Below are 143,617 nucleotides of genomic sequence, written 5' to 3'. Positions count from 1 at the left end.
TTTTTCGGCCATGTGATTTGGGGGAAGCCATCATCACTTGCAGCTGTAGGCATCAGCGCTTGATCTAGGCGGGGCTAGATAGTCTCAGTGATAGGGCTAAGGATGCTCACGTGACCCTAGGTCCAGGATTTTGGCTGGAAACAGAGGACAGGCTAGCTTACCACAGGGCTGGCAGTGTGATCATGTGTGAGCCAGCGTGGCAGCAGCTGGCCGTCTTTGACACTACATAGGAACAGCTTACCAGCAAATAAAGCAGAGGATAAGCGTACAGGGCAAGGGGGTGGATAGGTGGGGAGGACACAGGCGAAGTCATCCACAAATGCTGATGAAAGCATTTGAGATTCTGAATCTTCTAGTTACATAAACCAGCTACTTTTTTCCTTCCCTTACACTACTTTTGCTGGGTTTCTATCACTTGCAACTTACAGAATCCTGACTAATATTCTGATATATCATGACCTACAAGCCACATGTCAAGACTCCACCTCTTTGGACACTGGTACCGGAAGCCTTCCCTTTAGGCCAGCTCTACAAGCACAGCGCTGCCTGCCTCAGCCTCTTTCTTTTCCTCCTCTTCTTGCCATGGGCTTCTGGGACCTAGGAAGTAGACTTTCCTCGTATGGAGGCATTGAAAAACTTTTCACCACCAGAGTGCAGTCCCTTTAGAATCAGAAGATCTATGTCCCAGTTCAGGGACTGCAAGCCACTGCAAGGAAAGGGAGACCTCCCCCATCTCCACAATGCCCCTCGCCCCTCATATATGGGGCCATCCAAGGGACAGCCTGAGAGCCTGCAAATCACAGCCCCGGGGTTAGTGGCGGAGTGTGGTGGGTCAGAAGGAGATGGGTCCTGACCCCTCTCTAATGAGGGTCCCCTGGATAGGACAAGACACACCTGTCCTCTCCAGAATTCTGCTCCAGAGAAAATAGTTTCTTTTATCATCAAGGTCTCTTCTGATATCCTTAAATCTGCCTGAGTGAGGCAATGTTTCATTTCCTCCTCCACAGGCTTCTTTAGAGCAGAATGCACCACTCCATTGCTCCATTTCCACTCTCTGAATCTCACTAACAATTCTTACGAAGCACTGATCAGGCTGAGCACGGGGACCTCCAGCTGTTGTCTTCTAAAGAAATCAAGTGCAAACAGGTGGGTACAAAAACTGCTCAAATAAACAATCCTCCAGGTAAGAAAATGTTCCTAAACACCACTTCCAACAAGCCCAGGTGAAATCGCCATGCTGCTCGTTGGCCATACTCTCAGGGCCCCTTTATCTCAGCACCTCAAAGCACTTTACACACCTCAGTCACTAATGGGCAGGGTGTGTGGTGCGGGTAGGGTTGGGAAGAAGGTTTTAATAACCACCTTGTAACTGAGATAAAGAAAGGGAACCACTACTCTCATCCCAACTACAAACGAGGCCACATAGTTCGTTGAGAGGCAGAAAGAGATCACAGGCTCCCTGGGTGTCCACATCTGTGTGTAAACAGCCAGGTGCAAAGGCTACCTCCTGCGCTTCCTCCATCCTTTCCTGGCACTCACCTGAAGGTTGCCCCATAGATGGCAGGCACAGGTACATGGCCTCTGCAACCCCAGAGGTGTGTACCCACCCAGCCAACCCAGAGTCTGTTGCAATGCCCCTGTGCTTTGCCCCTCTCCCCATTAGGGTACCACAAATCTAGTAACGTCTTTTGTCAAAACCTCTCACGTGCAGCAGGTCTGAGCTCTGGTCTGCTTAGGAAAATGTACCAGGGAAAGACAGAGAAGCTAGAGTCAGAACCCCAGATGGCCTTACGGACTTCTGAATTCTGAATTCACGAATGAGAGAGAGCTGGCTTTGGTGCTCCCCACACGTTCATGATCAGCTTGAACACCTCACTGCCCTTCACAACATCCTTCTACAAGTGCCACTGGAAGTCTGCAGTTTGGGGTTCTTCTCCAGCTTCTGCAGCTGGCTGCAACCCTGTCCACAAGGGCATCAGCAGTGAGTCTATCAAATATTCTTCCAAATCCAAGCTCTTGGATTCTGGGTAGAGACATTCCTAAGTCTCAATCCTTAATCCATTCCTTTCTTCCTATTAGATTCCTTGAGAATTTTATCTATTTCCAGAGTGTTGCTTAATTATTAGCTAACAATGATCAGTATTTGCAAAACATGGTGCAACATATAACATACTATTACACACATCATCTCATTTGATTTTCTGAATAACGACTTCTCCCCCTTTTTAAAGGGGCAGCATAACATAATGGTTAAGAACATGAGTCCTGGAACTAGAAAGTCTGGGCTCAAAATCCCAGCTCCGCTACTTACTGCCTCTGTGGCCTTGACATGTTATTTAACCTCTCCCAGCATCGGTTTCCCCATCTGTAAAATGTAATAGGAGTATCTACCTCATAGGATGGGTGGTAGGAGTCAATGAGTTAATATTTGTACTTTGCTTAGAACAGTGCTTAGTGCTACGTGTTTGTTTAAACAAAATGGGAAAACTGAGGCTCATAAAGGTTAAGTGATTAGTTCAAGAGAACAGTAGGTATTAGCCCTACAACTTGGTCATATGCCTGTGAGTCTAATGTTTATCTTCATTCCATCCATTCACCACAGCAGATGAGATGCTACAAGGTAGATCCTCACTGCATTGCAGACCCCTCGCCACCAGCCCCGTCCCAGGCCCTCTGCTGCAGCCAGCTGTGCTGTGCTCTCCCATTTCCACTCTGCTTTTGCTTATGTGAAGGACTCTCCCTGTTTGTGGAATGAATGAAGAGGTAGTAAGTATAAAGTATTTTATTGATCTATTGGGCTTATAATTTTATTTAAAAACAGAAAGAAACAAATAAGTGGGTTAGAGAAGAGATTAAGACTCAGAAACAACAAGACAATATATGAAGTCACAGATGACCCTGGATTTGGCAGTGACTTTTTATAGCTGACACCAAAGGCACAGGCAACATAAAACAAAATAGACAAACTGGACTTCATGAAGATTTTAAAATTTTGTGCATCCAAAGACACTATCAACAGAGTAAAAACACAACAACCCACAGATTGGGAGAAAATGTTTGCAAATTATATATCTGATAAAAGATGAATATCCAGAATATCTAGAGGACTCCTAAAACTCAACAAGAAAAACATAAACAATCCAATACAAAAATAAGCAAAGGGTTACATCAGGTGAAGCAACTCAGACACAGAAAGACAAACACCACGTAAATGGACACTAAATAATGTATACACATGGGTGTAGAGGGCAGAAGTGGCGTAGAGTGTAGAGTGATAGACGATGGAGACTCAGGAGGGTGAGGGTTAGGAAGAGGAGTGGATGAAGAGAAATAATGGCTACAATGTATGTTATTCCAGTGATGGATACCCTAAAAGCCCTGACTTCACCACTGTGCAATATATTCATGTAACAAAACTGCACTTGTACTCCTTAAATCTATACAAATAGAAAATTTGTTCTACTTGGGAGGCTGAAGCAGGATAATCACTTGAACCCAGAGATGGTGGCTGCAGTGAGCCAAGATCGCACCATTGCACTCCAGCCTGGGCAACAAGAGTGAAACTCTGTCTCAAAAAAAAAGTGTTAATAAAATTTTTTCAATAGGCAAAGGACTTGAATACACATTTTTCCAAAGAAGACAAGCAAATGGCCAATAAACACATGAAAAGATGCTCAATGTCACTAATGATTTAGGTGAATGCAAATAAAAATCACAATGAGATACCACCTTCATACCCCTTGGGATGGCTATTATCAAAAAGAAAAAGAAAACGGTGAGGATGCAAAGAAATTGCAACCCTTTTACATTGTTGCCGGGAACATAAAATGGCACAGCCACTGTGGAAAATAGTATGGGAGTTCCTCAAAAAACTAAACATAGAATTACCATGTGATCCCACAATTCTATTTCTGTGTATATACTGAAAAGAACTGAGAGCAAGGTCTCAAAGAAATATTTATACACCAATATTCATAGCAGCATTATTCGTAATAGCTAAAATGTAGAAGCAATTCAAATCTCCATCACGGGCTGAATGGATAAGCAAACTGTAGTATATACATAAATACATACATACATATTATTCAGCCTTAGAAAAGGAAGGAAATTCTGACATTTGCTGTAACATGGATGAACCTTGGGGACATATGCTAAGTAAAATAGGCCAATCACAAAAAGACAAGTATTTTATGATTCTGTTTACATGAGGTACCTAAAGTAGTCAAAATCAGAAGGACAAAGTAGAATGGTCGTTGCCAGGAGCTGAATGGAGGGCAGCGTGCGGAGTTACAGTTTAATGGGTTTAGGGTTTCTGCAAGCTGGAGACTTCTACAGATGGATGGTGGTGATGCTTGGATGACACTATGAATGTACTTAATACCACTCAACTGTGCACTTAAAAATGGTTAAGATGGTGATATTTCTTGGCCCTGTGTCCCCATGCAAATATCATCTCAAATTGTTTTTTTGTTTTTTTTGAGACAGAGTTTCGCTCTTGTTACCCAGGCTGGAGTGCAATGGCGTGATCTTGGCTCACTGCAACCTCCGCCTCCTGGGTTCACGCAATTCTCCTGCCTCGGCCTCCCAAGTAGCTGGGACTACAGGCACGCGCCACCATGCCCAGCTAATTTTTGTATTTTTAGTAGAGACGGGGTTTCACCATGTTGACCAGGATGGTCTCGATCTCTTGACCTCGTGATCCACCTGACTCGGCCTCCCAAAGTGCTGGGATTATAGGTGTGAGCCACCGCGCCTGGCCACAAATTATAATCCCCACATGTCTAGGGAGGGACTTGGTGGGAGGTGATCAGATCATGGGGGTCATCTCCCCATGCTGTTCTTGTGATAGTGAGGGAGTTCTCACATTGTTTCAGTGGGTCCAAGCCCCAAGCCTTGGCAGCTTCCACATAGTGTTGGGCCTGCAGGTGTGCAGAAGACAAGAGATGAGTTTTGGGAGCTTCCACCTAAGTTTCAGAGGATATATGGAAATGCCTGAATGTCCAGGCAGAAGTCTGCTGCAGGGACAGAACCCTCATGAAACTCTACTAAAGCAGTTCAGAAGGGAAATGTGGGGTTGAAGCCCCCACACAGAGTCCCCACTGGGGTACTGCCTAGTGAAGATATGAGAAGAGGACCACCATCCTCCAGACCCCAGAAAGGTAGATCTACCCACAGCTTGCACCATGCATCTGAAAAAGCCACAGGCACTCAACACCAGCCTAGGAAAGCAGCCACAGGGGCTGCACCCTGAAGAGCCACACGGGTGGAGCTGCCCAAGGTTGTGGGAGCCCACCCCTTGCATCAGTATGCCCTAGAAGTGACACATGGAGTCAAAGGAGATTTTGGAGCTTGAAGATTTAATGACTACCAAGCTGGGTTTCAGCCTTGCATGGGGTCTGTGGTCCCTTTATTTAAGCCAATTTCTCCCATTTGGAATGGGAACATTTACACAATACATGTACTCCCCCTGTATCTTGGAAGTAACTAACTTGCTTTTGATTTTATAGGCTCATAGGCGGAAGGGACTTGCCTTGTCTCAACTCAGATGAGACTTTGGACTTGGACTTTTAGGTTAATGCTGGAATAAGTTAAGGCCTTGGGCGACTGCTGGGAAGGGAAAATTGATTTCGAAATGTGAAAAGGAAACTGATTTTGGAGGGGCTGGGGGAAGAATGATATCGTTTGGCTCTGTGTCCCCACCCAAATCTCATCTCAAACTGTAATCCCCACATGTCAAGGGAGGGATCTGGTGGGAGGCAATTAGATCAGGGAGGCAAATTCCCTCACGCTGCTCTTGTGATAGCGAGGGAGTTCTCAGGAGATCCGATGGTTTTAAAAGGGGCCATTTCCCCTGAGCGCACTCTCTCCTGCTACCTTGTGAGGAAGGTTCTTGCTTCTACTTTGCCTTCTGTCATGATTGTAAGTTTCCTGAGGCCTCCCCAGCATGCAGAACTGTGAGTCAATTAAACCTCTTTCCTTTATAAATTACCCAGTCTCAGGTATTTCTTCAGAATAGTGTGAGTACAAACTAATAGAGCTGGTAAATTCTACGTTATGTGTATTTTACTATAATTTAAAATGTTTGAAAAAAAAAACACAACATATCTAGGCATCTTCTGTTTAACTTCTCTGTCCCACAGGGATTGGAAAGTCACAAAATGAGGAGGCCAGCTATTTTCACAGCTTCTCACCCATTGTTAGGGATGAGAAGATCCTTAGAAAACATCTAGTCTAACCTCCTCCTGTAGCAGATGAGGAAACTAAGGCCTTGTCTGGCATTAATTATTGCTCTCAAGGGACTAATACAGCAGTGACTTCCAAGGCTGAGCCCGCTGAATAAAACCATTAATCATGCTACATCCACCTTAGCAAATGGGACATCTCTCCAGGTGACATGGCGAAACAGAGCCCTACTTTTTGTGAATCAACCCCCTCTGCAGTTTTTGCTGTGGCATGTAGGAAAATGGGAGGGACACATAGTCCTAAGCAAAGCTCGACTCTCAACCACGGACTATCAGTCAATTTTTTAAAAGGGCAGCCGGCCTCTCTCCCAGGTCTCCACCACCTACATTAAAAGCTGTCTTCACTCCTTCATGTTTCCCAGTCAGCACAGACAGCGGAGGTCCATGTCAGCCTCCCAGAAAATGCACACACAACCAGCAGCACTCATGATAAAGACAGCTCACTCAGGGGAGAGTCTCAGGCCCCAAGAAGAAAGTGCTTTAACAATAGAGAAGAAAAAATAGCTGAGTTCCACACAGTTTTCTGTGACACCTTTAGCAACCTGAAGATTGAGCAAGTCCTCATAGAAATCATTTGAGCTGCATATGAGGCAGGGATCCTTCCTTTGGCAGGCCGCAGGCTGTCCCAGCCTCAACTACGTCATTCTCTCCGTGGGAGAGGGCAGAAATTCCAGCCTTTCCAGAGCAGGCTTGAGGAAGTCTCCACAGACACTGGCCCATGGCCATCCTGCCTAGAACTGGGATCCCAGTAAATCCCTAAGGTAAAGCTGGGTCACAAAAGATCAGAACTACCCAAGGCCGTTCCAAGTCTGTTTAGCACTGCTGCCAAAAGTGGCTGTGGTGCTTCAACAGGCAACTGTGCCAGGAACCCCCGCTCAGGTGGAGAAGCCAATGACACTCCCTGGAGCTCCAGACTCTACCTCCAACCAAAATCTCCACCTGCGCGTCACAGGCATCACCAGCCTATGTCCAAAACCAGATTTGAATCCTTCGCCTCTCAAACTGCTCTTCCTGTGTCTCTCCCCATCCCATGTGTGCCACCCCATCCTTCTAGTTGTGCAGGCCCCAGACTACGGAGTCACTCCTGGTTCCTCATTCTCTCATGTCTCGGACCAAGTCTATTAGCAAATCTATTGGCTCTAGGTTTGAAAAGTATCCAGAATGCAATTACGTCTTACTATTCTCTGCTGCCACCACTTTGGTCCAGGCTATGCTGTATCTTCTCTGGGTTATTAAAATAGCTTCCCACGAATCTACCTGCTTCCATCCTTCCCCTTTTCTCCTCACAGCAACCAGAGTGAGACTGTTAAAACAGACATCAAAACAAGTCACAGCTTTGCTCAAAACTGTAAAAGGATTCCCATGTCACACAGAACAAGCCCAAAGTTGTTACCTAGACCTGCAGTTCCCTCCAGGGCCTGGCTCTCCATTACTGCCCCAATCTCATAATAAAAATTACCTTTTATTCTTTCCACTCCAACACACTGGCCTCCTCACTATTCCTCAAACCCATCCAAGCATGCTTCCAGCCCAGGGGTTTTGCACTTGCTGTGTCCTGTGGCCAGAATGCCCTTACCCTTAACACACCTTTTCAGCAGAGACTTCCCCATTCATACTGTGTAATACCTCGTACCCCCTCCAACACTTCCTGGCCCCATTCTCGTCTTTACTTTTGGTCCTTAGCACGTGTGAGTGTCCTTATTTGTTTATTTTGTTAATGTCTTACTCTTTCACAAGACTATAGGTTCCATGAGGGCAAGGAAATTTTGGTCTGTACATTTTCTGGTCAGCACCTAGAAAAGTGCCTGGCACATAGTAAATATTCAATAATTGTTATGAATAAATACAGGAACAACGGGACACTAGACACCTTGAAACAGTAGGCATTTCTTGTTTACTCTCCAGAAGAGTAGCAGACAATATTCATTATCCAGCCAACACCCATTCTCCTCTTCTATCAAAAGAACCCTGATTTCATGTGGGGTACCAAATGTGCCTACAAAAATGCACTAGCTTGATCAGGTATAGTGGCTCATGCCTATAATACCAACACTTTGAGAGGCCAAGGCAGGAAAATTGCTTGAGCTCAGGAGTTCAAGATCAGCCTGGGAAACACAGCAAGACCTTGTCTCTGCCAAAGAAAAAAAGAGAGAGAAAGAAAAAAGAAAGAATTAGCCAGTCATGGTAGTGCACACCTGTAGTCCCAGCTAATAAGAAGGCTGAGGGAGGAGGATGGCTTGTGCCCAGAAGGTCAAGGCTGCAGTGAGCTATGATTGCATCACTGCATCCCAGCCTAGGCAACAGAGCAAGACCCTGTCTCAAAAAATTATATATATAGGCCCGGCACGGTGGTTCACACCACACTTTGGGAGGCTGAGGTGGGTGGATCATGAGGTCAGGAGTTCAAGACCAGACTGGCCAACATGGTGAAACCCTGTCTCTACTAAAAAATACAAAAATTAGCTGGGTATGGTGGCTCGTGCCTGTAATCCCAGCTACTTGGGAGGCTGAGGGGGAAGGCACCAAGCCTGCCCCCATTCCCTACCCTGAGCCACCTTAGGAACTCTGAAGAGACCCTTCTAGAACATGCTACCTCTACAATGACCCTTACCATCTCTTCTGGTCTACAGTTTGCCTTTTATATTTTAGTCATCCTTTCAGACATTCAGGTCTTCTCATAATACAAGTATTGTTTTGTTTTGTTTTTTGAGACAGGGTCTTGCTCTGTCACACAGCCTGGAGCACAGTGGCGTGATCACAGCTCACTGCAGCCTCGAACTCTTGGGCTCAGGTGACCTTCCCACCTCAGCCTCCCAAGTAGCTGAAACTACAGATATGTGCCACCACACCCAGCTAATTTTTGTACTGTTTTTGTAAAGAGGGGGTTTTGCTATGCTGTTCTCAAACTCCGGAGCTCAAGCAATCCACCCACCGTGGCCTCACAAACTGTGGGAATAGAGGCATGAGTCACCACACCCTGCCATAATACAAGTTTTTATTTTAGGTGAGGATATTTTCCCTTCCAGAAAGCTTATGAATTCTTCCTCAGTTTCCCCTTTGAATTCCCAACAGCACTCCGCATGTGGAGAAAACAAATATTTTATATTCCCCCTACACTAACATCTACTTAAACCTGATGTCGAATAGAAAGAACAAGGGCTTTGGAATCTTCACCAAACCCAGGGTTCCTCCCATGACAAATAAATTCCCACACGTGGGAACTGTGGGAGTTACAATTCAAGATGAGATCTGGGTGGGGACACAGCCAAACTATATCAATTACTTATGATATGGAAGAGATGAAACGGAAGACAGAAAAGACACATTGCAAGAGAATGCAAAATGGAAGTGTCTTTCACTCCGTAACAGGCTCAGGGCCTCAAGATTTGAAGCCGCACTGCAGGAAGATGCCCCTTCCCAGAACTGAGCTGCTTTACCAACCACACAGATGCCCAGGCTGAGGTTGTGGGCACCCGGTAAGCAGCTGACTGAGAAATATGAAATTTTAATTTACCTCCACCTATAAATGTGGGGCTGAGATTCCATGCTTCCTTTGGCTCAAAACCCCTTTCCTGAAATTACATATCTTTTCTTTTCAAGCAGAATAGCTGAAATGATACAGTGAAGAGAATGAGGTTAGCTGGGGAGGGTCTGAAAATGTCCAAGCAGAAGACTATAGATAATAATCAAGCCCGCTCCTTACCCCACTATCCTACATCACTGGTTCTCAATCCCCCTTCTCCAGATCCTGCACATCTGGAAATGCCTGGAGACATTTTTGATTGTCACACCTGGAGGATGCTATTGGCATCTAAGGCTGGGGATGTTGCTAAACATTTTACAATACATAACACAACCCCCTACAACAAAGAATTATCCAGTAAAAATGTCAATAGTGCTGAGGCTGAGAAATCCTGCTCTATGCAAACAATTTGGGTTCATTCTTCTCATTCTATTTTTTACTGTATGTACTTAATAAACATATTGAAAAAATAAAACAAGCCCTTCCATAAACAAAAACATACACATGCTCTGAGAAGACAAGAGATGGAAGCTGTGTGAGAACAAGACTGAGATGATTACTTTTATCACAAGATAAACAATGATGACTATGCGAATTGATTTTACCCTTAATTATTTTTTATTCATTATCCTCATCGAGCCAGGCAAACTAGCCCATATTGCTAAAACTAAGAATATTATTTTTAAACAGCTGAAAGGGGTATTTCTTTGAATACTTTTTTTTTTTTCTGATGGCCATATGTGAGATGGATGCCTCAGGAACAGGGCTGTCCCCTCCTTCCCTCACCAGGATACCCACACTGCCTATATTCCTGTTTTCCCATTCTTCACTGAGCTACACAAAATACACAAAATTAGTTCTGGGAGGGGGCATCTTCCTGCAGTGGGGCTTCAAATCTTAAGGCCCTGAGCCCCTTATGGAATCAAAGACACTTCCATTTCACATTCTCTTGCAATGCTTGAAAACGTGCTCTGTGCCCAGCTCGACTCTACAGCTGGGGCATAGCCCTGAACAAGACATGCTCAAATCTCTCCTACCCTGAAGCTTACGTTTTGGAGGTGGGGACACAGACAGTAAACAAATAAATTTAAAAATTTGGAAACAATTATGGGTAGTAGGTGCTGTAAAGAAAGATCAAACAAGGTAAGTGGAGAGGGAATGGTGTCTGGGTCGGGGGTGGGTCATCAGGGAAGGCTCTCCAAGGACATGGTATTTGAGCAGAGACCAGAAAATGATGCAAGGGAAGAGGCAGGCCACGGAAGAGCCCTTGCAAAGATACCGGGGCTGGAATGAGCTTGGTATATTTAAGGATTAGCAAGAAAGCTGGAGAGGAGTGAGGAAGAGAACAGCAGACTCTGGAGACAGTCGGTGGCCAGATTACAAAAAGCACTGGACAAAGAGTGGGGATTGGATTCTACATGTGAGAGGAAGCCACTGGAGAGCTATGACTGACTTACACTTTCAAGAGGTCGCTCTGCCTGGTGCTAGGTGAAGAGTGGACTGCAGAAGGCAAAGTATGGAGACAGGGACCCCAGTTAGGAGGCCACCACTGAGGCCCAAGTAGAGACAAAGGCTTGGACCAGGGTCTTGGTAACAGAGATGCTAAGAAATGTTTAGATTCACTCATCTCCTTAAGGATGCCAACATTTTGGAGCCAAAAGAGGCCTTAAAAGCAATTCATTCTAGCCTATCATTTTACGGATGACAAAATGAAAGGCCAAAGGGCTGAAATGAGTTACCCATAGTCACAGACCTAATTACTGACAAAGCACAAATTTCCTGACTGCTATCACTACACCTCTGCCCTTACCTGACCAACCCAGGGCTGAGGTGGTCAATGCAGAAGACAGGTAGGCGCAGGAACCTTCTAGAGGGTAGTCCTAGCCAGGCTCAAAATAAATGACTCTCTTTGCTTTGGGCAAGGTCACCATAACATCCTAGTCAAACCCAATGGGCCCTTCTGGAGCTCTCCACAGCATCTGACACTTCTGACTCCTTTCATTTTTTTGAGACTCCCTCTTCCCTTGTCTCCCCTAAGCTGCTCTCTCCTGTCTCTCTGTCCTTTAGTTCCTTACCAGTCATGTTTACCTGATAATCATCTTACTCTGTAAGTGCTGCTGTTTTCCAAGATGCCCTCTGGGGCACTATTTCTTCCGTTTTTATCTACAGAGGAAATTAACTGTCAGCCTCGACATCTCTTACCCTTGCTCCAGCAGTTGCTCCTCTGGAGATTCACCCTTTTCACACACCGCATCCAGGCGGCTTCATGGATGTGGCCACATGACCTATGCCTCGCCAATCAGCATCTTCTGACTTTCTCTGATGTAATGACAGTGTTGCTGAAACAGCTGGGAGAAGGATAGTTCCCCTTTCACATTGGATTTGAGCCTGCAGCTTTCCCCCTTGCCAGAGCTGCTGGGGATCACCACACAGGACCTTAGCATAAAGGAAGGCCAAAACCAGAGGCAGTGAGAAAATGGGTCCTGATAAAAATCACTTGAATCCTGAACTCACACCAGAAGCCAAATACACTCAAGCATTTTAATGACACAAGCCAATAGCTTTCCTTTTTGCTTAAGTAGATTTGAACTGGATATTCTACCACTTGCAAAAGAAAGAGTCCTATCTGACACCTCTTCTCTCTATATGCTCCCTCTCTATGCCCACTTAAACACCGGTGACTCCAAAATCTTCATGTACAGCCTAGAAACTCCTTGGAGCTCCAGATTCATATCCACCCACCTTGTAGATGTTGTCTCCCATATGTCACACTCAGGCACCTCAGATGTAACGTGCACAAAATGGAATTCACATCTCTGCTGCTGCCATCCCACTGTGCTATTCTTCACGTTTTTCTCTACCCTAGATAAAACATCACCACCCACCCAATCTCTCAGGAGAGAAACCTAGGACATCCTAGGCCACTCCTTAAGGGAATCCTGATGGGGCATAGGCCCTGATTGACACTTTCTGACTGTGTCACCATGGGTAGATTAATGAACATGTCTGAGCCATGGATTTCCATACTGACTCTGTAGCACTGAATGAGAGAATGTGTGTAAAGCAATAAATCCTGGTTCCATTTCCTATCACAGACATCCAGTGCATCACTCGTTCTAAGGGAAAACCTCATCCTCACTGCCATTAACCCAGCTCAGGGCCTCATCATTTTTCCCCTGGACCACTAACAGGCATTTCTCTCTTCTTCCTATCTTCAATCTTGTCGCCCAGCACCAATCTCCCCTCCCAACTGTTGCCAGACTGATTATCCCCTACACAAGCCAGACCATTTCAGGCTATTCTCTACCACCTGCAGGATTTATTCATTTGCAGATACCCTCCACCTTGACCTTCCCAAATTGCTCACGGTTCTCCAAACACTCACTGTTGTTCTCAGCTCCATGGCTCTGCACACTGTTCTCATTGCCCAGAATGCCGTCTCTCCCTCCTCACCCACCTGGAGAACAGCTCATCCTTAAGACTTGGTTAAAAAAAGAAAAAAGAAGTTGCTAGAAAATCAAAGAAAATATAGATTGGCTAAAGTGACAAGGAGAGAAATTGAATACAGGAAAAAAAGAAATTTGAAATATTTTTAAATGAAGAAAAGCAAAGAAAGAATGGAGAGAAAAGAGAAAATTTAGAAAATTTTACTCTTGAAATAGGGACTTCCGGCTGGGCGCGGTGGCTCAAGCCTGTAATCCCAGCACTTTGGGAGGCCGACGCGGGTGGATCACGAGGTCAAGAGATCGAGACCATCCTGGTCAACATGGTGAAACCCCGTCTTTACTAAAAATACAAAAAATTAGCTGGGCATGGTGGCGCGTGCCTGTAATCCCAGTGACTCAGGAGGCTGGGGCAGGAGAATTGCCTGATCCCGGGAGGCGGAGGTTGCGGTGAGCCGAGATCGCGCCATTGCACTCCAGCCTGGGTAACGAGTGAAACTCCGTCTCAAAAAAAAAAAAGAAATAGGGACTTCCTAAGTAAGACAGAACACTTGGAAACAAAGAAAAATGGTAGAGGTTTAACTTCATAAAAATTAAATACTTCTGCAAAGTTGGGGAAGAAGACATAAAGATATTTGACTTATTAACAACAAAAGGATTAAAGTACAGAATTTAGAAAGAGCCTCACAAATTGATGAAATTACAAACAATTCAATTAAAAAAAATTGGCAAAGAATTTGATGGAGCAATTAGAGGAAGTGTAAGCAATCGATTTAGGATAAACTTGGAAGAATACATAAACATTTAAAATGCACATAACTGGCTGGCCATGGTGGCTCAAATGTGTAATCCCAACACTTTGGGAGACCAAGGCAGGAAAATCCCCTGAGGTCAGGAGTTCGAGAGCAGCCTGGCCAATATGGTGAAACCACATCTCTACTAATAATACAAAAATTAGCCAGGCATTGTGGCGCATGCCTGTAATCCCAGCTACTCAGAAGTCTGACGCAGAAGAATCACTTAAACCCAGGAGGTGGACGCTGCAGTGAGCCGAGATCATGCCGCTGCACTCCAGCCTGGGTGACAGAGCAAGACTCCATCTCAAAAAAATAAAATAAAAAACAAAATGCAAATAGCTTACAAAAAATTGTCTCAAAGGTCTAGGTTAAACATTTTTAATGCTCTATGTAGAACAGGGCATATAATATGCTATTATATTTATTTCTGAAAGAGAGAAAACAGAGGTACATTTTTGGTTTGTTATTGTTGTTGTTTGTTTGCTTTTTGAGATGGAGATTCACTCCTGTTGTCCAGGCTGGAGTGCAATGGTGTGGTCTCAGCTCACTGCAACCTTTGCCTCCCAGGTTCAAGCACTTCTTCTGCCTCAGCCTCCCAAGTAGCTGGGATTACAGGCATCCGCCACCATACTTGGCTAATTTTTGTACTTTTAGTAGAGACAGGGTTTCACTATGTTGGTCAGGCCGGTCTTGAACTCCTGACCTGAGGTGATCCACCTGTCTCGGCCTCCCAAAGTGCTGGGATTCCAGGGATGAGCCACTGTGTCCAGCCCAGAAGCCACATTTTATTTGCTGGTAGGTGCATGGGCTATTTCAGAAAGAATGCACAAAAACTGGTAAAATTAGTTATATCCAAAAAAGAAAAAAGAGGGCTAGGAAGGAGGAGTGGGAGGGAGATGTTGCCTTTTATAACTTTTGAATGCTATACCTTTCCAATTCGCTACTTATTCTCAAACAAATAACCTTAAATAAATACAGTAAATAATTCAGTGTCTTCCTACACAATCTTCCAAACCTCAATAAACAAAGGGAACTCTGATTAAATAACCACTTAAAATGTATATTTCCTTTGACCCACAAATCCCTCATCTAGGAACAATTTTTACCCAGAAATATTGTACATGTATACTCATAAAGGTACACAGAAAATCTAGATTAAGCTGGAAGCCAATCTAAGAGTCCATCAATAGGGGAATGTTTAATTAATTTATAGGGAACTGATACTATAAAATACTATGTTATTATTGAAAAGAATGAAGTACAATATATCTGTTATTGAATGACTCCTAAGTCATATTGTTAAATCAAAAAAGTAAACCACAGAGCATTATTATATATGACCCCCATTTATGTTTTTGTTTGTTTGTTTGTTTAACAGACAGGGGTCTTACTATATTGTGGTCCATACTGGACTTGAACTCTTAGGCTCAAGTGGTCCTCCCACCTTGGCCCACCAAGTAACTGGGACTGCAGGTGTGTGCCACCGTGCCCAGCTTCATTTGTGTATTTTTTCAAGTATATTCAATATATTCAGCTTGGTCCTAAAGTCAGAAATGTAAATGATACTATTTTATCATGTGTTATATTATAATATCAATAAACTATATATTCACCTATGTTTCCAGATTTGGGAGCATATTGAGCACATTGAAAACGACCTAAAAAAATATACATTTACAGTGGTTATCTCAAAGGTGGGAAGAAGGAATAGAGGAGGTGGAGGGAAATTTGTTTTCCTATATGTCACTGTGTTTTTGAAATATTTTATAGCTCTTATCTGTGAAAAATTACTATATTCCATGAATGCTTTACCTTATTTACCTAAGGTCATAAGTTTATAAGGGGCAGGGCTGGGAGGTAGGCTGGCTAACTTCAGACTGTGCTCTTAACACAGTGTTCTCTCACCCATTGCTTGAGTATAAAACAAACACAAATCAAAATAAAATTGAAATATACCTCCTCATGTTTTACTCCTGGCCAACTGCAAATTCCTTCCTTTATGTTCCAGCACTCCCTGAATATTTGCCATGAATCTCGTCCTCTTCCCTGCTGAGCACATAAAATGTGCAAGGAGATAGATTAAAACTAGTCATGGCTGGGCGAGGTGGCTCAAGCCTATAATCCCAGCACTTTGGGAGGCTGGGGGTGGGGGGTGGTGGATCATGAGGTCAGGAGTTCGAAACCAGCCTTGACCAACATGGTGAAACCCAGTCTCTACTAAAAAATACAAAAAAATTAGCTGAAGGTGGAAGCTCACGCCTATAATTCCAGCTACTCAGGAGGCTAAGACAGAAGAATCGCTTGAACCCGGGAGGCGGAGGTTGTAGTGAGCCGAGATCATGCCATTGCACTCCAGCCTGGGCAACAGAGCAAGACTTAGTCTCAAAAAAAAGAAAAGAAAACTTGGCTGGGCGCAGTGGCTCATGCCTGTAGTCCCAGCACTTTAGGAGGTTGAGGCAAGCAGATCACAAGGTCAAGAGATCAAGACCATCCTGGCCAATATGGTGAAATGCCGACTCTACTAAAATTACAAAAATTAGCCAGGCGTGGTGGCGCACACCTATAGTCCCAGCTATTTGGGAGGCTGAGGCAGGAGAATCGCTTGAACCCGGGAGGTTCAGTGAGCCAAGATCACGCCATTGTACTCCAACCTGGTGACAGGGCAAGCAGAGCAAGACTCTGTCTCAAAAACAAACAAATAACAACAACAACAAAAAAAAAACAAAAAAAAAACTAGTTGTAAACCTTTCCTCTTGGTGTAGAAACAGAGCCATAGATGAGTACTGGTTGAATGAATTAAGTATGGAGTCATAAAGTCAATCCCTCCTCCAAACTCCAGGTAGCACTGATGGCTATGATGTTTTTTGTTCTTATAGAAAAAAACAGCAAGAAGACATCACTTCTCCCCTGCTGTCATGCTTTACTGCATCTCAGAATGACACTCAGTTCTTCCCAAGGTCTCACACAGAAAATGCAAACGGGCAGTCTGCAGGCCACAAGCAGCCTGCACACATAATTTGGTTAAACTGCATGAACATTAAAAAAAATGTTTTGAATCAGTTATCTTTAAAAATATATGAAGTATTTTTCCTTAAAAATTTACAGCTTCCCCCAAAACTCAGATCAGGCAATCATGTGCTGGAGCCCTGCCGCACCTGCAGCTGCCCCCTTAGTGGAGGCAGGTTTCACAGCACATAGCCCCACCCAGCCCTCCTGTCCACCGGCCTCCTGCACTCAGGCTTCCTGACTGGCCCTGGCTGGCAGTGGAGTTTACACCACAGAACTGTACCTACTCCTGCTGACATTTAGGTCAGTTCCAGTTCAGCCCATTTTGTCTTCCTCTGAACTCATGCAGTGAGCTCACAGCCCTCAGACCACACAGTGCTCCTTTACCTCTCAGAGGACTCCCAGTGCACCAGGCTGCAACACAAAGAAAACGGTTTGGATATTGCTGTGGCCTTGGATTTAGTTCCAAAATGCCAAGCAGGCCTCTTAATGAGGGGTCTCTATTCTCGATGTCGTGGTGGAGCTACAGGGCAGGGAGAAGCCTTGAGTTAAAGGACCCACCTGTGTGCCATCAGGAAACCACGTGAAAAGCACTACCGAGGCAAAAGATCTGAGTTCAATCTGGGCTGCTTAGTTGGGCAAGAGTACTTCATCTCTCCTGAGCTTCAGTTTCCTCGCCTATCAACTGGGCTAGTAGAGCTTTACAAGGCTGTTGTGTGAATGAAAAAAGTGTATATGAAAGTGCTTGTAAGCACCTGAGAAGTATAAAATAAGACGAGTGTGGAGGAGGACCTGAAGAGAGGTGCTCCGGAAGAAATGACAGAAATGGGTGCCATGCACTCCAGTTACAGTTGAAGAGCCTCTGTCTCGGTGACCTGAGGCCCCTTCCACCTCTTCTTTCTGCCCTGAGGGCCTGAAAAATGCCTCTTTTCCCTTGCTTTCAGTGGCCGCAGTGAAATAGATTATAAGGGAATTCCCTGCCTATTCCCCGAAGCAGTAGCTCTCCAGAACTCATCTGGAGGTCCAGGCCACTAGGGGAGAAGAGGCCAGGCTGAATCCACGCCTGGCTCCACGGAGGAGTCACAAGGATGGCCATCCTTCCCCAGCTTCTAGCACTGAGACAGGATCACCTGAGGTTATCAGTGTTTCCATTGGACAATCAAGGAACTGAGGTTCTTTCCCTCCAAAACCACACACCTCCTCGCTGCTTCACAGGGAGGAGGATTAAATGAGCTGCCCTCGAAAGCACTATGCAAAAGAGATGAAAGGTACAATAACGAGCAAAAATAGCCTCCAAGATGTTATCTAAAGCGATGTCAATGCGCAGCTGTGTGGTTACTGGTGAGCAGACCTCCGGGAAGCACAGGAGACACCCCACTGATCCAACAGACGTTCTCATCCCATATGCCTTTGTGAAAAGGTTGCACGGGGGTTAAGCTTGGTCCAGAAGGGTCCGAGGGCTGGTCAAGTCCTCCCGTTTCCAAAAACCAGCCGAATCTCCCTCCCTCAGACCTGAGGGGCAGAGGCGCCCACTCCGCGGCGCCGAGCCACTTCTGGGCGCGCCACCCGCCGCCAGCCCCGGTTCCGGGAGACAGCGCCCTGAGTACCGGCTGGGAGAAGGTTGCTCACTGGTCCTCACGGATTCCAGCCGAGGGGCGTGACCGCTTCTCCCCACACCCTTTGCCGGGAGCAGGACGTGGAGCCTCTTGGTCTCAGGGGGCGCGGCCCGCTTCGGCCGAATCCCAGGCACGCACCGATGCCCTCCCATCTAGCGGACTGGGTAGGGGGCTTCGGGCGGCGCCAGAGAAACCGGGCGGGCTGCACCCAGCAGAATGGGGTGGGCCTCTAAGAAGCCCCAGGCCGCAGCAGAGGAGCGCGCCCCCAACATCTTCCCACAAAGAGCCCCAGCTCTCCAAATCAAGGCGCAGGGCAGCCGGAGAACAGCCCCGACCTGTCCTCGGAGACAGGAGCGGGGCGCGGGGAGAAGGGGAGCGCCGTGGGGGCGGGGACCCTTCCCGGCCCGCTCCCCGCGCCCTCCAGCCCCGCACAGTGAGCTTAGCCCGGCTCCATCCCGACCGCCCTCTCAGCCCGGGCCCGCGCCCGCGCCCCACGCCGGGTGCTCACCGAGGAGCCGCCGCCGCCGCGGCAGCTCAGGGCCCAGCCCAGCCGCCTCCCCGCCTCGGCCACCGCCGCCGCCGCTTCCTTCCTCCCGGCCGCGTTCGCGGACTGAAGGTTTCGGGTTTCAGCCCGCCGAGCCCCGCTTCGCTCCTCCCGCGGGCCAGCCACCAGCACGCGGACCCGGGCGGCGGCAGGCCAAGTAACTTTGCGGCGCCCGAGCCCCGCCTCCCCGGCGCCCGGCCGGGCCCCTCCGGCCCCCGGAGCCCCGACCCGCCTCCCGGCTCCCCGCACCGCCCCGCCCGGCTCTCGGCGCCCCTCCCCGCCCGCGCCCCTTCCTTCGCGTCTGCCCGCCCTCCCGGCAGCTTCTTTCCCATTTCTTCCCACGAATCCCCTCGGCTGCGGCTCTTTGTCTCGCCGTTACCCTCTCGGCTCGCCCCACTTTTCTCTTGAGAACCTTTGTGGTCCCTAACTCAGGCCTTCCCGGTTCCCGTCCCTTCGTCCCAGTTCCAGCCGCCGGGACGTCCCCTTTTCCATGTCTCTCTCCATCACAGACACTTTCAGATTCTTCCCACAGGCTCCGCGCAGTCCCGTTCTCCTCCAGCCCCGCCGGGGACGATCCTGGCACCGCCTTTGCCGCTCACCTTTCATTCATCCAGCCGACCCGCGAGAGCGTCTATCAGCCTCCGGCCAGGCTCCGTCCCGGGCTCTGCGAATACCACGGGGACCCCGCCCCAAAGCCAGCCCCGGGGAGTGGGGAGTGGACGTAAACCGGGCTCCACGCGGCTGCCCTGCACTCCCTGGGAACCAAAAGGCCAGGCAGCAGTCACCACAAAACAAAGACCGGGCGCTGTCAGCTCGGGGAACGGAACAGTTCCTTCTTGGAATGTTTGTTTTCCCTTCCTCACTCCCCACTTTCCCTGCCTGTCTCCAGCCTCCTACGTTTTCTATGCAGCGGTCTTAATAAGGGGATGGAAAGTTGAAGCAAACAGTAGAACTGCTTAAAAAGGAAGGAAGGAAGTAGACAAACAGGGCAGCAAAATAATCAGGTAAGAAGTTGTAAAACCCAGTTCACTAAACTCCAGAAAAAAAAATAATAAACAGATGCTAGAGTAGGATTCACATTCCTCTGAAATCCATCTGCTCTGATAAATACATTAATTATTCCCTTGTCTACAGATTGAACCGTGGGAGATGCTTCCTTATTATTATTAGGCCACTGAGGCACCATTCAGAACAGTAATTTACTGTCTGGCACCTGCTAAACAGCCACATTGCTCTAGGGACAAATGGGATAATGGGGAGAAAAATGTAAATGGATGCCTTAATATTCCTTTGGGATAGATGCTTTATTTGGTCAAAAACTGGAAGCTGACGCTCCACTTAGAGTCTAGGTCACTCAGCAAGCCAGACACTTGAAGGAGCTTAAAGCATTCTGTTCTTAAGAGTATTTTAGACACTTATTTTGAAATCCCTGGTTATTTATTTAATTTACACTCAGACGCCAGCTGAGCTCTATGAGCCTAAGGGAGTTAGTTAACCTTCCTGAGTCTCAGCTTATTCATATATAAAATGGGGATGCTCATTGCTTCCTATCTGTAGAGTTGAAAAGGTTAAATGAGGTCATGTAAGTAAATCATCCAGTGTCATAGAACCTGAGAACTAAGCCCTTTTGAAAATTGGTATTCATGAAAGGTCTGAAAATATATGCCACAGACTGGCATGGTGAGAATAAGAATAAAAACTAAACAGCTACGGCTGTTCTGGCCCCATAACCATCCATGATGCAAAAGATGTCCTTCATACTGAGCAACATTTTCCCATACTTACTCTATTTCATTTTGAACTCTTCAATAGAAAACATTTTTTTCTCTTGCTGCTCATTATCAAATACATTATTTATCACAAAGATTTTTTTTTTTTTTCTGGGCTCATAAGCTCAGAACTTACTGTGCATTCAGGGATAGAAATTGCTGCCAATAAATGCATTTTCAATTGCTCTCTTAAGATTTTTTTTCCTTCTGGAGCTAATATCGAACTATGAGCAGAATTTAGTCAGATGCAGAGAAAACAGACAAATTGTTATTAATTATTTCACTGTATGTCATTGTATAGGTGACAATCATGAAAAATGTGACTGATTTTGTGAAAGAATGTATTTTTTTTTAGAAAAATAAGAGAAAGATACACACTAATTCTTCTTTCCCAAATTAGTTTCATAAACCATTCTGTTTTAGAGACCCCCCACAAAGACTTATAAACTAAGATAATGAGAGGGCTTGTCCAACTGAATCTTACGTGTGTTGAATAATCTATATATGGAATATATTTTATGTAAAATATAATTTCAGTCTAGCAGTCCACATAAAACCAGTGAAAGCAAAATTGTGAAGTGTGCTATTTGTTCCACATGGAATGTTATTCCCCCACTCTTTACAGGCCAAGCTCTTCCTGCCCTTCACATCTCAGCTTAAATGTCACCTCCTCCAAGAAGTCTTCCCTGACCAATCTATTTTAAACTAAAGATGGGATCTTGCTGTGTTGCCCAAGCTGGTCTTGAACTCCTGGGCTCACGTGATCCTCTGACCTTAGCCTCCAAAAGTGCTGGAATTACAGATGTGAGCCACTATACTCAGCCCCTGACCAAAATCTAAAAGAAATTATCTAGTCTCTGTTCTCTCTCATAGCTCAGTTCTTTTTCTATATAAAATATGTCTCAATTTATAAAATATGTGTCAGTTTTTCTATGTATCTGTTTACGGTATGCCTCCACTGATGGAACAGTAAAACCATTTGACCCCAGATGAAGACTTCCCTGAAACTGATGCACCACTGGACTGATCAGAAACAACAGCCAATCAATATTTTTTTCAATTAAGTCAGTATGGGTTTATTTTTCTGTTACTTGGAAAAAACAGCATCTAACTCGATGGTTTTTAATACGACACTTTGGAAATCTGTGGGGGCATTTGGGGTTTGTCACAATGATTAGAGGATAGTCCAGGCATGCAGTAGGTGGGGCCCAGGATACCACACATCTTGCAGTACATGAAATAGTCCTACACAAAAAGAACAGTTCCTCTCACACAACACAATAAAAACAGTCTATACTTCTCTATGTCTGAAACCAAACTATTTTATATAAACGTGCAGAGGGGCTATTGTTTGTTTGTTTGTTTTGTTGTACAATAATTTGTCTAGGAATGCAAGTACCAAGTAAATTGAGGGAAGATTGTACTTTGAGTTACTCAAACCTCACCCACAGTTGTTCAGCATTTTGGAAATCACCTCACTATTAACAATGCCACTCGTGGTATCAGATTTACTAGTACAGATTAGGTAACTTGGTCTACATTTATGTATCTCTGTCACATTCACAGTGATCCTGTCTATAACTCCAACTGTCTGGCCACTTCATGATGTCATCCACTGGGGCTGACATATTGAAATGAGCATCATTGGGCTGGGCAATGGTACACTCCTATAATCCCAGCACTTTGGAAGGCTGAGGCGGGTGGATCACTTGAGGGCAGGAGTTTGAGACCAGCCCTGGCCAACATGGCGAAACCCCGTCTCTACTAAAAATATAAAAATTAGCTGGACTACACAATTGTAGTCCCAGCTACATGGGAGTCAGGCACGAGAATCGCATGAACCTGGGAGGTGGAGGCTGCAGTGAGCTGAGATCACACCCCTGCCTGGTCCTACACATCTCTTCCACTTGGCTTCTCTCGAATTGTATCCTTTGTAATAAACCAATAGTAGTAAGTTAAGTGCTTTTCTGAGTTCTGTGGGCTGTTATAGCAAATTATTGGCCATGGGAACTCCTGATTTGAAGCCAAGCCGGTCAGAAGTACTGGAGGCCCCGGACTTCCATTTGGTGTCTGAAGTAGGGACAGTGTGTGGGACTGAGCCCTTAACCTGTGGAGTCTGCACTAACTCAGGGAGTTAGTGTCGGAATTGAATTGAATTGTTGTTGGATACCCAGTTGGTGTCACAGAATTGATTGGTGTTGGAAAAAATTTCACATATTTTGTGTCAGAGGAAAAAATATCCTCAAGTACACTTATCTTTTGTCTATAAAAAAAATCCTCAAATACGCATTTATCTTTTGTGGCCAAGAGAACACAACGTTATATATTTGGGATAAATTTGTAATTACAGAAGATTAAAAACGCCCAAATGTCTGTCAATAGAGAATTAGGGGAATAAATTAGGATCCAGTGCTACAAATGAATGAAGAAAATCTCTATACACCAAAACGTAGTGGCCTCAAAGATGTAATGTTAAGTGAAAAAAAGCAAGGTGCAGAAGTATTTGTTATATATATATATATATATAATATATTTTTTTTTTTTTTTTTGAGACACGGTCTCACCTTATTGCTGAGACTGGAGTGCAGTGAAATGGCATGATCTTGGCTCACTGCCACCTCCACCTCCCAGGCTCAAGCCATTCTCCTGCCTCAGCCACCCAAGTTGTTGGGATTACAGGTGCGCCCCACTACCGCCTGGCTAATTTTTGTATTTTTAGTAGAAACAGGATTTCACCATGTTGGCCAGGCTAGCCTTGAACTCCTGACCTCAAGTGATCCACCCTCCTTGGCCTGCCAAAGTGCTGGGATTACAGGCATGAGCCATCGCACCCGGCCTGTGTTATCATTTATGTGAGAAAAGGAAAGAATATATAGGTATTTGCTTATACTTAAAAGTGGAAAAACAAACCAAAAACAATAAAAAGAAGGTTTCCAATCGGAGAAAGGAACAAACAGGTAGAAGGAATGAAAAATAAAGCAAGGTTTCTAGGAAGATTTCTTGCTGTACAATTTTGTCTTTGAAAGTAAGTGTATTTTACAAAATTGAGAAAAGTTAACTCAAAAAAGGAAAAAAAAAAAACCTCCAAAACCTGAAGAAAAACTAGGATGAATATCAAGTTGGTGGCATAACTTTTATGTTTTCTATCACTGCGTCATGATTACCACAAATTTGGCAGCGTAAAACGCTCTGTTATGCTGCTTGAACTCCAGGCCTCAGGCAATCTTCCCACCTCAGCCTCTTGAGTTGTCGGGATTACAAGCGTGAGCCACCACACCTGGCAAAACACTCATTTTTTTAAATCTCAGTTTAGAGAGAAGTCCACGCGAGCTCAGTGGGTTTTCTGCTCATGGCCTCACAATGCCAAAGTCAAGGTGGCTAAGCTCAGCTCTTATATGGAGGCTCCTGGGGGGACTCTGCTTCCAAGCTTGTTCAGGCTGCCAGCAGAATTTAGTTCCTTGCCGCTGTGGGACGGAAACCTCCATTTCTTTGCTGGCTGGCAGTGGGGCCACACTCTGCTCTCAGAGGCTGCTTGCAATTCTTCCTCACTTGGCCCCCTTATCTTCAAAGTCAGCAAAGGCTTGTCAGATCCTTCTCATACTTTGATCTCCGTGGCTTCCCCTTAATTCCCCTTTCAGCCAGAGAGAGCTCTTTGCTTTTAAGGACTCATGTGATAGTCAGGTCTGCCTAAATAATATCCCTGTCCTAAGGCCAACTGGGTCAAATAACATAATCCTAGGAGTGATATCTCATTATATTCAAAGGTCCTGGGGATTAGGAAAGGACATCTTTGTCAAGCTATCTTCCAATTCTGCCGCAACAACATATGGAATTTCAGGGGCAGGCACAGTGGCTCATGCCTGGAATCCCAGCACTTTGGGAGGCTGAGGTGGAAGGATCATTTGAGCCCAGGAGTTCAAGACCAGCCTAGGCAAAATAGCAAGACCTTGTCTCTAAAGAAAAAGAAAAAATCATTTTTAAAGTTTTCAAAAAACAAATTTTCATGCCGGGCACGGTGGTTTATGCCTGTAATCCCAGCACTTTGGGAAGGCAAGGCAGGCAGATCACCTGAGGTCAGGAGTTCGAGACCAGCCCAGCCTGACCAACATGGCGAAAACCCAGCTCCACTAACAACAGCAACAACAACAACAAAAATACAAAAATTAGCTGGGCATGGTGGCTCATGCTTCTAGTCCCAGCTACTTGGGAGGCTGAGGTAGGAGAATCGCTTGAACCCTGGAGGCGGAGGTTGCAGTGAGCTGAGATTGCACCACTGCACTCTGGTCTGGGCAACAGAGTGAGACTTTGTCTCAAAAAAAAAAAAAAAAAAAAGAAAATATTATTTTTCAAGTGAGTTTAAAATATATTATTTTAATGGCACTTTCCTAGTGAGATATGTTCTTAGGACAAAAATAATGTCAGAAAAAAAATCTGAGTCTCACTCAGTTCTCTTATGTCAGTGGTACTTTGGTATTGTTGTTTGAAACAATTAAAGATATGTAGAAAAAAGCAAATAAGTAATTACATTTACGTTGTGGGACCTGTGATTTTTAGCAAGGAAATAAGCGATCAAATATAAAAGTGAAGAGGTAAGTAAAAACCTATCTGCGAAGAGTAATTTGCATTTGCCAACCCTATCCATTCAAAAGGCAAGAAGAAATGAGAACACAGAAGGAGTGAGCACTCCTGTAGCAATGAACGCTGCTAGCAACCAGATGTAGTCTCAAAATACCACTTCTCATTAAGAGGAACTCAGGCTCCTTGCAGTTATTCCAGTTCTGGACGTTATGCGCTTTTTTTTTTTTTTTTTTTTTAAAGCATATAAAATGAATCTGGAACATCTTTGTGTACCAGAAAAGAGATTTTAAAGACCAATGGGGTCATTTTGAAAAGACACAAGAGCTGATCTGATGGGGCAGTTTGACCACCAAAAAGAATAATAAGCCAGGCACAGTCGTTCATGCCTATAATCCCAATACTTTGGAAGGCTGAGGTGGGAGGATCACTTAAGGCCAGGAGTTCAAGAGCAGCCTGGGCAATGTGGTAAGACTTCATCTCTAAAAAAAAAAAAAAAAACAAAGAGGAAGACTTGCAATGGATTGGAACATACCTGCTAAAGCTTGAATGTTTGAATCCTCCAAACCTCATGTTAAAACTTAATCCCTAACATAACAGTATTAAGAGGTGAGGCCTTTAAGGGGTGATTGTGCTCTAAGGGCCCTGCCTGAATGAATGGATTAACTCATTCATGGGTTAATGGATTATGGATTAATAGGTTATCATGAGAGTGGGTTAGTTATAACAAGAGTGGGTCTGTTATAGAAGCTGGATCTGGGTTGGCTCTCTCTCTCTCTCATGAACTCTTCTCATTGTGTGATGCCCTGTGCCACCTCAGGACTCTGCAGAGAGCCCGCGCCAGCAAAAAGGGCCTCACCAAGATGCAGCCTCTTGGCCTTGGGCTTCCCAGCCTCCAGAACTGTAAGAAATCAACTCATTGTCTTTATAAGTTATCCAGGCTCAGGTATTAAGTTATAGTAATAGAAAACTGAATAAGATAATATCCACATAGAAAAATCTTTGAGTTTATAGTTTTAAAGAAATTGGTCACCACTGGTGATTGCTAGGCAACCAATTCATTCCTCTGAAAAATTACTAAATAAAATAAAGAAATCAAACATTTATTCTGCTTTTCCTATAGGAATTGCATTCAGTGTGACTAAAGAGTAGTTAGGGAAAGTTATTTTTAATAGAAAAAACTCAACAAATAAATACACAAAAAAGAATAGAATTTTAAAATCACCCTTTTGCAACCCTTAATAAAATAACTATTGCAGGCCACAGTCATCAATGTATACTAACACCATTCAGTGAATAACTGATGGGGAACCAATCAATCTTAGTATCACACAAGAATGGAATGTAATAGAAAGTACTCAGCACCATCTAGAAACTATTCTTGAATAAATCTTGCAATGGCGGATGAAATGTTGAGCAGAAAAGAAGTCAAAAAAATGTCTATGTTAAACTTCAGGCAATAATTCTTGACTTAGTTGATCACCAGCTAAGAGAAAGACCCAGTGGAACAGGAGTCAGACTGAGAGATGTTACCAGCACATTCCTACCCATCTTATGAATTCGCCCTGAGCAGGCTTTGTCTTCACTATTGTCGGTTTGCTGCTGTGCTAATTTTGAGTTATCTTTTAGCCACTGAGGTTGACCAGCAATGGAATCTAAATCCAGGGTACATGGAAAGTATACTGTCATGAAAAACAGAGTTTTTGAAAATAAGTACACTGCAAGCTGGGGAAAATCCATTTTATTTCTGTAAAAAGTGAACCACCTAAGAAGGCATAGGTAGATTAATTTTTCTACATAATTAATTTGTTCAGCTTTAGAACTCAAGATCGTTTATTATTGTGTTTTCATACCTTCTATTCTTACTGCCATTGCCTTTTTTTTCTTTTAATCACCTCATGCATTTGAAGGAGGGATTGTGGTGTAAACATCATTCCATGGGCTGAGTCCAAAGACTGGGATTCTAATCCTGACTCTGCCTAGGCTTGTTGATGGTCGTGACCCCACAGTGAGATGGGCATTAAGAGTCAGATACTCCAAGGGAAGGGGTTGAAGAGACCACAACTCCCCGTGTGGACAGTCACAGAGACCTCTAAGAGGGCTAAATAAGCGCCCCCAGGCTGGAGGCAGAGATCAGGACGGTCACAGAGAAAAAGCTCCCCAGCGTGGAGGGGCAGGGGCAGGGAGATTGACCCCAAGGTCATGCCAAGGGAGGTGATGCTGCTAAACAACTAAGTTTTGAGAGACACTGAGGCTCCTTCTAACCCTCATATCACCGTCAATTTAATTTTATCCGTGTTTTGTGCTTTCTTTGACGAGGAAAGAGGAAGGCAGGCTCTGCCCAGTCTTCTGTGTCAACCAAGACAACTAGGAGTAGATATTAGTCACCTTAAAGTCGAAGACTATGTTTGTTATTTGGAGCTTCTTTTCTTTAGTTCGCTTTATTTTCCCCTGGTTTATTTGATAATTTTCTTTTGAAACTACCCACGAGACTCATTTCTACTAGGAAAGTTAGAAAAGTAAGAAGACATTTTTCTCCTCTCCCCTCAGGCCAGGGAAGCAGAGAGCCCCTAGTGGCCAATGGTGGAGCTGCAGCAGCTCCCGCCCAAGACCGGGTCGGCCTGGCTGCTGGTTAGTGAACAAGGAAAGGGGCTCCACTCGCGCTCAGGGCTTCTGTGAGGGGCCGGGGGTTCCGGGGGAGGGAAGGGACAAGAAGAAGTGGGAGGAGAAGAGGGAAAGGGGGAGAGAAAAGGACAGAAAAGAGAAGGAAAAAAAAAAAAAAAGAAGAAATGCCAATACAGGCTTTTTAAACATTCAATATTTACTTCTAGCAAATAAATTAATGCTTTTAATAATCATCTCCTGGCCGGGCGCAGTGGTTCACGCTTGTAATCCCAACACTTTGGGAAGCCGAGGCGGGTGGATCACCTGAAGTCAGGAGTTCAAGACCAGCCTGGCCAACATGGTGAAACCCTGTCTGTACCAAAAATACAAAAATTAGCTGGGCGTGTAATACCAGCTACTCAGGTGGCTGAAGCAGGAGAATTGTTTGAACCCGGGAGGCAGAGGTTGAAGTGAGCTGAGATCGTGCCACTGCACTCCAGCCTGGGCGACAAAAGAGAAATTCAGTCTAAAAAATAATAATCTTCTCCAGTACAATTCAGTAATTTGTTTCTTTACCCAGAAAAATTAGAATCACTGAAGTATTTTGATTGATATAAACAATAGAATTTTTACAGAAAAATAATACAGGATTACTGAAAAAATTGCTCCAATTTCTGTTTGGATGGTGGCCGCATGCCACATAAATGTATAGTTTTAACAGAATTTAAAATGTTCCATCACAGATGGTAATGTTTTTCCATATAATTGCACTAACAACAAAAAACTAAGTAATATTAGTGGGGTGGATGGGTAATGGTTGAATGAGTAATATTTTCTTTCCTCAGTCCTGTCAGGGTGTCTCTGTTGCTGATAACATTATTTGGAGATAAGGTAAAAAGTTTAAATTTGAGGCTCTTTGGAAATGGGAATCCACATCAAACAGCTCTCCTGATCCCTGAGCCTTATTCCTCCCTCTTGAAAAATCCTACAGTGAAGTGAACCTGTGACTCCCAAACCCCATTATATATTAGAACTACATGTAGAAGCCGGGTGCGGTGGCTCTTGCCTGTAATCCCAGCACTCTGGGAGGCCGAGGCAGGCAGATCACCTGAGGTCAGGAGTTCAAGACTAGCCTGACCAACATGGTGAAACATCTCTACTAAAAATACAAAATTAGCTGGATGTAGTGGCGTGCTGCCTGTTGTCCCCGCTACTTGGGAGGCCAAGGCAGGAGAATCACTTCAACCCGGGAGGTTGAGGTTGCAGTGAACCAAGATTGTACCTTTGCACTCCAGCCTGGGCAACAAGAGCGACTCAAATTTAAAAAAAAGAACATGTAGACGCTGGGCACAGTGGCTCATGCCTGTAATCTCAGCATTTTGCAAGGCTGAGGTGGGTGAGGTGGGTGGATCACTTGAGGTCAGGAGTGTGAGACCAGCCTGGCCAACATGGTGAAAAATTGTCTCTACTAAAAATACAAAAATGCATCAGGTGTGGTGGCAGGAGCCTGTAATCCCAGCTACTCAGAAGGCAGGAGAATTGCTTGAACCTGGGAGACTAGAGGTTGTGGTGAGCCAAGATTGCACCATTGCACGTTAGCCTGGGTGACGGAGAGAGACTCCATCTCGAAAAAGCAAACAAAACAACTACACATAGAGCTTTGAAACTGTCTATATTCCTGGTTCCCTCCCAATGTCTCTAAATGGATGTTTCCAGAGGCAAGTTGTCCTCAGATTAGCATTTGGAACTAGGAACCTGCTCTTCTACACTGTTAATAAAAGTGTATATTTGCATGGCCATGGCAATTGGCAATATCTATTAAATTATAATAAATACGTACCCTTCAACCCAGAAATTCTACCCCTGGGACTCTATCCCATAGAAATAAAAGCACCAGTACAGAAAAATACATGAGGCCTGGCACAGTGGCTCACACCTGTAATCCCAGCACTTTGGGAAGCCAAGGCAGGTGGGTCACTTGAGCTCAGGAGTTCAAGACCAGTCTGGGCAACATGGCGAAACCCCATCTCTACCAAAAAATACAAAAATTAGCCAGGTATGGTGGCGGATGCCTGTGGTCCAGCTACTTGGGAGGCTGAGGTGGGAGAATGGCTTGAGCCTGGGAGGTCGAGGCAGTGAGCCGTAAATTTCCATCCATAGAGGAAAGATTGAATAAACTGTAGAATAACCACACAAAACATTCAATATTTACTTCTAGCAAATAAATGGATTGTATTATTAAACAAGAAAGAGTTGAAGTAGTATTAATCGACCTGGAAGGATTTTTACAATGTATATTGTTAAGAAAGTATAGCAATAACTTAAGACATGACTTTTGTAAGAGTATATAAGTTTATCAAACTATGTCTTGTAAGAAATACAGAAAAAAATGGCCAATTCCTCAATACTTGTGCTATTGTATGATTGTATGATTATGGAGAAATGTATGGGAAAATACACACTAGACTGTAATTGTTTCTGTTTATGGGGCAGGGTGGGCACAGAGAGAGAGCAAAGATGTTGTAAGGAAAAGAATACCAAGACTATAGAAACATAATGATGTGTGTGTATGAAATAAAAATATGTAAATATGATATATTTACATAAAATATATAGAATATATTAAAATAATGAGACTGTGATGTCATGTAATATAATAGTAATTTAAAATGTGGACTATAATTCTACCTATTACAGTGTGGTAAATATGTAAAAATTAAGTATGCAAATAGAAAGTTCTAGAAGGTGACAAAGATGAGTAAAAATTCATCTCATACTCTTGTATGAGACCACGATTAAATTTCTTTTTGGATGTGTTAGTTAATATGGAATCTGTAATTATGTAGAGTGTTTTGCTTTTGATTTTTGTCTGAAGAGAAAGGAAAAAGAAACTGCTGCTCTGAACTCTAGTGGGGAAGGATTGCTTCCCTTATATGGTGTAGTGAAAATAACTCAGATGTTCCAGCCAGACACTCTTGAGCTTGAGTTTTAATTCTATCACTTTTGATATTAAGTAAGATATTCGACCCCTCTAAGCTCTCGTTTCTCCAGCTCTAAAATAGGGGTGGTGATCACACCTACCTCATGGGTAAAGGGCTTGCTACAGACCCTGCCATGCAGCAGACTCCTAAGAAATGTTAACTGTTCGTGGTAGATTAATTTATTGTGGTGTTAATTTTTTTTAATTTTTTATTTTTGCTGCTATGGAATTACCTAAAAGTATTTTCTCTCCTTTTTTCCAAAAGATAAGCAAGGTTTTGTACTCCTGCGCTTTGAGGGAGATTTGTATGGTTTGGTGGGAGAGGGTGAGGAGAGGGGAGATGGGACACAAGCAAAATCAGAGACACTGAGAGTTCTTCACAATGAGAAAGGAGAACCACAGCTGGCAGAGACTTTCCTCCCGCCTCTCCTAAATCCTGGAGAGAGGGCAGGACCTCAGAGGAGGAATGGAAACTCCCAGGAGGCTGGTCACAGGCCACAGGGCTTCACAGGTAGGGGCTGTGGAACATCTCAGTGGTGAACATGTGGGCCAAGACCTGAAAGGCCTCCTCGAGCATTTTTCTCCCACAATGATGTAGAGCCCTAGAGCCTTTGCATTATCCTAAGGGTAGGGGTGGACAGGGATGGGGTAAGGTGTCCTTATTCTATTTGGGATTTGAGGTTGGGTTTAATTTGATTTAAAGAAAATACATTAAAAGGCTGGGCATGGCAGCTCACACCTGTAATCCCAGCACTCTGGGAGGCCCACGTGAAAAGACCGCTTGAATCCAGGGGTTCAAGACCAGCATGGGCCACATAGGGAGACCTCGTTTCTACAAAAAAAATTTAAAAATTACCCAGGCATGGTGGTGTACGTCTGTTGTGCCAGACACCTGGGAGGCTGAGGTGGGAGAATGACTGGAGCCTAAGAGGTCAAGGCTTCAGTGAGTTGTGATCACATCACTGCACTACAGCCTAGGTGACAGAGTAAGACTCTGTCTTGAAGGAAGGAAGGAAGGAAGGAAAGAAGGAAGGAAGGATGGAAGGAAATACATAGGAATATTTTATGTGGTTGGAAATACCTGTGACATTTCTATTCTTTTGCTTATTCACTTGATTGCTATATAATATTGTGGAAGCGAGTTATTTAACTGTCTCAGCCTCGGCTTCCTCATCTGTTGAATGGGCAATAACAACACACAGCTCACGAAGCTGTGACATGTGAAGATTGAATGAGTGTGTGTCTCTGTCAGTGTCTATGACTGTCCATAGCTGACCATTGTTATCATCTCTCTTCTCCTTCTTTTGGGCAGTCTTAGTTCTTGGGCTCTGCACATGATGCTGGAATAGTTTTTTCCTCCTCTGCTATTTGAATCCGACTTTGTCCTTGACGAAGCACTGTCCATTTCCTTTCTGTCTTGACCACTAGGCAATGCTCCTTTCCTTGAACTCCTGAAGCATTTGCCTTGCTCGTTCCTCATTCACACGCCGACATTTCTGAAGCACCTTCTGAGTGGCAGACACCATGAGGGAAATAGACAAAGTCTTTGCCTTCATGGAGCTCACATAAAAAGATTGTGTCCATGTCTTTTTATTTTTTTATTTATTTATGTGTTTTCTTTTTTTGAGACAGAGTCTCATTCTGTTGCCCAGGCTAAAGTGCAGTGGCACAATCTTCTCTCACTGCAACCTCTGCCTTCTGGGTTCAAGAGATTCTCCTGCATCAGCCTCTTGAGTGGCTGTTCCTGGACCTTAAAATCCGTATCTCCTGTCTCCATCCCCAGGGCAGCACAAACCAGGTTCATCACTCCACATGATGCTTCAGGACCACTGCTTTTCTGCCTCCATTTATAACCCCCACCATTTGAGGCCTATATCACCCAACTCCACCACTCTGCCCCTTTCCTCCTTACTGTTGTCTTCAGTCTGTCTGAATGCTTTGGCACCTGGCCTAACATTGTCTTCCTTCGTGCCATCATCATGGATGACTTCAACGTCCAGCAGAGAATCCATCCAACCAACATCCTAGCAAGACATCCTCAGGAGCTATTTTAATTATTTGAACCCACTTTGCTGCAATTAGGGTAAACTGCTACTAGACTGGCAAGATTCCTGGGTCATGTTCTCGTGGTAGTAATATCCACGTGTCTCACTTGCATATCGTTAGCTGAATCTGAAATCATAACATGTTTTTACACAAAAGAATAATGAGTTAAATTTTATACATATTAAGAATTAAACTCATGTTGTAAAACACTGATGGTGTCTGGCACAGAATAGTTACCCAATAAATCGTAGTTATCATCATTATTATGACTATTACCAGTTTCCAGCTCTTTTCTCCTCAAAGTGCATATGTGTATATGTGTGCATGCACACACACACACACACACACAACTAACAGAAGAAAGGCCCTGTGTCTACCAACTTGTAGGGACACCCTATTTCATCCAAGTGTCTTCTGCTCTCTCTTTCTGGTGAATGCACCTGCTTGTGAGTAGCTACTGTGATTGCCTTAGTCCAGAGAGTCTCCAAGTTGAGTATACATAAGATTAGTCTGAGGACCTTGTTAAAAACAAAGACCTCCCCTGGAATTAGATCCCACTCTTACAGACTCTGAATAAGCAGTTCTGGGTGGAACAACAGAATCTGATTTTTGTCAAACATTTCAGGTGATTCTGATGCACATGTGGCCCCACACTCTGAGAAACAGCATCACTGTGAATGCACCAGGCCACTGCTGCTACTCCAGTAATATTAATGGATAGTGTACTGAGTGAGCACCTTTAGAGGCACTATGTTAGGGACATGTGTATCTCTCATTTAATCTTCTTAACAATACTAAGAGGTATGCTATTACTAGAAATAATAATGAGAAAAATGAACAAAGTGAGGCTTGGCAGAGGTCACATCACAACGAGCAAATGGAGAGACAAGATTTTAACCTAGGCAGCCTAACTCCATATCCCTGCTATTTAGCCACTTAAGTTCCTCCCCTAGTAGATTAGTCAGGGTTCTCTAGAGGGACAGAACTAATAGGATAAATATATATATTAAGGGAAGTTTATTAGGTATTAACCCAAATGATCACAAGGCCCCACAATAGGCCATTTGCAAGCTGAGGAGCAAGGAGAGCCAGTCTGAGTCCCAAAACTGAAGAGTTTGGAGTCTGATGTTGGAAGCAGGAAGCATCCAGCATGGGAGAAAGATGTAGGTTGGGAGGCTAGACTAGTGTAGTCTTTTCACGTTTTTCTGCCTGCTTTGTATTGTAGCTGTGCTGGCAGATGATTAGATGGTGCCCACCCAGATTAAGGGTGGATGTGCCTTTCCCAGCCCACTGACTCAAATGTTAATTTCCCTTGACAACACCCTCACAGACACACCCAGGATAAATACTTTGTGCCCTGCAATCCAATCAGGTTGACACTCAGTATTAACCATCACACTTATTCAGACTTTTCCCATTTCTTTTCTTCTTCTTTTTTTTTTTTTTTTGAGATTGCGTCTCACTCTGTCACCCACGCTGGAGAGTGGCGATCTCAGTTCACTACATCCTCCGCCTTGCGGGTTCAAGTGATTCTACTGCCTCAGCCTCCCAAATAGCTGGGATTACAGGAGCATGCCACTATGCCTGGCTAATTTTTGTACTTTCAGTAGAGATGGGGTTTCGCCATGTTGGCCAGGCTGGTCTCAAATTCCCAACCTCAAGTGATCCATCCACCTCAGTCTCCCAAAGTGCTGGGATTACAGGTGTGAGCCACTGCACCCAGCCAACTTTTCCTATTTCTTTCTTTCTTTTTTTTTTTTTTTTTTGAGATGGAGTCCTGCTCTGTCACCCAGGCTGGAGTGCAGTGACATAATCTCTGCTCACTGAAACCTCTGTCTCCCAGGTTCAAACAATTCTGCCTCATCCTCCCGAGTAGCTGGGATTACAGGTGTGTGCCACCACACCTGGCTAATTTTCATACTTTTAGTAGAGACAGGGTTTCGTTCTGATTGATCTCACCCCATGATAGCAATATCCCATTGGGACCTTTTCCTTTCCTTTCCTTTCTCCTTCCTCTTCCTCCTTCTCTTCTTTTCCCTTCCATTCCTTTCCCTGTCAGTCAGGGAACTCACTGCAGAGGGCTCTGCTTCCAAGCCCATAGCCCACATCTACACTCACAGCCTCCTGCTCTTGCTCACCAGGAGAGAAGCCTGACCCCACCTGGGAATCCACTTAGATCTCAGTCCTCGTCTGCCATTGTCCTCCCTCTACCAGCTCGTTCCTATCACCAGAGGTTGGACTTAAGCTTATGATTTCAGAAAGACTCTGTTTGCCCATTCAAATTCCTTGCATGTAAATTGCCTCAGTTTCTTTTATCCTTTTTCTCCTTCCGAAAATCAGCAGAGAAAAGAAAGAAAAATACTTTGGCCATACAACATCGCTGGACAGAAAGAGCATGAATTCCTATTATAGCTCTGTTTGGTTTTGTTTTATTCCTTGTTTCCCTGGTAGCTATCTTAGAAATCCTGGTTCACCTGCTTCATTTCTATCTTCAGAAATTAGGATGAAATAATTCCCGTAGTAGTATTTTGCTCATCTCCTGAAGTTTTATAGCTTGGCATTTTGGTGACCTCAATTAAAGTACACATATACAAAAATCTATCCTCTACTAAAGTTTATTGCTATGAAAGACATTTTTACATGTCTAATGTAAGCTTGTCTGTCCAACCCAAGGCCCTCAGGCCACATGTGGATGTACCAGGATAGCTTTAAATGTAGCCCCACACAACGTTGTAAACTTTCTTAAAACATTACAATGTGAGATTTATGCACAGATTTTTTGTTTGTTTGTTTTTTAGCTAATCAACTATCGTTAGTGTATTTTATATGTGGCCCAATACAATTCTTTTTCCAGTGTGGCCCACGGAAGTCAAAAGATTGGACACCCCTGGTCTAACAGATCTTACAAGAAATTATCTAGTGATTTTCTCACAACCTTAAAAGTAACATTTGAATCAAGCTCTTTTATGTGTTTTTATTTTCCTGAGCACCCAAATGAATGCCCGTTTATACTAAAACACCACCAGCTTTCTCTAAAGTAGACACAGTTATTTCAATAGTTACCATTAATTACTGTAACATGATATAGTGCAGCTGTTTCCCTTTATAAATGATTCTCAAATAGGTCTATTTACCCATGTTCCATCAGCTTTTTTTTTTTTTTTTTTTTTAGGGTCTTGCTCTGTTGCCCAGGCTGAAGTGCAGTGGCATGATCTTGGATCCCTGCAACCTCTCCTCCAGGGTTCGAGTGATTCCTGTGCCTCAGCCTCCTAAGTAACTGGAACTATAGGTGTACACCACCATACCTAGCTAATTTTTTTTTTTTGTATTTTTAGTTGAAATGGGGTTTCACCATGTTGGCCAGGCTGGTCTTGAACTCCTGACCTCAGGTGATCCGCCCACATCAGCCTCCCAAAGTGCTGGGATTACAGGCGTGAGCCACTGCACCTGGCCCCGTCAGCTCTTTTGCCACTTTGCATGTCATACACTTAAATCTATCCTAAGAATGTGTACATGTGTATATATATGACAGAGCTTTAAAATGTTTATGTAATTAAAACTTTGCCAAAAAATAGCATCAAAGACAAAGATCAATATAAACAATTCTACTGATTTCCAAGATGATCCACTATAAGCCAGCTGAGTGCTCTGAGAGAAGTAATTACAGCATAAGCTGGGACTACTATGACAATGGCCACATGGTGGGTGCTGATCAGCTCTCCAGACAGCCGAAAATTCACATTTCCTTGTCAATTCAAAGAAATGGCTTAGAAGGGAAAGTAGAAGTGTTAATTCTCCCAAGTCAATTTCTCATAATCCATGATGAGTGTATATTGGGTTCTGACTATAGATATTAAGGACCTAGAAGCCTAATTTATAAGTAGATATTCCCATTTTGCATATTTGGTGAGCCTACATATAGTAATTTTATCTTTGACTTTTGACTACAGTTTCACCTTACCCAGAAATAGCCTAATACTTTACCTCTTTCCCCATGCTTTTGTGAGTCCTCAAATCTTGCCAGAGTGCTGCTTGAACATTAGGTCTGCTTTTGACCACAAAAAAATACAAAGTAGATAGAGGTTAAATTTTATAACCTTTTCCACTTCTCCTTCCTTTTTTTTTTTTCTTACTTTTCTTTTCGAGATGGAGTCTCACTCTGTCACTCAGGCTGGAGGGCAGTGGCGTGGTCTTGGCTCACTGCAACCTTCACCTCCTGGGTTCAAGCGATTCTCCTGCCTCAGCCTCCCAAGTAGCTGGGATTACAGGCATGTGCCACCATGCCTGGCTAATTTTTGTATTTTTAGTAGAGATGGGGTTTTGCCATGTTGGCTAGGCTGGTCTCGAACCCCTGACCTCAGGTGACCCACCTGCCTTGGCCTCCCGAAGTGCTAGGATTACAGGTATGACCCATTGTACCGACCACTCCTTCCTCTTTTCATATTTCACTCTGTTACTTTTCTCTGCCACCCCTATCCCCATCCACTGGGCTTGCCTATACTAGCAGTTCCACATTAAAACTCCTTTATTCCTCCCCTAATTAGCACAAGGCCAGTTATAGACATTGAGGATGTGGGAGCATATGCCTCTGAGAACCACTGTTCCCAAAACCCCATGGGCTTACACCAGCACGGCCAAATCTAGTCATGGTTGATTGGGCCATGGTGGAGACACCTGACTCAAGCTGAGACAATCAGATTCTCTCTTTTGGGAATGAGAAAGGTGAACTAAGAAACGGCTATCAAGATGTCTATTAGGAAGCTCTGTGCGTGCGGAAAGGGGCTGGGTAGGGAGCACACACAAAGAGATGCTGACGGCAGAGTTGGTCTGCAAAAAGGGAGAAGAAAGCAGAGAGCTCAATTAAAGAGGAGAACGAAAGACAGAGATGAGATGAGGAGCCATGAGAGACAGAGACTGCATTCAGCTGACCAGCACTCCTGGTTTTCCGGTTCCTCAGTCCTTCCCTCTTGAGGCCTGATTTTTCGCTTTCTCCTCAGATACCAAGAGGTAACTCCAAATCCTGAAATGTGTTCTCTTCTTTTAAGAATAAGCTGCTTTGCTAAAGCTAATTTTCAGAGGGTTTCTCAGACTTTCAATCAAAAGTAACTGGACGAAGGTACTACGCCCTTAGGGAATGTGTTTTTGTGCTTAGGAGTTTCATCATCACTAGACTGAGGGATCCTGAGGCCTCCTCAGGCCTATAATTCCTGGAGACCATTTTATGCCCCAGGCCAACTCCCTGTGAGCTGCTCCCTGTTCCCAGGTCTCCACTAATTATCTTATAGATTTGCTGCTTCTGTCCACTGTTTTTTTCTTCCGAGGCGGAGTCTTGCTCTGTCGCCCAGGCTGGAGTACAGTGGCACGATCTCGGCTCACTGCAACCTCCGTCTCCTGGGTTGAAGCGATTCACCTGCCTCAGTCCCCCAAGTAGCTGGGATTACAGGCACGTGTCACCACGTCAGGCTAATTTTTGTATTCTTAGTTGACATGGGGTTTCACCATGTTGGCCAGGCTGGTCTCGAACTCTTGACCTCGTGATCCACCCGCCTCGGCCTCCCAAAGTGCTGAGATTATAGGCATGAGCCACCATGCCTGGCCTCTCCACTGTTCTTAGGAAGTTTTTTCTTCATGGCCTACTTTGGAACAGAACAAGGGTTCCTAACTGCTGTCTCCTCTGTTTTGAGATGAGCACAATTCCTTTTGAGGAATTTTTAAAAAATTCATTTAGACAGCTGATAAAAACAGGGAGTCATTGAGTGGATTTTTATGACCTGGGAGGAAAATAACAGAAAATGAGATTGGTGTTCAGAGTTAAAACATTCTAAGGTCCTTATGTTGTTTGACAGGAGGATAGTAACACAGATTAATAGACTTTGTTAAGTATGCATGTTAAAAATTTCAGGGCAGGGCTGGGCACAGTGGCTTATGCTTGTAATTCCAGTGACTCAAAAGGCCAAGGCAGGGGGATCCTTTGAGGCCAGGAGTTTGGAGATCAGCCTGGACAATACGGCAAGACCCCATTTCTACAATTTTTTTTTTAATTAGTCAAGCATAGTGTCGTGAGCCTGTAGTCCCAGCTACTCAGAATGCTGAATAAGGCAGGAGGATCACTTGAGCCCAGGAGTTCAAGGATGCAGTGAGCCATGACTGTGCCAGTGCACTCCAGCCTGGGTGACATAGCAGAAAATGAGCTGACTTATGATCCTACAGCTTGCTGAATTTCACCATAGGTTTGCAGGCTTGTGGATTTCTTGTGTGAGTTTAGGACATTTATTTGGCCAAGAGTGGGAAATTTATAGCTGTAGTACTAAGATTTGAGAGAGCTTCAAGTAACCTGATCCTGTAATCCCCAGCTCCTTCTCTCTCTGATGAAATTGTTTCTGATGTGAAGACACTCGGATGACCTCATTTGAGGTAGCTAACTTGCAAGAGGGTGCCAGCTCTCTTTGTGCCCCACACCTACCATTTCTCATATGTATACCATGCTATTGCATGCTTTCATACCTATGCATCTTCTATTCCTTGTCCTTGAAGTAGGCTGTCTGCTCCTGGTGAAATCTTATTTTCTCTTTAAAATCTTGTTCTGGGATCAGCTTCTTTGGGATTTGTTCCTGATCTCCACAGAAGAATTAATTACTCCTTCCGCTCTATGCCATATCCATGTATACACACCATTTTATTGCCTAGATGTCAAATAGTATTGTTTGCATTTATTTACTTTTAAAATAAAAATGTCACATGGAAGGGGGAATATGCTTTTTCCATGGTGCTCCAGGGGGAAAAGCCAGGCCCAAAGAATATAAGTAACAAGGAAGTACATTTTAGCTTAACTTAAGGGAGAACATTCTTATCATTAGAGCTTCACAGTGGCCCAAGCTGTTTAGAGGTGGTAAGCTTCTGCTTAATGACATTTTTAAAAATCGTGCATTCATTTGATAAGATTGCTTAGAAAGGATATGGTATGGCTTACAATACATACGTGGTCAAGTCTTTGCCTGTTGCTCTGAACTCAGTTCCTTCCACTCCAGTCACACTGGCCTTCTTGCTCTTCTTGAAATAGGACAAACTCATGTCTTCACTGGAACTGATGCTACCTCTGCCTGGAATATTCTTCCTCCAGATTTTCTTGTGGCTATTCGTTCTTATCAGCAGATATCTGCTTGAGTGTAAATTTCCAAAGAACAGGCTCATTTGATCACTGTGTCTCTACCAGTCTGTTTCTCATTCCCCGTATTCTTGCCCTTTCCACTTAATTTGTTAATGTTCTGCACAAAATCTGTCAATATCTGAAATCATAAGTTTGTTTCCTTATTGCCTATCTTCTGTATTACAGTGCATGTTCCAAAGTGAAAGGGATCTTACCTTTTTTATTCATTCCTGTGTCCTTATAAACCGTACCTGAAACAGATTCTAGCACCATAGAAGTTGCCAAAAATGTTTGTTGAATGCAGACATTTTTTATAATAACTCATTAATAACCAGCTGATTAGTTGGTTGTTCTCAGCACTGCATCTTGATCAACTTGAATAGTGACGGTTGAATATGGTGGCTCTAACATCCTTTTCCCAATTTGGCTGAAAATGAATTCCTTCCCTCCATCAAGTCCCAGACGTTACTCCATTCCAACAGTCAACTTTATAAAACAGATAGTTGTTGTGTGATGGTACTTGCATGGGCACTGAAAATATTACCAATACCCAAATATCTCTCTACTGTGTGTGTGCTTGAAATTGTACCCTTAGAGAATTACTTCCTTGTATCATCAAAGAATTATGGTCTTAAAGTCCTGTAATAAATTGGTGGACCGGAGGTCATAAATTGGTTTGTTAGATTTTATGTTTAAAAAAAAATACGACTCTTAGAGGACATGTTCATATATTGTCTGGAAAAATTTTGGAAAGAGACAAATGTTGTGGGAGGGCAGGTAGGAAAGCACCAAGTCCTCAGTTCTGGAAACAGTGGCGTGGTACTTCTCTATCAAGGCCAGTTCATAGAAAATTATAACATGATTTAGAGTAAGATATAAATGACTGATGATGTAAATCAGTGGTCTTTTACCCTATCTAGAAGCAGCTGAAATTTTAGATGAGAAATTAGTATATTACTGTGGAGAACAGTATGGAGATTCCTTAAAAAACTAAAAATGGGCTGGGTGTGGTAGATCATGCCTGTAACCCCAGCACTTTGGAGTTATGCTGAAGCGGGAGGATCACTGAAGTCCAGGAGTTCAAGACCGGCCTGGGCAACATAGCGAGACCCCATCTCTAGAAAAAAATTTTTAAAAAAATTAGCCAGGCATAGTAGTGCCTGTAGTCCCAGCTACTGCGGAAGCAGAGGTGGGAGGACTGCCTGAGGCAAGGGAGTCAAGGCTGCAGAGAGCTATGATCATGCCTCTGCACTTCAGCCTGGGCAACAGAGCTAGACCCTGTCTGCTAAAAAAACCAAAACCCCAAAACCAAAAAATAGAACTACCCTATGATCCAGCAGTCCTACTGCTAGGAATATGCTCAAAAGAAAGGAAATCAGTATATTGAAGATATATCTGTACTCCTGTGTTTGCTGCAGCACTATTCACAATAGCCAAGATTTGGAAGCAATTTAAGTGTCCACTAACAGATGAATGGATAAAGAAAATGTGGTACATACCTGCAATGAAGGACTATTCAACCGTAAAAAAGAATGAGATCCTGTCATTTACAAAAACATGGATGGAACTGGAGGACATCATATTAAGTGAAATAAGCCAGGAACAGAAAAACAAACTTTGCATGTTCTCTCTCATTTATGGGAGCTAAAAATTAAAAAAGTTGAAGTCCATGGAGATAGAAAGTAGAATGATGGTTACCAGAAGCTGGGAAGGGTAGCAGAGGGGGCAGAAGAGGGCAGCAATGGTTAATGGGTACAAAAATATAGTTACACAAAATGAATAAAATCTAGCATTTGATAGCACAATCAGGTGACTACGGGCAACAATCACTTATTGCACACATAAAAATTACTAAGAGTATAATTGGAATGTTTGCAACACAAAAATATAATAAGTGCCTAAGGTGATGGATACCGCATTCACGCTGATGTGGTTGTTACACATTGTAGGCCTATATCAAATATCTCATAAACCCCATAAATATATACACCTATTATGTACCATAAAAATTAAAAATTAAATTTTTTTTTAATAAAAAGAAATTTTAGTTAGAAAACAAGACCCAATCTTGGCCAAGGGAACCCCAGAAAAACCTTAAAAACTGAATTCCAGGCCTAGATGGGAAGGGAGGTCGGACACACGTCTATACCTTCTCCCTTCTAGAGTTTAGGTACAACTGACCAACATTAAGGTAAAACTAGATGTTGTGTTATCATAAGACTGCAGAACACTCTGTGGCAATAAGATACCATATTATAAGCAATACCTACGGCCATGCAAGGCAAGGATTAAGTCCTGCTCTACAAACCATAAAATCTCATGAAATGATTTTTTATGTGCAATGGTATAATGTGCCTTACTTTCCAACTTCACTGGAATAGCATCACGTGACACATAGCAGCCCCCCTCATCTTAAGCATTCCTTTCTCCTGACTTCAAGTCTTTAGACAAAACTTAACACTCTGATTTTTTGTTGTTGTTTTTTGTTTGTTTGTTTTTGAGACAAGGTCTTACTCTGTCACCCAGGCTGGAGTGCAATTGTACGATCTTGGCTCACTGCAACCTCCACAGGTTCAAGCAATTCTCCTGCCTCAGCCTCCCTAGTAGCTGGGATTACAGGCACCCGCCACTGTGCCTGGCTAAGTTTTGTATTTTTTTAGTAGAGACAGGGTTTCGCCATGTTGGCCAGGCTGGTCTTGAACTCCTGACCTCAGGTGATCCACTTCCCTCAGCCTCCCAAAGTGCTGGGATTACACGCTTGAGCCACCGTGCAGCCTGTTTTTGTTTGTTTATTTTTGAGATAGGGTCTCACTCATCCAGGCTGGAGTGCTGTGGCATGATCATGGCTCAAATGCAGCTTCTGGGGCTCAAGAGATCCTCCCACCTCAGCCTCTCAAGTAGCCTGGGACTACAGGTGGGTGCTACCATACACAGCTAATTAAAATGGTTTGTAGAGATGAGGTCCCGCTGTGTTGCCCAAGCTTGCCTCAAATTCCTGGACTCAAGCAGTCCTCCCACCTAGGCCTTCCAAGATGCTGGGATTACAAGCAGGAGCCACCTCACCTGGCCAAAACTTAAATCTTTCAACCAATTGCTGATAAGAAAATCTTTGAATCCACCTATGATTTGTAAGCCTCTCTTTGAAGACATCCCATTTCTTTAGCCTGAACCAATGTATATCTTCCATATATTGACTTATTTTACCTGCAGTTCCCAACTCCCTAAAATGTAGAAAACAAACAGCAACACCATCGCTTTGGATGCACTTTCTCAGGACCTCTTGAGACCGTTCCCTGGGCCATGGTCACTCATATTTGTTCAGAATAAACTTCTTTAAAACCTTTTACAGAGTTTGTTTTTTTCCTTTAACAAAACCATTTCATTTTGAGGCAACTGAAGCCTAAAATCCTTAGGTACGCGGTTTGCCCAAGGACGCACACAATAGTGCTGCAAAAGGAGATTTAGCTCTAAGTCGGCTGGCTGTGTTGTTTCCATCATGCCGGTGCCTACATAGCAGCTAGACCATGGAGAGTCTTGGCATATCTACCAGGATGCAATTTTTTATAGGAGTTGGTGATAGTCAACAGTGGCTAGATGGCCACTTCTAAATCTTGTTGGTGCTGTATTTCCTAAAACTCTGAGGGATTACTTCTTTTTTTGACTTCAAAACAGAAAAATGTTGGGCATTTCCTCTGTAACACGATTCACTAGCACTCGAACTAACTGCACTGCTTTGAGGCCTCTAAAGATCAAGTTAGAGCCGTCGTCCCCTTTCCCTGGCAGTCCCTAAAACCCTTCTAGATGACGTCACCCAATGAGTTCAAGAAGGTGGTGAGTCCCTGACCACACCTTCTGCAACCGAAGTCCCGCCCCTTAGGCGTTCTCCTCTTTTTATCCAGAGCGTCGTAACGTAAGACGTGGGTCACGCAACAGGGGCAACTTGTCCCGGAAGCAAAAAGCAAAGGGGCGGAGAAGGCGGCGGAAAGTAGAGCCCGCGTCCGGGTCGGCCGGCAGGGGGCGGGGCCGGGCATGGTAACGGCTGGAAAGCACAGGAGGCTGGACCGGAGGGAGGCGGAGGAACCGGTGTCCGCCGCCGCCGCCGCTGCTCCAGCCTATTCCTTGTGGCCACTGTGGGTCCTGCCTCAGCCATGATGATCCACGGCTTCCAGAGTAGCCACCGGGATTTCTGCTTCGGGCCCTGGAAGCTGACGGCGTCCAAGACCCACATCATGAAGTCGGCGGATGTGGAGAAGTGAGGCTTCGGGACTCGGGGTCTGGGCGCGGGCCAGTTGCTGGCCTGGGGCGGGAGGCTGGGAGAACTGCATGCAGCCCCTCCCCTTTCCCCTGAGGCGGAGGTTAGGTCCCTCCGGACCCGACCTTTGATTGACAACTTCGTTAAATAATCCAGTCACACTTCCGCACCTTTTGGTTGGGCATCGCCAGGCGCTGATTTCGTGAGCTGTCATTCCGCCTGGGTTTGAGTAGAGTGTGACTGTTGTGGTGGACTTTCCCCTCACCAAACGTCTCCTCCTGCCTTAGCCTGCGCCACCTTTCTTTCTGGGTGGCTGTCGCCTGTTTTCTTAGGGGTTAATGACGGGAATGATGTATAAGTTTGTTTTCTAGCACATCAGGTGCTGTGCCAGGCGCTTGAGATAGGAAACGTAAAAGACAACGTGTGCCTCAGTTCACAGTGGCGTGAGAGAGACAATTATATACAGGGTAAATAAATGCAATGAAGATGTATACACGGAGTGATTTCAGGTCTTTTATGGGCTGGAAGCATCTGGGAAATTGGGATGCCTGAACTGAATCTTGATAAAATCGTTGCCTGGGGCGGTGGACAGGTGCATGCCACTAGGTCAGGCAGAGTGAGTCGTGATGCGTTTTTGATGCCTGGGCTGAATCTCGACAAAATTTAGGGCAATCAGGGGACGCATGTAAACCCAGAGTGAAAGCTATAATCTGTTTAAAGAGCTATGTCCGTGTGATTGGAGCGTGAGGTACCATAGGGGATGTTGTGAGAAATGGGAGGTAGGCCCCAGGGGAATCAAGATACTGAGGGAATGTTTATGCCAGGTTAAGGAGTTTTCAATTTTATCTGACAACCACTGGGTGTAATTTTATCCAAAGGAGCTGCATTATCAGCTGTATGCTTTGAAAGATTTCTCCGGAGGCCATGTTGAGGCTGGATTGCAGGTCTGCAGGGATGGGAAGGAGACCAGTTAGTAAGACAGAAGAGAGGTTTTAGAAGATTAAATCACTGGGATGGCCATTTGATGGGAGGAGAAAGAAGTAAAAAAGGAAGAGTCTATGCTGACGACAAGATCTCTGGCTTGGATTGTTGCATGTATATTATTGCCTTTGAACAAGATGAGAAGCGCAGGAGGAGGAGGAGCAGATGGGGCCTGGGTGTTGGATAGAGGATGATTTTATTTTATTGAAATGTGAGGTGGGTATAGGTCATAAAGTGAAGATGTTAGTAGGCTGTTTGATATATTTATCTTGGAGCGCAAAAAAGATGACATCTATGGGTTTAGGAAATATTCTAGTGGACTCACTGAAAAAAATTAGGAAAATACAAAAAAGAAAGGAAAACATTTCCCATCATCCCACCACAAATTGCTCTTTTTAGTTTTTCCTCTCCATGTAACTTTCTTTGTGTGTGTGTGTGTGTATAACTTTTTTTTTCCCCCAAGGGACAGCCACTGACAAATGCTCTCTGCCCGTAGAGTTATAACTTTTATTTATTTTTTATTTTTATTCTTTGAGACAGAGTCTCACTCTGTTGCCCAGGCTGGAGTGCAGTGGTGCGATCTCAGCTCACTGCAACCTCCGCCTTCCAGGTTCCAGTGATTCTCTTGCCTTAGCATTCCCAGTAGCTGGGACTACAGGCGCGTGCCACCACACCGGGCTAATTTTTGTATTTTTATTTTTTATTTATTTTTAATTTCATCTATCTATCTATCCATCTATCTATCTATCTATCTATTTATCTGTCTGTCTGTCTTCCTTTTTTTTTTTTTTTTTTTAATGGAGTTTCGCCCTTGTTGCCCAGGCTGGAGTGCAGTGGCATGATCTCGGCTCACTGCAACCCCCGCCTCCCGGGTTCAAGCAGTTCTCCTGCCCATCCTTCCAAGTACCTGGGATTACAGGCATGTGTCATCACGCCCGGCTAATTTTGTATTTTTAATAGAGATGGGGTTTCACCACGTTGGTCAGGCTGGTCTCCAACTCCGGATCTCAGGTGATCCACCCGCCTTTGGCCACACGAAGTGCTGGGATTACAGGCATGACCCACCACACCCGGCCGCCTCTCCATATAACTTTCTGTGACAAATTGTTGATTGGTGCAAAAGTAATGGTGGGTTTTAATTGCAAAGCCGCAATTACTTTTGCACCAGTATAATACAATATATAATTATACTACATATAAAGCAGTCAGCTTCAAACTGAGGCCCCCATGTAATTTACTTACAGATTCTCCAAGAGATGGCTGTATGCATGGAGAATTTTAAGGGAATAAAATTCCATATCTATAATCTCCTTATGTGTTACTTAAAAAATAAATTTGCCTGAGGGCGGGTGTGGTGGCTCATGCCTGTAATCCCAGCATTTTGGGAGGGCCAAGGTGGATGGATCACCTGAGGTCAGGAGTTCAAGACCATCCTGGGCAACATAGTGAAACCCTGTCTCTACTAGAAATACAAAAAACATTATCCAGGAGTAGTGGCGAACGCCTGTTATCCCAGCTGCTTGGGAGGTTGAGGCACAAGAATCACTTGAACCTGGGAGGTGGAGGTTGCAGTGAGCTGAGATTGTGCCATTGCACTCCAGCCTGGGTGATAGAGTGAGACTCCGGTTGTCTCTCTTCCCTGCCTCCCACAAAAAAAAGACTTATCTTCATGAATCCTAAATTTTTCTGTGATGCATTACCATAGGTTGTAAAAACCTCTCAGGTGCTAAATAAATTGACTAGGTAAAATATCGGATTAAGAAGCTCCCTTTAATGATTATTTAAGGCATCTTCAAACCGCAGGAGCTTCCTGTCTTCTCTTCTTATAACTGGTTATACCTGTTTTTAAGAGGGAAGCTTGATGTTAGAAATAGGACATTTTGTCCTGTGTTTAAGAAACTCTATATTTAGAACATTGAAGGAATGTAAATTAGTAACAGTAATTCTTTTACATATATAAGTGGAATATTTTATAGGACTGGCAGATTTTTCCAGATATATTGGGTAGAACCCAGAGACTCACATATTATTTCACATTTGGTATGCATTATAAAAGTTAAAACTTATTTTATGGCATCTTATGGAATATATATTCTAATTACAGTTTATCATATTTAATCTTTCAAGTATTTAGTATTTTCATCTCCTAATAACAAAGAAGAAATTTTACTTAAAATTATGATGAAAGTTAACGTTGTTAGGTATCATCCTGAAGACCTGAACCTCAAAAAGTTAGATCACTGATATATGCACACATACATACACATACAGATGTAATAAATACGCAGTGTGTGTCTGGGTTTTTTCTTACTATTTTATCATAAGCATTTTCCATATTATTATATTCTCTCTTTAAACGTTTGTAATGGTTCCATAATATTTCATCATATGGATATACTTTGGTTTACATAATCATTTATTGCTTTATAATGAAACATTCAGAGTATTTCTTTTTCACTATTAAAGCCATTACAAGTATTAATGTGTGTAGAGTTTTTCTGTAGTTGGGATTATTCTTTAGTACAGATATCCCAAAGCTGATACTTTGGGTCAAAGTGTATAAATTTTATCAAATTCCTGTGATTTTTTGCTTGATTGTTGCCCTAGGATGAAATATAAATTGATGAAATCCTTCTCAAAGTCTGTACAGGCAGGTGGTGGCTTCCCTCATCTGTGTCAGGTGCTTTTGCTTTTTTCATCACCACTTTTTGAAACTTATAACAATTGAGAATTTTAGTGGAAAAAGTATTTTTTTACAAGGGACTGTATCTTTAATTGATTTGCTATCTTCATACCCTCATGATATATATTATAGTAATATCTATGTGCTATATAGTATAGTAATATAATAAGCTATTATATTCTGTATGTATTTGTATATTTATTTATCTTATTCAGCCCACTACCTAGTACAGTGCCATAACATGATGGTGAAAGAATGGATAATGAAAGCATTTTATAGACTTTGTGACATTTTATAGAATGAGTGCTATGTAACTCATTCAGTAATGTAGGAAGAATTATGTTGGGTGGAAAAGACAAAAATGCCAGCAGCGATATAAACTAATCTTACCTGACTTTTGGTTATGTATAGATTAGCCGATGAATTACATATGCCATCTCTCCCTGAAATGATGTTTGGAGACAACGTTTTAAGAATCCAGCATGGCTCTGGCTTTGGAATTGAGTTCAATGCTACAGATGCATTAAGATGTGTAAACAACTACCAGGGAATGCTTAAAGTAGCCTGTGCTGAAGAGTGGCAAGAAAGCAGGTGAGAATCCGATCATTAGGTTAAACAAAAAAGGTAATTAGGTTAAACAAAAAGAAAAGAGTTGAAAAAATATTCAGTAGTGATACCTGTGTGTTATTAGAATGAAGGGCTGGTATAATTATTAAACTTAAGAGTTGTATCATTCTAGAATTCATTTTTCTCAGACATAAAAATGGAAGTTAATTACCCCACTGCTTGAATAACTGTTAAAGTGAATTACAGCTGAGCTGAGCTATGTACTTTTTCAAGTCTTCAGTGTTCCTTACTGAAGAGGCAGTAGGCAATTCTTAATGTTCCTGTTTTTTAAGAAAAATGTTTACTTAGGATATGCTTAATAAATATCCTACTTGAGAAGCACTGAAATTAAGACAACATATATTTTCTTTGATAGTTAAATCAGCAATTATTTACTTTGTGCCTATTATATACTAAGTACTGTAGATGATACAATGAAATGTAAACCTTTAAACCATGTCCTCAGGCAGTATACAGACTAATTGGAAAGGCTACATCAGTACATGACAAGTTAAATTATAATAAATGTGCAGGAAACCTGTAAGAAAAACCTTCCACTGGTGAATTATAACAAGTGTATATATTTAGTAGGATATTTTATATTGTAGAATATAATTTGATGTAATATATAAATACAGATAATCTCTATTTTGCATCACTGAATCTGATCTTTCTCATTTTGGCATTTGAGGACGGAGGGTGAACACTCCAAAGAGGTTATTAAACCATACGATTGGACCTATACAACAGATTATAAGGGAACCTTACTTGGAGAATCTCTTAAGTTAAAGGTAAATCTTACTTTTTTTCTTTTATGAGTCATTATCTTGGACAGTCTCAGCACTAAAACTTTCTAGTAACAGGCTATTTTTTGCTACTACTTTTGTCGTCCTTGTTTTCTGTTGTGGCATCCCTCAGAACCTAATGTGAGGGGTTTTTGCTTGTTGATTTATCAGCAGAAAATAAAAGAAGGCCTTAGTGGAACAATTGATTTTTAAAAGTATAGTTGATAGCAATGGTAGACTGCCTTAATGTTATTGTTATCACTATTAAGAAACATTAAAATGTATTTCTGGCCTTGGCAATGTATTAGGTGATTTAGACAGAACCTGCTAGCTAGTAACTTACAAGTTTATAGATGAACAAATAAATGGGCAAAAAGAACTTTTGGTTAGACAAAGTAGGTTTACACCCTGCTTGCCCTAAGTATGAACCTGAAATGATTTTAGGCAAGTTACTTAATCTGTCTGAGTCTCAGTTTTATCAATAAATTGGGTAAACAGAAATATCTACCTCAGAGCAGAGTTTTGATATGAAATAATTTATGGGAAGTTCTCAATAAATTCTAAAGCTCCATATTAGTATAGTCCTGTCCATGTAACCCCTGCTAAGAAGTGATTAAGGCCAGGCATGGTAGTTCACACCTGTAATCTCAGCACTTTGGGAGGCTGAGGCGGGCAGATCATAGGTCAGGAGTTCAAGACCAGCCTGACCAACATGGTGAAACCCCGTCGCTACTAAAAATACAAAAATTAGCCAGGCATCGTGGTGCGTGCCTGTAATCCCAGACACTCAGGAAGCTGAGGTAGGAGAATCGCTTGAACCCGGGAGGTGGAGGTTGCAGTGAGCAGAGATCGTGCCACTGCACTCCAGCCTGGGTGACAGAGTGAGACTCCATCTCAAAAAGAAAAAAAAAAGATAGCTGGGCGCAGTGGCTCACGCCTGTAATCCCAGCGCTTTGGGAGGCTGAGGTGGGTGGATCATGAGGTTAGGAGTTCGAGACTAGCCTGGCCAACATGATGAAACCCCATCTCTGCTAAAAATACAAAAATTAGCCAGCTGTGGTGGAGCATGTCTGTAGTCCCAGCTACCTGGGAGGCTGAGGCAGGAGAATCGCTTGAACCCAGGAGGTGGAGATAGCAGTGCACTCCAGCCTGAGTGACAGAGTGAGACTTCTTCTCAAAAAAAAAAAAAAAAAAAAAAGCAGAAGAGATTCGTGGTAAATAACCCTAGGACCATGGAATTGGAAGATCTTATACTGAGAACGTAGCTGTATTTTGAAATCTTATAGTATGACTAAAATGAAGCAAATTTGGGCCTGGCGCAGTGGCTCACACCTGTAATCCCAGCACTTCGGAAGGCCAAGGCGGGCAGATCACTTGAGGTCAGGAATTTGAGACCAGCTTGGCTAACAGAGAAACCCCACCTCTACTGAAAATGCAAAAATTAGCCAGACATGATGGCATGTGCCTGTAATCCCAGCTACTTGGGAGGCTGAAGCAGGAGAATCACTTGAACCCAGGAGGTGGAGGTTGCAGTGATCTGAGATCGCACTTCTGCACCCCAGCCTGGGCAACAGAGCAAGGCTCCATCTCAAAAAAAAAACAACAAATAAAGCAAATTTGATTTAATTTAAATGCCTCTAAATATCACAGACTATTAATTTATTTCTGTGTAACCTGAAATATTTATATTAAAAGTAGCTATTGGAAACCCTTTGTCAGCTAGGTGTGGTGACTCACACCTGTAATCCCAGCAGTTTGGGAGGCTGAGGCAGGCAGATCACCTGAGGTCAGGAGTTGGAGACTCGGGAGGCTGAGGCAGGAGAATTGCTTGAAGAGGCAGAGTTGCATTGAGCCAAGATCATGTCACTGCACTCAAGCCTGGGCTTCAGAGTGAGACTCTGTCTCAAAAAAAAGAAACCTGATATCATATGTTGATGCTTAGGCAGAAATGTTGAGAAAATAGTGTTGTGTATGGGCTCCTTTTCTCTGAAGAAATTTTTAGAGGTCTCAGGAAGATAGAAATTCACAGCAGGAACTTAATGATTCTTATCTCCAGTTTCTGCCATTACTACATTCCAAGCTTTAACTATTTTATTGTGCTTCCAGGAAAAAACTCATTCATTCATTCAACAGATATTTCTTGAGCTCTTGCTCTATGCCAGGCATTAATCTTAGGAGCCTTGGATACAGCAGAGCAGATGAAAATTCCTCCTTTATAGTCTAATGGGAGAGCAAGGTTATTTCAGTCCCTTATAATACTTCATAGATTAGTGTTCTCCTCCCCCCTCTCTTCTGATTGAAAAACTTTGCAGAGAGCATTTGATATTTCATTGCCAGGAGTGAGGAAATGGGAACTTGTTTTAAACCCATATAATAATGACAATGACTGACTTTGTGGACTGACTTAGGAAAAGCCTCCTGGAGGTTATAAAGCAGCATTAGCTGTGACCAAGTGAGAACCATAGAAACAGGAAGTGTGAGAATAGTAGAAGGCAAAAAGCATTTGTTCATTACTCTCCTATTGATACTTCAGCCTATAATGTGATTTGTTCTGAGGTGTTGCTGATAAATGTCAATGTGATTACCCACTCACTGGTAGAATGAGCTCAGGCTTTGGCAGAACACACACCTGGGTTCAAAATCCCAGCACCATCATTTGCCAACATGGAAAAGTAATTTAGTCTTAATAAGCCTCGTTTCAGTTACTTTGTTAAACTTGGGTAATACTAGTTGTGAAGTAAGAAATAAGATTATGTATGTAGGCTGGGTGTGGTGCCTCATGCCTGTAGTCCCAACACTTTGAGAGGCTGAGTTGGATCACTTGAGCTCAGGAGTTCAAGACCAGCCTGGGCAACATGGTGAAACCCCATCTCTACAAAAAATAGAAAAATTGGCTGAGTCTGGTGGCACGTGTCTGTAGTCCCAGCTACTCAGGAGGCTGAGATGGGAGAATCACTTGAGCCCAGGAAGACAAGGCTGCAGTGAGCTGTGATTGTGCCACTGTACTCTAGCCTGGGCAATACAGCAAGACCCTGTCTCAAAACAGTGTGTGTTTTACAGTAAGATCTTAATAAATGGCAGCTGTTACTATGATAATATATCAAGTATTAGGGAACCTAAGTTAATATTGCAACCAAGAATAAAAGTAGATATATTGTCTATGGTATATTATATTAAATAGTAGCCCAAATGGACTAAGACCTAATAATTTCAATCATCTCTGGAATCTCTAGTGTCTTTTATTTCTGTAGGTTCTGGGTTATGACGTCTAGGCTTCTACTTTACCTCTTTTTTTTGTTTCAGTCCTAGGATGATGTTGTTTTCCTTCAGAGAGGATTTTTCTTTAGTTCTGACAGGCACTGGAGAGTAGTCATAGTAAAGGACAGAGGTCTGCAAACTTCTGTAAAGAATCAGATGTAAATATTTTAGGCATTGTGGGCTTGTGCTGTCATAGTCTAAATCACTTATAGGCAATATATAACTGAATGGGCATGGATGTGTTTTAATAAAACATTTATTTATGGACAGTGAAATTTGAATTTCATATGATTTTTATGTGTCATGAAATCTTTTGATTTTTTTTCCTCCAATTATTTTGTCATTAGTAGCTTGCAGCCCAAAAAAATAGGTAAAAGGGCAGATTTGACCTACAGGTCTTAGTTTGCCTGCCTTGGTCTAGGACCAGAGATTGAGGGGTACTAGGCCTGCAGATAAGAAGCTCTGAGGCTGGGTGCAGTGGCTTACACTGAGTCCCAACACTTTGGAAGGATGAGGCAGGCGGATCACTTGAGGTCAGCAGTTCGAGACCAGCCTGGCCAACATAGCAAAACCCTATCTCTACTAAAAACACACAAAAAAAATTAGCTGAGCTTGGTGGCACGTGCCTATAATCCCAGCTACTTGGGAGGCTGAGGCACAAGAATTGCTTGAGCTGAGGAGGCGGAGGTTGCAATGAGCTGAAATGGTGCCACCGTATTCCACCCTGGGCAACAGAGTAAGATTTTGTCTCAAAAAAAAAAAAAAAAAAGACAAAAAACCTCTGAAGTCACTATAGCTCTTTAGGGTGTCATCTCCAATTTGGTAGGAAGCAGGAAATTCTCTCGGGTCCTTTCCCTTAATGAGCACTGAGCAATGATGGCCCAAAAAGCTAGCAGAGCCCAGCAGCTTCTCTGGATCAGCCAGTGCTATGCCTCAGGGCAAAAGCCTGCCAAGTAAGGCTTACTTTTCTGGGCTCCAGTCTTTTTCCAGATCTCAGCCTAGTAACTCCATACTGCCTTGGCCATTTGATGCTTTTAGGAAGTTTTTGGTTTTTTTTCAGCCAGCTTTTTAAATTGTCTTCAGCAAGAGGGTTTGTCTAGATTACTTTTTCTGCCAATAGTGTTCCATATGTTTTATATTTAGCTGGTTCTTATTTATTTTTATTTTTATTAGATGCCTGGGTTCAGAGAAGAGATGTGGAGTTGAGGAAGAGAGAGAGCTGAAAAGTATAAAGTTTTATACATACTTAGCCTTGCAAATGGAGACAATAGCATAAATAAATATGATATCCCTAACTTATGCTTTGTTTTTTGACTTTCTCTTTCAAACATGTATTTCTTGAGATGGAGTTTTGCTCTTGTCGCCCAGGCTGGAGTGCAATGGCACCATCTTGGCTCACTGCAACCTCCTACTCCTGGGTTCAAGTGATTCTCCTGCCACAACCTCCCAAGTAGCTGAGATTACAGGCGCCTGCCATCACACCCAGCTAATTTTTGTACTTTTAGTAGAGACGGGGATTCACTGTTTTGGCCAAGCTGGTCTCGAACGCCTGACCTCAGGTGACCCACCCTCTTCAGCCTCCCAAAGTGCTAGAATTACAGGTGTAATCTACCACGCTTGGCCACAAACATTTTATAAGAACAAGTACGTAAATGGAAAAACTGACAGATTCATTTTGACCAATCACTGACCAAAGGCATATGTGAAACATTAATGAAGCAATTTACTAAAGAGAAAATTCAGATAATGATTATTTTTGGGGGATTCAGGAGTATCTTAAAAATGATAAGAACTAAAGCCAAATAAAAAGGAAGGAATTTACAAGTGTGTGATAAGAACTAAAGCCAAATAAAAAGGAAAGAATTTACAAGTGTGTGTATTTAACCCTAACTTAAGTTGTGTAACCTTAGGCAGTCCTGGTTGGCAGACCACCTTTTGTTTAACTAAATCATAAACATATGTGTGATGCAGGGGACTGGTTGTATGGCCTGCGCCTACAATCCAACTCCCTTCCTCTCCCAATTTTCACCTCAGAAGTGGCCTTATACCTGCTCTATACACAGTTAGAAATAAAACTGCTTAGGGCTAAGTGTTATCTGTAAGTGACCATGGAAGAATTATGGACATTTTTTTACCTCCTGGGAATTATATAAACTTCCACTTTCTTTTCATGGTGTCTTTTCCTCCTACATCACTTAATATTCCCTTAGATTTCCTCCCAATATCTGTGCAGTCTTGTAAACATCCTTTGTTGTTTTCTTCTGATTCTTATCTAGTTATCTCAAATTACTCTCCATCTGCTAATGCTGTCCATGAGTCAAAAAAATGACCTAATCATGACAGTTAGGTAAAGCTACCATTTACTAAATGTCTCTGGTTTGACAAGCATTGTTGCGTTTGTTTATAGTAAACCTGTCAAAGAATAAAACAGCTGAACATTTTGTAGTGAAATTGGATGTGGTAGAAAATAGTATCACATTTCATACTTGGGTGCTGCTATTAGAAGACACTTGGGTTTAATGAGCTGCTGATATAATCTGCCTTAGGATTGTTGATGCTTTTGTTGGTTTATGTGTGTGCCTGTGTCTTAGAGCTACAAAATAATGCATTGAAAAATTGCCAACTTCGTTCAAAGCCCTTTGCAATGCTAGGAGTTTCAGAATTTCTCTATAAGTTCTTGTTAACATCACTATTTAAAGCACTTTATTTTGCTGTAGGTTTTGGAGAGTTAGATTGAGCAAATATCTAACATTCTGTTGGAAAAATATTTTTTAAGTTCCATATGAATGTCCTAAAAGTGGCTTTCACAGCACAAAACTTCTATGACCTTCTATGACAGTAATAGTTCATCATACTGATTGATATTTAGTTGATTAATTTTCTCATAGTCACAACAGAAGTTGATTTTAATATGACTTGTATGAAACATAATGAATTTTTACTCTATTTTTTTGTGAAGCTATAATAATGGGCCTCTGTAGTATCTTCAGTTTTTCAGAGTCAAGCTATATTCTGATCTTTTATATCTACTAATGACACCCAAATTTAGAACTATGTGCTGTGGCTATGCAGAAAAGACTGATTGGAAAAAAAAAAACCAGAAACAAAAGAAAAAGTAACTTTCCTGTGTCTCCGTAGCTCCTTAACTTTTTTTAAATTTGCTTGTCCTTAAAATTTTTTCTTTTAGGTTGTACCTACAACAGATCATATAGATACAGAAAAATTGAAAGCAAGAGAACAGATTAAGTTTTTTGAAGAAGTTCTCCTTTTTGAGGATGAACTTCATGATCATGGAGTTTCAAGCCTGAGTGTGAAGATTGTGAGTATTATTATTTTTGTTTAAAATTAATATTTTTCTTCCATTCTTAACATCGGGCAAAAATATGACTCACTTTGAAAAACACTGAATTTAACATGATGTCATGTACAAATTCACTTGGATCTAGAGTATATCTCATTATCTATTATAAACTTTATAAAAGCTTAGTGTATTCTTAAGACTATTTTAGCAAAGCATTTTTAATAGATGTGCTTGGTCACTTTGTAGTTTATTTGTTTATTATTTAACTCAAATGTTAACTGTGGCTTAATTTTCATATTTTGATTAAAATGACCCATGTATTATAATTTCAGTGCACTATTAAACTGCCACTTCAATTTTCACATAGAAGTAGAAAACAGAAATAACAAGTATAAATTTCCTTCTCCTTTTGTATTCCATCAGTAGAGGACAAACTACTTCCATTAACAATGTTATTGGTGAAGCCATGCTTAAAAGGAATAATAAATATACCACTAGTGGTTATTCATATTTGTTTGCTACTAGATTACAATTGGGTTTCTAATACTTTCAGAAAAAACTCAACTGAAACATTTTACTAAATGCTTCATTCTTTAAGTCCCAGCTAAAATATCACCTTTTCTGTAAGGCCCTTCACAACTCCCTTAAGCAGAGTTAAATATCTCTTTTGCATATTCCTTTTTAAAAAAGTCTCAGTTTTAGCATTTGTCATGAGATCTGTCAAAGACAGAGACCCTAACATCAAACATTGTTCTTGGAGCATAATGATTGTGGATGCTGTGATTTAAAGAATGAAAATAATACAAAAGCAGCAACAAATTTGTTTTAAAGTCAAGTATTAGCTACTTAGGAGGCAGAGGCAGGAGGATTGCTTGAGTCCAGGAGCTTAAGGCTGCAGTGAGCTATGATGGTGCCACTGTACTCCAGCTTGGGAGACAATAGGACCTTATCTCTAAAAATAAAATACAATTCAAATAAAATTAGTTTTTTCAGTGGAATCATAGGATTTTGAATTGTAATGAATTTTTAGAGAATCCTTTTATGTAGCCTCCATATTTCATAGACAAAGCCCTAAAAGATAGCTTAAGTAGGTGGATAGACAGGTCTAAGGTCATGAAACTAATTGTGAAATTTTCTTTGTATCATCTTATATCATTATTCTATCATTAGATAGTTGTTTTTAGATGCTTTTCTCCCTTGCTCACTTATAACTAAATTTACTTTTTTTTGGTTAGATTTATACATTCTCCAACTCATATAGTCTTATATCTTTCCACTTGTCTACCCACCTACTGAATTGACTATGCTAAACGTTCATTATGGGTTTGCATACCTGGGTGTGCATTTGTATCCAAGGGGGTGATATATATCATGTCTATAAGTGGGTTGGTATTTGGGACGCACATGTGGTTTTGTGCATGAAGGATTTGCTCGAGAATATGTGTATAAATATGTGTGTACAAGAGTACATAGTCTCAAACTGAAGAGCATTTTTTTAACCAACTACTTTAAGCTGAAGTATTAATTCATAGATATTACTACCCTGTAGTGAAATTTGTAGATGATTTAATCCACCTACTTTGTAGCAATCAACTATCCTAATTATAAAATTAAAGGAAATTGGTTTAGAATAAAATATATTGTAATATTTAATTGCATAACATGACTTTACTAAAGATATAATGAAGCTGTCAGGTACTTATATTTGCATACTGAGTCACCCTAAATGTGACAGCAACAAATGTAGGCTGACAGAGATGTAAGGTATCAATCAGTGACTCAAATAACACAATTTTCCAAAATGGTGAACAACTTTTAGTGAAGTTCTAAATAAAAAAAAGTATATAATCTTTCCTTGATTTGGAAAATAGTTGCCCTTCTGGATAACTCACTTCATTTTTTTTTTTTTAAATCTATGTAAAGTAGAATTAGGTCCTAAAGTCAGATCATTATAAGTAGGTTTTTTCACCTCTGTGAATGCCTGGTAAGATATTGCAAGTTTTGTGGGATGCAGGACTGGACTTTGTTATATAGGGTTGTCCTGTGCATCCCAGATCTGTCATTCTGGTCCTTATTCACTAACCAATGCAATTGGTTGCTTATTGGTGTGACAACAAAAAATACCCTCACAAATTCCCAAACGTTCCCTGGGGAAGAACTACTGCTCTAAAATATGCTATTGTATTGGCACTAGAACTCTGGTCTCCTAATTCCTACTCTCTCCACTGCCATGCTGAAATGATACTTCATTTTACTGCCTGTGTTGTGTCCAGTGTGACTGTTAGTAATTAATTTGAAATTTGAAGAAGTGTTGCAAGTCAGTCTTTCCATAAATTACATATATCACCGTATAGTAATGTCAGGTAATAATGATGTGCTTCCCAATTTGTTGTGACATCAAGTTGTCATAAGTCAGGTTATTTCTACAGCTTTCCTTACTGTAAGTCTTGTTTTTAAGTCTGTTGGTGATAACCCCATCAGAATACAGTGTGGCTCAGAGCCTTTTCTCCAGCAAAGATAGTAATGTCTTGTAGCATCAGTTTTATCTGGAAATGGTTAATGAGCACCTGCTGTATGGTAGGTACTTTTCTAAGCAATACAGATGTGGTGATGAACAAAGCAGATATTTCCACCATTATGGAGTCTAGAGTCAAGTGGAGACATAAATGAAGATAGTTACAAATCTGTTCATAATGGAGTACTGTGAGAGAGAATACTAAGAGAAATCTATTGTGATTTGGAATGGCAAGAAAGGCCCCTCTGTGGAAGTGACATTTGTACTGAAATGTGAAGGACAAGTGAACATTAGGAGAATACTCCAGGTAAGGGAAGAGGGTTTGTAATGGTCCTAAAGCAGGAAAGAGTTTGGCTTGTGGCTGGTGACCCTCCAGGCAGTTAAGTCACTATCATTACTGAGTTATCCTATGATTCTTCTTTCATCATTAGTGTAGCCCTGTGCGTATATAGGATTATAGGCAGTTCCCTGTGTACATGTTACTGTTTCATGTGTCAGTGCTTTATGTATATGCAGTTCCCCTTTCTGAAATTCTCCTTCTCATCTCCAGCTGTGCTTTCCGTGGTCAGCTCAAGCCTTGTCTTATCTGATGTTCTTCAGCAGACTTAGGTACTTCTTTCTCAAATGCTTATTGAGCTTTGTGCATACCTCTATTATAGCAGCTACCACATCTGTTTTGACTGTTTCCCTGGCTGATAACCTTTTTGAGCATTGGAATTCTGTCTTTTCATTTATATAAATCCAAGACTTACTATAGTAAGAACTTGGTGTTCATAGACAATAAATATTTATTCAGCAAATGGCCAAGCATATTAATTAATTAATTAATTATTTTGGGACAGGGTCTTGTTCTGTTGCCCAGGCTAGAGTGCAGTGGCACTGTCATGGCTCACTGCAGCCTTGACCTCCTAGGCTCAAGCCATTCTCGCAGGTTAGCCTCTCATGTAGCTAGGACTACAGGCTTGTGCCACCATGCCTTGCTAATTTTTTGTAGAGATGGGGTCTGACTCTGTTGCCCAGGCTGGTCTTGAACTACTGGGCTCAAGTGATCTTGCCATCTCAGCCTTCCAAACTGCTGGGATTATAGATGTGAGCCACCATGCTTGGCTAAGCATATTCATTTTAAAGATGCAAATGCCTCACATTCCATTCAACCCCTCCCTCCCTGTCACCAGGACCCATCTTCATACTTTCTCCACTGATTCTGCCTATCTTTAGTAGTTACACTTGGAGAGCAGACGAATTTGTAGATGTGCCACAGATGAAAGATGTTAAGAACACGTTAGTTACGGTGTTCTGATAAACCAGGTCTTTAGCAATATGACATGATGCCTAATTGGTTGCAGTGAATTAGAGCATTCTGTGTAAGGTATGTTGCTTTGTTTTATGTAAAGTGAATAAATGAGTAGTGACAAACAACTAGGTTGTTCTTTCATTTTGGTTTTATTGGTGTTCACATTTACTATCAGTACTCACCATTTTTTTGAATAAACATTATAATTTTTATATTACTTGGGTATGTTTTTAAGTCTTTTAAACCTAAATATCTTTTTACCTAGAAAAAATATTTTAGGAAACTGAAACCGTGATGTTAAATAGTTTGCACAAGGTTTGGAGGCTAGGACAGCTTCTAGTTGAGAGATTTTTATAAACTGTGAATTCAGCCTTATTCCAGTGTTTCATGTTTTTTTTAATTTTTCTTTCAGCAAAGTAATAAAACATTTACTTTTTATTAAAATATTAATGTACCTTTTTTTTCCAGAGAGTAATGCCTTCTAGCTTTTTCCTGCTATTGAGGTTTTTCTTGAGAATTGATGGAGTACTTATTAGAATGAATGACACGAGACTTTACCATGAGGTATTTAGTCTTATTTAATGAATATACTAATTGATACTGGGCTTGTCTGTGTTGTTTCATTGTCAGAGAATTTGAAATTAATCTATAATATAGCAGTCTTTCTAACCTTTAAGTCTGAGCGTTTCACATTCATTGTTGGCTGCAGGCTATCATCAAAACAAATGTTCTGGCAACTCAAAATGTGTTCTAAAAGACACTCCCTAGTTAAGAAGGGGTTTTTTGAAAAAATTTTATATGTACTTAATCCATGTTTAAGAAAACTGTCCTTTAACTCTTACCTTTGTTTATAGTATATGTTGTTTATATAATGTCCTGATGTACATTAATGTACGGGAAGCACATTAATATTTTAATCAGGCTAAGACTGGGTGCGGTGGCTCACACCTGTAATCCCAGCACCTTGGGAGCCTGAGGTGGGTAGTTCACCTGGGATCAGGAGTTTGAGGCCAGCCTGGCCAACATGGTGAAACTCCATCTCTACTAAAAATACAAAAAATTAGCTGGGCATGGTGGTGGGTGCCTGTAATCCCAGCAACTCAGGAGGCTGAGGCAGGACAGTTGCTTGAACCCGGGAGGCAGAAGTGTTTTAAAAAAAGGAGGAGGGTTTAATGTCTGAATGAATTTTTAACATAAAATTTATTATATAGAATGAGGAATTAGAGAAGAGACTACCTCCTGTGTTAGTTGCAGTAGTTACAGTAATAGTTAACTCTAATAACAACCCTATGAAATCAATGTTGATGTTATCTCTGTTTTATCTTGACATAACCAAGGCAAAGAAGGATTAAATAGCTTAGATAGCCAGGTGTGGTGGCTAATGCCTGTAATCCTAAAACTTTGGGAGGCTGTGGTGGGAGGATCATTTGAGCGCAGGACTTTGAGACTAGCCTGGGCAACATAGTGAGACCCCCATCTCTACAAAAAATAAACAATTAGCCAGGCATGGTGGCGTGGACCTGTAGTCCTAGCTGCTACTTGAGACGCTGAGGTGGGAAGATCGCTTGAGCTGGTGAGATTGAGGCTGCAGTGACAAAGCAAGACCCTGTCTCAAAGAAAAGAAAAAAGAAGAAACATACCTAAGTTATACAGTTAGTAGTGGCACAACTGGAATTTGAAAGTAGTAGGATAGGATTGGATTGATGTTTTCTAAACCCTTCACTTAGGGATTTTTTTTTTTCTTCTTGAAATAACATGGTGACAGTGATAGACTTATTTATTTATTTATTTATGAGATGGAGTCTTGCTCTGTCACCGAGGCTGGAGTGCAGTAGTGTGATCTCAGCTCACTGCAACCTCTGCTTTCTGGGTACAAGCGATTCTCATGTCTCAGCCTCCCCAGTAGCTGGGATTACAGGTGCCTGCTACCACACCCAGCTAATTTTTTTAATTTTTAGTGGAGCGATGGCGTTTCGCTATATTGGCGAGGCTGGTCTTAAACTCCTGACCTCAAGTGATCCACCTGCTTCAGCCTCCCAAAGTGCTGGGATTGCAGGCAGGAGCCACCCCACCTGGCCTAAATGTTAAAAATAACGTTTTAACTAAACAATATTGAATTTTAGGAATTTATCCTAAAATTATTCTTTTATATAATAATCTACAAATATTAAAAGGGCAATTACTCAGAGTTGAATGTACATGAATATTCACAGTAGTGTTGTTTATAATAGCAGAGAGAAAGGAAAGAAGGAACTTAATGCCCATTAAATGGCCAGTGATTAAATTATTTACATTATGTCCATATGGTAGAAAAATATATAATTATTAAAATTGGTTGCAGAGATTGATATTTAACTTATTTGGAAAAATATCCATTTCAGTGTTGAACTTTAAAAAGCAAGTATGAATCTAGTTAAATAAGATTCTCTGTAGAGATTTCTAAGTATTAAAGGTAGTGTTACTAATGAGCTGTGATCACTGATGATTTATACTTTTTATTTTATGTTATTTGTTTTCCTACAGTGAACTGTTAATCTGTTTTTATTAATACAAGAGATTGAAACCTCAAAGGTGTATAATTTTGTGGCTTTTCTGTTATTGAAAAGTGTTTCAAGAAGTAAATTAAAATAAATTGCTGTTCTAGAACCTAACCAAAAATCTTAAATGGGAAAAACTGAAGTACAAAAAAGGTGATTTTAAGTAAAGCTATTTGGTAAGAGCTTTGTGGAATGGGAAAGAATACAAATTTTAAAGTATGTTTTTGCAACATAAAAGTAGCCACAATTATGTAGATAAATGATAAGATAGCTTAAGGGAAAGATGTTTCAAACTTGAAGTAATATTAAAATCTCTTGAATATTTTATTTATATACATATTCTTTTACAGTAAAATATTTGCTGTGTTTCTCTTACATGGTAATTATTAAATCTGTTTACATATGTGTATCCATTATTATAATTTATAGAAATTAGAAATAATAATTCTTGACATGAGTTAAATAGGAGTTATTTCAGTGTAGAACAAGATGTTCTCATTAGACTTCATGCTGTTTTGAAGACCTGTTCTAAAATGTAGGCAGTCTATTTAATAGAAAGGATTTTGTAAATCAGTATAATTTAATTTATTGCAACTTCTTTATTTTTAAATATAGGCTGACAAGACCTACATGTTACGAGAATATACATCACGAGAAAGCAAAATTTCTAATTTGATGGTACGTACTTCAATTTCAGTTTTCAGAAGTTGAATTTTAATGTTTCATTTTAATTTGAGTATCCCCCTAACCCCAATCACCCAAGTTTACATGCCTAAACCCATTCATTCAGCTAATGGGGCTCTATAGGATAAATTCTATTGGAGCATAACTTTTCTGACCTTAGCTGAAATACAAGAACATTTAGAACTGCTTGGTACTTAAGCCATCATCTAATCTTATTTTCACATTTTGTTCTGGAGAAATTGAAACCTAGAAGTGTGACTTACTCAGAGTCACATAGCTGGTTGGTGATGGATGTTCTTTCCACCTACCACCCTGCCACCTTTTTCTTTCTACACAGTCTCTTTTTCTGTTCCTAAAATGTGGTGATTCTGTACCATGATTTGTTTGTTTCAGCGTCATTTTTCTTTATGTTTTACTCCCCTGGGACCTGTGAAGAGCTTCCTTAGAACTTAGGATTCTATAATGGGTTACTTAAAAATTGATACCTTCCTATAAACTTGATTTTTTTTTCACCCTTAGTACTTATTTCTGTGTGGGTATAAAATATACTTGGAACAGAAAAGTTACTTAGATTCTATTGTAGACTAGATACTAGGCTCTAACCGAAGACTAGTGTTTTCAAGTTAAAAAAGCAGCAGGAGGGCCGGGCGCGGTGGCTCAAGCCTGTAATCCCAGCACTTTAGGAGGCCGAGGCGGGTGGATCATGAGGTCAAGAGATCGAGACCATCCTGGTCAACATGGTGAAACCCCGTCTCCACTAAAAATACAAAAAATTAGCTGGGCATGGTGGCGCGTGCCTGTAATCCCAGCTACTCAGGAGGCTGAGGCAGGAGAATTGCCTGAACCCAGGAGGTGGAGGTTGCGGTGAGCCGAGATCGCGCCATTGCACTCCAGCCTGGGTAACAAGAGCGAAACTCCGTCTCAAAAAAAAAAAAAAAAAAAAAAAAAAAAGCAGCAGGTACATAGGGTTGGATTAAGATGTATTAAATTCTTAGGACATTTGTAGGAGCATTATAAATTATACAACCCTGTGATCTTTGCTGAAATCATTTAGTAACAAAGTTGAATGATTTGGTGGCAAGAAATACCTGTTATTTTTAGGAGCATTTCATGGTGCTCCATATAAGCATATGTTGCAGCTGATTTTTAAATTTCTATGCTTTATGAATGCCTGAACCAAAACATTTTCAAGAAGTGTCAGTACAATAACTGATATGATTTATGTATTTCCTAGCATGTTTCACCTTCCCTCTTCACGGAACCTAATGAAATATCCCAGTATTTACCAATAAAGGAAGCAGTTTGTGAGAAGCTAATATTTCCAGAAAGAATTGATTCTAACCCAGCAGACTCAAAAGAAAGTACACAATTGGAATAGATAATATGCTCACTGTGGAATCTGACTGGACACCTTGACTATTTGTAAGGGGTTATTTTTATTATGATAATTGCCTTGTTTATGTACAGATTTTCTGTAGCCTTAAAGGAAAAACAAAATAAAGATTGTTACAGGCAGGTTTCACTCAACTGCTATTTGTACTGTGTGTCTTCACATCCATATTCCAGATTTATATTTTCTGGTGTTAAATTTGGATGATTTCTAAATTATCACAAAGTGGGACCTCAGCAGTAGTGATTGTGTCTCATGAGCAGTGAGCACAGTCTGCATTTATCATGAACTATCTTCTACCATGAGGAGCTTAATGTAAATCACCAAATCCTAATGCCTTGTGACTTTCATAGGATTCCTGATCGTGCATGTTGATGTGTACTGGCTCTTCACTTTGGGCTTTCTGATGTTTATTCGCACCTCTGGAGAGTTGTAACTTGCCACATAGGAAATTAGTCTCAGTGTAGTGCTCTTCACCCACAAAATTTTAAAAATTTATTTTCCCCCAATTTTAAATTGGCTTTGAAATTAAAAAAAAAAAATTAGTAACAGAACCAAAAATATGTAGATTTTTGGAGACTTTATTATATGCATAGAAACATGAATATGATTTACCACTGATAGGTATCATGTTAAAGTTATCTTTCCTCCATCTTTAGGTGCTTTCTTAAATGTTGTTCTACTTATACTGATATTTTTAATTTCTATCATTCATGCAACCTCAAAGTGAATAAACCCCTTAAATTTGGTGCTGGTTCAAAAAAGTCTAAAGGGTTTATTAGGGATTGATTTTAGCAAATATTACTACATCAATCCTTAAAGTAACAAGATTAATTTTCTGCTTAAAATATTGAGGAGATAGATGAGGAGGAGGGGGTTTTAAAATATAAAAGCCAGTTTTTCTATTTTAAGGTGCATATTTGTAACATAGGAGATGAAGTAAAATGTAATTAAGTAGCACAAGTCTTAGGGAATACAGGAAGTACACAGAAGTAAATTTCAAATCCATGTGATTATTTTGATAATGACCCCTTAGTCATTTTATATTCTTTTCTGCCTTTCTAGAAAAATGGTCTTCATGAAGTGGAAAGTGATTATAAAGCACCAAATAAATTACTTGAAGTGGATTTTTAAAAATAATTTTTTGAAGGGCAGGGGGAAAATTCACCCCTTTTCTGATTTGAAATATGTTGTACATATTTCCATTTGATGGATAAATCATTAAGTAAGAATATTTGATTTAAAGGAGTAGCAAAACTCTTCAGGTATTAGTCTGAAGATAAATTTTAACAAAACATATATACTTGGGTATTTGTCATTGCTCAAACTCTGGTATGTTGCTGGAGCCAATAGGCAGGGTGTATTTTGTTAGCTAAATTTGGTCACAAATTTGGTATTTGTCTGCCTTTTGTATCACCTCCAAGCTATAGGAAATCAGGATTTTGTTGGCTTTAAGAAAACACATGGTATGTTCACTGTGTATTAAATATACCTGTATTTAATGTCTTCTCTTAGGACAGAAAAATACACACACACACACACACACACACACACACACACTGTGCTCAGCTTTCTGTTTTATATTATTTGCCTTGCAGATTTGAACAGAACAGACTCTATTCATGTAAACTATATTAAATGAAAAACTTACAAGGTTATTCATTAGTTCGAGTTTCTGGGCAACATCATATTTGTGTGTGTGTATTTGTGTGTATGTACACATTTTTTTAAACTTGTTTATCCAGATGTCTTGGTCCCTGAATAGTCTTAGATTACTTATTTTGAGAATTCATTGTTAAAAATTATAAGGAATTAAAATAATTGCCTTTTTTTTTTTTTTTTTTTAGCTGGTAAAAGTTGGGTAGAACGAGTATGCCTCTGAAAATTTTATTGGTTTATTCTTGTGGAGAATACCGAGAAAATGTGTATTTGCCCATTGCTAAATATGAAATATGCCATTTTATATTTATTTGTCCCAAGTGTCTTTTTGTAAGAGGAGAATAAACAAGGAGTTACTGATCAATGTTTTGCTATTTCATTTATTTGAGTTTTTCTTAGAGCTTAATTAAAGAAGTATGGTTTGGGTTATACTTTTCTCATTTGTGCCTTATGTTTTGAACTCAGGCAACACCGTAGACAGAGTCTCCAGGCAGGTTATAAATTTAAAACCTAATGGATGGTTCAGAATATAATTTTCCAGTTTGGGGTCTTGCCCTTCCTCTCTCTCTGTTCCTTAACATTTCCATGGATGTTTTTAACAGTATTTTCTGTATGTTGGGTCCATGTTTTTGGTTTTTGAAAATATGAATACCTGTCATATGTATTAGTTTTGAGTACTGTGTGTACAATATGATGCTAGGTATAATGGATTACAACAGTGAAGCAATGTAGTATATGTTTTTGTGGGTTTAAAGTCTAATGGAGGCAACAGAGTAAAAAAGTACTAATTTTAATATGTGCAGTGATGGAAATGATATCGACTTAACAGAGTAACAGAAAATCAACTAACTTTAGTAGAGGTAGCCAGAGTTCTGCTTCTGAAGAAGATGTGGAAAACCTCAAGAGTCTGTCATTCCCATTTTAACAAGGAGAAAAGGCTGGGTCATCTATAAAATTAAAGCTTTTCTTAAGCATATCAAAGAACTGAAATTACAAGGCAAATAAACCAAATCCCAAAGAGTGATAAGCCCTACAAGGAGAGGTGGGCCATCCAGACTCTTTAGCCTTGGGAAGAACCCAAGAGAAAGAGATGGCCCTTATATAAGCAGGTAAGAAAACATTAGCAATAATTTTAACATATTCTTAAAGTTTTCACGTGGACTAGCATACCAGTTTGGAATAGCCAAGGATCTCAAATAAGGGAACTTCATACACATTCACAAATTCTTTCCCAGGGGCCTACACCAGGACTCAAGAAAAACTTGAAGCAGGGCAGAGAACCAGAAAGTCTCAGTAGGTGGTTTAAGCAAACAGAAGGTAGTTGGCTGCCACGAAAGGCTGCCTACTTTCAAGCTCTTCTCTTGAATAATGCAATAGCCTTAGGCTACTATGGGGAGGAGCAACAATCCATATCATTCCCAGGGCCCAGGCAGAAATTCATTGATTTGGGGTAGAAATGTAGACAAAATCCATCTGCTTTTGGGAGAGAGGTAGGAAATAGTCTGCCTTCAGGACACAGGAAAACAATGTTACTGCTAGAGGAGTAGAAGCAAAAATTGACCTTGGAGAGGGGCAGAAAATCTGGACCCAGGATGCCACATGGATAACAAAAAGAGGTCTACTCTTAATGGGGAATGGGCATGAAATTGTTGCACAAGACTAACAATAGATTTGAAACAGATTTCGACCACTATTGGGAAATGGTGCAGGAATGTTGAGAAAGCCACATCCCTGAGGGCCAGTCACACAAAGCTTACCTAAGACTGAGGCTAGCCAAGGACAAAAAACTGTCTTTGCTGTGAGCCTAATACTAAGTAATGAGGAATGCCAGTCTGTTGATGAGGACTCAGCAAAAGTGTAAATATAGATTCTCTCTGTGGTGTAGGCATACAGGGATCCCTGAAAATTGAGGTGGAACTCAGAAAAGTCCTGTACTCCAGGTGCACTACAGGTATAACGTAATAGCAGTCAACCACTGGAAGAATGTGAAGCCTATAGTATACTGAAGATAGTAACCACATCAGTACAACCCAAACCCCTACAAACTGGTGTCTACATTGACACAATTTCCAAATTAATGGTCTCTGTGTTAGTCTATTTTGCATTGCTATAAAGGAACACCTGAGACTGGATAATTTACAGACAAGAGGTTTATTTTGGCTCATGGTTCTGCAGATTGTACAAGAAACATGGTGCCAGTATTTGCTTCTGGTTAGACCTCAGGAAGTTTTTACTTATGGCAGAAGGAAAGGGGAGCTGATGTGTCATGTGACAAGAGCAGGAACAAGAGAGATGTCAAGTTCTTTTATTTATATTTTTTATTTTATTTATTTATTTTTTGAGACAGAGCCTCTGTTGCCCAAGCAGGAATGCAATGGCACGATCTCAGCTCACTGCAACCTCCGCCTCCTGGGTTCAAGCAATTCTCCTGTCTCAGCCTCCTGAGTATCTGGGGTTACAGGCATGTGCCACCAAGCCCAGCTAATTTTTGTATTTTTAGTAGAGACCAGGTTTCACCATGTTGACCAGGCTGGTCTTGAACTCCTGACCTCAAGTGCTCCACCAGTTGGCATCTGGAATTGTAAATCCTTTCCAGAAAGTTTTCAATTGACTTTGCTGAGATCCATGAGAGGAGTCACTGTCTATGGCAGCTATAGCCCTATGAAATGTATTCCTTAAGAAATAACACTTGAGAGTTTGAGACCAGCCTGACCAACACAAAGCAATCTAAGGGCTTGGAGAGATATAAGGCTGGTGGTGTGTATCTGAATGTTTTTCTCTAAACCCGGGGTTTTCAACCAAGGGTCCATAGTCATGGTGGAAGTCCTGGTGTATATAACACCCCTGGTAGTGTGGGCCACTTTTCTGCACAGGGGCAGGTGGAGACAGGCTGCATGACAGTCATACTCTCAAAAGGGTCTGTGATGCCAAAATAGAACCAAGAGGCACTGTCCTGATTGGTTCAGCTAGGGCTTCTATTTCACTTATTTACTTCATGTGGAAGACTGAAAAAAAGGCAAGAATACCCACTGGAAGTAGAGGGGAGGCCTGGCTGCCCCTACAAATATCCACAGAGTGGCACACTGAGGGTCCTTCAAAGATATCTTTTGGGGACCATTTTTCAGTTAGCCACACTGTGTTATGCAGGCAACAAATGAGTCAGACATGTTTACAAAGATCCTTCAAGGGATGGTGTGGTACAATCAGAAAGAACCTTCTGAAGACATTTATTAAAACTTCCTCATTCTTCTGTGTTTAATGACTACTTAATATCCTTGTGAATGAATGTACCATAATTTATTCAAGCACTTCCCTCATTCATGGACTTTTAAGTTGTTTCCAAACTTTTTCTATTAAGAACAATGTTACAATGAATCACCTTGTAATGGTCCAATTGCACAACCTGCATCCTGTAGCTAAATCAGGAGCCCATATTCTGGGTTCAGACTCAGATAATTGGGGAAAGATAAGGGTGGATGGATGCCTGTTACATTTTACAACAGATAATAGATTGTGTAATATATACTGAGCACTGTTCTAAGTATTTTTGAAATGGCTTTATTGCAATAGAATTCATATGCCATACAATTAAAGCATACAATTCAATGGTTTTTAGTATATTCAGAGTTGTGCATGCAACCATTACCACCATCTAATTCCAGAACATTTAAATCACTCCATTAGTCTCTTATTACCATTTCCCCTCCTCTACCCCTCGGCAACCATTAATCTACTTTCTGTTTTGCCTATTCTAGACATTTACTATAAGTGAAATCATACAATATATAGTCTTTTGTGTCTAGCTTCTGTGAAAGGATAATACCTTGGGCCCCCAAATTTCTAAGCTAAAGGGAAATTCAAGCTGGGAACTGCTTAGGGCAAATCTGCCTCCCATTCTATTCAAAGTTATCCATCCCTGTGTTCGCTGAGATAAATGCGTATCTGATTGCCTTCCTTTGGAAAGGCTAATAAAAACTCAAAAGAATGCAACCTTTGTCTCTCACCTGTCTGCAACCTGGACGCCCCCTCCCCGCTTGAGTCTTCCAGCCTTTGCCTGCAGTGTCCTGCCTTTCCAGAGAAAACCAATGCACTTCTTACATATATTGCTTGATGTCTCATGTCTCCCTGAAATGTATAAAAACCAAGCTGTGCCCCAGCCTCCTTGGGCACATGTCATCAGGACTTTCTGAGGCTGTGTCACAGGCGCTCATCCTCAACCGTGGCAAACTAAACTTCCTAATTTAACTGAGACTTGTCTCAAATTTTCGGGGTCTACATTTATTTCACTTAATACAATGTTTTCAAGGTTCATCCATGTTGTAGCATGTGTTGGTGCTCCATTCTTTTTTATTGTGTGAGTATGTCACATTTTATTTACCATTCATCAGCTGATGGCCATTTGGATTGTTTCCACTCTGTTGCCCAGGCTATAGAGTGCAGCGCTTACTGCCCTGAGATCGTGGCTTACTGCAGCCTTGACCTCCTGAGTCCAAGCCATTCTTCCTCCTCAGCCTTGCAAGTAGCTTGGACTACAGGGGCCCGCCACCATACCTGGCTAATTTTTAAAACTATTTTGCAGAGATGACTCTCCCTTTGTTGCCCAGGTTGGTCTAGAACTCCTGGGCTCAAGCCATTTTCCCAAAGTGCTGGGAATACAGACATGGCCACCATGCCCAGTCTATTTTTAGTGTTTTTGAGGTCAGTAAAGCAAACTATTGTACAAACAGTTTAACAACAATCTTTTATTCCTTTCCACATTCCTTCAGTCAGTTTTGTTTTTTTTTTTTTTTGAGACAGAGTCTCGCTCTGCTCTGCCGCCCAAGCTGGAGTGCAGTGTCCTGATCATAGTTCACTACAGCCTGGAACTCCTTGGCTCGTGAACCTCCTGCCTCAGCCTCCTGAGTAGCTGGGTTTACAGGCATCCCCCACCACACCAGGCTAATGCCTTGAGTGACTGGGGACAAAAAAAAAAAAAACAACTCTTGGCCGGGCTACGTGGCTCATGCCTGTAATCCCAGCACTTTGGGAGGCCGAGGCAGGTGGATCACTTGAGGTCACGAGTTCGAGACCAGCCTGACCAACACGGAGAAACTCCGTCTCTGCTAAAAATACAAAATTAGCCGGGCGTGGTGGCACATGCCTGTAATCCCAACTACTCGGAGGCTGAGGCCAGAGAATCGCTTAAACCCGGGAGGCGGAGGTTGCGGTGAGCTGAGATCGCACCACGGCACTCCAGCCTGGGCAACAAGAGCGAAACTCCGTCTCAAAAAAAACCCCAAAAAACCAAAAACTTTTCCAGTGTAAGCACGACCGCAATATGGATGAACCACAGCCTTTGTTCCCGTCTGCACGAGGTTTCTTCACCGTCTTTGTTACTCCAGAGCCTTGCACGTGGTAGATGCTCAGCGTTTGTTGCCAACAGGCAACAGGGCGAGGAAGCGCGGCCCGTTCGGGTTTGGAACACAGCGCCGGACGCCGAATTAGCGTTTGGCAGCGCCTGGTGGACTTCAATCCCAGTCTCTCCGGCCTGACCCGCCTCCCGGGACCAAAACACGCCTGCGAAGGCCGGCGCGGGGGAGGCGGGCGTGGGCGCGGGGCATGCCGGGCGCCCCCAGGTGGGCAGGTGCCTGGGCGGGGCGCGCCGCGGTTGGCGTCCTGGCGGCTGCCGAGCACCCGGAAGAGCCAGCAACTTAGCGAGCGCAACAGGCTGCCGCGGAGGGGCCGGAGCCGGCGGGGACTGGGCCGCAATGGACAAGCTGAAGAAGGTGCTGAGCGGGCAGGACACGGAGGACCGGAGCGGCCTGTCCGAGGTGAGTGAGCCCGGGAACTCGGCCCTCTCGCCGCGCTCCCGCCCTGCGTTCCCTGCCCGGGCCTGGGAAGCCTGCTGGGACTTCCAGGAATTTCTGGACGGCAGCTCTGCCCCTTCTCCTACTCTTCTCCAGCATGGCTCCGCGAGGAGCCCCGGCGCTGCACTGGTTGTTCGGCCGCGGCGTCCTTTTCTGCCCCGCGCCCCTTCCTTCTGCCCATCCTCCCCGACAGAGGGCCAGGCAGGAGGAAATCCCTGGACTGACCTGTGAGTGGGAGGGCGGGTGTCCCGGCGGTCGGTCCCAGCCCTACCAGCCGGGGAATGCGCTTTAGGGCCGGGCAGGGCTGGAGGAAGGAGCCCTTGCTGGGTGGATCGCGGCGATGGACCAGGGCTGGGGTGTTGGGATGGCGGTCCCCACCTCGCGACGAGGTACTCCGCCTTTGTTTTCTGCCCGGTTTAGTTGTAGAGTGTGACACTCCCACCCGGCCCTGTGCACGTCTTGTGATTGTAAAACTGCCTCCACCCTATGAGGGCAGGGATCACGTCTTGTGTCTCTGTGTCCACAATGCCCACACCTAGACTCTAGACACCCAGCGCCTCAGGAGACTGCCTGCGTGTTGATTTGTTTTATTAGAAATTTTTTTTTTTTTTTTTTGGAGACGGAGTCTCACTGTCGCCCAGGCTGGAGTTCAGCTGCGCGATCTCGGCTCGCTGCAGCCTCCACCTCCCAGGTTCAAGCGATTCTCCCACCTCAGTCTCCCAAGTAGCTGGGATTACAGCCACCTGCCACCAAGCCCGGCTAATTTTTGTATTTTTACTAGAGATGAGGGTTTCACCTTGTTGGCCAGCTGGTCTCGAACTCCTGACTTCAAGTGATTCGGCCCGCCTCGGCCTCCCAAAGTGCTGGGATCACAGGTGTGAGCCATCGCGCACGGCCTATTAGAAAAGTTTTGATAGTGCTGAAACCTGGCCGCTAATGTCCTATGTTGTAGAACCACACAGAATGTTGCATTTCTATTTTGGATGCTTTTGTCTTTTGTTTTCCTTTTCAGATGACAAAACAACGTTTCTCTTCACTTTTTGGAGTATTCTTTAGCCCCCGTTCAACACCCTCCCTGAAATGCGGGTATTGAACAAGATGATATGGCCTCTTTCAACTGGAAACTGGAGTTTTCCCTCTCACTTTAATCAGTGTTTCTTCTGGGTTTCTCAGCAAGCTGCTTTCACCCTCGTTTGTGGTAGCTGATTTTATTGTTTTGTTTTGTGTGATACTGGTAATTATACTTTCTGCATCACATCTCAGAATGTAAAACTTGCCCTCTGAATTACCTGGAGGTAGTAATGCTATGCGATCAAATGTTGGAGGCACTGAAGTTTAACTTTTTGACATTTCAGAACAAGTTGGTGGTTTCTTTTTAATTTGTTGTCTTTATTAATTGGTCAAGGCCCAGGATTAATTTCACAGGTTCTTTTTCCTTGATTTCTAGCCTCTATTATGAATCTCAAGTGGAACCTCAGACTGGGCCTAAGAAAGGTCTGACTTGTAGGTTGCTGACCCTTGCTATTTAAAGCTTTATTTCTATTGACTGTCAACAAGCCTTGATGAACAGTTGGTGCTTAAGAGGAGGTACTTTCTCTCCCTGCAGACTCTTGGGAGGTGGAGTGTTGACAGTGGGATGATGCGGATATTATTGTCTCAAAAATCATCATGAAGTAGTGGGCCCACGGCTAGTGAAGTTTGCAAACATAAATGCGGAGCTTGTTTTTAACCTAAAATGGTGAATGCCTGTGTTGGATGTTATGAGAAGGGCTTTAATGTGTTATGCTCAGGCACCTGTTGGATCTGTTTTAAAAAGAATAGGTGCTTCATTCTTGTTTTAAAATACTTTGGTCAGCTTCCTCTTTCTGAGTGAAATTTCTGTTTATAATACCATTGTATGGTACTTCCAGAGTCTTGAATTCCTGGGAAATGTTTTGTTGCTGACCGACTTCATCTTTTTGGCTTAGTTTTTACCGATGAGGTCAGAACCTCCCTTAAAATATTGGTGCTGATTTATTTGAATGTCTCACATTTTTCATGGTTTGGGGGCTGGCAAAACTGGTGGATTCTGTGAGGAAATTGCTGTTTTGTATGGCTAGATGAATTATTTATTAGGTGCTCTTAAACATCTCTTTAAGAGGTCACTAGAAGAGAGTGCTTTTTAAAATTTTTATTCCTTTAATGCAAACCATAAAGGTATGACTAGTTCTATTTCTTCTACCTCTCCTAGGTAGTTATAAGATTTTCATGGCAGCATCTGATTATAGCCTCATGATGAATTTTCTGATTGATACCTCGTCTTCGTAAATACACCTTAAGTCTTTCGTTTCACTGGACTTTTTTTTCTGAAAGTATAGGTTTTATGTTTTTCGTAAAGGATTCTAGGGACAAGAAAGTTGTGAATAGTATCTGATTTTAAAGTGTGGAAATGAAGCAGTATTCCTTTCTCACCTTCTTCTGGTCACCAGTCCTGTTTTTCTGAACAATTCTTAGTTTTACTTCTTGGCGAGAGCCCCTCTTCTCTCCACATCCCAGAGTGAAAGGGACCTTTGTGAATAACTGCCAGTCAGACTGCTAGTGAGCACATGGCCTGCGAATTCTATCCAGGTACTATTTTAGCTACTCTAATTTCCAAAATACGCTAGCACAGCTTCCAGCAGTCATGCATTTACAGACATTTTATGAGTTTGTTTTCATAATTTGGCAAAAAGAAGTGTTTTGCTTTCACTGAGTCCAATTAGAAGAAGTGGAACAACAGCTTCCTCCTTCCCTGACCAAGTGTGCTTGTAAAAGAGCTTGCAGCTACATGTAATGGAAAAGTCCAGTGGTGAAATGCGCCCCCACCCCTTCCATTTTGGCAAACAGTGACATTTGGATGGACTGAGCTTGAGAGACTTGGATGTGGAATGTCACTTTCCTTTCTGAAGGTAGAAACCAGAAACACATTTTTGGCTGAACTGCTTCCTGTTGCCAGTGATTTTAATTTTTATGAGGGCTGGAATCTCACTGTTCTGTTGAGGTTATTTAGCAATCTAGATGTCAAAGTCAATTCAAATTTCATTCTTAACCTTATGGCTTATCGTCTTAAAGTAGAAAGGTTGAATCTTTTAAAATATCCTTGTTGATGCCATGCAGTGCTCAGGGAACCATCCAGTCCAGTCCTGCTACCGCTGTTCTTCCTGTGAACAAGCCAGTCCAATCCTACCACCGCTGTTCTTCCTCCGAGCAAGCCAGGCCCATCTAGTACCACTCGTCTTCCTGTGAATAAGCCAGGCCAGTCCTACCGCCCTTTTCTTCCTATGGGCAGCTTGTTCTTTTTTCACCTTGGCAGGGTAAGTTCTTTGGTTCTTGCATGAGTTCAGGAAGAGTGGTAGCTTCTCATTTTGTCTGTCCTTGGTGGGAGGCTAAATGGTTTAGTCAGAAGTGGCCTGACTAGATTGTCTGGGGCCGTGTAAAGCCTGCTAATAGAGCATCATCACATGGCTCATTTTGGCGTCCAAGGGGGTTTGGGAAACCAGACTCCTCCAGGAGAGGTTTACCTCAGTGTAGAATGAGGTGGCTGATCTGTCAGGCCATCACACTGGCCCCTGCTGCCTGTTACTGTCCATAATTTGTGCTTTCTGTGCAGGGTGATTAGCCCAGTTCCATTATATATGAATGTATAACCTGACCTAAATACCTTTCTGCTGAGTGGAGATTAAGGTAGTCTTTAGCAATACGTGGCACACCTGGGGGGAGCTTCTAGTCCTTCTTTTCAAGCTTCTGGTTTGACGGGAACTCAGGAGACAGGATTGAAAACAGATCCCTCAGATGGAGATAGGCAAGGCTGACCCAGTCGCCAGTCTAGTGACCCTTGACTCTCTGCTACGACCTCCCTTCCTCCATCAGCCAGGTGGAAACAATGGTATAGACAACTTTGACCTCTTTGCTAGATGGAGACTATGCTGGCCACACAAGGTGAGCGCTGTCTGAATATACATGGCCTGGCTGCCCTGTGTGGTGTTGGTCTCTCATTGGCAGCTGTGTTTGTTCAACTGTGCCCACTTGCATCAGACTAGCAGGGTTGCCCATGCAGACAGTTGGTCGTCGTTTTTTTTTTTTTTTTTTTTTGAGATGGAGTTACACTCTTGTTGCCCAGACTGGAGTACAATGGCATGATTTTGGCTCACTACAACCTCCACTTCCTGGGTTCAAGCAATTCTCCTACCTCAGCCTCCCAAGTAGCTGGGATCACAGGCATGCATCACCACACCTGGCAAATTTTTTGTATTTTTAGTAGAGATAGGGTTTTACCGTGTTGGTCAGGCTGGTCTCAAACTCCTGACCTCAGGTGATGTGCCTGCCTCGGCCTCCCAAAGTGTTGGGATTACAGGCGTGAGCCACTGCGCCCTGCTTTTGTCATTTTTGACATGAGAAAATAACTATTGGGAGCTACTCACAGGCTGTCCTGTTTCAGTAGTTTTTTTGGAACTCCTGGCTTCCCCTGAACTTTGCTCCAGGGAGGGATCAATAATGATGTCAAAGAGTCAGGATGAGCAGGAGAGTAATTAATTAACCAGGATTTGTCTCACACTTGGAGGAGCTGGCTAATGCCAGCACCCTGTAAGTACAACATCCGAGCCAAGAGTGAGTAACGAGGGTGAGAGTTGACGTAGCAGAGGATGACCAGTGGACCAGCTGCTTGACTGCCGTCCCTTCATCTTTTCCTTATTTCCTGGGACTCTGTCTGGTGGAGCTCATGCCTTTCTAGTTGTGGTCCTCACCTTGCCTGGGCTGTGGGAAGGCTTTGGGCTACTCTAGGATTGCCCGTCTTGCCTTCTTGTTTGTGAAATGGGTTGTGCTTGAGGCAGGGAGTTTCTACCTCTGAAGATGTTCAGCTGGAGACACAGCTGTCAGCTGCCGGAGAGAAGATTCCTGTCTGCATAATAGCTTTACAACTCTGATAAGGTCTGGATTCGAAGACTTACATTGCCTGAGTGTGTAGGATTCTGTGCTTCTTGCCTTCTCTAATATAACTTAACATTTTCCAGGTTTAATTATGTGCTTGCTTTGTTTTTAGTAAATGTGTGCGTATATGTAATTTTTTTTTTCTTTTACAATTTTAGGTTGTTGAGGCATCTTCATTAAGCTGGGGTACCAGGATAAAAGGCTTCATTGCGTGTTTTGCTATAGGAATTCTCTGCTCACTGCTGGTAAGATTTCTCTCCCTCCCCTGTCTTTTCCTCCCATTCGTCTTTGCTATATATTCCCCCTTTTGCCCATCTCCTTTCCCCTTTTGCTCTTCACTAAAATGCATGGATGAGAGAAGAGGGGAATAAGAGAGGTGGGGAAGGAAATGGACTTCTGGGGCTTCCTCTGTGAGCTCTGCTTGTGTGGCTGGGTGGGAGGGGTTGCTTATGTGCAAACATTATTGTGCTTTAAATTCCAGGGTACTTTTCTGCTGTGGGTGCCCAGGAAGGGACTACACCTCTTCGCAGTGTTTTATACCTTTGGTAACATCGCATCAATTGGGAGGTAACTGTTTTTTTAAAATCCAGTCTTAGCCAGTCATTCGATGGGAAAATGGATATTGGTTGTACTTGAGGGAGGTAAAAGAGAATGCTTCGGTAATTGTCAGGGATTTGGAGAGAAACAAGAGTAGTTAGAATATCTCACATTCATCTTGTTATTTCAAAACATTTTATATCTTAGTGTGTCTTTGAAACACCTGGAAGAAAGCAGTAAATAATAGCTGCCATTGTGATTTTACATATACAGGAACTGTGACACAGAGCAGTTGAATGATTTCTTCAGGGTTTACAACACATTCCTCCTGCTTGCTGTATTCTTACTACTGCCAGAGATTAAGCTGATGATTTTCAAAGGGCTTATCACTCCAGTGGCCATAAGGGAAACTGGTTTCTATTTAGTGTCAGACCTTCCCAGACCTGAGTAGCAGCTCATGGGAGCAGGGAATGTAAGCACTTCCTGTAGGTTGTGGATGCACAGACTTTGCAGGTCAAGCTCATTCACACTGATGCTTCAGTCGCACTGGTACCAACAACTCCACCCTCTCCCAGCTGGGAGCACTGGCCTGGTCCCTACCTGAATGACCTGCAGGAACCTGAACTTAGGCATCTGTTTTCCCCTTTTTCCCTTCCCTTGTGTCTCTGTAAATGGCTTCAGAGTCCTGGCGGTCCAAGCCTCCCCTCCGTGATTCCTCACCAGGGTTTGATGTATACCTATCTTACTGGCTTCCTCCTCTTTGTCCTCATGGCTGTTTGTGCTTCCCTGACTGAATTGCATGCTCAGTGGGTAAGCACTGGTCACACTCTGTGCTGGGCTCAGAGGATACAAAGACAAGTCCAGTTTGGTCCCTGCCAGGCAGACAGACATATACTTCATGACATAAAAGGATATGGAAAGAGGTGCTCAAAGAGGGGCAGCTGACATGACCTCTGTCAGGAAGGGTTTCCTAGAGAAGGTGATATCTGAGCTGGTCTTCGCTTTGGCCTGGATCACCCCTTATCTGAACAAGATGCCTCTGCTGGGCCTCTCTGTCTCCTCCATTGCCCCTCTCCAGGCCATTTTCGACTGCGTTGTGGAGACATTCATTTATAGCCCTGTTTTCTCTGTACAGATGAAGTCTAAACTCCTCAACACGCATACAGGAAAGCCTCTTTGAGATCTGGCGTCACCGTGGTCCCATTCCCTACCCAGTGTGCTTCCCAGCCAGGCCGAACTTCCTGCATTTCCCAAAATGTTGTCGTGCCCTTGTTAGGTTGTTTTCTCTGCCTGGAATGCTGCCCTAGCTGTACCTCCCCTGGTTTGGTAGATACTTGCTCATTTGTTAAGACCTGGCTCAAAAGCCACCTCTTCTATGAAGCTTTTCCTGATTACCACCTCCTCTCCAGAACTGATGACCTCTTCCTTTGGGCTGTCAGTATCCCATCTGTAATTATGTGCCAGTGCAGGTAGCATTTTATTACACGTACTTGCTAGGTCCATAAGCCACTTGATAAGGGCTGCACATGTATCTTACTTGTCCCCATTTGTACCCAAACTTAGTTTTGTGTTTGGCTGGAAATGGGGGATGTTAATTAAATGATCGAGTGCATGATTCTGGCCACGTGCTTAAAGCTTAATTTATTAGTGCTGACCTTAGAGATGTCTGTTGTTGCCTCTAAAGCTCTTTCCAATACTAACTTTTGGTGGGGGGTGTTGTTTTGGGCAGACAGTGTCAAGTTATAATGTATAGTCTAGACTGAGCATAAATACATGGATGTGTTGCTTAGTCCAAAGAGCTCTTTAGCAAATCCCAATGGACTGGATTCTTCATAGCACTGAGTAGGGAAATAATAAAGGGAGCAAATTGTTATTTTCCGGGTATATTTGGGAAGATGTGGCTTTGCCCGCAGTCTGTTATGGTTTTGTGTATATGCTATGTTTAATTTTTAGGACTAGCCTTGACTTGCTTCTTATTCGGTGTAGGTTAAAGAAGTGTTCTCTTACTTGGGACACTTGAGAGTGAAGCCTTGAATTCAAGTTGCAACTTAATGGCACTGCAAAGACAGGAAGACTTATTGGCTGGGTGTGGTGGCTCATGCCTGTAGTCCTCTCGGTAGGCTGAGGTGGGCGGATCACCTCAGGTCGTGAGTTTGAGACCAGCCAGGCCAACATGGTAAAACCCCATCTCTACTAAAAATACAAAAATTAGCCAGGCATGGTGGCATGGACCTGTAATCCTAGCTACTTGGAAGGCTAAGGCAGGAGAATCACTTGAACCTGGGAGGCAGAGGTTGCAGTGAGCTGAGATCATGCCACTGCACTCCAGCCTGGGTGACAGAGCGAAACTCTATCTCAAAAAAAAAAAAGGGAGATTTATTTTTACAAATGTTTATTTTTGTTGCATACTCAGTAGCTAATATCGTCTGCTAGTTGGCTTGTATTAAACACTAGCTATAATGAGCTACCACTGGAGTGACACCTCAGGACTCAGGAAGCATGGCATAAAGTTGGCCCTGGTACTTGTATGTTAGGCATGACAGTCTGCTTCGTGTATGATTACTCTTGCTAGCCGTGTCTCAAGTTCATTCATACAGAAGGCACGCTTGGGATGTCTTTTTCCATCCAAGTACTAACCAGGCTTGACCCTGCTTAGCTTCTGCGATCAGACAAGATCCAGCGCGTTCAGGGTGGTATGGCCGTAGACTGCTGGCGATGTCTTTCAGAGCTTTGGAATTCAATAAATGGAGAGTGGAATGCCGGCTCTTTGGTAGCTATGTGATTTTCTCATCTCTAAAATGATTTTAATACATAGCTCACAAAGTTGTTGAGAAGAAATGAGGTAATATATGTAATATCTGACATTTAGCAAACATTCAACAAGTAACAGATGATATCATCATCATTAGAATTATTCTTTGAAGATTATGAAAGAAGATGAAATGCTCTGCATTTTAACATAACCTACCCAAGCCTGTAAGATCTGGTTTTTCTTTAAATTTCCTGAGCCTTGTTTGTTTCCATGAGAAGGTTGTCAGGTGGGCAAGGTAGCATCTCTCAAGGAGAAGGCTTACCTAACCTAGTGGTATGATACAATTCTGTAGTCACACCCTGGGTCTATCATTCCCTGGTGGGGTGGCCTTGGATGAGTAACTCTCTGGGCTTTGGTGTGTAATTGTTCCTACTTTATAGGTTGGTTATTGATGGATTAAGTGAGAATAATGCACAAAAGGCCCTTCAGCACAGTGCCTGCCACAGAATAAGAGCTTTTCAAATGTTAGCTACTATTGCCACAGAAGTCCTAGGGAGGCGACTCAGTGTGCCTAGAGCAGTTCTGTTCTGAACAGCTTGTGTGTGTGTTTGCCTTTTAGTACCATCTTCCTCATGGGACCACTGAAACAGCTGAAGCGAATGTTTGAGCCTACACGTTTGATTGCAACTATCATGGTGCTGGTAAGGTCTGCTTTTTAGCTGGACTTCTGAAATGGGAGTTTTTATTTCTGTTGTATAGGATTTTTTCCTTGTAACCTAAGGACCTCTTCTCTTTTTCCTTTCAGCTTGACTCACTACCTTATTCCTATGTGGCAGAAGGGGACACTCGACTTTACCTAATACCACGATCCCCTCCTCCCCTAGTTTGTGTTTCAGTGGGTGTCAAGGTGCTGCCAGTTCTGAAAAGCACCTCTAGAGGGCATTGCTTGTCAGACTAGCCAGAGTGGTATGGTGGTAGGAAGGGAGCTTCCACACCTTCCTGGTGACTGTCGAAGCCACACACAGGCCAGGGCTTAGAGGGAATAACTCAGAAACACAGGATTCATTCTCTAGGGTGGGTGTCCAGTCTTATAGGATAGGCTCTTTACTCCTCATTATCTGACTAGGGGACTTATTACTGTTTTTCATCCGTCTCCCCAAAGTGGGAGTGGCCTCCTTATAGCCTGTCATCCTTGTGCCCTGCTCTGACAACAGTGTCTTCAGCTTTGTTATATCATCCTGTCCCATTGACCGCAAATGCCTCGCATTTTTGGCCCATTCTCTTGCCTGCGGTTGTCAAAATCATTCCAGACCTGCATTCTCTGGTCCAGAATATAACCATTCCAGAATATAACTCTGCAGTGTAACTATTGCAACATTTGGAACTTGATGAACATACTTTTATTTTTAGTTTCACATATGTAATCTCATTTGTTCCAATAGGTGAGTTCTCGAAAGCGGTGACATTTGCTATTTATTTTGTGTCCCTTCACAGTGTTGGGCACAATGCTGGAACGTTTAGGACATATTTGAGTAGTTACTGTTGGAGGATGGAGAGGAAAGGTGTGGCCGACTGCCTTAGCACCAGTGGTCCTTGGCCAACCCCAGATGTCCGAGATCTGGACAAGTCTCCTGTAGAAAGAGCTTTCTAAGAATGGCCTTAGGGAAAGTGTTAGGTGACATGTAAACAAATAACTGGCATGCTCACTGTGAGATTGATATCTCATGTTAACCTTTGGCCTCGCCTGTGCTTTCTGCTGTAGCATTTGGCAGGAGTTAAAGTAGAGAGATTTGTGTTAAGCTTACTTTGGTGCATTTGAACGAAAAGATGGATGGATGGATGGATGGGTGGGCCTGAAATGTGATTTGTTTGCTGGGCAGAGGTTCTGGGAAAACTTGAAAGTAAAAGAACATCTTTCTCTTTTTAATCTATGTGAATCTTGATTGGCTAGTTTGATTTCATGGAGATTTTTAACTATTCTGCCAAACATGGATGCTGAGGTGGGTTCACTGCTTTGAGATGAAGGATGCATTTGGGATGCTGTGAGAATCACAGACTCTGATTACCGCAGCCTAAGAAGTATTGTACCTTTGTCAAGAATAACAAGTTTTGAGGATTTTTTTTCTGCCATGTTATCATTGTCATTAATTAATGTTTTCTTTCTCCTAGTTGTGTTTTGCACTTACCCTGTGTTCTGCCTTTTGGGTAAGTGCATATTTTAATTTTTCTTAATCCTTTTGGCTTTTGCCTCTTGTCTCACCCTCTCCTGTAACCATATCATTATTTTTCAGTGGCAGAACAAGGGGCTTGCGCTTATCTTCTGCATTTTGCAGTCTTTGGCATTGACATGGTAAGTAACCTTTTAAACAATCCTCCCCCACATAACCCACTGACTGATGTAGCCGAAGGAGATAAAACTCCCATGTTGCGAGTGCGAGAATGAAGAAAATACAAAAGCTCTTTAATTTGAGGATTCTCAGTGACGAAAGTGAAGTCGGGCTCCAGAGCAAATGCCCATCGCCCCAGCCCACTGCCAAGAGATGGCATTAGTGGTCCTGAGTGGCCACAGGAGGCTGCTTGTTTGCCTGCTGTGGCATTCTCGCTGAACTAATGGTTGATTTTTTAAGATGTTACAAATATTATTAAACCACTTATATCCAGTAAGTGCAAGGACAATAAAAGTATTGTAAGTGATGGTAAAAAGGCTTGTGAGTCACATAAAGGTTAACAAAAAAGGAAAGTGGCAAGAAAAATAATGAGTGTTACATATGTGATAGGATGAATCATTTAACAGAAGGACAAAGAGTGAATTATTAGCAGGAGATGAGGAACAGTCACTGACGAAGTGGAAAAACTTGTGTCTGTGGGCTGAAGGATCAGCATATGTGCTTAGAGGCCTGTTGGCTTTTGGTAATTCAGCTGAAGAGTAGGAAATTGTAACTGTAGAGCCAAGACTAGTAAAAGGGCTGCTGGAGACATTTTGTGAAGCCATTAATGGGGCTTTAGGTTCATGGTCCTTTAGAGCCTGTACAACATCAGAGTGAGGGGGTGGTGACACAGGTGGAATCTGTAGGCTGCAAGACATTCCTGTGGTTTTTTCAAAGACATTCCTGTGGTTGTTTTGTTTTTTTTTTTCAAAGGGCTAGTATCTGCCAGAACAGTTTTAGTATAGATGTGACTCACCTATTTTTGGAAAAAAAAAAAAAAAAAAAAAGTTTGCTATAATGCAAAGAAAAGAGGATTGTAAACATTTTAAAGTTCCCAAGAATTAGTTAACTCCTGTTTGGTGGAAATGAATCTTGAAACTGTAATCTTAACTCCCATCCCTCCCTCTAGCAATTTTGGACTTTTGAATAAATATAGTTTCAAATTGCCTTTTGGAGTCTGTACATGGTAAGTGTAAGATTTGGAGAAGGAAGGTAGTGTGATTTTTTTTTTTTTTTAATGGCTTGCACATTTGATTGGTAGACTGTTTATATTTTGATTTTCTTCTAGGGCAGAAATTGGTACCCATATACACACACCTTGCTTTGCTTATAGACTGATTTTGTAGCCAGTTTCAGAGGTTCAGCATTCATATGGGCTCAGATGAATGGTGATATTCCCTTTAACACCAACACATTCTGACTGTGTGTGCTTTTCTAAGGGCTGACCAACTTACAGTCTGTCTGACACACAGTCACTGGTTCTTTAGAGTTATGGAGCCTCTTCCTTGTACTGTTCGCTTCTAAGTGACAGGGCTGACCTAACAGGGATTTACCAAGATACCTTTAGACGTACTGCGTTTTTACCCATTTCTTTGTTTTCTTCTTTCCGGTTCTCTTTTTTCTTCTTTTAAAATTAACAGGAGCAAGCAGAAAATTTATCCCAATTGGGAAGAAGCTAAATTCTGTTTAGAATTTGTAAAATGTTAGGAGTTCAACTGTGCCAAGTGTGGGTGGCTCACACTGTAATTCCCAGCACTTTGAGGGGCTGAGGTGGGAGAATTGCTTGAAGCCAGGACTTTGAGACTAGCCTGGGCAACATAGCAAGACCTGGTCTCTGCAAAAAAAAAATAATAATAAAATAAATAAATAAAAATTAGCCACCCATGGTGGCACATACTTGTAGTCCCAGCAACTCTGGAGGCTGAGGCAGGGGGACTGCTTGAGCCTAGAAGTTCAATGCTGCAGTGAGCTGTGATTGAGCCACTGTATTCCAGCAGCCTAGGTGACAGCACGACCCTGTCTCAAAAAAAGAAAAAAAAGAAAACAACTATTCTGGGTTTTATTTGATATTTTTTCAGAATAGAGCTGCTGTGCCTTCTGGGTATCAGGAATCTGCCTGTTTTAGGCGATTGCTGCTAGCTCCGGATTATAGCAGTACTGCAGTGAGGCTTAGGTCATAGGGGTTATCTCCACATGAACCTTTTGCCCTCCTGCTGTGGCTACCTGTCTGTACATCGTGGCATAGTGTGTGTGTCTGGGTGCACGTGTACATGCACATGCGTGGGCCTTTGTGTGCACTTGTTCACCCCCCAGGCTGTGGATGGGAGAGGGTCTGGATAAATCACTGCAGGTGCTCTTACAGCTCAGAAGCCCATTCCGCTGGATAATGTACGCCCTTCATCTCATTTGACCCATTGTTTTGTTTTTCATAGGTATAGCCTTTCCTTCATACCATTTGCAAGGTAAGACTGTATTTGGAAATATGATTTCTGGCATTCATTTTAATTTAGAGTGTGCTTTCACTTGTTTTATTTATCTTTGCTGAAATCTTTTGAGCCAAATAGACAAATATTATACATCTCATTTATAGATTAATAAGTTAAAGGTCACCCCACCACCCACTCTAATTATACAACTAATGATGGATGTTTACCCAGGTACACCAATTTCTGATGCTGTGAACATACTATCATATATGGTGCATATATGCACATTATTACTCTTTTAACCTGTAGCTTTGAGTAGGCTTTTCTTTTATAACGGTGACTATCACTTTAATCACTAAGACATGGAGGGATCTCCATTTGTTCTTGTTTTCTTGCAGTATCCCACTGATGGGAAGGTTTCACAAGAGCTTAAAAGACAATAAGCAGTACCAGGGCTGCAGTGTGACCTCGAGCAGCTCTCAACCCCTCTGGCCTCAAAGCATTGATAAGTAGACTGAGTTGGTCTAGATCATCTCCAGAGGCCTCTTTCAGTTCTGAAATTCTAATACTCCAATCCTCTTTAAGCATGTTCAATGATGGACCTTTCAAAATTAGCCACATGGTCTTTGCCTCTGACTTTGTTCTAGTGCAACTATTTAACTTACATTCTTTCTTTAAATAATTACCTGTTAACTAAAAACAAGCTTTAAAAAAAAAACTCTACTGAAGAAATGAAAAATTATGCATGACTTGAGAAGGAGGAAGAGCAATCTTTTGCCTTACAAATTCGAAGACTGTTACTGACAGTGATTTGAAAGTGCTGAGGAGTGATTGGATGTGAAGTTAACAAGCCCTTCAAGCGAAAGACAGCTGGGTGGCTTTGTTGATAGATTCTAGGAGGGTAACAGTTATGAAATACTCCATGTAGACCTGGCTGGTTTTGGGGGCTGGTGGTGAGAAGTATATGGGCAGGGATATCCTGGGAAGCTAGATTTTTATGTGAAGTAAGCCAGAGTCCATCGTAGCTGAGCATCCAATGAGATATTGATTAACCTGCCAGCATTTGAATGTCTCTTGGTCCTTGAACCAGCCACATAATTTGTAGGGCCCAGTGTAAAATAAAAATGTGGGCTGCTTGTTTAAAAATGGTTAAGAATTTCAAGATGGCAACATCAAGGCATTGAGCCCAATGTGGATTCTTCTAAGTATGGGGCCAGTGTAGTTGCACGGGTCTCATTTGTGAAACTTGCTTGGAGTCATTCGTCAGAGCTTCAGGCTTGATCTGGATTGGCATGTATAAAATTTATGTACAAGTGATTAATTGAATGATGGAATTTTATTTGAGATGGTGAGTTTCATGTGCCGAGCAGATGAATTACTCCTGTAGTACGGAGGGAATCACAGTGTTAGGTCCCCACCCTTTTTTTTTTTTTTTTTTTTTTTGATATAGAGACTCACTCTGTGGCCCAGGCTGGAGTGCAGTGGCTCGATCTCAGCTCACTGCAACCTCCAACCTCCTGGGTTCAAGCTATTCTCCTGCCTCAGCCTCTTGAGTAGCTGGGGTTACAGGCACATGCCATCACAGCCAGCTAATTTTTTGTATTTTTAGTAGAGATGGAGTTTCACCATGTTGGCCAGGCTGGTCTCGAACTTCTGACCTCAAGTGATCTGCCCGCCTCAGCCTCCCAAAGTGCTGGGGTTACAGGTGTGAGCCACAGCACCCAGCCCCACCCTTCTGTTTATAAGTTCCCCTAGAATAGCTTTTCCCACAGTCTTCCACAGAAATAGTGTTTCTGTGGAAGAAGAGAGTTCTATGACCAAGTAAGTTTGAAAAACAGGTTAAGCAAAATTAGGTAGGTTCCTCTTTGCCTGGCTTGCTAGATCCTTCCATACGCTATGTGTATAGTGAGCTGCTATGAGGGGGACTTGTGTGGCCATAAAACCCTTCCTGTGTAGAGACTCTTTTAGGACTTTAGTGCAGAGTACATGTCTCAAGAAATGCTGCCCTGGAATCATCTTGATACTAAAATGCAGTGCCTACTCATGGAATGCATCCATTCACCTCTCCCTCCCTTATGTGACTTCCCAGCATCTAGCGCAGCACCGTTAAGAACGTGGAATGGAGCTGGGGTATGAGAAGCATAGTGCCACATTGCACAGTGTGGTGTGGTGGTGGAAATGGAGGTGCCTGCTTGTGTAGAATAGTAATTTCTTGAACACCAACTCTTCTTGCACTGTCTTCACCGAATTTCAAGGAGGAATACCTGTGATAAGGCTAATACAGTGTTTTAATAAGTGCCCAGGAGCCATAGTGAGCGCACTGTTAGGGAGCTCCCGTAAGGTGCCCCTTAAAATTTTTCTGCTGCCTACTTAGAATGAAGAAAGGTCTCAGTTAATATTTGATTTAATGCTGTCAGTGCATTCTGTGACTTTTGGCTGATGTTAAAGTGCAGCAGTTCTGACTGATTTCTTAGTTTCTGACAATCTGTATTTTTCTCTGATTATGATGGCTGTTCCCATAATCAGACTATAGGGTAAGTGGGGACATCCCTTCTTACAGATGAGGAATTTGAAACTCAAACAGGGCAAAGAACTTTCCCAGGAGAGTACTACTAATAAATGTTGAAGCTGCAGTTTGATACTACATAGGTCTGATCTTTCAGTCTAGGTGCTTTCTACTCTGCAGCTTCCACGCTTGGGTGCCCGGGAAGCTCTAAAGGAGGAGGGCCTTTGGGGTGATGACGTCCCACCATCTTTGTGTCTTTTCTTTCCTAGGGATGCTGTGAAGAAGTGTTTTGCCGTGTGTCTTGCATAATTCATGGCCAGTTTTGCGAAGCTTTGGAAGGCACTATGGACAGAAGCTGGTGGACCGTTTTGTAAATATCTTCTAAACCTCTGTCTTACAGACATGTGCCTTTTATCCTGCAGCAATGTGTTGCTTGTGATTCGAACATTTGAGGGTTACTTTTGGAAGCAACAAGACATTCTCGAACCTGAATATCAGTAGCACAGGATGAGAAGTGGGTTCTGTATCTTGTGGAGTGGAATCTTCTTCCTGTTTCCTCTCTGGATTGTTATCCCACTGAATTCCCACGAATACACACCTGTTAAACAGCAGCAGATAAGCCTTGGGTGCCAGTGATTCCCAGGTGGCAAAAAGCAGCCCCATCAGAGATCCCAGGGGAGCAACAGTAAGGGACAGAATTTTGGGGTCAACTTGTCCCTCAGCATGGAAACCGTCACCTCTGTCCTACATGGAGTGAGCATGCTTCTACTCTGGTGTCTGAGAACAAATGACTCTGCCTTACACAAGCCCATGGAGAGCCTGGCCATGGAGTGAGGTAGATTATAAGCACTTTTTGGTGGTATATGCTGTTTCTGAATCTGAACCCAGGCATTCTTGGTGTTCTGATTCTATGCCTGACTGTGGAATGTATTTTCTGACATTTGGTGCAGACTCTTTTTCTCTTGGGTTTTATTTCCTGTCCCTCCCTCCTCCTCCCAACATACTTTTCTCTATAACCTTCAGGCACTAGATGGAGAAAGAACAGCAGCAGCAGAGAACACTGCTATCTCTTTTTGGACAAGAGCCCATAGGAGGTGAAAAATCCTGCTACTCTCAGCTGTATTTTTTTTTCTTCATTATTTATAAATGTTTGCTTTTAAACTGATTTTATTTTCCTTTCTTCCCTGGAGCTGGGCCGGGGAGAGTGGGTGGGAAGGCAGATCCCTGCTGTGCGGCCAGCAGGAAGTAGGCACGCCTGCCCAGTGACCTTTAAATAGTCCCAGTGTTTGCACTTCAGCCTGTGCTGGGGAGGATACCTTAGACTGCAGGTGGTCTCATATCAGCCTGATGCCTAACCTACAAAGTGCTTTTATGTACATGATCTTTTCTGGTTCTTATGGAGAGACTTGTGAGGAAGCAGGGATTGTTATCCCACTGTGTAGTCAAGGAAATCAAGGCCCACATTAGTTTTTGCATCCACCCAAAGCCACAGCGTCAGCCTCTTTCATGACACAGTGCTTCCTGGCCTGTCTCTGATTGTGCCTCCTGTAACTGCCTGTGACTGTTTCCCTCATTTTCATCAGCCAAGCGGTCTCCTAGCTGGCCCTCCCTGCCCATCTCTTTTGGAAGCTGCTTTCTGGATCTGCAGGATGTTGACTGTTCCCTTGTGTTCCCTTTCAGCTTCTCCTCATTGCGTGACCACCATCAGTGCCCTGTCTTGTCAGCCAGCGTTCCTGGCCCTCCAGGACCTCCAGAGTCACCCAACAAATGACATTTATCTGGATTGCCTTTCTGCTCTTTGCCCATGGCCAACTGGTCCACTAGGGCTCCTCCTCTGTTACCTCTAAACCAAAGGGAGTAGCCTGCTGGTTGTCTCCTTGCTTGTGGCTAGTTGCTGAACCTTGCTTTGTTCTATTGTGGCTAAGAACTCAGACTGACTGGTCTCTCCTTTTTTGGTCTTTTTTGAGACAGAGTCTTGCTCCATCGCCCAGGCTGGAGTGCAGTGGCACGATCTTGGCTCACTGCAACCTCCGCCTCCTGAGTTGAGCAGTACTTCTGCCTCAGCCTCCCAAGTAGCTGGGATTACAAGCATGTGCCACCACGCCTAGCTAATTTTGGTATTTTTAATGGAGACAGGGTTTCACCACGTTGGCCAGATTGGTCTGGAACTCCTGACCTCAGGTGGTCCGCCTGCCTTGGCCTCCCAACATGCTGGGATTACAGGCGTGAGCCACTGCATCCTGCTGGTCTTTTCTTCTGAGGCTGGGGAGGTGTGAACAGGCCTGACGGGACCAGAGGGAGAAGCTGGTCTTCCCAGGTCCTTTCTAGGCCACTGAGGGCATCCAGTCATATGCTCAGGTCCCTAACCTGCCCGCAGCCAGGAAAGGAAATTTGATGCTACCCCTCTGGCTTTTGTGGGATTCTTTCACATCCCAGGTGCCTCTTGGAGACAGATTTCAGAAGGGCTGTGGTGTCCGAAGGGGCATGGAGGAGGTGAGGAGTGCTTATGGTTCCTTTTCTTTAGAACTGATATGAGGCTTGGCTGAGCTCCAGCAGCTTGGAATAAGACACCTAGAAGGCTGACTCCTCCATGTCCTCCCCTTTTTTTTTTTTTTTTTTTTGAGACACAGTCTTGCTCTGTTGCCCAGGCTGGAGTGCAGTGGCACAGTCTCAGCTCACTGTAACCTGTCTCCTGGGTTCAAGCGATTCTCGCGCCTCAGCCTCCCAAGTAGCTAGAACTATAGGCATGTGCTACCATGCCCGGTTAATTTTTGTATTTTTAGTAGAAACGGGGTTTCACCGTGTTGGCCAGGCTGGTCTCAAACTCCTGACATCAAATGATCCACCTGCCTTGGCCTCCCAAAGTGTTGGGATTACGGGCGTGAGCCACTGCGTCCTGCCCCTCCATGTTCTTTTCAATGGCTGGATTGACTTTGTGGAACGTGAGGCCAAAGTACCTTTTAAGATGCCACCAGGGCTGTATAGCATAGTAGTAGTGAATGTAGCCTTTGAAGTCAGATGCATCTGAGTGTGAGCTGTGGCTAGTCATATATTAGTTGTGTCATATTGAAAAGTTACATAACCTCTGGTTCCTCAGTTCATCTGTTTGAAAATTGTGGGAATAACAATTCCTGCTGGGTCTTTGCAAGATGTCAGTGAGACATGCAAGTGCTTAGAATAGGGTTCAGCATAAGTAGAGTCTCAGTAGAGTAGGTGTTATTTAATCCCAGAAATAACTGACAGCTTTGGAAAGTGAGAGTGAATGTCTCCGATCATTAATCTAACAGATACTTATCTAGTACTATGTGCCTGGCCCTGTGGACACTGTCATGTTTTTATCTCATTCGTATTCACAATGACTGCCTAGTCAGTGGTATTGCCTCCATCCTCTGAGAGGGTAAAGGGCCAATCCCACACCCCACCAGTGGCGGTGTCAGGGAGGGGTTCCTGGCAGGAGATGGGTCTTGTAGAAAGGCTGCTGCTTTGCTTTCATTCACGACCTGGGGCCAGTTTGCTCAGACAGCTCCTGTCAGGACACCATGGGCAGCTTTTGCATGACCCTACCTCCCAGGTCTTCCTAAATTTTCCCTAAGTTGCTTTATTCTTTGGCTGTTTCCCTACTTGTTTTTGTTAGACTGTGGGAGGAAGAAATCCATTTCAAATCTACTGAAACCTGTTACTAAGCAACAGCAGTAGTTAAAAGCAACCTGATGGTGAGTAAAGAATTAGGGTTTCAGACCTGTAGTTAATAATGGTCTCTGTTTCCCTGCTGCCCTGCATTCCTTCCTCTTCAATTCACTGCTGGGTGAAGGAGGGATCCCCGCATTTTGGAAGTTAAGTCAACCAATAAGGTGACTCTTGCAGATGGGAATGTGGTGCTCTTCCAGCCGTGTGGAAGCACTGTCCTGGAACGATCTGCCCCAGGCTGTTGGCTCCCTGAATGCTATCTTGGGAGGAGCACTGCCCTTCAGATCAGGAGAGACGGCTTCCAGTCCCCTCTCCCCGTTCTCCCAGTCCCTCTGAGGCTGCTTGTTGGGTATCGGGCTGGCTGTGTACTAACTCAGTCCTGTCGCCTGTCTCATTATCTGTCCGTTTGCAGGATGGGCTCAAAGGGAGCCCTCAGTTCTGCTCCTCTGCATGGCTGTGACTCAGACCCCAGCTCAGGGTAGATACCCTTCTTGTCTCTGGGAAGAGTGAAAAATGTCCCAGGTTAGCATTTTCACTGGGTTGTATCTCAGTTGCTGGACCATTTATGTATCACCTTTGTGGGATGACTATGAATTATCTGCCTGAGTGCCACCTCCCTTCCATCATGCTCGGATACTTGAGGAGCTAGAAATAAAATCATGAAACGCGCTCCAAATAAAATCACTTTTTGGCCGGGTGTGGTGGCTCACACCTGTAATCCCAGCACTTTGGGAGGCTGAGGTGGGTAGATCCCTTGAGGCCAGGAGTTCAAGACCAACCTGGCCAACATGATGAAACCCCATCTCTACAAAAAAAACACACAAAAAAATTAGCTGGTCTAGCTGGCATGTACCTACAATCTCAGCTACTTGGGAGGGAGGCTGAGGCACAAGAATTGTTTGAACTCAGGAGGTGGAGATTACAGTGAGCTGAGATTGCACCCCTGTACTCCAGCTTAAGCCACAGAGTGAGACTGCTTCAAAAATAAAAATCACTGTTTCGTTTTTTTTTTTTTTTTGGAGATGGAGTTTCGCTCTTGTTACACAGGCTGCAGTGCAATGGCACGATCTCGGCTCACCACAACCTCTGCTTCCTGGGTTCAAGCAATTCTCCTGCCTCAGCCTCCCAAGTAGCTGGGACTACAGGCATGCACAACCATGCCTAGCTAATTTTTGTAAAAAAAAAAAAAAAAAAAAAAATCACTTTTTTATACTTCTGTTAAAATAGATAATAAGGGACCATATTTTAAAGTGTGAAGGATCTGGCTTGGCTTCTGCTTTTGATAGCCCTATGAAAGTGACAAGTGTGGCATCGTGAGACTTCTGGGATGAATTGGGAAATTGAAGGGCAGCCTTGTGTCTGTGAATTCTGTTTTCTATGAGACAGTCTATACCAGGCTTTATCTTCTCTTTGCTCAGATAACTTCTGACCTAGAGTTGACTGTAGGAGTATAAATAGTTTAAAATACGTGTTCTTAAAACCTAATTTTCAGCATATAAATTTTTAAGAATCAGTGTTTATCAAAGGTGCATGAAGCCATTTTCCAGAGTTTTGTCATAGTTTTTTTTGATTTAAAAATCTTGTTTTTTTTTTTTTTTTTTTTTGTTAGCTTTAAATGTCCAGTAGTTTATTTGCAGACGGCATTTTAAAAAAGTGAATAGATGTTAACCTGAAGATAAATATAGATTTATGTCTGTGTAACTCTTGGTAAGATATAACAAAACCTACAAGTCTAAATTTTTTGGAAATTTCTATTTTAAAAGTTGGTTGGGAGATAAAATTGTGTGACTTTACTTTCTGGTTAATAGTTTTATAGTTAAGAAGCAAGTGTGGTGAAGTTTACTTGATCTTAGCTCACTCAAGAATAGGGTATTTATGAGCCGGGCACGGTGGCTCACGCCTGTAATCCTAGCACTTTGGGAGGCCGAGGTGGGCGGATCACCTGAGGTCAGGAGTTCAAGACCAGCCTGGCCATCATGGTGAAACCCCATCTTAAAAAAAAAAAAAAAAAAAACAGCAGGGTATTTAGTTCCACTTTGGTTATTTTCACTTCTACCCTGAATTCGTAGTCCCTGATACTTAAGCTTTGCCCTTGGCTTACCAGTTTTTGTTGTAGTGAGATAAATGGGGAGTAGTAGAGCCTTTGTTAATGTAAATTGACAAAAAATTACATCCTTTTCTATCAGGAGTAGATAAACTGATTATGGGCTTAGAAATGTACAAAATGATTTTCTGTAGATAGGATGATCTGAAGCCATGAGTCCACTAGACAGGAGAAACTTTGCTGTTTAAAATGAAAGGTCATTTAGGATCTGGAATAATTTGCTAAAAAAATGAAATGTCAGTTCATAGCATTGTAGCAAATGTTGATACACAGTCACAACAAAGTAATGCCACTACATTTAATAAGCAGCCACGAACAACAGAAGGACAACCGGTCCCTGATATGAATGGACTGGCTACCTGAACATAACATTCTTGTGAGGCATCCTTAAAGGACAAATTGCAGCTGGTATCGGGGCAAATGTTGCTCTGTGTCTGTTGAATGTCCACGCTACAAGAAGTTATGAGCCTTGTTCTGAGTACAAATGAACCTTGTATTTGTGTCATCTCCTAAGAGAGAGGTATAGTTTACATTCAATTTTTTGGTCTTTCTGCTATGAAAGGTGTTTATTTTGCCTCTGTCAATGTGTTTGCTTGACTTAGCAACCTTAAGTAAGGAAAGGAAAAAAACAGCCCTCTGAACTCTGATCTTTTGCTACTTCTGTTATTTTTTATTGTGAAGTTGGGAGTGAGGACATTCAAAAGCCCATGTTGAATTTATATACCTTTAGAATATTGTGCTTGTTTTAAAATGATGAGCTTTTAAAACACTTTGTTTAAACATGAGTCCATTTTTGTAATTGTATGAATACTCATAACTAATTTTGAATGCCATTGATTGTGTAACTGAATTCTTGTATCCAAAAACACATTCTTGAGTACTACTTTTCCTATCTTGAAAATCTATTTCATTTAATAAATATTGTTTTCTTTATGCTAACTTAACTTTAAAAAGAATGTTGCTGTCTCTCCCCTATCACGATTGTTATTTTTTTGCTTTTTTCTTCAATAAATGATAGCATTATGATCTTTAATAAATCTAGTGTTGTCGCTTATTCATGTCTGTATTTCCAGGAGTCTTTAAGCCAAATGAAGATTGTACAACTGTAAGAAAAAACCATATATTAAATTTGAATTCTTAGTGTGTAGCACACATTATAGGCACTTAAAGATGTTTTTAGGGGCCTAACTTGACCTGCAGTCCTCTCCTAAATTCCTTAGGATTTCACATGGGTCTAAGGACAGTTTGGAATGTTTTTGAAAGGTAAGAAATTTCTTTAAGTGTTTAAATTGGAATATGTGTGTGTGTGTGTGTGTGTGTGTGTATTTTTTTTTTTTTTTTTTTTTGAGAGGTTCTCACTCTGTTGCCCAGGCTGGAGTGCAGTGGTGCAATCTTAGCTCACTGCAACCTCTGTGTCCTGGGTTCAAGCAATTCTCATGCCTCAGCCTCCAAAGTAGCTGGGATTACAGTCGTGTGCCACCACACCTGGCTAATTTTTGTATTTTTAGTAGAGACAGGGTTTCACTATGTTGGTTAGGCTGGTCATGAACTCCTGACTTCAGGTTCTCTACCGTCCTCAGCCTCCCAAACTGCTGGGATTACAGATGTGAGCCACTGCTCCTGGCCTATTTTGGAATATTCCTACACACCTAGCTGGTTTAGTTATTTTGTGTAAAGTAGGTTGTCTAATTGGCATAAAGTTATTTATGATGTTTCCCTATTTTAGTATCTGTAAGATTTCTACTTATGTCCTTTCTTTCATTGCTAATGTTGGTAATTTGAGCCTTCTCTTGCCTTGCTTAGAATAGGTAGAAAGTTATCTGTTTTTTCTTTTTTTTTTAAATTTTTGAGTAGAATCACTTAAGTTATCCGTTTTTTTATTGATCTTTTCAAAGGCAGCTTGATTAAGATTTGAACACACATTTAACAAAGGCAGATATATGAATGGCCAACAAATATATCTAGTACATAATGTATTATATGAAATTTAAAAAAATAGGTAAAATAACTCTGGAATTTCAAGTTCTTAGGTGCCTTCATTGGTGATAAAATAATGAAAAGCAAGGAAGTCATTTGCATGAGTTAGGATAGTCATTACTTTGGGAGGGACGGAGAGACTAGTCATTGGGAGGGAACATAATGTGAGGATGCCTCTGGGTGCTGGTCCTGGTCTTTCTTCAAAGACCTTGTGGTAGTTTCATGGTATTTGATAAATCATTGTGCTGTATATGTATTTGTTTGTGTACTTTTCTATTATGTTTTACAAGTAAAGAACCAATATTTGGTTTCATTGATTTTTCAATGTTCATTGTCTATTAATTTGATTTTTTTCTCTTGATTATTTTCTTTTTTATACATACTTTGGGGTTTAATTTGTTCTGTAGCTAAAGTAGAAGCTTAAACCATTGATTTTTACACCTTTTTTCTAATACAATTTAAGCTCTAAATTTCCTTTTTAGCATTGCATTAGCTGCATCTTACAAATTTTGATATGCTGTGTTTTCATTTTAATTCAGTTCAAAATATTTTCTGGTCTTCCTGTGATTTCTTTTTTTGCCTCATTGATTACTTACAAGTGTGTTTAATTTCGAAACATTTGGGGACTTTGCAGATCTTGATTTGTAATTTAATTTCAATATAAATATTGAAATTTAATTTCAATATATAGTCAGAATATAGTCTCAATTTTAATCCTTTTCAATTTCTTGTGACTTATTTTATGGCCTACCATCTTACTTTATCTTGGTGAATGTTCCACATGTACTTAAAAAAATGTATATTCTGCATTTGTTGGGTAACGCCTTCTATCAATATCAATTCGGTCAAATTGGTTAATAGTATTATTGATTTTTTTTTTTTTTTTGAGATGAAGTTTTGCTGTTGTTGCCCAGGCTGGAGTGCAATGGCGCGATCTCGGCTCACCGCAACCTCCACCTCCTGGGTTCAGGCAATTCTCCTGCCTCAGCCTCCTGAGTAGCTGGGATTACAGGCACGCGCCACCATGCCCAGCTAATTTTTTGTAGTTTTAGTAGAGACAGGGTTTCACCGCGTTGACCAGGATGGTCTCGATCTCTTGACCTTGTGATCCACCCGCCTTGGCCTCCCAAAGTGCTGGGATTACAGGCGTGAGCCACCGCGCCCGGCCAGTATTATTGATTTTGTGTTTATCATTCGTTAAGAGAAATGTCAATTATAATTTGGATTCAACTATTACTCTTTTCCATTTTTTAAATGTTTGATTTATCAACATTATCAGTTTTATCTTCATGTATTTTAAGGCTCTGTTAATGTGTTTGTGGTACTCTACAGAAGCAAGATGAACTGCACCCAAAATTTGCTTCAATATCAAGATGCATGATGCCACACACACACCAAGAAGATATGGGAAGTTATTACTTTATTATTTTGGGGGAAAGGAGGGAAGCTTCCCAAGCCGGTTCAAAAATGGCTTGAGAGGGCAGGGTGCAGTGGCTCACACCTGTAATCCCAGCACTGTGGGAGGCAGAAGCAGGAAGACTGCTTGATCCCAGGAGTTAGAGATCAGCCTGGGCAACATAGCAAGACCCCTTCTATACAAAAATATTTTTAAAAATTAGCCGGGCATGGTGGCATGTGCCTGTAGTCCCAGCTACTCAGGGGGTTAAGGTAGGAGGTTAGCTTGAGCCCAGGAGGTTGAGGAAGGCAAGGAAAGGATGGGGGTTCCTCTGTGCAGACACTTGTCTGGCTTGAATCTACTTCTGGCTGCAACAGAGGGAGCACCCAGTCGGACATTCTTATCAGTCCACTCTGGGGCTGAAGAAGAGATGGGGCTTAAAAGATGTCAACAGTCAAACATAAAAAAAAACTGAGTCATTGTATTTAGAATTGTCCTGTCTTTTTGCTGTATTGACACATGGAATGTCCCTCTTTCTCATAATATTCCTTGTTCTGAAGTTTACTTTGCAATTAATATAGCAACTCCAGCTTCCTTCATGATTAACGTTAGCATGGTTATTTATTCCGTCCTTTTAACCTGTCTGTGCTTTTATATTTAAATTGAATTTCTTGTAGACAGAATATAGTTAAGTCCTGCTTTTTAAAAGCCCAGTTTAATACCCTTAAATTATTCCTATGCTATTTGTTTTATTTTCTTATATCTTCCCATCTATCTGTTTTTTTTTTCTTTTCTCGACTTCTTTTAGATTAATAGTGTTGTGAGGTGTGTTTTTTTTTTTTTTTAGGATTTCATTGTATGTTCACTACTAACTTATTCCTCTTTGTTTTATTAGTGATTGCTCTAGCATCTACAGTACCCATCTTTAATATACCATAATCTACCTTCAAGAGTATATATTAAAATAACTTCATAACAGGATATTTCCAATGTCTCTACTCTTGACCTTGGTGAGATTATTGTCATACATTTTACTTCTACGTGTTATAAATCCCATAATACACTGTTATTCTGTCTTTAAACAATTATCTTTTTTGAAGATTATAAAATAAGAAAACCCTTTTATATTTCCCTATGTATTTGTCATTTTCTATGCTTTGCATTTCTTTGTGTAGATTCAAAGGTATCATTTTCTTCTGCCTGAAGAACTGCCTTTTAGTAATTGTTGAGTTTGGGTTTAATAATGTTGAATTAGGGCCGGGCGCGGTGGCTCAAGCCTGTAATCCCAGCACTGTGGGAGGCCGAGGCGGGTGGATCATGAGGTCAAGAGATCGAGACCATCCTGGTCAACATGGTGAAAACCCGTCTCTACTAAAAATACAAAAAATTAGCTGGGCATGGTGGCGCGTGCCTGTAATCCCAGCGACTCAGGATGCTGAGGCAGGAGAATTGCCTGAACCCAGGAGGTGGAGGTTGCGGTGAGCCGAGATCGCGCCATTGCACTCCAGCCTGGGTAACAAGAGCGAAACTCCGTCTCAAAAAAAAAAAAAAAAAAAAAAAAAATGTTGAATTATCTCAGCTTTCGTTTGTCTGAAAAAATTGCCTTTATTTTTGAAAGATATTTCATGTTGGGTATACAATTTTAGATTGGTAGTTTTAGACAATGCTTTAATTTTTTTATTAGACTTTATTTTTTAGAGCAATGTTAAGTTCATAGTAAAAATGAGTGGAAGATACAGACATTTCCCATACATCCTTTGCCTTCATACATGTATAGGCTCCCCATTAATCAACATCCTCCACCAGAATGGTACGTTTCTTAAAACTGATGAACTTATGTTGACACATCATTATCACCTGAAGTCTGTAGTCTATATTAGGGTCATTCTTGGTATTGTACATTCTGTGGTTTAGGGCAAATCTAAAATCATACGTATCTGCTATGATAGTATACAGACTTCTTTCACTCCCCTAAAAATCCTGTGTTCTGCCTAGTCATCCCTCTGCTCCCCCCCAATCCCTTATGACCACAGAACTTTTTACTGTTTCTGTAGCTTTGCCTTTTTCAGAATGTCAGGAATATAATTGGGATCACACAGTATGTAGCCTTTTCAATTCCTGTTGCTCTACATCCTTGTCAGCATTCGGTATTGACAGTATTCTGGATTTGGGCCGTTTTTTTTTTTTTTTTTTTGAGATGGAGTTTCACTCATGATACCCAGGCTGGAGTGCAATGGCGCGATCTCGGCTCACCGCAACCTCCGCCTCCTGGGTTCAGGCAATTCTCCTGCCTCAGCCTCCTGAGTAGCTGGGATTACAGGCACGCACCACCATGCCCAGCTAATTTTTTTGTATTTTTAGTAGAGACGGGGTTTCACCATGTTGACCAGGATGGTCTCGATCTCTTGACCTCGTGATCCACCCGCCTCGGCCTCCCAAAGTGCTGGGATTACAGGCTTGAGCCACTGCGCCCGGCCCGATTTTGGCCGTTCTAATAAGTGTATAGGAGTATCTCATTGTTTTAATTTTAATTTGCATTTCCTTGGTGATACAATATGGAGCATCTTTTCATATGCTCATTGTCCATCTGCATATCTTTTCTGGTGAGGTGTCTGTTAACGATTTTTTTTGTTAGACAGGGTCTGGCTCTTGCCCAGGCTGGAGTGCAGTGGTATGATCTTGGTTCACTGCAGCCTCCCACTCCTGGCCTCAAGTGCTCCTCCACCTCAGCCTCCAGAGTAGGTGGGACTACAGGCACATGCCACCATGCCTGTCTAATTTTTTGTCAAGATGGGGTTTCGCCATGTTGCCCAGGCTAGTCTTGAACTCCTGACCTCAAGTGTTCCACCTGCCTTGGCCTCCCAAAGTTGGGATTATAGGTGTGAGCCACTGCTCCTGGCCTGTTGATATCATTTTTAAAATTGGGTTATTTATTTTCATATTGTTGAGTTTTAAGAGTTTTTTTGTATATTTTGTACAAGTCTTTTATCAGACATATTTTTGCAAAATACAGTATTTTCTCCCAGTCTGCAGCTTGCCGTTTTTTTCTCTTGACATTGTCTTTTGCAGAGCAAAACATTTTAATTTTAATAAGGTTTAGCTTATTGATTCTTTCATGGATCATGCCTTTGGTGTATCTAAAACGTCATTGCCAGCCGGGTGCGGGGACTCATGCCTATAATCCCAGCATTTTGGGAGGCTGAGGTGGGCAGATCACCTTAGGTCAGGAGTTCAAGGCCAACCTGGAAACCCCATCTCTACTAAAAATACAAAAATTAGCTGGGCATGGTGGTGGTTGCCTGTAATCCCAGCTACTCGGGAGGGTGAGGCAGGGAGAATTTCTTGAACCCAGGAGGCAGAGATTGTGGTGAGCAGAGATTGCGCCACTGAACTCCAGCCTGGGCGGCAGACAGAGAGACTGTCTCAAACAAAAAGCCATAATTGCCAGCTAGGTATGGTGGCTCATCTTTGTAATCCCAGTGCTTTGGGAAGCAGAAGTAGGAGGATCACCTGAGGCCACAAGTTTGTGACCAGCCTGGGCAACGTAGTGAGAACTGGCCTCTACGAAAAATTAATAAATAAAAAATTAGGTTGGTGTGGTCGTGTGCTCCTGTAGTCCAGCTACTCAGGAGGCTGAGGTGGAAGGCTCCCTTGAGCCCAGGAGTTGAGGCTGTGGTGAACTATGGTCGTGCCACTGCTCTCCAGCCTGGACGACAGAGAAAGACCCTGTCTCTAGATAAAACAAAACAAACAAACCCCTGGGTCATCTAGGTTTTTTTCCTATGTTATTATCTTGGAGTTTTATAGTTTTTTACATTTAGCCTCTGTGATTCATTGTATGTCCAGCTCTAGCCTCATTTATTAAAAAGATGATCTTTGTTCCATTGTATTTCCTTTGCTTCTTTGTAAAAGATCAGTTGATTATGTTTATGTGGGTCTCTTCCTGGGTTCTGAATTCTGTTCCTTTGATATATTTGTCCATTCTTTTATCAATACCACACTGCCTTAATTACTGTAGCTTCATAGTAAGCCTTAAAGTAAGGTAGTACCAGTTCTCCAACTTAGTTTTTTTTCCTTTAATATTGTGTTGGGTATTCTAGGTCTTTTTGCCTCTCTATATAAACGAAAGAATTGGTTTTTAAAAATGTGTATACCAAATAACTTGCCAGGTTTTTGACTGGGATTGCAATGAATCTATACATCATGTTGGGAAGAATTGATATTATGAAAATATTGAGGTGTTTTGTTTTGTTTTGTTTTTTTCTGAGACAGAGTTTCACTCTGTTGCCCAGGCTGGAGTGCAGTGATGCGGTCATGGCTCCCTCCAGCCTTGATCCTGGGCTCAAGTAACCCTCTGCCCCAGCTTGCTGAGTAGCTGGGACTAAGGAGCACACCACTATGCCTAGTGAATTTTTAAATTTCTTGGAGGGACAGAGTCTCACCATGTTCCCTAGGCTGGTCTTGAACTCTTGGGCCCAAGTGATTCTCCTCCCTTGGCCTCCCAAAGTGCTGGGATTACAGGTGTGAGCCACCATGACTGGCCAAATAGTAACTCTTCCTATTCATGAAAATGGCTTATCTCTCCATTTAGTTAGTTCTTTAATTTCTGTCATCAGAGTTTTTTAGGTTTCCTCATACAGATTTTGTACATATTTTGTTTGATTTCTACCTAAGTATTTCATGTTTTGGGAGGCTAATACAAGTGGTATTGTGCTTTCAAATTCAAATTCCACTTGCTCATTGCTGGTTTATAGGAAAGCAGTTGACTTTTGTATATTAACCTTGTGTCCTATAACCTTACTATAATTGCTTACTAGTTCCAGGATTTTTTTTGTTGTTGATTCTTTGGCTTTTCTACATAAACTACCCTGTCATTTATGAAGAAAGTTTTATTTCTTGCTTCCCAGTCTATATCCCTTTTATTTCCTTTTCTTGTCTTATTGCATTAGTTAGGACTTCTATTATGATGATAAAAAGGAGTGGTGAGAGGGGGCATCCTTGCCATTATGGCCTTAACCTTAAGTTTCTTACCATGAAGCATAATATTAGCTATAGGCTTTTAATGGATATTCTTGACCAAATTGAGGAAGTTCCCCTCTCTCTCTCTCTTTTTTTTTTTTTTTTTTAAGAAACTGATGTTTATTTTCCATCAACTTTATTTCCATGTTGCTTAAGAGTGTGTGCAAGAACAGCTTAAGACCATTCAGTGGTTGCTCCTACTCATTCAGTGGTGTGAGCAGTGGGAGCTGCAGACCAGTCTTCCGTGGCAGGCTGGGCACTCCAGTCTTCAGTAGGGAACTGCTGGATAGGCACAGAGGGCACCTGCATGCCTTCAGACCAGTCTGCACCCTCAGGCTGAGGAGCAGTGAACTCAGGAGCTGGAGCAGTCCATTGGCCCTGAAATTTCTCCTTGGTCACAGCCTTTTCAGCAGCAGCCTGCTCTTCTTTTTCGATCTCTTCAGGATCTCTGTAGAAGTGGAGATTAGGCATGACCTCCCACAGGTGTTCATGGGACAGGGTGCCACGCATGCGCAGAACTTCCTGAGCCAGCATCCACCACATCAGACCCACTGAGTGAGCTCCCTTGTTGCATGGGATGACAATGTCCACATGGTACAGAGGAGAATCTGTGTTACACAGAGCAATCGTAGGCAGGTTAACATAAGACGCCTCCGTGAGAGGCTGGTGGTCAGTCTTGGGGTCAGTAACCACAAGAAGCCGTGGCTCCCAGAAGGCTGCCTGGATCTGGTTAGTGAAGGTTCCAGGAGTGAGGCGGCCAGCAATTGGAGTGGCTCCAGTGGCAGCAACAAACCTTAGCATGGCCCTCTGGCCAGTATTCCTGGAGGATTATAACACTGACATCAGCAGGGTTTTCAATGGCAACAATGGCATGGCCAGTAGAAGCTTCTCCCAGGTCCTCTGGAGATTTATGACGTAGATGCCATCACTTTTTTTTTTTTTTTTTGAGACAGACTCTGGCTCTGTTGCCAGGAGCCAGGCTGGAGTGCAGTGGCGCAATCTTGGCTCACTGCAACCTCCGCCTCCCAGATTCAAGCAATTCTCCTGCCTCAGCCTCCTGAGTAGCTAGGATTACAGGTGCATGCCACCACACCCAGCTAATTTTTGTATTTTAGTAGAGACTGGGTTTCACCATCTTGGCCAGGATGGTTTTATATTTAAGTCCTTAATCCATTCTGAGTTGATTTTTATATATGGTATGACATAAGGATCCAATTTCATGATTTCTATTTTTTAAAAAATTTGTTAAGGTGTTTCGGCCCAGGATATGGTCTATGTTGGTGAATATTTCACATGAACTTGAGAATAATGTGTATCCTTCTGTTGTTGGATGAATTAGTCTATAAATACCCATTATATTTAATTGATTGATGGTGTGGTTGAATTCAGGTGTGTCCTTACTGAATTTCTGCCTGCTGAATCTGCCAATTTCTGATAGAGGAGTTTTGAAGTGTCCACTATAATAGTGGATTCTTCTAGTTCTCTTTGCATGTCTGTTGATTTTTCCCTCACACATTTTGATATTCTGTTGATAGGCACATATACATTAAAGATTGTTATACTATTTTGGAGAATTGACCCCCTTAGCATTATGCAATGTCCCTTCTTTATCTGTGATACCTTTCCTTTCCCTGAAGCTTGCTCTCCCTGAAATTAATATAGCTTCTCTTGCTATCTTTTGATTAATGTTAGCATGGTATATCCTTGGCCATCTATTTATTTGTTTTTTTAAGTTTCATTTTTAGGCCAGACATGGTGGCTCACAACTGTAATCCCAGCACTTTGGGAGGCCAAGGTGGGTGAATCACATGAGGTCAGGAGCTCAAGACCAGCCTGGCCAACATGGTGAAACCCTGTCTCTACTAAAAATACAAAAATTAAGTGGGCACTGTGGCACACACCTGTAGTCCCAGCTATTCCAGAGGCTGAGGCAGGAGAATCACTTGAACCTGGGAGGCAGAGGTTGCAGTGAGTTGAGATTGTACCACCACACTTGAGCCTGGGTGACAGAGTGAGACTCTGTCTCAAAAAAAAAAAAAGTTTTATTTTTAATTGACAATTATATATATTAACAGAGAATGGGACACAATGTAATGTTTTGATATCTGTATTCACCGTGAAATGATTAGATCAAGCTAATTAACATGTATCAATACTTTTAAGTTTTTTATACTGAGAACACTTAAAATGTATTCTTTTAGCAGTTTTGAAATATGACACATTATTATTAACTATGGTCACCATACGGTGCAATAGATGTCAAAAACTTACTGTCTTCTGTAACCGAAACTTTGTATTCTTTGGTCAACATCTCTCATCCATTCTCTACTCCTGATAACTATCATTCTATTTTTTACTTCTGTAAGGTTGACTATTTTAAATTGCACATAGAGGTGAGATTGTGCAGTGTTTGTCTTTCTGTGCATAGATGATTTCACACAGTCCACCAGGTTTGTCTATATTGTCCCAGTGACAGAATTTCCTTAGTTTTACAGGCTGACTAGTATTCCATGTATATATATGTCACATTTTCTTATCCATTTCTCTGTTAATTGACACTTAGCGTGATACCATATCTTGGCTGTGGGAACAATTCTGCAATTAACATGGGAGCATAGATATCTCTTCAGCGTACTGATTTCAATTCTTTCTAATATATACCCAGAAGTGGGGTTACTAGATCGTATGATACTCTAATTTTAGTTTTTTGAGGAACCTCCATGCTGTTTTCCTGTAATGGCTGTACTAATTTACATTACAACAGTATACAAGTGTTCCTTTTTCTCCACATTCTTGCCAACACTTGTTATCTTTTGTATTTTTGATGATAGTCCATCTAACATGTATAAGATAATCTCTCATTGTGATTCTAATTTGCTTGATTATTCCTTGATTATTAGTGATGCTGAGCATTTTTACATAAACCTGTTGGCAGGCCGGGCGCGGTGGCTCAAGCCTGTAATCCCAGCACTTTGGGAGGCCGAGGCGGGTGGATCACGAGGTCAAGAGATCGAGACCATCCTGGTCAACATGGTGAAACCCCGTCTCTACTAAAAATACAAAAAATGAGCTGGGCATGGTGGTGCGTGCCTGTAATCCCAGCTACTCAGGAGAATTGCCTGAACCCAGGAGGCGGAGGTTGCGGTGAGCCGAGATCGCGCCATTGCACTCCAGCCTGGGTAACATGAGTGAAACTCCGTCTCAAAAAAAAAAAAAACAAAAAACAAAAAACAAAAAAAAACCTGTTGGCCATTTGTATGTCTTCTTTTAAGACATATCTCTTCAAGTCATTTGTCCATTTAAAAATCAGGTTATTTCTTTTCTTGCTATTAAGTTGAGTTTCTTATCTATTTGGGATATTAACCCCTTATCAGATGTGGGTGTACAGATTTTCTCCTACTCTGGGTTGTCTCTTCACTCTGTAAATTGTTTTCTTTGCTATGCAGAAGCTTTTTAGTTCATGCCATTCTATTTGTCTATTTTTGCTTTTCTTGTCTGTGCTTTTGAGGCCATATCCAAAGAATCATTGCTCAGACCAAAATTATCGAGGTTTCCCCCATGTTTTCTTATATTATTTTTACAGTTTCAGGTGTTTAAGTCCTTAATCTATTTTGAGTTGATTTTTATATCTGATACAAGGGTCCAGTTTCATTCTTCTGTGTGTGGATATTATTTTCCCAACTACCATTTATTGAAGAGACTGTCCTTTCTCTATTGTGTATGCCTGGCAACTTTATTGAAAATCAATTGACCATACATGCATGGGTTTATTTCTGGACTTTATTCTGTTCCATTGGTTGATCCTCTGTTTTTATGCCAATGCCATGCTGTTTTTTTTTTTTTTTTTAATTGATATATAATAGTTCTTTGTGGCTGGGTGAGGTGGCTCACACCTGTAATCCCAGCACCTTGGGAGACCAAGACGGGAGGATCACAAGGTCAGGAGATCGAGACCATTCTGGCCAACATGGTGAAACCCTGTCTCTACTAAATACAAAAAAATTAGGTGGGTGTGGTGGCACGCGCCTGTAGTCCCAGCTACTCAGGAAGCTGAGGCAGGAGAATCGCTGAACCCAGGCAGCGGAGGTTGCAGTAAGCCAAGATTGTGCCACTTCACTCTAGCCAGGCGACAGAGCAAGACTCTGTCTCCAAAAAAAAAAAAAAAAAAAAAAGTTGTTTGTATTTTTGTGGTACATGTGATATTTTTACATGTCTACAATGTATAATGATCAAATCAGGGTAATTGCTATATCCGCCACCTTAAACATATATCTTTTTTTGTGTGTTGGGAACATTCCAAGTTTTTTCTAGCTATTTTGAAATATACAGTAAATTATTGTTAACTATATGGTCTCTTTCCTAAATGCCATGCTATTTTGATTACTGTTGCTTGGTAGTATATTTTGAAATCAGGTAGTGTGAAATCTCTAGCTTTGTTCTTTTTGCTCAAGATCTCTTTGGCTATTTGGGGAATTTGTGGTTTCATATGAATTTTTGGATTTTTTTTATTTCTATTAAAAATGACATTCGAATTTTGATTTGAATTTTGCATTGAATCTCTAGATTGCTTTGGGTAATATGAACTTTGTTTTTGTTTTGAGATAGAGTCTTGCTCTGTTGCCCAGGCTGGAGTACAGTGCACAATCATAGCTCACTATAGCCTTGATCTCCCTAGCTCAAGTGATCCTCTCACTTCAGCTTCCTGAGTAGCTGGAACTACAGATGTGCACCACCATGTCTGGCTAATTTCTATATTTTTTGTAGAGATGGGGTTTTGCTATGTTGCTCAGGTTGGTCTCAAACTCCTGGGCTCAAGCAATCTTCTCACCTTGGATTCACAAAGTGTTGGGATTATTGGTGTGAGCCACTGCACCCAGCCACTCTGAACATTTTAACAGTATTAACTCTTCCAATCCATGATTATGGGATGTCTTTGCACTTATTTGTATTTTCTTCAATTTTTAAAATTAATGTTTTATTGTTTTCAATATACAAATCTCTCACCTCCTTGGTTAAATTTACTCCTATGTATTTTATTTATTTTTTGATGCTGTTGTAGATGGGATTGTTTTCTTAATTCATTTTTCAGACAGTTTGTCATTAGTGTACAGAAATGATACTTATTTTTATCGGTTGATTTTTGTATCCTGCAACTTTACTGACTTCACATATCAGCTATAACAGTTTCTTGAAGGAATATATAAGATCATGTCCCTAGTAAATAAAAACAAGTTTATTTCTTCCTTTCCTATTTGGATGCCTTTTATTTATTTTTCTTGCCTAATTGCTTTGCCTGGGACTTCCAATACTATGTTGGAAAGAAATTTCATCTATTTACTTTTACTTTTTTTGTTGTTGTTGTTGTTATTTAGTCTTTATTTCATAATCATAAACTTAACTCAACTCTGCAATCCAGCTAGGCATGGAAGGGAATAAGGAAAACGTGGAACCCAAAGGGAACTGCAGCGACAGCACAGATTTTAGGATACTGCAAGCAAATGGGGTGGAGGGGTGCTCTCCTGAGCTACAGAAGGAATGGTCTGGTGGTTAAGATAAAACACAAGTCAAACTTATTAAAGTTGTCCACAGTCAGCAATGGTCATCTTCTTGCTGGTCCTGTCATTCCTGGACCCAAAGAGGTCCATGGCCTCCACAATATTCATGCCTTCTTTCACCTTGCCAAAGGCCACATGCTTGCCATCCACCCACTCAGTCTTGACAGTGCAGATGAAAAACTGGGAACTGTTTGTGTTGGGTCCAGCATTTGCCATGGACAAGATGCCGGGACCTGTATGCTTTAGGATGAAGTTCTCATCATCAAATTTCTCCCCGTAGATGGACTTGCCACCAGTGCCATTATGGCGTGTGAAGTCACCACCCTGACATATAAACCCTGGAATAATTCTGTGAAAGCAGGAACCCTTATAACCAAATCCTTTCTCTCCAGTGCTCAGAGCACGGAAGTTTTCTGCTGTCTTTGGAAACTTGTCTGCAAACAGCTCGAAAGAGACGCGACCCAAGGGCTCGCCGTCGACGGCAATGTTGAAGAACACAGTGGGGTTGACCATGGCTGGCACTAGAAGGCTCCATGCGGCGGTGGCATCTGCAAAGCAGGCTTTTTTTTTTTTTTTTTTTTTTTTTTTTGAGACAGAGTCTTGCTCTGTTGCCCAGGCTGGAGTACAGTGACATGATCTCGGCTCACTGCAACCTCCACCTCTCTGGTTCAAGCAGTTCTCCTGCCTCAGCCTCCCGAATAGCTGGGATTACAGGCACCTGCCACCATGCCTGGCTAATTTTTTTGTATTTTTAGTAGAGATGGGGTTTCACCACGTTGGCCAGTTGGTCTTGAACTCCTGACCTCAGGCAATCCACCCTCCTGGGCCTCACAAAGTGCTGAGATTACAGGTATGAGCCACGGCCCAGCCCATCTATTTACTTTTAATCTCTATGTGTCCTTATATTTAAATTGAGTTTCTTTAGACAAGATATCATTGGGCTTTGTTTTTTTAAATCTATTCTGTCAATATCTGAGTTTTAATTTAGGCTTTTTGATCATTGATGTTTAAAGTGCTTATTGATATAGTTAAGTTACTTTCTACCATATTTGTTACTGTTTTCTATTAAGGTGCCCTTGTTTTTATCTTTTATCTTTTTTTTTTTTTTTTGGCTTTTGTGGTTTTAATTTTTTTGTATGATTCTGTTTTCTCTACTTTCTTAGCATAATAGTTATGCTTCTTTTTTTTCTTCTTCTTCACTTTTTTTTTTTTTTTTAACTTTTTTGGTGGTTGCCATAGAATTTGCAGTATATATTTACAGTTGATCCAAGTCTAGTTTCAAATAACACTGTAGAACTTTATGGGTAGTGCAGGTACTTTATATTAATAAAATAGTCCTACTCTGTCTTTCCTGTTTTTTATGTCATTACTGTCATTTATTTCACTTACATGTAAGCATATATATATATAATCTCTCAATTCTCTTGTTGCTTTATTTTGGATTGATTGGTTATTTTAAATATTGTGTCTCATTCCTCCACCTCATTAGCTTGAAAATTATGTACATTTTGGCTATTCTTTAGTGGTTACCCTAGATATTATAACATGCATCCTTATCATATCAAAGTGTGATGTTAACTGTATTTTTTTTCCCCTTCCCAGACATTTCAAGGATTACATTTTACTTTCACTTCATTTATCCCCTTCCAACTTATATGTCATTATCTTCTTTTTTTTTTTTTTTTTTAAATGGAGTCTCATTCTGTTGCCCAGGCTAGAGTGCAGTGGCAGGACCTCGGCTCACTGCAACCTCCGCCTCCCGGGTTCAAGCAGTTCTCCTGCCCTACAGGTGCACACCACCACGCCTGGATATTTTCTGTATTTTTGGTAGAGGCAGGCTTTCACCATGTTGGTCGGGATGGTCTCGAACTCTTGACCTCATGATCTGCCCGCCTCGGCCTCCCAAAGTGCTGGGATTACAGGCATGAACCACTGTGCCCAGCCATCTTCATGTATTTGAATTCAATGTATATTTAAACCTAATAACAATTTGTATTATTGGTATATTCAGTTAACACTTATTGGAGTTTACCCACATATTATCATTTTGTTGCTCTTCATTTCTTCCTGTGCCTCTGATCTTTCATCTGAGTTTTTCTTTTCTTTGAGACAGAGTCTCATTCTTGCCCAGGCTGGAGTGCGGTGGTGAGATCATGGTTCACCGCAGCCTCTACCTCCCCAGCTCAGGTGATCCTTCCATCTTAGCCTCCCAGGTAGCTGGAACTATAGGCATGTGCCACCATGTGCAGCTAATTTTTTGTATTTTTTATAGAGATGGGGTTTCACATGTTGCCTTGGCTGGTCCTGAACTCCTGGGTTCAAGTAATCCTCCCACCTGAGACCTCCCAAAGTTTTGGGAGCTTTATGGGTAGTGCACATACTTTATATAAATAAAATAGTCCTAATCTTTCTTGTTTTTTATGTCATTGCTGTTGTTCATCTCACTTACATGTAAGCATATATATATAATCTCTCTCAATTCACACGTGAGCCATGGGGCCCAGCTGTGAGATTTTTCTATCTGAAGAATACTCTATTTTCCTTAGTACAGGTCTTGTTGGTGGCAGATTGCCTCATTTTTGTTCATCTGAAAATTTTCTGTACTTCTCTTGCATTCTTGAAGGATATTGTCATAGGATATAGAATTCTAGGCATTTTAATTTCAGTACTTTAAAGATAGCAGTTCATTGTCTTTTTTCATTATTGCTGTTAAGTCAGTTTTTTGATAATCAGTGCAATGTGTCTCTTTTCATCCGGCTCTTTGTTCTTAGTTTTCAGTATTTAACCTTGACATACCTGCATGTCAATTTCTTTTTATTATGCTGTTAAAGTTTTTAAGGCTTCACAAGTCTTCAGCACAATGTTTTCCACTAGTTTGGAAAAGATCTTAGCCATTATCTCTTCAAGGATTGCTTCTGCTCCATTATCTTTCTCTTCTTTTGGGATGCTAATGAATACTCTAGACAGTTTTACTTTATGTTTTATATCTTTTACTCTATTATATGCTTTTTTTTGTCTCTTCAAATTTCATTCTAGATGTTATCTTTTTCAGTTCTTCAGCTATGTCTAATATACACTGTGGTTAACCTCTCACATTGAGTTCTTAGTTCAGTTGTATTTTTAATACTAGAATTTCCATTCAGTTTAAAAAAATAGTTTTCAGGTTTTTGCTGAAAAATTCCAACACTATCTTTTTGCTCTCTGACCATGGTGAACATGTGTCCGTTAAGTCTGTAGTCTGAAGCCCCTATTATTTATTCTGTTTCTAGTGTCCTGTGGTTTCGCTTGGTTTCATTCATATTGTCTTGTTTCCCTCTTTCCCTGATTATTGTGTGATAGATGTTGCGTTTGCAGAATGGCTTGTTGAATAATCTGAGGCTTGGGATCTTCCAGAGGTTATTTAGATTTGCTTCTGGCAGGTGGCTGGGAATGCTGGCATTCAGGAGTCATCCTAAGGTGATTGTCAGCTGAGTTACTCTTGGTTTACTCTATCTCCTGGGTGAAGCTCTTCAGGTCCCAATAAGAAAACTAGGAGGTCAATCATTTCCCCTTGTCTTTACCACATCTACCTTGTGCTATAGCCTCCGTGCTCCCTAGACTCAGGAGGCTTTCAAAAATGCTGATCAAATTCTTGGCCTCTGCTATTGGAATCAGCAAAGGCCACCCTGGGAGATGCACTTCAAACATCTGGCTCACCTACCTGGCCATTGTCTTCCTCCATATTTGGGCCTGGTAATTTTTCATCACGTTGGCTTCCTTATGCCTTCAAGCAGATGATTTTACACTGTACAAATTTTCTACTTGTCACGTTACTTAGTCTACCATTAGCAGAAGCAGAAATGCTCTCCTGTCAACTCTTGAGATTCTATCATAGCCACAAATGGCTTTTTAATGCTTCTATGATGGTTATGTTTTTGGCTAATAAAAGTAATAACTATATTTAGTACCCTTCTCTGCATTTTAAATTTTTTTGCATTTTGCCCAACTGAAAGTTCCCATAGTTTTCCCCTTTACTTGGCATCTTATCTCAAGTTATATTAAAGCTGAATGCAAAAAAAAAAAAAAAGGTGTGAACACATTTGCATAGGCAAGGTGAAATTGTTTTCATTCTTCTTACCTTTCTCAAAACCAGTGTAGTTTGTTCGGCCTTCTTGGGAAATAAAAATTAGGAGGTATCATTATATTTAGTAAATTTGGTAAAATTATTCAGTTGAACACGTTTAAAAAATGTTGTCATTTAGTTATGTATATATATGTGTATTTTTTCTATTTTTAAATATGATTCTCATTGGACTTATATATACACATAGTAGATAATTGATAAAAATCTCCTCTAATTTTCTTCAGAAGTGTTTCATGGAAATCATGCTCCTTTTCTGGTGTCATGTATTCTTTTTTGTTTGTTTGTTTGAGATGGAGTCTTGCTCTGTCGCCCAGACTGGAGTGCAATGATGTGATCTCAGCTCACTGCAACCTCTGCCTCCCAGGTTCAAGCAATTCTCCTGCCTCAGCCCCCTGAGTAGCTGGGATTACAGGTTCTTACCATCATGCCCAGCTAATTTTTGTATTTTTGTAGAGACGGGGTTTCACCATGTTGGTCAGGCTGGTGTTGAACTCTTGACCTCAGGTGATCTGCCTGCCTTGGCCTCCCAAAGTATTGGGATTACAGGCGTGAGCTACTGAACCTGGCCTGGAGTCATGTATTCATAGGCTAACTCAAGAGGAAGGGGAAAATGTTAGCTTCTATGTAGAATACCAAATTGCTTGATGTAAGATAAGTAAGTCAATCAACGAAAGTAATATCTTAAAAAAAATTAGTGATTTTATACATAGAAATATTTCATTTTCTGAACAAGCAAGCAAAACTGTATTAAATTACTGTGAGATTGAGGAGATTAAAGTATGAAATATAGGAATATGTCAAATAGTGAGGTCCATGGAGGATCAAAATTGAGATTGCTTCTATTTTAACTTTTTCATATACATATTCCTCAAAGAGGAAGTACAAAGTAAAATTGAGAAGTTTATAGATGATGCAAAGTTCACCTGAAAAGTAAAAATTCCAAGCCAATGTAAAAGTACTGGAACAGCTAAGTCTTATCAATGAACATAAAAGTGGAGAGGACTAAGCATATGACGAAAAGCAAACCAAACTATGTAATTGATATGATTTGGAGGTTTGTCCCCTCAAAATTTCATGTTGAAATGTAATCCCCAATATTGGCGGTGGGGCCTGGTGGGAAGTGTTTGGATCACAAGTGGATCCCTCATGAATGGCGTTGCACCATCCCCTTGGTGATGAGTGAGTTCTCGCTCTGGTAGTTCATGCGAGATCTAGTTGTTTAAGAGAGTGTGGTACCTCCCCCAGCCCCTCTCTTGCTCCTGCTCTCAGCCTGTGATGTGCTGTCTCATTTTCTTCTTCCACCATGTTCGTAAGCTTCCTGAGGCTCACACCACAAGCAGATGTTAGCACTATGCGTCATGTAAAGCCTGCAGAACTGTGAGCCAATTAAACCTATTTTCTTTATAAATTACCCAGTCTCAGGTCTGTCTTATTATTTTTTTGGAGTCAGAGTCTTACTGTCTCTCCCAGGGTGGCATGCAGTGGTGCAATCTTGGCTCACTGCAACTGCTGCCTCCTGGATTCAAGTAATTCTTGTGCCTCAGCCTCTGAGGTAGCTGGAATTACAGGTACCCACCTCCATGCCTGGCTAGTTTTTGTATTTTTAGTAGAGATGGGATTTTACCATGTTGGCCAGGCTGGTCTTGAACTCCTGACCTCAGGTGATCCATCCACTTTGGCCTCCCAAAGTTCTGGGGTTATAGGTGTGAGCAACTGTGCCTAGCCAGGTATTTCTTTGTATGGACTAAATACAAAAATGGGCTAATACAGTGATCATGGGCTCCAGCTTTCCATTTATGACCTTGGAAGGCATTTTGGGATCCTTATGGACATGGGTGGAAAGATACTGTAAACAAAGCAGATCTTCCCATGGTGTTTTTGTACCAAAATACTGGGTACAATTCTAATTGCCCACTGCAAGGAAGCTGTGATAGAGCTGAAATGGTTCACAAAATCCCAGGACTTCAAAATGGAGTCAGAATAAAAAGTTTTCAGGTCTTAGGATTTTTTTTTCTATCTTTAGTATAGAAAAAATGAAATTAGCCAAGGTGCTGTGAATGAAGACTCCATTGCTATGGTGAGAAAGGTTGTCACATGAGAAAGCAGATACAGAGTGGTGCACCAAATCCTGGAATCCAAGAACTGGAGCCACCCTTGAAGATTAAAAGAGGCCACTTTTTTTTTTTTTTTTTTAAAGGCAGAGTCTCACTCTGTTGCCCAGGCTGGAGTGCAATGGCATGATGTCAGCTCACTGCAGTTGGGAATTCTCCCACCTCCTTCTCTCAAGTAGCTGGGACTATAGGTGTGTGCCACCATGGCCGGCTAATTTTTTGTATTTTTAGTAGCAATGGGATTTCACCATGTTGGCCAGGCTGGTCTTCAACTCCTGACCTCAAGTGATCCTCCTGCTTTGGCCTCTCAAAGTGATGAGATTACAGGCGTGAGCCACCGCACCCGGAAGGAGGCCATTTTTGACTCAAGTTATTTTGCAGGGGAGTCAATATGGCGTTTGTGATTCTGAGAAGCAATACAAGGGCTCCAGGTTACCACCATCGCTTGCTAGGGGGTATATAAATAGTTTACTCATTTTTTCTATCCACATCTATTCTAACAGCCTTCTAACACATTCTCGTCATTGTAGCTTGTGTGATCTTTTCAAAATTCATTTTTCCATTACATAAGGCAATGTTCCACACTTTGGTCTACAAGGCTTTGTGATTTTATATGATCTGGCTTCAGCCCACCTTTTCGTTGTCATTTTGCCTGTCATTGCTCTTCTTGTCATGTTCCCCCTTGCCATATGGTCTTTGCATGTGCTATTCCTACTTTGCACTTCAAACCTATATTTCTCTCGTTTACCAAGCTACCCTGCGTATCCTTCAGATTGCAGAGTAAGCCTCACATCCTCCGGGAGGCCTTCTCTGACCTCCTGACTCAGTACCATTGTCTACGAGGTTCTATGAGGGGATGGGCTGTGTCTATGTTTGCTAACCACCCAAGGGATAATAGACACTTAAGAAATATTTTCTGAGTGAATGAAAGTATAAATAGACAAAGGAAGTTGAGAACAGGCAGGCTAACTTTAGCCAACAGACATTTTGCTTATCCACACACAATAGTTACATTTTTTTCTGATGCATCTGGGTGGATGTGTGCCTCACCTTTTCCCCAGTCTGATGTGCCCAGCCTTCACTCGTGTTATCAGCTTGCTTGCGTCTCTTGGTTTAGCCGCATAAGGGCGGTAGATGTACATTGCGGTAGTTGTAGGAAATTCAAGGATTTTTTGACTTTTAACATAAAGGGTCGGCCATATTTCTATCCCATATTTGTTCCTTCTCATTTTTAGAGACTACATTGGGGATTTAGAATGATATCTCCTAGATATCTGCACCTAGAAAATCGGTGCAGAATCATTTTGGGGTGTTGTTTCTGGTTAAAAATCAGATATTTGTGGGGTCTGACAAATAGTAGGCTGCCAGTGGCTTGCAAAAACCTAAACTTTCAGTCATGGAAGGGGATCTTAAAGGGCTCTTATGACAGTGTATTGGAACTGACCCTGGAAACTAATGAAAGAGTAATCCTCTCTAAATCAGCCCAAAGCTGGTAATCCCCAAGGCCGCATGTTGGTGATTAAAAAAGAAAGGTAGGAGCAGCTGTCTTTCTGTTTAGTTTAATTATGACCCAGTACTTGGGTGAGTGCTAATTTCCTGGTGACACTGGAAGTGGGTGGGAAAAGGTGTTAGGTTTCTTCAGGCCTGCAGGAACTAAATGTGCAGACGTGGATTCTGCCTGGTGTATGTCTAGGGATCCGGCCACAGTTCAGGCGAGCTCAAGCTTGTGAGGTCAGGTTGCATGGCTTTTAATTTCTGCCCTTTAAATTGGAGACAGGGGCCACTGTGTGCCAGAGGACACAGCAGTACTATCAGATGTCAGCTAGACTTAATTAATAGCTCTCTTGCCTCCCTCAACAACTAGCTGCAGGGCAGCTGCTGGGTCTGTGAGATGGAACTTACGCTATCCAGCAGAAGAGAAACATTTCGCCCTCCTAATCATTTCAGCAGGGTTCCAGTCTGGAGGTCGCAGCATGGGGCATCTCCTTTCCCGGGTCCCTGTTCCCAATATTCAAGTTGGTGTCCGTGGGTGTGTTTACAGCCAGCTTGTGAACTACAGACTGTTCATCAAAATTAACGCCCCTGCTCGTGGTGGACCTGCAACATCATTCCTCCCAACTCTTCTTGTGTTCTCTGTCTGGGAGAATGGTCCTGTCATTTGCCCTGTTGTCCAATTGGACAGCTGAACAGTCATCCTGGGTACCTTCTCCCTTAATAGCCATATCTGGTGATGACCAATTCCTATGGATTCTACCTTTTAAATAGCTCTCATATCTGCTATGGCCTTTCCCGCGTTGCACCTGCCTCTTCCGCATCCCCATCCTTCTTGAAGATTTCTGCAGCAGTTTCCCTGCCTGTCTGCAGTCCCATTGCTTTCCCACCCAGCTTCCATGCTGGCACCAAAGCATTCTTCTGAAATTGCAAATCTGATTAGTTTGTCAACTTGCTTAAAATTGTTCAGTGTTTCCTAATCACTTATAGCAGTGTTTGCTAAACTTCAATCATGTTCCACCTTTCTTTAAAAAAAAAATTTCGACTTGTATTTTATATTCAGAGGGTACACGTGCAGGTTTGTGACATCATATTTTGCATGGTGCTGAGGTGTGAGGTATGATTGATCCATCACCCAGTTAGTGAGCAGAGTAATTGATAGTTTTTCAACCTCTGCCCCCACCTTCCCTTCCTCCCTCCTCCTTTCATCTTTCACCTTTTGTGATTTTCAACCTTACCACCGCAATTGCTTTCCAGGTATTTCACACTAGTCTCTTTTTAGTTTTACCTCTTGTCCTAAGTAACCTTCTCCTTAAAGGCATAGGTTTTACATTCTAGTTGCATTTCTCTGCTATAAGTATGATAGTAACAAATGTTATTTCCTTGTGGGAAATACAGAACATTCAAAGCCCTTAATCATTTCTTCTCTAGTCTGATATTCCACTGGCTGAACTTGCTGCTATTTGAATACTCCTGAACTTTTTATGGAATTTTCTCCTTTTCCTGGAATATAGTTCTTCCCGGGCGCAAGGCAAACGTCTACTTCAAAACTGAGGTTATGTGTTCCTGCTGTGTGAAGATGTCCCTAGTTCTAGCAGGGAATGGCAGGCTTTCTCTGTTCTGTGCTTCCTTCCAAACTTCCACTGCAGGAAACTTGTTGGTCTCCTCCTAACTGTAAGCTCCCTGAGGTCTGATATACCTGGGACAAAGTAAACACTCAGCGGATGAATGAATGGGTGAAGTGATGCCAGGGAGTTCACTCCTATCCTTGTTATCATGAGCCCCATCTCTAAAATCAGAGGGTGTTTGAGAGATCTCAAATATTTATTTTCAGCTCTTTCTAGCACGTGAAGAAAAAGATACCGCAAAATTAATTGCCTGTGGACAGAGGGCCATTTGTGGCAGATTCTTGAATCTGCATTTTTTTTACTGTTTCCTGTGGACTTCAACATTTCAGATTCCTTCTGATAAGGTGGCCCACATGGGGAAGGTGGGCACCTGCAGGCCTCAAGCTGAGGAGAAAGTCTCAGGTGAGTAGTCTTCCTGCCTGGGCCCCCTCATGACACTTCCACTTGCAAGCTGGAGCTCTCTGTGTAAGCAACTGAAAATGCATCTCAGATGTTTGCATAAATAGCTAGAAGTCTATAGGCATAAAACTCAGCTGTCTAATGTGAGAATCAGACATGCCTGTGCTGGGAGTAAAGTAGTTCTAGACCCCTTTGTGCCTGGCTGTTTGATGCACTCATGTCCATCATTCTTGGAGCCTTCCCAAGTGAAGGCTTTCCTGTACTTCTCTTGCAGTGCTTCATTCAAGCCACAGTTTTACGGGGCTCGGGTTTGCATGACATCTACGTCTCCATCCCCATATTAAATCACTAGGGCATAGCTTCTTCATAGTCTTCATAGACAGGGAATTGTCAGTATTTTTTTTTAATTGCATTGATTTTTTTGCGGGGGGATGTCTGTGTCTTGGTTTTAGTTGATTGGACACTTTGTTGAAAGTGCAGCATTCCCAGAACCTGAGAAGAAGCACGTAACATTTGACTTAAAACATAATCGTTTTATTATTCCTTATTGAAAAATGTTTTCTGATTTCTGAATGGGAAGTTATCTTTTAATGTTTTCACATTTGGACTATCTCAAATACAGCAAAGGTGTGTAATTTTTTTTTTTTTTCAGAGATAAGATCTTGCTTTGTTGCTCAGGCTGGAGTATAGTGGTACAATCATGGCTTACTTTAACTTCCAACTACTGAGCTCAAGGGATCCTTTCCATTCAGCCTCTCAGGTAGCTGGGACTACAGGTATGCACCACTATAAATAGCTAATTTCTCTTTAATTTTTTATAGAGACAAGGTCTCACTATGTTGTCCATGCTGGTCTTAAATTCCTCAAGTGATCCTCCTGCCTTGGCCTCCCAAAATGTTTAGATCACAAGGGTGAGCCACTGTGCCTGGCTCTTAAATATTTAAAAATAAAAATGTTCTTGAAAAAAATGTTTATGAAATATCAGTTTTCTCTTAAAAATGCCTCAATAAATATTATGATGCCTCTAAATGTAATTAAATATTTTTCTTAATATCAGTTTTTGCCTCATTACACCTTGATACATTAAATAACTCACTACTAATATTCCCACTATGCTGCCCATAATTGTTAGGGTCCAGTATAGGCGAGAGCCTACTCCCCATGTCTGTAAGGAGTCATCAGCAAGACTCTCAACTGCCTTGATTTCCCGGGAAACTCCTTGCAAAGCTGCTGTTATGTTGATTTGATTGTCAGGGATGAAGGTGCAACATTGTGTTCCCAAAAGGACACAGGTGCCACCTTGGGCAGCCGTTGATATGTCTAGTGCCATCGGTTCTGCAGTACCACCTTCCTGGTTTGATCAACCTCATCTGTCAACAGAAGGAGGGCAACTCAGGTGTAATTCAAGGCTCGAGCAGTGTGATCTGTTTGGGCTGTAACTTGCATTTCCACAGTTATGGCACCTGCTCTAGGGATGCGTAATGCTAAGGGGTAGAGCCACCAGTGGCCTGGTTGCACTCACAAAAACTGAGAATGCGGTGCCTCCCAGTTATGTGGGCATCTGGGTAATGTGGGAATAACACTGGCAAGCACATAAGCCCCCCTCTAGGTACTGCAGCCCGTCCAATTCACTGGCAAATATGACCATCCTGTGTCTTCATAGACCTATAAATTTCCAGGGGCCACAAAGTCCATTGAGGCCCAGCAGTGATGAGGTTGCCTATTCCACTGTGGGGTGGTTACCTGCCATAGCCTGCACAAATATAACATATGTTGGTGTGGTGACGTATATTTGTGCAGGCTGTGGCAGTAAGCACCCCACGGTGACGTTGCCCCAATGCTGCTCTATACATTGTGGTACCTGTGGTGGGGGTACCACATATTCTCCCACTAACCAGCCCTATCCATCATAGTCGCTATGGGTCAGCCGGGGGTGGGCATGCTATGGGTTTTGTGGCATCCTGTATCCAAAGCTTGTTGTGTTCCAAACGTCGGCCATGCCAAGTCTCTAACCATGTCCCGTTTTCTATAGAAGCTGGATGTGTGTGCCTGGGCAAGCCATCCACAGCTTCTGCTGGAAGGGCGGTGCAGATCCAACAGTTGGAAACACGGGTGACCTCCGTGTGGCTGCAGGCCTAGTCCACGGTGCTGCTGGAGCATATCAACCTACGGTTGAAATGATAAAGCAAGCACAGGTACTAACAGGGGTAAATCATGCCCTTCAGGCAACATGCAGGCCCACTTTTCATTTCTGGTTAACAATGCAGCTGCCTAGGCCAGAAGCTCTAGGCGTTGGCACCACACATTCTCAGCTCCCCATGGTTCCTTTGGATCCTGTATCTATGCCAAAGTCACTGGGTAGCTCATAATAGGCCACACAGATAATACATGTGAACCCCGGAGGAGGGTTTCTCCCCAAGCTGTTCTCCTATGGATGATCAGTCACGGAAGCCATATATTAAATACCTAAGGAGTGAAATGTAAATCATACTGTAGGTCCTCCTTTTGGGGGTTACAATAGCTAACCATTGGCAATGGGTTGCTTGGAGGGCTGATGGCCAAAGCCAGGTTTTTCATTCCCCTGCCTTTAGGGGCATTGTGGCAGGCAACAATGGGTTATCTTTCATCCCCATACCTGGTCGAAGAAGGTCATCCTTGGTGTGTTTCTGTAACTGGATGGGGGCCCATGGCCTGGCACATGATAAATAGTGATGTCCTTTTGGTGGACCGTTTCCCATAGGTTTTGCCACATGGTCTGGCCCCAAATGGACCGGTGGCCAACTAGCCAATTCTGTAACTTCTAGGGAGTTAACCACAAGGTCAGGCCTTGATAAGCTGCCCAGCTATCCTTGTAGATTTCCATAGGTGTCTCCTCCTTGGTGATCACCATCCACACTGCCCTGAGTTCAGCCCATTGACTACTTTGTCTACACCCAGTATCAAACCATATGGTATCAGTACTAGGCTGGACTGTGAGAATGGTCCAGGCAGCAGTAGCACCCTGGCTGGACCCATCCATATACCATGCCCCATCAGATTGGGGAGGTGCCCTTCTTTAAATGGTGATGGTTCAGGGTTTAAGAGTGCCTCAGGCTGACCCATGGCTTTATCTTGCATCAAGACTGCACGTTCCAAGACTTCTTGTAATTCTTCTGCTAACGGGCTCATCCTCAGGGTGCTCCGCTGTTCTGTTTGCTAAGGTGGATGTCTGTGTTGTCCCAGTCTGGGGGGTGGTTACCCTTGAATGTCATTCACATGAAGCAGTCTGTCCTGTCACACTCTCACAAACCTGAAGGGCTCCATATGCAGCTGCCAGTTGCTTCTTTATCAGTAAATACCAGAGATCGGCTCCCTTTCAAAGTTGGAAACAAAAGTCTACTGGTGTTCTTAAGTGTTCCATGCGCTGACGTAGGCCCCAGCCTCCCGAGTAGCTGGGATTACAGGCGCCCACCACCATGCCAGGCTAATTTCTTATTTTTATTTTTAGTAGAGACAGGGTTTTGCCATGTTGGCCAGGCTGGTTTCGAACTCCTGACCTCAAGGAATCCACCCTCCTTGGCTTCCCAAAGTGCTGGGATTACAGACGTGAGCCACTGTGCCTGGCTGAGTCATTCCTTTCCTAACTGTTCCCTGGTTCATTGAATATTGGACAAGTCCTTTTTTCCTTTCTTTCTTGTTTTTTTCATCTCTCTTATGGAGATAATTAGGATCTCCTGGTTTTCTCATTGTGTCACTGAATGAATGAATTCCTGGACATAGAAGGGTTAAAATGATGCTATCTGTTTGGATTCCCTGGGTTAAAAAATGGCTTTAGTAGTCATTGTCTAGATACCTGTGGTCTTCAAGTTACTCACCCATAAAATGGATATAATTTTACCATTTACCTTATAAGATTGTTATAAATAAGATGTGAATATGATTAGCGTGTTTTATTATTGTCAACGCTACTTCTAAAAATGCAGCGTAAGAAAACAATCATAGATGTTCCTAAATATTTATCTGGAATTTAATCTAATTGTTTAAAATTATAAAAAAAGAAAAATACTAAATAATAATATTAGGTTGGTTAAATAAAACATGGCTCATTTACAAGATGGGATAATTTGCAAATGTCAAAATAATGTAGACAAGTATTTGGTGACATGAGAAAATATTTTTTATATATTGTTAAATTTAAAAATTAGATTGCAAAATCTTGTTAGTGTTTTATTTACTCATAGGGCTAAAAAGCAGTCATTTTATTCACTTAAAAAAATTGTTTAAAAACATTTTATTTTCAGGCCGGGTGCTGTGGCTCATGCCTGTAATCCCAGCATTTTAGGGGGCCAAGGCAGGTGAATCACTTGAGGTGAGGAGTTCAAGAGCAGCCTGGCCAACATGGTGAAACCCTATTTCTAATAAAAATTACAAAAATTAGCCAGGTGTGGTGGTGAGTACCTGTAATTCCAGCTACTTGAGAGGCTGAGGCAGGAGAATTGCTTGAACCTGTGAGGTGAAGGTTGCAGTAAGCCAAGATCACACCACTGCATTCCAGCCTGGGTGACAGAGTGAGAATCTGTCTCCAAAAATAAATATAATAATAATAATAATAATAATTTTTAATGTTATGGGTACATAGCAGGTATATATATTTATGGGGCACATGAGATATTTTGATACAGGAATGTAATGCATAATAATCACAAGAGGGTAAATGGGGTATCCATCACTTCAATCAAATATTTGTCATTTCTTTGTGGTTGTAAACATTTCAATTATACTCTTTTAGTTATTTAAAAATATACAATAAATTATTGTGACTGTAGTCACTCTTTTGTGCTATCAAATACTAGATTTTATTCATTCTAATTATATTTTTGTACCCATTAACCATCTCCACTTTCTACCACTCTCCCACTGCACTTCCCAGCCTTTGGTAATTTGCATTCTACTCTCTGAGTTTAATTGTTTTAATTTTAACTCCCATACATTAGTGAGAACATGTAAAATTTGTCTTTCTGTGCCCGGCTTAGTTCCATTAACATAATGACCTCCAGTTCCATTCATGTTGTTGCAAGTGACAGGCTTTCATTCTTTTTTACGGCTGAATAGTACTCCATTGTGTATATGAACCAGATTTTCTTTATACATTTGTCTGTTAATGGATACTTAGGGTGCTTCCAGATTTTGGCTATTGTGAATAGTGCTGCAATAAACGGGAGTGTAGATATGTCTTAAATATACTGATTTCCTTTATTTGGGGGTATATACCTAGAAGTGAGATTGCTGGATCATATGGTAGTCCTATTTTTAGTTTTTTGAGGAACCACCATACTGTTCTCCATAGTGGTTGCACTAATTTATATTCAAACCAACAGTGTGTATGGGTTCCCTTTTATCCACATCCTCCCCAGCTTTTGCTATTGCCTGTATTTTAGATAAAAGTCATTTTATCTAGAGTGAGATGATATCTCATTGTAGTTTTCATTTTCATTTCTCTGATGGTCAGTGGTGTAGAGCACTTTTTATATACCCATTCACAATTTGCATATCTTCTGAGAAATGTCTATTCAGATCTTTTGCCTATTTTAAAATCAGATTATTAGATTTTTTTCCAGTTGAGTTTTTTGAGCTCCTGATATACTCTGGGTATTAATCCCTTGTCAGGTTGATGGTTTGCAAATATTTTCTTCTATTCTGTGGGTTGTCACTTCACTTTGTTGATAGTTTCCTTCGCTGTGCAGAAGCTTTTTATTAATAACTTGATGTGGTCTCCTTTGTCTATTTTTGCTTTGGTTGTCTGTGGTTTTGTGGTATTACTCAAGAAGTCTTTGCTCAGACCAATGTCCTGGAGAGTTTCCCCCATGTTTTCTGTTGGTATTAATAGTTTCATAGTTTGAGGTCCTAGATTTAAGTCTTTAGTCCATTTTGATTTGATTTTTGTATGTGGGGTGAGATGGGGTTTAGTTTCATTCTTCTGCATAGGGATATTCAATTTTACCAGCATTATTTATTTATTTATCATAAGATTCATCTCTGTTGACCCCCAATTTTTATTTTTAAATTTTTTTTCTTTCCAACTTTTATTTTACACCTAAGTGGTACATGTGCAGGTTTGTTAAATGGGTAAATTGCATGTTTCAGGGTTTGGTGTACAGCTAATTTTGTCACCTAGGTAATTAGCATAATACCTGATAGTAGTTTGTCAATCCTCACCCTCCTCCCACCCTCCATTCTTAAGTAGGCCCCAATGTCTATCATTCCCTTCTTTGTATCCATGTGTATGCAGCATTTAGCTCTCTCTTATAAGTGAGGACAGGCAGTATCTGATTTTCTGTTCCTGTGTAAATTCACTTAGGATAATGACAATCTATGTTGCTGCAAAAGACATGATCTCATTCTTTCTTATGGCTGTGTAGTGTTTCATGGTGTATATGCACTGCATTTTCTTTATCCAGTCCACTATTGTTGGGAATCCAGGTTGATTCCATGTCTTTGCTGTTGTGAATAGTGTGTGGTGAACATTGGTGTGCATATGTCTTTATGGAGAAATGCTTTATGTTTCTTTTAGTATAAACACAATAATGAAATTGCTGGGTGTAGTGCTGGTTCTGTTTTAATTATTTGAGAAATCTCCAGACTTTTTTCCACAGTGGCTGCACTAATTTACATTCCCACCAGCAGTGTATAAGCATTCTCTTTTCTCCTCAGCCTCACCAGCATCTGTTACTTTTTGAGTCTTTAGTAGTAGCCATTCAGACTGGTGTGAGATTGTAACTAATTGTGGTTTTGATTTGCATTTCTCTAATAATTAGTGATATTGAACATTTTTTCCTAAGCTTTTTGGCTGCTTGTATGTCTTTTTTGAGAAGTGTCTGTTCATTTCCTTCGCCTATTTTTTAATAAAGTTTTTTTTTTTTTGCTTGTTGATTGATTTAAGTACTTTATAAATGCTGGATATTAGACCTTTTTTAAAAGCATAGTTTGCAAATTACTTTCTCCCATTCTGTAGGCTGCCCGTGTACCCTATTGTTAGTTTTTGTTTGTTTGTTTTGCTGTGCAGGAGCTCTGAAGTTTAATTAGGTCCCACTTTCAATCTTTTTTTTTCTTTTTTCCGAGACAGGGTCTTGCTATTGTCACCCAAGCTGGAGTGCAGTGGCATGACCTTGGCTCACTGCAACTTCCACTGCCCAGGCTCAAGTGGTCCTCCTCCCTCAACCTTCTGAGCAGCTGAGACTAAGACATGTACCACCATGCCCAGCTCATTTTTGTATTTTTTGTAGAGATGGAGTTTTGCCATGTTGGCCAGGCTGGTCTCAACTTCCTCTGCTCAAATGATCCACCTGCCTTGGGCTCCTAAAGTTGTGGGATTACAGGTGTGAGCCACTGGACCTGGCCAATTTTTGTTTTTGTCGCAATTGCTTTTGACATCTTCATCATGAAGTCTTTGACAGGGCCAGTGCATAGAATAATATTTCCTAGGTTTTTTTCCAGGGTTTTTATAGTTTTAGGTTTTACATTTAAGTCTTTAGTCCACCTTGAGTTGATTTTTATATTTGATGATAAATAGACGTCCAGTTTCAATCTTCTGCATACTGAGAAGATTGAGATAACTAGCCAGTTATCTCTATACCGTTTATTGAATAGGGCGTCCTTTCTCCATTGCTTGTTATTGTCAGCTTTGTTGAAGATCAGATGGTTGTAGGTGTATGTCTTTTTTTGGGTTTTCTAACCTGTACCAGTGATCTCTGTGCCTGCTTTTGTACCAATACCATGCTATTGCAGTTACTGTTGTAGCCTTGTAGTATAGTTTAAAGTTGAGTTGTTTGACGACTCAAGCATAGTTCTTTTTGCTTAGGATTGCTTTGGCTATTTGGGCTCCTTTTTGGTCCCAAATGAATTTTAAAATGATATTTTCAAAATCTGTAAAAAATGCTGGTATTTTTATAGGAATAGTATTGAATCTGTAAATTGCTTTGGGCAGTATGGCCATCTTAACAATATTGATTCTTTCTATTTATGAGCATAGAATGTTTTTCCATTTGTTGCTGTCGTCTTTTTTTTTTTTTAGCAATGTTTTATAATTCTTATTGTTGTGATCATTCACATCCCTTGTTAGCCATATTCCTAGGTGTTTTAGTCTTTTTGTGTGTGTGTGTGTGTGGCTGTTGTGAACAGTATTGCATTGATAATTTGGCTGTCAACTTGGAGGTTGTTGGTGTATAGAAATGCTAGTGATTTTTGTACATTGATTTTGTATTCTGAAACTTTGCTGAATTTGTTCATCATATCTATGAACCTTTGGGCAGAGACTGTGGGGTTTTCTTTTCTTTATTTTCTTCTTTTCTTTTCTTTCTTTTCTTTTTTTCCAGGAGCTAATCTTTGGATGACTGTGGGGTTTTCTAGGTATAGAATCATATCGTCTACAATATATGAAGGATAGTTTGACTTCCTCTCTTCCTATTTGGATACCTTTTATTATTCTTTTGCCTGATTACCCCGGCTAGAACTTCCAGTACTGTGTCAAATAGGAGTGGTGAGACTGAGCATCCTTGTCTTGTTCTGGTTCTCAAGAGAAAAGCTTTCAGCTTTTGCCTCTTCAGTATGATGTTGACTGTGGATTTGTCATAGATGGCTATCATTTTGAGGTATGTGCCTTTTTGATGCCTAGTTCATTGAGGATTTTTAATATGAAGGGAGGTTGAATTTAATCAAAAACCTTTTCTGCATCTATTGAGATGAACATGTGGCTTTGTTTTTAGTTTTGTTTATTTGATGAATCACATTTATTTATTGATTTATATATGTTGACCCAACCTTTCATCCCAGGAATAAAGATTTCTTGATCATGTTGAATTGAATTTGCTAGTATTTTGTTGAGGATTTTTGCATGTATGTTTATCAGGGATATTGGCCTGAAGATTTTTTTTTCTGCCAAGTTTTGGTATCAGAATGATGCTAGGCTCATAGAATGAGTTAGGGAGGAGTCCCTCCTTCTCTATTTTTTAAAATAGTTTCAGTAGGATTGGTACCAGCTCTTTATATGTCTGGTAAAAATCAGCTGTAAATCCATCTGGCCCAGAGTTCTTTCTGGTTGGTAAATTTTTTTATTACTAATTCAATTTTGAAACTTGTTATTGATCTTGTTGTGGAGGTTGTATGTTTCAGGAATTCATCCATTTCTTTTAGGTTTCCTAGTTTGTGTCAGCACCATCTATTGAAGAGACTGCCCTTTCTCTGATGTATGTCCTTGGCACCTCTGTGGAAAATGAATTTACTGTAGGACTTATTTCCTCTGGGTTTTCTATTCTGTTCCATTGGTCTACATGTCTGTTTTTATGCCAGTACCATGCCGTTTTGGTTACAATAGCTCCTTAGTATAATTTGAAGTCAGGTAATATGATTCCTTCAGTTTTTTTCTTTTTGCTCAGGATAGCTTTGGCTATTCTGGTCTTTTGTGGTTCCATATAAATATTAGGATTTTTTTCTATTTCTGTGAAGAATGCCATTGGTATTTTGATTGGGCTTGCATTGAATCTGTAGATTGCTTTGGATAGTACGGACAAAATTTTAATAATATTGACTCTTCCAATCCATGAACACAGATTATCTTTTCATTTTTTAATGTACTCTTCAATTACTTACATCAATTTTTTTTTTTTTAAAGATGGGGTTTTACCATGTTGGTCAGCATGGTCTTGATCTTCTGACCTTGTGATCCACCCGCTTCAGCCTCCCAAAGTGCTGGGGTTACAGGCATGAGCCACCGTGCCCAGCACATCAATGTTTTATAGTTTTCATAAGTTTATTCCTAGATATTTTATTTTGTTTGTAGTTATTGTAAATGGGATTACTTTTTTGATTTTTTTTTCAGCTTGTTCACTGTTGGCCCATAGAAATGCTATGTTGATTTTCGTATGTTGATTTTGTATCCTGCAACTTTATTGAATTCGTCAATTTGAATAGTTTTTTGGTAGATCCTTTAGTTTTTTCCAAATATAAGATCATATCATCTGCAAACAAGGACAATTTGACCTCCTCCTTTCCAATTTGGATGCCTTTTACTTCTTTCTCTTACCTGATTGCTGTAGCTAGAACTTCTAGCATTACGTTGAATAACAGTAGTATAAGTGGCCATCCTTGTCGTGTTCCAGTCTTAGATCTGTGTTTTCTTTATTTCTCCCTTACTGGTACTTCAGAACACTTCACATTTCTGTACTGGAATTCTTCAAGCATGTCTTTGTGCCCCTTCTAGATTGTAAAACTATTTGAAGGAAGGATTTTTATCTTACTGGTAGACTGTTTGGGGATACGTTGTTCCCTGTATCTCACAGTATTTTCCTTATAAAGATTTATGGGAGCAATTTCTCACAGGTCAAGCCTTGCTTTTATTTTAGGGACACAGTTTAATGTATGTCAGATTATATTCCCCCACTTTGCATTGGCTGCTAGGAAGCTCAGGGCCACAGTTATGTCACAGTTCTAAGCAGTGCCTTCTCAAAATCTCCATTTATATACCTAATAGTCTTTGCACTAGTCCCCTATTGTTGCTGTACCAAATTACCACAAACTTAGTGGCTTAAAATAACGCAAATTTATTATCTTACAGTTTGGGGAAATTGGAAGCCCAAAATTAGTTTCACTGGGCAAAAACCAAGGTGTCGGCAGCACTGTGTTCCTCCTGGAAGCTCTAGAGCATAATCGATTTCCTCATCTTTTCCAGCTTGTAGAGGCTTTTTACATTCCTTGTGTTGTGACCCCTTCCTCCATCTTCAAAGCCAGGAACGTAGCATCTTCTCTCCCCTCCGACTTCCGCATCTGTCCTCGCATCTTCATCCTCTGACTCTGATCCTCCTGCCTCCCTCTTCTTCTTGTGACTGCCCTGGGCTCACCGGATAGCCTCCCCATCTCAGGATAATCTCCCCATCTCAAGATCTTTAACTTCATCACATCTGAAAAGTCTCTGTTTCCCATGTGCGGTAATACACTCACGGGTTCTGGGGATTAGGAAATAGGCCTCTTTTGCAGGGGGTCCTTATTAGCCTATCACATTCTTTTCAGTGTTAGCTGTATAAAATTGAAATTTTTGAGTCTCCTAATGAAATTGTACCTCTGCCTACCCTTCTACCTGCCTCACCGTTAGTATCTCAGTAAATGGCCCTGCCGTCTACTAATTGTTCCCATCAGACACATGGTTCTCTGCTCTCCCTCACCCCCACATCCAGTCCCTCATGTTGTTCTGTCCTATGGACTTCTAAGGTGTATCTAGAATCTATCCACTTCATTTTGTAGCCACTGCCACTACCCTAGGCTAAGCCATCACCAGCTCTTGCCTGAACTGCTATCATAGCCTCTAATTTCTCACTTCAACTCTTGTCCTTTTCTAGTCTATTCTCTATAAATCAATTAGATTTTTTGCAAACACAAAGCAAATCATGCTCTTTTCCTACTTAATACTCTCCAATAGTTTCCTGTCTCATGTTGAAGAAAATCCAAATTCTTCATCATGACTTCTAAGACCCCTTGGTCTGGCCTGGCCCTCTCTCAGAGGACCTGTCATCCTGCTCTCCTTATCACCACATGCTGGTCACACTGGCCTCCCTGGAGATTTCTATCTGGCCTAAGCCATGCTTCTCACATGCAGTTCTTCTGCTTGGCACTCTGCTGCTCTTCCTTGACTACCTCCTTGCTGAGCTTTTGTTTTCATCTGAAATGTCTCCTCAAGGAAGCTGTTCTACACAACTCCACCTAACTGGAGTTCCCTACCCTCCTGCACACAAATTTTTCTCAACCACTTCCCCCTTTTACGTAGTCTTGATAGCCTTATCACTATGGATAATTACTTAGTTGTTGTTTACCGTTTATCATTTATTTTCTCTCTCAGATTGTTAATTCTGTAAAGGTGCAGCCCATTTCTGTTTGTTCCTTGCTGTATGTGATGCTCCTATGTGACACTAGGAGGCCCTGAATACATTTTCTGTGTCATCCTTACCCTGACTTTATCTTACTTTTTTGCTTTTATTTTCCTTTTTTTTTTCTTATTTTCTTAATATTGAAATGAGAGAAAAACTTACAACCCCCAGGCTCTACTCAAGGTTGGGGGCTGGGGGAGGTAGAGCTTCCTCTACTCCTGTCCCTTCCACCACCCCCATGCACTCACTCACCATTGGTACTGTGTGTGGTGGGCAAAAGAAAAGCTTTCTGCTAGTGTTCCTTCCCAGGGAATGTGGGGCTCATCTTGGAATACCAAAATAAAGATGAGCTGTCTAAAGAGAAAACCAGAATGCCTTTCGGGACCAAAGACTGAAATTGCTCTGCATAATAAAGTAAAAAGTTTATTTTCACTGACTGGGGGCAGAGCGTTCCTTAAAATACTAGCTGCTTTTTTTTTTTTTTTTTCTCCCTGTGGCAAAGGCTAGCGATGAGAAAAATTGGGGTTCTAGACTCTAGGGAGGAAGGATAATGTTCAAAGCTCTATTTGTCAGAGGTGAGCGGGGCCCTTGAGATGAGTGGGATATGAGCAAATGTGGGACTCAGGAGAGAGACGACCCGTAGGGGACACCCTGGGAGAAAGAGGTCCTGAGCTCTTTTCTTTTCTCTGGAGCGCTGACCCTTGAGCAGTGGCACACAGGGCATCTTCCTTTATTCTCTGGTGCAGTAGTCATGGTTCTGGGCACAATGCCTTGGACCTTCCATATACACTGTTCTTTTCTCCAGAGCCTCATCGTCTAAGATGCTGGAGAGTAGCTGATAGCCTGGGTTGGCATCAAGTTTGTCGATTCTCCCCAGGACCCTTTTCTTTATAGATGGTACGTGCCATGATTTATGCACAAACATGATTTGCCTGACAGTGCAGTCTGGGCCTGGAATAATTTTAATTAATGGGAAAATGGTTCTCAATACACCGATTAGACCTCTTCAGGTACAACAAGATAAAAGCCTGATAATTTGGATGGAGTACTCTTCTTAAATGTCTACTCTGCACGGCAGCCAATGGGAAAGCCAGGCTCTCTCCCACCTGATCCAATGAGTAATTAAGAGAGGGCTTTTTCTTCCCTACCTCTCCCCTCCCTCCACCCCACTCCCCAACTAAAGCTTAACAGGTTGGTGATATAATGTGGAGACTTTAAGGGGTGTCATCCTAGCAGCTCAGGCAAGAGCCAGGGTGTCTTCTTTCCGCTCCCCAAGCACGGTTCAGGTGGGTTTGAAAAGCAGGAAGTGAGGGAAGGAAGAAGCTAGAAGCCGGCAAGGTAGGTAACGGCTCTCTGCAAAGTTTGAGAAGGGCCCATGGCCATGAGTGAGGTGGCAACTCGGAAGCCCAGCGATGGTACAGTTTCTCACCTGCTCAATGTGGTCGAGAACGAGCTTCAGGCAGGGAGGGAAAAAGGCGACCCTACGGAGAAGCAACTTCAGATCATCCTGGAGGATGCACCTCTCTGGCAGAGATTCAAGGAAGTCACTAATGAGATGATTGTGACCAAGAATGGCAGGTGAGTTTATCTGCCGCCTTGCATGGGCTGGCAGGGCTTGGCAGGAGAGATGAGACCCCTTGAATGCTGAAGAGGCTGCCGCTCTTCACTCAGAGGTGACGGGATCTGATTAAATGTGTTTACAGGAACGACTGTCTCCAATGGCTTTCCTCCAGTCAACTTAATTTAATTTCTCTGGGATCATCAGAGGATGAAGCCACCTGTCTTATGTGCATTTTAAATGGAGAAATTCTGGGAAATTACCATAAAGTGTGGGGGGGGGGCATGCCCCATTGGGAAGTGAGAATGGACTCAAATGTCAGAACATAATATTAATTTGTGACTGGCTGTATACCCTGTTGCAGACGTGAGCCCCAACTCCTTCCAGATAAGGTGAAAGTAACTTTATTAGGAAGCTGGATGATCTCCTCTTAAGTGTAGCAAACTTGTCAGAAATGTTTGACTACTTGAAGATTGGAAGCAAAGGGGCAAATTTAAACTTATTGCCTGTCACTCCTGCTTCTTCCCGTATGGGTTTGTGGTGAGTGTTCGTTTGAGATTGTGTGTGTCTGTGATGATGTGAAAGCCGTTGCAGTAATAGTGAATGAAAACAGATTTTACCGCCTTAGAGAACAGAAGATGCCTTCTTTTTTCTCAGTGCAACAAATTTAGGGATTAACTGAAACTGATCTCTGCTGGCATTTCTCAGATTCTGTTAAACCTAGTGTGCTAAGGGGCAGTCAAGGTAATATTAGAAGATTTCACTTAATAGAGGGAATGCAAATATTTTGAAACAAAATCTCACTGCTTGCAGCTTGGCCAAACTAGCTCCAACCATCAGTTGATCTTCACATATCTTTTCATACACATGGTCACAAAAGCACAAAACGCCCAAAGGCGTTTTCATCGGGGTTAGTTTTGGCTAAACTCTGATGATGACACCCTTGAGAGAATTCTGCTGATCGAGAAGAGCTGAGGCCAGCCGAACTTCTTTCTCTCGGGCTTTTGTCCTTGCGCAAAATGCTTCCATTTCTGATTTCTCGGTTTTCTATGTTTTAATTATGCACAGTATAGAAAATGAACTATTTCTTGCCAATCTTGGAGAGTTATGAACTCAAGAGCTGTTTTATGGCATTAAAGTGTTTCTACAATAAAAGCCATACGTGAATTAAAGGCATTTCAAGAAACTGCAATGATGCCAGTAGCAGGAATCTCAACCTTGCTTGATTTTTCTGTTTTCTTTCTCTAAATGGGTTCTGTACCTATTTCATATAGATTTATTGCTTTTAGTATTTGTTACTGTAATTGTAGTTGTTCTTTCTCTTGACCTGTATTTACACATTATTTTTAGCTTCTTTCTTAGAAAACATAAATCATATTTTTAATTTCACAGAATCATCCCAAATTTTTAAACGGATTTAATCTCTTACACTTTAAGGATGGGTTAAGATGCAGCTGTAAAAATTTTATTAAATCTGAGAATAGGTAGAATATTCTGTTCATTATTCTTTGTACTACTGAATACTGGTTACACTAATACCTAGCTTTATGCTATTGATTTGGCTGTCAAATTGGCCATATATTAAAGTAAAAATCAGCACAATCACCAAGTAAATATATGGTTCATCTATTTCACTAAGGAATAAATAATAAAAGTTTCTGAAACCATTATAAAATCCAATTTAATAATAAGTTACACTGGAATGTACTTTTACCATTTAAGAAGAGTTGTATCTTGCCTTTTTTGACCTATGTAATTTTCCTCTATATTTAAAATGTAATGTTCTTCACATCAACCCAGCGTGGTGGTGTCCTTCTGTGGTCCCAGATTCTCAGGAGGCTTAGGCAAGAGGATCACTGAGCCCAGAGCAGTCTGGGCAGCATGGTGAGACCCTGTCTTTAAAAAACAAAACAAAATCCTTCATCTTTAAAGTCATTTAATATTAGCTACATGAGCAATATTCTTTGTAGAAAAAGTCTAACTGCTGTTAACTTGGTTGTTCTTATCTATGGCTATCCTGCTGTGCTTCCCCCTCCTTCTGTAAATTCAATCTTTTTCTTAAATTTTCCTAAGATCTCTGATCCCTTTAGGGTCAAGATTTTGCCAGGAGATAGAAAGTTCCCTTTATATTTGATTAAAGAAGGAAAGATAAGTCCATAAGAAATTGATATACTTGGGGCTGGGCGCAGTGACTCACACCTATAATCCCAGCACTTTGGGAGGCCGAGGTGGGTGAATCTCCTGAGGTTGGGAGTTCGAGACAAGCCTGACCAACATGGAGAAACCCGGTCTCTACTAAAAATACAAAAATTAGCTGGGCATGGTGGCACATGCCTGTAATCCCAGCTACTCTGGAAGCTGAGGCAGGAGAATTGCTTGAACTCGGAGGGGGAGGTTGCAGTGAGCTGAGATTGCACCATTGCACTCTAGTCTGGACAACAAGAGCAAAACTCTGTCTCAAAAAAAAAGAAAAGAAAAGAAATTGGGCCGGGCGCGGTGGCTCAAGCCTGTAATCCCAGCACTTTGGGAGGCCGAGGCGGGTGGATCAAGAGGTCAAGAGATCGAGACCATCCTGGTCAACATGGTGAAACCCCGTCTCTACTAAAAATACAAAAAAATGAGCTGGGCATGGTGGTGCGTGCCTGTAATCCCAGCTACTCAGGAGGCTGAGGCAGGAGAATTGCCTGAACCCAGGAGGCGGAGGTTGCGGTGAGCCGAGATGGCGCCATTGCACTCCAGCCTGGGTAACAAGAGCGAAACTCCGTCTCAAAAAAAAAAAAAAGAAATTTATATTCTTATGATGAATGAACTTGGTCTGAAATTACTCCCAACCTCTTAGTTTCTCAGATTAAACTGTTAGTCACGTGTTACCTTTGTTAATATAGACATTTCTCTTGCTTTATCTTCTTTACTCCCTTCTTTCTTTTCTATTTCCCCCAATCATTTAGTCCTCTCTGCCTCCTTTCTACCCATTCTCCTAGGCCTACAGCACCTCTGTATCTCCTTCAAATCCTTGCCCTCCACACCAACTCCCGAGCCTGTTGCAGTCAGATTTGTGGCTCTTCTCCGTGGAGAAGAATGTTCCTGGTGCAAACACCCAGTCCTAGCTTTTTCATTCGCATTGCCATCTGGGCCCCTTTTCATTGACATCATCACCTTGACCTTTTAAGAAAGCATCATTTGGGGTGGTAACTCCTGTACACTTGAGGTCTCATTGTTCTGCATAATAGCAAATCTTGAAATAGCGTAAGATGGGCTAATGAAAGATTCATTATATATGAAAGTAGATCTCCACTTGACAATGAAAATATTCATTGCCAATGAATATTTTCATTGTCAAGTGGAGATCTACTTTCATATAAATATATAAATAGGAAGCTTGCCTCTGACATTGATCAGAAGCGGTAAAGAGAAAGGCTTTTCCCTGAAAAACACGGAATTATCCCCAGAAACTGGGATCCCGATGTTGGCCTCTCTTCTTTCTTTCCTTCCTCTCTCTCTCCCTTCCTTCTTTTTCTTTCTCCCTCCCCCATTCTATTTAATAGTCCTTCAGATATAACAGTAATAATAAGTAATGTGTTATACTTATTATTTGAGTCATTCTAGTGTATCCAACCAGTATTCCTTTTCACATCAATCCTTTAAGCTGGAAAGTTTAATTTGCAGAAAGAATTCATTTCAGACTTCAGAGGTAAATAAATTAAATCGCTTGCTAGCATGGCAGCTCATGTCTATAATCCCAGCACTTTGGGAGGCTGAAGTGGGAGGACTGCTTGAGCCCAGGAGTTTGAGACCAGATTGGACAGTATAGGAAGATCTCTTCTCTACAAAATATTTAAACAATTAGCCAGGAGACCCAGGTAGGTGGATCACTTGAGCTCAGAAGTTTTAGAACAGCCTGGGCAACATACAGAAACGCTGTCTCTCCAAAAATGGCAAAAACTTAGCTGGGTGTGGTGACGCTGCTTGGGAGGCTGAGGCGGGAGATCACCTGACCCTGGGGAGGTCAAGGCTGCAGTGATCACACCACCACACTCAGGCCTGGGCAACAGAGTGAGTCTGCGTCTCAAAAAATAAAAATAAATAAAAATCAAATCTCTTGCTTTTGTTTTCTTTACTTGTAACATTTTAATCCAAGGGGAAAATGCTATATTTCTTATAAAATAAGAGGTGGGAATTACTAAGTTTAAATGTGCTGATCATTAAGGGGTATTGGTTCAGTGCCACTGAGTTGATGTTCATAGTCTCCAGTGAGGGCAGTACAAGAGAGGAGAAACTAAGGTTGCACATCAGGCCAATACATTTCCATGTCACTGTAGCCCAGTGATACTTGCCTCTGAACTTTAAAATTACAACTCAAGAAGATCATTGTGTAATCTGCCTCTAACCAGGCCACCGTGCTTTCCTAATGCCGTTCTTTTTTTCCCTTTGTTTATGTATCTTTAATTGACACCTGTAGCTATTCTTATGCCTGCTCACCTTCACATAAATGTCAGCATCCAGGCACCATGTGTGACACACAAACACACACACACACACACCCCTCTGAAAGTTCTGATGGGTATATGATAAATAGTAGAGTTTGTGGAGAGATGGAGGAAAGTGTTTATAAGTGAAACTTTTTGAATTTGCTTTTAACCGTCTCTGCTGTTCCCCCACCTGTAAAATCTGCCTCATCTCTGCCCGCTTTCTTCCTGCAAACCTCACTTCTCGTAGCCTCCTCCAGCAGCACTGGCTCTGGAGATTCCCTGTCAGTGAAACAAAAGTGGAAAGCTGGTCTCATAATAAAAACCAGACAGTTTACGGGCAAAGCCCAACCACCTGTGATTCTTCAAGTGCATTTTTTTTGAGGAATGCTTATTTATCCTGCCACATTTTCCTGTCTTTCTCTCCAAGGAGGCTTTCTTTCCAGGGTGGATTAAGTGAGGTTATGCTGTCACTTAGAGACAGATTTACCTATTTCTTATCTTCTCAATGACTCTGGATTTCTCTATGTTAGCTTCATTCTAGGGAAAAAAAATGGGGAAAAATCACGTTGATTAGAAGTGCAGTTCATCTCTAAAATAAAGCCTGATCATGAGTGGTGATCACAGATCAATACTTACTGGATCCCTAGATAATGCATCCCTCTCACTGTGAGGCAAAAGAGGGAAAGTGGGGTGGGAGGAGGGGAACTTGGCTTGGAGGCAGGGTGAGTTCTAGTCCCAGTTACAAGACCTTAGGCAAGTTAACTGACTTTTATTTATTCCTCATTGCCATAATAGGGATTAAAAAATTCATGTCATTTCTCAGTTTATGTAGTGATAAAAACAAAAGTAATTATAAAGTTCTTGGCAAATGGAATACTACAGAAAATAAAGCAATTAATCATTCTCCCATTTCCCAGATATGTCCTCCTTCTAAGAGATGAGACACTGACTTTTGTTTTTATTAACAGCTTTATGAGGATACAATTCACATACCATATAGCTCATTCATTTGAAGTGTATAGTTCAGTGGTTCTTAGTAATTCACAGAGTTGTGCTTCCATCTCCACAATTAATTTTAGAACATTTTTTTCACTTCAAAAGGAAACCCTGCACCCTTAGCCATCACCTCCTCAGCCCCCGGCATCCACTAATCTACTTTCTGTCTCTATAGAGTTCCCTATTTCATATCATGGACATTTGATATCCAGGGAATCATACAATATGTGGTCCTTTGTGAACGATTTCTTTTACTTAGCATAATGTCGTCAAGGTTCACCAATGGCCTGTATCAGCACTTCTTTTTTATTGGCAAATTCTCCATTGTATGGATATAACACATTTTATCTATCCTTCATCAGTTCATGGACGTTTGGGTTTTTTTCCATTTTGGCTATTATGCATAACGCTGCTATGTACATCTGTGTACAAATGTTTGCATGCAACTATGTTTTCATTTTTCTTGAGTATATACCTACCAGCGGAATTGCTGGATTATTGATAAACTGTACATTTAACAAGACGAAGAACTGTCAGACTATTTTCCAAAGTGACTGCGTCATTTTATATTCCCCCCAGCAATGTATGAGGATTCCAATTTCTCTGCATCTTTGCCATTGCTTTTTATTGCCTACTTTTCGTATTGCAACCATCCTAGTGGGCATGAAGTGGCATCTCACTGTAGTTTTGGTTTTGCATTTCTCTGATGGCTGATGATGTTAAGCATCTTTTCATTGATCATGGCTTATTTGAAACATCAGGTACAGCTCTGACCGTAGCATGAAAGATGGAAAGCCATTACACATTTTCTGATTCTGGAATGAAAAGTCACGCTACATTCTTTACGAGGCCTCGCATGATATAGCTGAGAGAGCAAGAGGAGGGCACTCTAACCTATTAGCTGTGAGGATAAGAATTGGAATTTTCCCTCCACTTTGCCTCAGACACTTTGATCTTCTCTTTTAGTTTCTGAATAGAGCAGGGCTATTTGAACCTCAGGGCCATTGTAGTTCCTGTTTCTTTTGCCTCTAAGTGCACCTCTTCTAACATTAGCATGACTCATTTCTTCTCATTATTTAGGTCTTAGCTCAAATGTCACTTCCTGTTCATATCTGGCTAAAGTAGCTACTCACCCTTTAGTCTCCTTCTGTGACATCATGCATTTTAGTTACTTCATGGCACTCTTGCAATTTAAAAAGATTTTTTTTTTTTAAATAGAGATGGGGTCTTGCTAAATTGACCAGACTAGTCTTGAACTCCAGGCCTCAAGTGATCCTTCCAATCTTAAGATTTATTGACATTTTTGTTGGCTGACTTCTTTGTTACAATGTAAACTTTGTGAGCAAGAAGATACTGGGTCTGCAATTTTTGTCATTGAATCCCCACCTAGAACAGTTCCTGGTATAGAGCAGACACTAAAAATCCATTGGTCAAATGGGCAAATAAATATCTGATTAGGTATTAAGATTTGGGAAAACATTGAGGGGGACTTCTCCTTTCACTGTGGCTCAACCATATTAGCTTTTGAACAGCTAATAAGAAAGGAAAAGAAAGTAAAAAATAAAAAAAGGAGTGGTTAATGTAATGTAATGTAATGTAATGTGTGTTTTCTGAGTCCCAGTTTCCTCATCTATAAAATTGGCATAATAATCTCCTTGCAGGTGAAGTAAGACTGAAGTGAAATATAATGTAGGCAAAGTCCTAGGTGCAGAGTAAAACTCACTACAACCATCCCTCGGTATCCGCAGAGAATGGGTTCCAGGCCCTTGCAAATATCAAAATCTGAGGATGCTGAAGTTTCTTGTATAAAATGGACTAGACTATTTTGCATATAACCTATGCACATCCTCCATATACTTACATTATTTCTGGATTATTTATAATACCTAATACAATGTTAATGCTGTGTAAATAGTTATGCTGTATTGTTTTTATTTGCATTTTTTTATTGTTGTATTATTTATTTTCAAATTTTTCAATTTGCATTTGGTTGAATCTACAGATGCAGACCCTGGGAATGTGGAGGCCTGACTGCACGTGATAATTGTTATCATTAGAAAAACAATCTTGTGGTCAGGCTCTGTGGCTTACATCTGTAATCCCAGCACTTTGGGAGGCTGAGGTAGGAGTTGAGCCCAGGAATTTGAAAGCAGCCTGGGCAACACAGTGAGACCCTTTTTTAATAAAAATAAAACAAACACAACTATCTTGCATTAAGTCATTTCTTAAATCATAAGTCAGAACTTTATGAAACATTCTGACATTTCATATCATGAAGACACCAGCCATGCTCTCATGCTTGAACAATTGCATCATTATTCTGGCAGTTTAGTGCATGAGAAATATATTATATGCTTTATAAGCTTTTTTTCCTTACTTTTATGTGTACTATGTAGTGTTATTGAGAAAACTTTTGGTATTTTTTATTTTATTTTTTGAGACACAGTCTTACTCTGTCACCCAGGCTGGAGTGCAGTGGTGTGATCACAGCTCACTGCAGCCTCAGCCTCCACACTAAAGTGATCCTCCTGCTTCAGCCTCCCCAATAGCTGGAACTACAGGTGTGCATCACCACACCTGGCTAAATTTTGTATTTTTATAGAGATGGGGTTTTGCCGTGCTACTTAGGCTGGTCTTAAGCTCCTTTGGTACTTTTTAACTTTAGTACACAAAATGACAACTATACACATGCCACTCTTATGTTTTCCTTCAAATAAAAAGTAAACTTTAGTATTTCAGGGGTAGCACTGGACTGGAACACAGAGACCATGTCTCAGTATACCTCATATGAACAGGTTTGACTGCTGGCTGGCAGAATAACCCTATATGATCCCCAGGATCATTTCTGATGCCCACTTTTATGATTCTTTGCAAATGGCTCTTGTGTTGTCAGGATCCTTCTGTTTTCTATACTTGGCCAATATTATTAAGATAATTGAAAATAATAAAATATATCATAAAAGGGAATCGTTTAATCTGATATTAGAAAATAAAAGACAATAATCCTTCTACTGAAGAAAGAACAAAAGAAAGCGCAGCATGAAGATTTTACATCACACAGGCAGCCTCCCTAGAGGAGGCGTATCATTGTAGTTCATGTGAAAGGGCAATCATCTCACTGAGGGAGGGCGAGTGCTGCGGTGGGTAATTTCTCAGCAGAGACCTGGATCTGGAATGCATCATCTGATGCATTTTTCTCCCTAGAAATTTTATTTAATTTATATACTTGTCCTAGCCTCCTATTTAAATTATGAATTTAATAAATATGATTATCATTTAGCTGAGCATTTTATGGGAATTTGTGTCCAAGGAACACACTTTGAGACATGCACATCTAGATGCATCGATCCTTGTTCTACACGCTAGAATAATACCAGTAAGTTTATTCTTGCCAATGTTACATTAACATTACATTTGTCTATATGCTGGCAGTAGACAAATACCTTCATAAAAAGCTGCCAACCTGTGTTGCCCAGGCTGGCATGTTTTGCTATAAATGCTATTACTGTTGTTCAGGAAAAGTGTTCTTTGTGAGGTTGGGAGGGGCTGGTCATGGCATCAGGATGCCAGTGGGAAATCTTTGAGGAAAGCTTTCTGTGGGCATGTGGCATTTGATATACCCTGGGCGTCACGTTCCTGTTCTGTCCAATGACTCCATCAGTGGTTTTCAGGCTTTAAAATAGAGCATGTCTTAAACGCTAGTATTAAACTCATTTATGAGAAGAAGCTCCAGTAGAATTGGGGTTGTGGACTGGGGACTTACAGGACATTCTGTGGAAGTTCTCAGTACTGAGAGGCCCCTGGACAAGGTGAGCCCCTCTGACGTCCCTCCTGTGGCTAAGTGTCTGCCTTTTCTTTTAGACGGATGTTTCCAGTCCTAAAGATTAGTGTCACAGGACTGGACCCCAATGCCATGTACTCCCTCCTGCTGGACTTTGTCCCTACGGACAGTCACCGCTGGAAGTACGTCAATGGGGAATGGGTGCCTGCGGGCAAGCCAGAGGTCTCCAGCCACAGCTGCGTCTACATTCACCCGGACTCCCCCAACTTTGGTGCCCACTGGATGAAAGCTCCCATCTCCTTCAGCAAAGTGAAGCTGACCAACAAGCTCAATGGAGGCGGGCAGGTATGAGGTGGGCAGGCCTGGCCACCCGCCCCGGCCTCCCCACCACACCAATCAAGAAATATCAAGGGTGCATTTAGGCAATTAGAGGTGTCCTCACCAGCCTCTTCTCCCACGGAAGCCAATTATTCCCTGGAGTCCAAATGTAAACAAGAATAAACAGCTCTTAATTGGTGCTTTCAGTTTTTAATGGACTTCCTGATGTTAAGAGAGTGAGAGAGCAGTGGTTTACTTAATCACTGGGGCCCTTTGTACAGTTTTGCCTTGTATGCTGTGCTTTTTACCCAGCCCGGGGAGGGAGATGTTTGTGGGTACCAGGGTTTTGTTATTCCCTCTCCCCTTTTTTGGTATAAGTGGCATGCTGGCAATAGACAAATACCTTCATAAAAAGCTGCTTCTAAATGAAATAATTACTGTCTCTACTTGGGCATTATGATAATTATCAATAGAATATAGAATCAGCTTTGGTTTTTCAGAAAAAAATAATCCAAACAAACCTTCCTTAAACAAGGAAGGTTTTATTTCAGGTCTGCAATTAGAGTAAACAAGAACTGGGGACTTTTTCCTCTCGTTTTCTGTGTTAGGACTGTGAATACTAGTCTGCTGTAGAAGGTTGTTAGTTACTTTCTGAAATGTAGGCGGTTTCTGGGGACTGGAGACAAGGACAGGAGGAAAGGGTCCGGGTTCTTTTTTCCCCCACCTGTGTATTTGGCTTTCCTCAGCCTCCCTCCCTGTGCCGTGTACCCCTTTTCCCATCTCTGTGTTTAAATGGCAGGGACCATAGGAGGTCATGTGTTTGGAGGTAACACTGCCTGAGTCTATGTGATACTCCGAAGCTTCCAGTTCCTTATTAAAATGGGATATTGAACAGTAAATTGTTACTGCCTCCCAGATTTCACAGCAAGAGGTGTTTTTACACCTTTCATTTGACTCACAGAGAGTGGATTATATGTAACCATCAGATGCCATATTCCAGTACTCTTTAGTCATGTGGAAAGTGCACCCATGGTCAGCATTTTGAGTTATTAGGATTCCTCAGATGAAAAAAAGGCAAACAATGTATTTTGATGGATTGAAATCCACATTGTTGTGCTGAAAATAGGGGAAGGAGAAAAAGGAAGCCAAGGTCTTGGAGGAAAACTGAATGTTCTTAAGAATAACTCCTTTCTGACAACCCACCCCTCACCCCTGTAAAGGCTTCAGTGTTAGGCTTCTCGGGAGCTTCTGGAAAATTCCCTTAATTTGTTTCTCAGGGGTGTGATGGCAGCTCAGGAGGCCTAAGATTTGAAATGTGTGTCCCTACCTGGGTTGGTGCTGAGTTTGGGACCAACTGGAGATACTGGCTCATTTATCACCTGTGATACACAGGGCTTTGCTTTTCTTTCTCTTCTGCCTCGACAGATAATGTTGAATTCTCTGCATAAATATGAACCCCAGGTTCATATAGTACGTGTTGGAAGTGCCCATCGAATGGTAATGAACTGCTCCTTCCCTGAAACCCAGTTCATAGCCGTGACTGCCTATCAGAATGAGGAGGTAAGAGCGTGTGTGTGTGTGTGTGTGTGTGTGTGTGTGTGTGTGTGTGTGTTACTGTCACCTGCGAGATCAGGGCAGGGCAGGATGGGAAAGGGGTCCTTTTAGATGAAAGGTGGGTTTTCCAGGATTTGGATACACTCAGCAGACATCAAGTTAAACAATGGAGTAGCTGCTCTCCCTCCCTCTTGCCTGTTTGCTAAAGGCTCACCAGCATGTGCTCTCCTGGTGCCAGCAAGGCACAGCTGTGCATTGTCATGAAACTCCTGAGTTCTGGTGAAACTCTGGAGTATTTGTGGTCAGGCCCCTGCGTGCCCTTGGCCTGTGCAGAGCTGAGTGTGTCTTGAGTGGGTACAATTGGGCAGGGGCTGTCAGGGACTACTCTCTCCTGCTCTAGAAGCAAGTCTGTAGCAAGTGATGCAAATGCGCACCCTCCCTTGGGTTTTATTATGCCGTCAGTTCTGCTTGTTATTGTTCAGTGTCTGAGCATAGACTGCTGCTGCCTAGTGACCTGAGCTACCTGGCTGTGAGGCCTGAGTGGTTAGCGCTTGGCCTATCTGTGAGCTGCTTTGGGCCTGTTCACATGTCTTAGGGGTTCTCTGACCTGCTGATTATCAGAAGAACTCAGAGAGGGTTGAATTCTTTTTGACTAAACTTAAAAATTTTTTAAAAATAATATGTATTTATTTAAAAACACATAATAGACAGTACACAAGTAAAGTAAAAATGAAAACTACAAGGTAAAGCTATACTGGTTTCTTCTGCTTTTGGAATCTTACTCTCCATGGACACTATGAAGAATAATTGTGTTTTTCTGACAAATTTTCTGTGTACATGTAAATATATATGTGAATGTAGATTTCCTCACATAAATTGGCTCATGTTGTATATATTATTAATCTGCAAATTTCTTTTTCCCCAATTTAACAGTGCATTATGATTACCTTTCTATGTAATTATACCTAGGTTTATCTGTCTCCTTTTCTGTAGTGTTTACAGAATATTTCACTGTACGAATACACTATTTCATGTAATCAGACCCCCAACCCATGGACATTTAAGTTGTTTCCAACTGTTTTCTTTCTTTCTTTTGTTTTGAGATGGAGTTTCAGCCTTGTTGCCCAGGCAGAAATGCAATGGTGTGATCTTGGCTCACTGCAACCTCAGCCTCCCAGGTGCAAGGATTCTCCTGCCTCAGCCTCCTGAGTAGCTAGGATTACAGGTGCCTGCCACCACGCCCGGCTAATTTTTTTTTTTTTTTTTAGATGGAGTATCGCTCTGTTACCCAGGCTGGAGTGCAGTGGTGTGATCTTGGCTTACTGCAAACTCTGTCTCCTGGGTTCAAGCAATTCTCCTGCCTCAGTCTCCCAAGTAGCTGGGACTACAGGTGCCTGCCACCATGCCTGCTAATTTTTGTATTTTTAGTAGAGACGGGGTTTCACTATGTTGGCCAGGCCAGGCTGGTCTTGAACTCCTGACCTCAGGTGATCCACCCACCTTGGCCTCCCAAAGTGCTGGGATTACAGGCGTGAGCCACCACGCCTGGCCCTTTATTTTCCATTATAAATAATGCTGCAACGAATATCCTGGTGCACCTGTCATTTGCTTGCATGGGTGAATAACTAGAAATCGATAGACATGGCTAGATTGCCTCCCTCAAAACGGCATCTCTGTTTATAGCCCCCACACCATGATCAACACTGTTATCCAATCTTTGGCATCTTTGACAATCTGCTAGGTTAAAAAAAATAAGATCTTGGCCAGACGACGTGACTTATGCCTGTAATCCCAGCACTTTGGGATGCCGGGGTGGGCGGATCACGAGGTCAGGAGTTCAAGACCAACTTGACCAACATGACGAAACCCCCATCTCTACTAAAAATACAAAAATTAGCTGGTGTGGTGGTGAGTGCCTGTAATCCCAGCTACTCGGGAGGCTGCGGCAGGAGAATTGCTTAAACCCAGGAGGTGGAGGTTGCAGTGAGCTGAGATCACGCCACTGCACTCCAGCCTGGGTGACAGAGTGAGACTCCATCTTAGAGAGAGGGAGAAAAAGATCTTGTTGCTTCCATCTGTATTTATTTGGAAGCTTTAAAGAC

General features: G+C 41.9%; 5 protein-coding genes, 1 long non-coding RNA gene and 1 pseudogene across 15 annotated transcripts in view; 4 read left to right on the top strand and 3 right to left on the bottom strand.

Annotated features, from left to right (window-relative positions):
• GPR161 (G protein-coupled receptor 161) overlaps positions 1–19,344 on the bottom strand; it is a 50,847-nt gene extending 31,503 nt beyond the window's left edge. The window contains exons 1-2 of one of the 5 annotated variants that reach the window (XM_032291488.1): positions 19,136–19,344; positions 17,295–17,425 (exon numbers count right to left, since the gene is read on the bottom strand). In XM_032291488.1, coding sequence (XP_032147379.1) covers positions 17,295–17,310 — 16 coding nt within the window. In that variant the 5' untranslated portion in view covers positions 17,311–17,425; positions 19,136–19,344. Of the gene's footprint in view, positions 1–17,294; positions 19,072–19,135 lie in introns of those variants that run through there. The other 4 variants (XM_032291491.1, XM_032291492.1, XM_032291489.1 and 1 more) reach the window with 4 other exon arrangements.
• Positions 19,345–44,209: 24,865 nt separating this feature from the next.
• Positions 44,210–66,601, top strand: TIPRL (TOR signaling pathway regulator). The gene is made up of 7 exons (XM_032291471.1): positions 44,210–44,544; positions 48,620–48,799; positions 49,506–49,605; positions 56,045–56,176; positions 60,436–60,531; positions 63,120–63,182; positions 64,423–66,601. Exons 1-7 carry the CDS (start codon positions 44,441–44,443, stop codon positions 64,564–64,566), a joined length of 819 nt encoding a protein of 272 aa, XP_032147362.1. The 5' UTR covers positions 44,210–44,440; the 3' UTR covers positions 64,567–66,601.
• A 4,892-nt stretch (positions 66,602–71,493) lies between these two features.
• Positions 71,494–88,409, top strand: SFT2D2 (SFT2 domain containing 2). 2 transcript variants are annotated; one of them, XM_032291468.1, is made up of 8 exons: positions 71,510–72,047; positions 77,189–77,275; positions 77,512–77,597; positions 80,939–81,020; positions 82,489–82,524; positions 82,611–82,669; positions 84,959–84,988; positions 87,728–88,409. In XM_032291468.1, exons 1-8 carry the CDS (start codon positions 71,985–71,987, stop codon positions 87,765–87,767), a joined length of 483 nt encoding a protein of 160 aa, XP_032147359.1. In that variant the 5' UTR covers positions 71,510–71,984; the 3' UTR covers positions 87,768–88,409. The 2 variants fall into 2 exon arrangements, with proteins under 2 accessions (XP_032147361.1, XP_032147359.1); XM_032291470.1 differs by lacking the exons at positions 82,489–82,524; positions 82,611–82,669; positions 84,959–84,988; positions 87,728–88,409 and adding an exon at positions 81,125–82,482 and having other exon boundaries at positions 71,494–72,047.
• Positions 88,410–92,262: 3,853 nt separating this feature from the next.
• Positions 92,263–94,282, top strand: LOC116560186. Its single transcript, XR_004272843.1, has 2 exons — positions 92,263–93,014; positions 93,163–94,282. It is a non-coding gene; the product is annotated as an uncharacterized LOC116560186 (long non-coding RNA).
• Positions 94,283–101,730: 7,448 nt separating this feature from the next.
• Positions 101,731–102,611, bottom strand: LOC116560185 (annotated as a pseudogene). The gene has a single exon (XR_004272842.1). The product of XR_004272842.1 is annotated as a 40S ribosomal protein SA pseudogene (transcript).
• Positions 102,612–107,139: 4,528 nt separating this feature from the next.
• LOC116560184 (peptidyl-prolyl cis-trans isomerase A-like) lies at positions 107,140–107,750 on the bottom strand. The gene has a single exon (XM_032291467.1). The coding sequence runs from the start codon at positions 107,707–107,709 to the stop codon at positions 107,215–107,217; it is 495 nt and encodes a 164-aa protein (XP_032147358.1). The 5' UTR covers positions 107,710–107,750; the 3' UTR covers positions 107,140–107,214.
• Positions 107,751–117,959: 10,209 nt separating this feature from the next.
• TBX19 (T-box transcription factor 19) overlaps positions 117,960–143,617 on the top strand; it is a 43,781-nt gene continuing 18,123 nt past the window's right edge. For 2 of the 4 annotated variants that reach the window (XM_032291463.1, XM_032291466.1), the window contains exons 1-3: positions 129,324–130,417; positions 139,724–139,988; positions 141,387–141,521. In XM_032291463.1, the coding sequence (XP_032147354.1) occupies positions 130,215–130,417; positions 139,724–139,988; positions 141,387–141,521 (603 nt within the window). In that variant the 5' untranslated portion in view covers positions 129,324–130,214. Of the gene's footprint in view, positions 119,144–129,321; positions 130,418–139,723; positions 139,989–141,386; positions 141,522–143,617 lie in introns of those variants that run through there. The other 2 variants (XM_032291465.1, XM_032291464.1) reach the window with 2 other exon arrangements.

This window comes from Sapajus apella, unplaced genomic scaffold (genome assembly GCF_009761245.1).
Source record: "Sapajus apella isolate SASKATOON/1434 unplaced genomic scaffold, GSC_monkey_1.0 scaffold25, whole genome shotgun sequence".
Taxonomy (NCBI): domain Eukaryota; kingdom Metazoa; phylum Chordata; class Mammalia; order Primates; family Cebidae; genus Sapajus; species Sapajus apella.
This window is presented reverse-complemented; position numbering and strand designations above follow the sequence as displayed.

Excerpts from the sequence above, each read along its gene's own strand:
- TIPRL (XM_032291471.1), top strand. The coding sequence starts at position 44,441 with ATGATGATCCACGGCTTCCAGAGTAGCCACCGGGATTTCTGCTTCGGG. Across the intron at positions 44,545-48,619 it reads AAGTCGGCGGATGTGGAGAA|ATTAGCCGATGAATTACATA; the intron begins GTGAGGCTTCGG and ends GGTTATGTATAG. Across the intron at positions 60,532-63,119 it reads ACACGAGACTTTACCATGAG|GCTGACAAGACCTACATGTT; the intron begins GTATTTAGTCTT and ends TTTTAAATATAG.
- SFT2D2 (XM_032291468.1), top strand. The coding sequence starts at position 71,985 with ATGGACAAGCTGAAGAAGGTGCTGAGCGGGCAGGACACGGAGGACCGG. Across the intron at positions 77,598-80,938 it reads AACATCGCATCAATTGGGAG|TACCATCTTCCTCATGGGAC; the intron begins GTAACTGTTTTT and ends TTTGCCTTTTAG. Across the intron at positions 81,021-82,488 it reads TTGCAACTATCATGGTGCTG|TTGTGTTTTGCACTTACCCT; the intron begins GTAAGGTCTGCT and ends TCTTTCTCCTAG.
- LOC116560184 (XM_032291467.1), bottom strand. The coding sequence starts at position 107,709 with ATGGTCAACCCCACTGTGTTCTTCAACATTGCCGTCGACGGCGAGCCC.